Source organism: Uloborus diversus, chromosome 4 (genome assembly GCF_026930045.1).
Source record: "Uloborus diversus isolate 005 chromosome 4, Udiv.v.3.1, whole genome shotgun sequence".
Taxonomy (NCBI): domain Eukaryota; kingdom Metazoa; phylum Arthropoda; class Arachnida; order Araneae; family Uloboridae; genus Uloborus; species Uloborus diversus.
The window spans coordinates 3,981,487-4,125,665 of record NC_072734.1 but is presented as its reverse complement, the minus strand read 5'-3'; the positions used below and the strand labels follow the sequence as shown (position 1 = coordinate 4,125,665).

The 144,179-nt window shown below is 33.3% G+C and overlaps 1 protein-coding gene across 1 annotated transcript; it reads left to right on the top strand.

The window, feature by feature from the left end:
• The first annotated feature begins 42,985 nt into the window (after window positions 1-42,985).
• Window positions 42,986-134,228, top strand: LOC129220177 (transcription factor E3-like). Its single transcript, XM_054854530.1, has 8 exons — window positions 42,986-43,206; window positions 109,958-110,153; window positions 115,435-115,641; window positions 119,796-119,891; window positions 121,803-121,974; window positions 123,837-123,912; window positions 126,788-126,953; window positions 130,472-134,228. Exons 2-8 carry the CDS (start codon window positions 109,983-109,985, stop codon window positions 130,955-130,957), a joined length of 1,374 nt encoding a protein of 457 aa, XP_054710505.1. The 5' UTR covers window positions 42,986-43,206; window positions 109,958-109,982; the 3' UTR covers window positions 130,958-134,228.
• The last annotated feature ends 9,951 nt before the right edge of the window (window positions 134,229-144,179 follow it).

Genomic DNA, 144,179 nt, shown 5'->3' with positions numbered 1-144,179 from the left:
AAAAAAACATGCTTTCGTAGCAAAATGAACTAAGAAGTGAAAAATAATCTTTGGAAGATAGTAGTTGACCAATCACTTAATTCTAATGTAATACAAAAAAGCGTGGGGGGCTTCTTGTCAGTTGTCTTGAATTTCTTCCATTTGTTGTCCAAGCAAAAATGTGAATAGACAGCACCCCACGCTGTTTTGTATTACATTAAAATTAAGTGATTGGTCAACTACTATCGTCCAAAGATTATTTTTCACTTTTTAGTTCATTTTGCTGCGAAAGCGTGTTTTTTTAGTTTTTTAAACAGGTATTTTATTTTATCTACACTTGCCAACAATTTCCAAAAAAAAAAAAAACCTTCAATAAAAGAACTATGTATTTCTAGTCTCTCTCACTGTAAATCACTTTTCGTTTGAAGTCTATCTCGCATCAATCAACACAAATTGAAATCAATAGATTCATACAAAATTCCATTCCTACACCACAAGTGCCATCATTTAGAGAAGAATTAACTTGTAGTAAAGAATTCATAATTTTTTATTTTTTTACATAACAATAAGCAAAATAAAATAAAGTAAAGTTAAAAAACTTACAAATTATAAAACTTAAATTACAAACGTCATAACAAAACATTAAGAAAATCTTGACTATAGTTCAGCATGAGTTAGTAGTAAATTCAACACTAAAGAGCGCCAAAGGCACTGTCCGCAATGTTTTTTAATTGGTTTAGTATGGAGTACAAACACAAATATGTATTAAAAGTAATATTTACAAATTAATTTTACACAAGTAATAAACATTTCACACAGAACAATAATTCGACTGTTTGACTCCAGAAAAAAAACACATAATAACTCGCATTGAAACATTCAATAGTATAAAAAATACAATATAAAATCCCCCCCGGTTGGCAAGTCAGTATATTTTATCAGCTAAAAGTTAATTATTGATAGAATATCGTTAGTTTGGGGGGAAAATTTAACCATTTTCTTTGTATTTACTTGAAGGTTCATGTAATAGTTTGCAATAATTAAGTTTAGCTAATTAGTTAGTTTGGCAAATATGTTTTTATGTGAGGAAGACCGTGATAAAATTAGATACAATACCTACTAAACAAAGAAGTTGTCACCATGGAAACATAAACGAGCTCATCGCTCTAAAGGTTTGGCAAAGAGGTTAAAAGGGTACTTTCATTACTTGAGAATTTTTCAAGATTTTTTACTTGAAGTTATCTTAGTAAAACATGTCATGTTCACATGTGCCCCCCCCCCTTTCCCTGATCATTTAAAAATGGATTATGTGTTTGCGGTGATCAAAGGAAATTAAGAAACTAAGATAGTGGATTAAAAATCAATAAAATTGCAGTAAACTCTGATATTTTGTTTTGAAAATAAAGCTGTATTTTGACATGAACTATTTAAAACTAATTCAAAAAGGATTGGTATGTATTGCATGACGCTTGCTTTGCATATATTACCTCTATTCAGCGACCACGTCTAAATAAGAATATTTTTTGTGGCCTTGTGAGTGGTCCGTTTAGGATTGTTTCATTATAATGTACATTAACATACTAGTACAAGCAATAAGGCTTAGAGCCAACTGTTGTGAGGATTTAAACCAACACCCAGAATTTATCTTAGCATAGAACAGAAATTGGATTTTTTCCCCCTTCAATTTCACGATGCTAAATTTTATTCAAAAAACAAAACGTAAAAATGCGTTTGACTAAATTTTTAAGGAGTGTTTCCGATTTTTGAGAAATGAAATTAGCTTGCAGCGGCGTTAGAAATTTCTCTGGTTGTAGCCTTAGAGCAGGAATTAAAATGGAGGGAGCAAGTCTAATCACTGGCTTAGCAAAAGCTGTCCCAAAGATCCCAAGTCACATGACTCAACAACGACGAATGGTTGGCACGTTTTGCAGGAAACAAGAGAAATAAACCTGACTTCTTCCAATACTTTGCTTTAAAATCTACCACGTTACTTGGGACCTTGGTTTCATGAATGAAAATCTTCAATCCCACCATTTTATCTCTTAATGGTTGTACCTAATACATTTCGAACCAAATGAAAGTGCTACCGTGTTTGTTCGAAAAAAAAAAATGTCTTGCAGTATTTTTTTTTTTTTTTTTTATACCAAAGATTCGCAAGGGCTTATTTTAAAGGAATTCTTTTTTTTCAATGCACAATAATCGATATTTATTCGAGCTAACAGAACACATTGATTCGGGTTCAAGCAATACATTTATTCAAATTAAATAAAAATAAATATTCAATTTCAATTCATTTATTCCCGTTCAGAAGATGTTCAAAAATGAACAACTGTTTTGAGGACTTCAATTTTGAGAAATTACCAGAAATAGCCCCACAGCGTCTATTTGTGCCCCAATATTTATTACTCTTACTACTGCGTCGCCCGGTTTTGCACGGTCCACCTCGAAAATAAAACTGCTATCAAATGACGCGTGTTCAACAATCTGGCTTGAACCGAAAAAAAATCAGTAGAATTTTGCGGCAAATTACGAAAAAATAACCAAAAAGGAAACACTTTAAATTCCCAGATTACAGGAAAAGCCTCAAAACAAAAGCTAGAATTTTGTTTCTTCATATTCGAGAAAACAAATGGCAACACATCTTTCTTCTCAATGATGTTCTTCACTCTTCACGCTACAAATTTTGATTAAAGCATTATTGCGGAATGTTGAGATGAAGCACTGAATAATAATTTGAATGGAGGAAAGCCTTCGAAAATTAGGGATTTACGTCAAAATCTAAGTATCATAATTAATAGTTTTTAATTGACGTCTCCGCTAATTATTATCGGAGGATTATGTTAAATAGTCAAACATAAGGACGGGAAAAATAGGAATCGATCGACACCTGTTTCGATGGTTAGTTCACTGGCATTCGGGAGAAGTATCTCGGACATAGATGAATACATAGATACATACGTTCAGTTTTTAATTATATAACATGACCCACCTTCCTATTTCTGTAATCAGATTTTAATAATTACTCTTTTCATGCACTTTATGAAATAACTTTTTATTTTTGAATTACATTCATCCAAAGATCAAAGGTTATTATTTTTATATACTGTAGCTATAAAAATCATGCTAGACGTACTTTTACTATTCGAGGAAGTCAAATCAACAATGACTGCGTCTCTTAAAAATAAATACGAAATAATTCATTAAAGTTATCGACTTTCGAAATAAATACGTCTGATTGAAAAAGAAATCTATCTTATCGATAAATGCGAAGAGATTTAAGATATCTGTTTATTGTCAACAAAATCAAAGGTTGGTGTTTTATTTGTCGTCTACCCTTACTTAACTGTTTTCGAGCCCTCATCATTTGTAATCGCGTGCCACTTTAGCATTAGTTAATAGAGATTAATTAATATTTAACTTCGTGATAATATTTACTAACATTGGAAAAAAGTCTGGGACGTTAGTGGAAAATAATGGGCAGCTGCTGTGCCTAATTTTTGCCAATAACATATCTAGCAAAAAAAAAAAGTAGGGAGGAGGAGTTTCTGGCGAAAAGTCAAAACCTTTTTGAAATTAACGTGGAATCTTTCTGAAAAATTCAGAAACTTTCCCAATGAAAGACAGTCGTCTTTTTGGAACTTCTTCTTATGAACCTCCCAAGGAAACTTAGATATAGATACAGTAATAGCTGGAAACAGTCCTGGTCCATCACGGATGTTTCTAAAGCAAATATGGCCGAAGCTAAAGCAGAATTGTAAGCAAATGTCGAACAACTTCTTTGCCTGAAATTATTGCACAGCTATACTGCTGTGCTAAGCACAAAAGTCGTATCTGCATACCAAAATTTAGTTATTGTCACCAGTGGGTTCTTCGTAACATATTTTACTTATATAGAAAGATTTATGGTCATTTGTAAATGAGAGATATGTATATATTTTTTTAATTCTGAAAAAATGGAGTAAAAATTAAACATATGGAAAGGTAAAACTTGCAAAGTAATTAATCATTTTGAGCTCAGCTGCAGTAGTGTAGTGTTTAGAAACTGTATTCCACTCTCGTTTGGGGCTCCGTTAATCTGGGAGTGCCGTAACGGAACTTGAGGCGAAATTATTAATAAAGAAACTGGGTATATCTTCACTCTGATAGTCTAAAAATTTTTTCACAACAGTAAGAAGTTGGCTTTTATGAAACTTGTTGCAGATTCGAAAACTTGTGGCAAAAATACTTATTTCTCACAGTAAACGGGTGGAAACCCAAGAACGTTGCCCAGAAATAAAATAAATTTCCAAAGATTTCAAAATTTTCTTACATTGGATGTTATTATCTACAACAGCGGTTCCCAACCTTTTTCTCTTTGCGAACCCCTTGGAGCAGGCAAAAAAGTTCGCGAACCCCCTGATGTTGAAATTAGTAACATGTAAGAAACAATAAAAAAACAGCATGTTTGTTTTCCATTTTTTGCAGCATTTGATTGCAATAAACAAAAATATAATTGTAAAATATCATTAAGTGCAAACATTTATAAAAAGTTAAAACTACATCTACAAGAAAAATTATAAACAAGAAGTTTTATAAACCAACTATTTTTTTAAGCATACTTTATATTGGGGAAAAAATCCTTAATGCGATATTTGTGGCTGTTTGACGGAACAAAGAAACTGAAAGTTTGGTTTAATGTCTGACAGTTTGAGTCTTAAATCAGGCTCTGCATTCAATCTGCTTCGGTATTTATCTTTGAGATAAGTATAGGAGGAAAATCCATTCTCGCACAGATATGTTGTACAAAATGGTAATAAAATTCGAATTGCTTTTTTGGACAAAACGCTATAGTCATTTCTTACACTGAGACAGAAGTTAATTAACGAGAGCTCTTTAAAGGTAGTTTTCAATGAATTATCACAGGATAACTCGATGAGCATTTCCTTTTCAGGTAATGTCAGGGTGTTCTCTAAGCATGGATTTCCTTCAAAAGGATTGCGTATCTAGTTGTTGGAGAGAGGGACGTTACGCCTATTAGGAAAATACTCGTCAATAGTTCAAGATGTTGCAGATGTTCACATACATTTCTTTTAACGCTTTCATCAAGTTTCATTGAGTTTTCTGATAAAAAAAACTACTAAGAGAAGTGAAACAAGAAAACTCACCCATTTCCAGGCATTGGATCCAGAAATTGAATTTTTTTACCATAGCTTCAATTTTATCATATACAACGAAAATATTAACAACTGCACCTTGCAAAGATAGATTTAATTCATTTAATTTTGAAAAGATGTCAGCTAAATATGCAAGCCTTTGCATCCAAAGAGGATCGAATATGCAAGTGGACAAGTGAAATGGATGATCAACAAAAAATGCTTGGACTTCTGACTTCAATTCAAATAAGCGTGTCAAAATTTTGCCACGGGAACTTCTATGTGAAGAAGTAAAGTAACATGAAGGCTTCCCAATTCCTCACAAAGCGCGTGAAATAGACGGCAGTTTGTGGCACGTGATTTTATGAAATTTCATTTTTACCGCATCATTCAAAGTAGCGGATAATTCTGCGGGAATACGCTTACATGCTAATGCTTGTCTATGAATGCAGCAATGAGTCCATTCAATTTTCTCGTTGATATTCTTTACTCGCACCACAAAGCCAACAAATTTTCCTGTCATTGATTTTGCACCATCCGTGCACACACCCACACACAAAGACCAATCTATTCCATTTTCTTCAAAGTAACTGTTGACCAGTTCGAAAATTGTTTCTCCAGTTGTGTTGGTTTTCAAAGGTTTTGCAAATAGTACATCTTCTTTAATTGTATCGTTAAAAATATACCTAACATAGAGAAGTAATATTGCAGCGTTTGCTACATCAGTCGACTCATCAAGCTGGATCGCAAAATTATTCTCTTTTATTCTATTCACAAGTTCTTTCTCCACATTACTTGCCAAATTAGTAATTCTGCGTGATACTGTGTTGTTTGATAGCGGAACCAGGTCAATTTTTTTTGCTGACTTTTCTCCCAGCATACACTTAGCAATATCTTTAGCACACGGTCCAATTAAATTTTCTGCAATTGTATGTGGCTGTCCAGATCTTGCAATTCTATAACTGACTCGATATGAAGCTTCAAGGGCCATTTTACTGTCTTCGTTGCATTCTAACAGGAACGTAGAGACGCTACACTTTTTATTATATTCCAATTTTCTTTTAAAATATTCGATAGGTTTGTCCTTGTGTGTCGGATGCTTTGTTTCGAGGTGTCTTCTCAGAAATGACGGTTTCAAACTGCTGTTCGCTAGAACTTCGTTGCAGAGAAGACAAAGCGGTCTAGGTTCAGACTCTTCTCCAGTAAAATAAAAGCCCATTTGAAAATAGTCACTGTCATATTTTTCTTTTTTCCTCCCCTAGTTCACTTTTCTGTTTAGTCGGGGGAGGCGGCAGTTCATTACAGCTATCTATTTCAATATCCTGTGTTGATTCGAAAGTTACTGCTGATGTTGAGGGTTGATCGATTGACTGCTTGTCCATTTGTCGCTCAACCAAACTACCAGTTTTCAACCATCGATCCATAACAGCAGAAAGTTATTAAATCGTAAAAATTACCAACACGATTATAACTTCACAAACAGAGTAGCAAGTTCACGTAGCAAAACCAATTGCAAACAAAATCACTTGTTTTCAAGCATCTCTAAAGTATCTCTAAATACGTCTGTTAACAACTATTTTTCCAGAACTATGAGCATGCTGATGTTATATATTTTTGAAAACGAGCAGATGGGTAAAATCCAGTAATAAATTTTAAGTTTGGAGCCTTTTGCTGTCATGTCTGCTATTCGATGACTGAATTCGACGAAAATTCCCGAGTTATATTTCAACCAGATTAGAAATAATACCCCTATGATGCATTGTTTGAGAATTCTTTACTTTTTTCGACATATCTATATTATGTATATTGTTTGATCGACTCCACGCGATGGCGCCTTTTTAAGGTCATCGTGATCCCCGCCACAGCTTAATACAACGTTTCTGCATGGCGCCTCGCAATAAAGAAGGAAGGATATCTCTTTTTGTTGTCTATCGAAAAAAAAAATGAGAAAATTTCTTTTTAACCAAGATTATAAAACCGCTTAAAGATTTTTTAATTTTTTATTTTTTTGAGCTTAATACAAGAGTCTGGCGCGTTTTCAAATAAAAAAAAATAGTAACTATGTGTGCAAATTGAATATTTTATAATTTTTTACCAAACTAGGAAAAATCCGCCATTGCATCGAAATTTTCGCGAACCCCCTTCCTGCACCTCGCGAACCCCTGGGGGTTCGCGAACCACCGGTTGGGAACCTCTGATCTACAACCACATTTTAATGCAATAAAATCTTGGTAACATAGTCGTTTAGAGGGACTTTGAGGTTAACTTCACAGCACTTCATATTTTGCAGCACACATCAATGGTAAGTGTGGAAGATCGAATTCTGCAGTAAGCTGGTGTGATTATATTACCGGTTTTCGACTATTTATTTTGCAAAATGAGTTGGCAACACCTGCCACAGCTCATTGTAGCCAACTATTCTGAAGTAACTGTTTGAAAGCTGCAGTAGAATTTCAATTATTCGAGCTCCGACTATCCGAATCGCTTTTGACATTTCATTTAAAAAAAAAAAAAAAAAAAAATCGAACTTTGATATCTTGAATTCAAATTATGTTTTTCGCAATCACGAGTGTGTGTATGTAAGCGTGTGTGTTTGTGTAATGGGGGGGGGGGGGTATGTTTGTTTGTTTGTGTGTGGAGGGTATGTGTATGTGTGTAAGCATGTGTGTGTGTGTGTGGGTAGTTGTGTGTATGTTGGAAGGGGTATGTGTATGTGTTTGTAGTTGTGTGTATGTGTATTTGTGTGTGTGTATGTGTTTGTGTGTATGTGTATGCGTGTGTGTAGGTGTGTGTGTAAGTGTAGGAGGCAAGTAAGTGACGCAACCTTAGGATGGTTTTCGCTAGAGGAGCAGCATCGTGAGTTGGCCGGCCGAGGGTGGTGCTGCAGAAGGAGGCGGGGGGGGGGAATAAAATTATAGGAATTCAAAACTGTCAAGTGAGAACAATAATCAATCGTGATTGCTCAAAAAAAAAAAAGAAAGAAAGAAAGAAAGAAAGAAATGTTAACGTTCTGCAAACTCGCAGAATAATGTTTGTATTTACCCTCGGTATTGTATTTCTCTCCGCTAAACTAATGTAGACCCAGCGCGGACGTTTTGGGAACGTGTAAAAACGTTGCTTTTTATTTAATTAATCAGAAGTTTTATTTCTTTAATTTTTTTTTTTCGCAATTTAAACATACATGCAGCAATTAATATAAACGGATTCCTTTCTACAAAGGAAATCCATTTATCCGAATTTTCGATTATCTGTATGGGCTCCAGGTTCAATTAATTCGGATAATTGAAGTTCTACTGTACTCTCGAATGACGAATTGGATTTGTTGAAATGTCCCATCTCTTCCACAGTGGGCAATATATGAGTTTTAGACATCTTGAGAAAATTTGAAATTAAATTCGGCGCAGGGGGGAGCAACTGAAATTTTTAAACGATTGCATTCTAATTTTTGCTCATTTGAAAAAATACCAAATATTCTAAACTAGTGCCACTCGCACGGCTTCGCCCGTAATAGAAAAATTAAAGGTCTTTTGGTTTTCCTGTATATTTACAAATAATGTATGGGGAATTTTCTCGCCAATTGGCTTGTACCGACGTTACAGTTCCACGTTATGATAATTTCGTAATTTATGATAGTTTTTTTCTTAAAATTGGAATAAAAAAAGAACCACATCGAATTTTCGAAAAATCGCTTCGAGTTGCACACCCCCATTGTACAAACTCACTTTGTGCCAAATTTCATGAAAATCGGCCGAACGGTCTAGGCGCTATGCGCGTCACAGACATCCAGACATCCTCCGGACAGAGAGATTTTCAGCTTTATTATTAGTAAAGAAGATAAAGATGTTTAAAATGAGTAGTGAGTCAGTAGTATAGATCCCCCCCCCCAAACAAGTTGATTTTTTTTATGGAGTACCCCCCTCCCCCCCCCCCCTCCCTTCACTGTTTTCATAGAACGTAAAAGCACTTCTTTTCGCGAGCCATAATTTTGAGAAAATGAAGATGTCGTTATTTTAGCGAGATGAAAACTTCGCGAATTTTAAATGAATAGAACCGAAAGTTGAATGAAACAATATTTCGCGAGGCTTAAATTTTCGCTATTACAACGGGCTTGCGAAAATCGCGAAATTTAAAACTTCACGAGAATAGTTGATTTTTCAGTATTTCACTCCTCCAAAAGGAATTTGACACTCTCAAGAAAATAAAGGAGTACTTTTTCACCTTGTAATAAAAACCCCTTGTTATAATAATGGTCAGAAACATCCAGGGTTGCCAGACGTCCCGGATTTCAAGGGACAGTCCCGTATTTTGAATTGTCCCGCGTCCCGGGGAACTTCCATACGGGACGGCTAAAGTCCCGTATTCTTGCTGACAACATTATTTTACAGAACGAGACATTATTTTAAGAGAAAAAAATAAAGTGAAACAAAAATCAATAAGAAAATCATGTGGCAGCAAACGCAAAAATTATTTTCCTTCTGATTTGGTTTGTTTGTTTTTGTTTTTGCGGCAGACCATGAGGACCGAATGGTTGCTTCTTCTTTGCTCATTGACTATACAGTCGAGTCCCGACTTACGCGAGGGATGCGTTCCAAGACACCTCGTGTAAGTCGGAATTTCGCGTTGCGGAACAAGGTATGTTTAATAATTTTTTATAAACATACCCAATTGTTTCAGACGTGTGTAAACACTCCTCATATTGTTTCAAACCATTTATTAACTATATATTTCAGTATTTTTTTTTTATAAAAAACCGACTTTTTCTGTATTTTAGAAAAAGCGTTATTATTTGGCATAAAATTTTGTAATTTAGCACAAAATCAATGATTAATGGGGGAGAGAAACTTAAAATAAAGCAGTATGGTACTTACAGTATGTACACTACAGCATTATTATAGCACGTAACAGTATAGATATAGTAAATATATTTATAATTAAAAAAATGAAGAAGGTTTATGCAGCGCGATCATAATGTTATCAGAATGTATTTTATCAACGTTCATACGTAAAATGAAAAAAAAAAGTTAAGAATCGGAGCGGTTATTTGTACATGCAAAGCGTTGTTTAGACTAATACAGTGGGTGAACTTCCGCTTTCAGTGATGCTAAAGGGATAAAAGGGATGTCCATTCACAAAACCAATATTTAGTGTCGACGAAGCCCATTCTAACTCTCCGCCACTCTTTTCCGAAAAATTTCATGTTGCAGGCGAGTAATTTGTGTCCGCACTAAAAAATTCATTACTCATGAAAAACTCGCGTTATAGCCATTTCGCGTAAGTCGGAACGCGTTGTAGCGGGATCCGACTGTATTGGAAAAATAATCTCTGCGCATGCGTCGTCAATCGCATTGAAAACGATTTTTATACTTTTAAAAGCGACATTTTGTGAGGTTTAATGCTTTGTTGCGATTGAATTTTTCAGATTTATCATGAATAGACGTCTCAAAAACATCCCCCCCCCCCCTTTTCACTCCTAGAACCCTGTCCCGTATTTACTATTCTTAATTCTGGCAACCCTGGAAACATCCCTCAAGTTGCTTGTCCAATCGGAACTTAACCAGATCATACTGGTCCCGACAAGTTTCATTAATCGACACTCTACTTTGATAAAAGAGCACGATAACAGAATTTAATTACTGGAGAATGGGATTCATTTTATTGATGAAATCAAGCTCTTAAGAGAAAGAAAAAAGAGAAAGCCTTTTATTACGTAGTGGAATGAGGTTATCTCTGGGGGGGGGACAATTAAAAGGGACAATCAAAAGATCATGTATCAATTCTATCTTAAAAAATGAAGGTATGTAGTTCCTTAAAAGGGGAAAGATAAGAGTACTCGGCTTTTGAAAGGGTAAGATAGCGGAGTTTTGTATCTCAAAGGGAGCGACATCCTTAAAAGAAGAGGGGGAGGGGGGAAGGAAAGAGTCGGAAAATGTTTATGATCAAAAATTGAACTATCCATTTGATGTTTGTAATATTTGGAAAAAGAGCAATTAGAAAATGAAGAATAAAATTATGTTAAAAGTAATTTTAGACTTTTGAAAAATCCTTTTGAGCCTAATTCGCGTTGTATTCTACTGCTGCAGAAAGGAATAATTTTCTAGATCAGGTTCTTCGAAACCTATCCACAAAAAAAGAAGCGATAGTTACGATATGGTAATTACGATATGGTTATTATAGCCAATTTACACCAGAACGCTTGTCATAAAAAATATATTTACGGCGTATTCCGTTTGGCAGTTTTATTTCTTATCAATCTTAAATGGACGGTAATATGTAATCTATAAATTTTGTATTTAGATGAAGTTTTGCTGGTTAAATTCATCTAAAAGGTGTTTTTTTCCGTGAAAACGAGATTTTCCACAAGAAAACTCATGTAAAATATGCTTGAGTAAAGCCTTGGGGGGGGGGGGGGATAGACTTATCGCAAACCGTAGATAATTTTAACCATGACAATGCTCTCTGAATAAGTATTCAAAATAACAGACTTATTTTCGTCGCCATGGTAATCTGAAAAATCAAAGGAACATCAACTAAGGTCAAGTGAAGATAATAAACCATTCGTGATTGCTCAAAAAAAAAAAAAAAAAAAAAAAAAAAAAAAAAATTACATTAATTTGAATTTTTGGCATCTTGAATTCAAATTATGTTTTTCGCAATCACGAGCTTTTGTGTATGAATGCGCGTGTGCGTTTGTGTAGGTGCGTGTGTGTGTATGTATGTATGCATGTGTGTGCGTGTTGTGTATGCAGTGCTGTGTGTGTACGCGCGTGTGTGTATAGGCGTTCGTGCGTGTGTGTGTGTGTGTGTGTGTGTGTGTGTGTAGGCATATGTGTTTGTGTCTGTGTGCAGGCATAATTGCGTGTATGTGTGTGTGTGTGTAGGATATGGACGCAACCTGGAGACGATTTTCGCAATAGGAGCAGCATCGTGAGACCGGTCGACGCGACGGTGGTGCTGGCAGAGGGTGCTGGCGTGAAAATAAAATCACAGGAATTCAAAACAGTCAAATGAGAACAATAAGCAATCATGATTGCTCAAAAAAAATCATGGAAAACAAAATGTAACTTCATAAAGAGGTTTTAAAAATGATAAAAAAAAATCCATCTAGATTTCTAATTTTTAGAACAGGACCCATGAATCCTATTTCACTGAAAGCGTGAATTTTAAACGCTGAGCATAAAGTAGGAGGGGGGAGCACGAATAATAAGAAACTTAAAATAGGGGTCAAATGGTGATTCATGTCGAGGAATTCCCTAACGGATAGTCAAAGCGAAGCAACAATCGGACGTGAATCATCCGGGGAAAAGGAAGGCGACGAAATTTCCCAGACAAACGATAACTCCCGCTGTCATGATTCACCCGAAGAGTTGCCCTGTGCCGTGCGCGGTCCACTGAATTTAGATCTTACGAATGAGAGTGAAGGATTTTTGAGCAATCACGATTGCTTACTGCTTTCATTTGACTGTTTTATTGTGCTATCTCATTTTATTTTCCCACCGCCACCCTCCGCACCGTCACCGTCGACCGGCTCCTCACGCTGCTGCTCCTATAGCGAAAGCCGTCTCCAGGTTGCATCCATGTCCTACACACACGCGCATACATACACAACTACACACACACATACACACACACAACCACATACACACATGCATACATACAGACACCTACACATACACACACACAAAAACATACACACAACTACCCACACATTCATGCCTGCACACAGACACAAACACATATGCCTGCACACACATACACATACCCCGCCCCCACGCACACAAACACTCATACACACAACTACCCACACACTTATGCCAGCACGCAGACACAAACACACATGCCTACACACACATACACATAACCCTACACACAAACACACATACCCCCACACACAAACGCACACGCCTACATATACACACACACTCGTGATTGCGAAAAACATAATTTGAATTCAAGATGTCAAAATTCAAATTAGTTTTCCTTTTTTTTTCATGGTGGAGTGAATTTATAGTGAATCCTATCTCCCCTCATCAACTGTAAACAAGGGCGCCCATGTGCAAAATTTTAAGGGGGGCTCAGATATTTTCCCTACGGTTTAACAGGATATTTTCCCCATAGAAACCGATTTCAGTACAGATTGGAGTTATTAAAATTTGATATTTTTAATAACTTATTCATAATTGCTGGAGAGGAAATGGGTTTACATTTTTGCAAAGAAAAAAGTACTAAAAGCAAGGATGTTCTAATTTTTAAGGGGCTGCGGGATTGAGCTTCCCCCTCCCCCCATATAGGTGCCCTTGACTGTGAATAAAAAGTTTTTATGCATAAATGAAATAAAAATTTTGTATTCATGGCAAGCGCGATAGAATAATTATTATTGTTGTTCCAATTTAATATGTATCAACGAAATCAAAAGTATGCAGGGGTGCCCACCCCCCGTTCGAGCAAGGGCGCACCGCTCCTAAAAATTGCGAAGCCCCCCCCCCCCCAAACGCAAGAACCACCTCTCTAAAAAAGAGAAAAATATCCCTCAAAACACCCGCCCCCCTAAAAATTTCAATGGCGCATTTTGCGCCATGACGCCCCCCCCCCCCCCGTAGGCACTCCTGAAAGTATGTATTCACGTAAGAGTGAGAATCCAACGGGGGAATTGGGGTTATGCGAGTAATAGCTAGGGTGACCAGTTTTTACTGAAAATACAAAAGTAATAAATAAACAAGTAAAAGTAAAAAATATAAATAAAATATCAGCTCCATATATTCAACTTTCCAGTGCATTGAAAAGAAATGTATGAAAGAAATTTTTGATTAATAAAACGACGATTTAACTGTATCATTCGATTTGTTTTAGGTTATGTTACGTAAGCATACTGTTTATGAAAGAAAATACTATTTTTATTTTGTAGCCGATTGATTCAGGTTAAAATACACATACTATTTACCTTAATATAAAAATTAATTTGAATTCTGAAATTTTGAATTCAAATTATGTTTTTCGCAATCACGAACTGAAACAGGACCCTACTCATTGGAGTTACTGTTTCTAGAAACAGCTCCTGTCCCCCCCCCCCCAATCCTGCCTCTCCTCCTGGGCGGTTACGTGTGCATAGTTGTGTAGGCTTGTGTTTGTTCGTAGACCAGTGTGTATGCACGTAGGCGTGTGTGTGAGTATATGTGTGTGAGCGTGCGTGTGTGTAGGACATGGATGCCTCCGACCAGGAGAAGCGGATAGCTCAGGACCGGAGCAGCCGCGCCGCGCCGCCAGCAGAGGACGGTGGGCGGTGGTGCTGCACAGGCTTCTGGTCCAAGCTGAAAAAGGCACGGAACATCAAAAACAGTCAAATGAGAACAATAAGCAATCGTGATTGCTCAAAAAAAAAAAAAAACACATTTTTTTTTTTTTTTTTTGAAACGGTTCATGATGATTACAAATAACAGAAATGGACAAACTTAAAAGAAGAATGGTGTCACAGATTAAAAAAGGCACACATAAATAATACACGTAGTCAATCGACGCCAGTAATTAAATCTTCAATTACCCCCCCCCCCCTTCCTTTTGTCACATGCCACGCGATCTTTCATAAACATATTCCTATAAAAAAAGGACTGTGTCACACTTTGTGCTACCTCTCCTCCTCCTCCTCCTCCCCTTTGCCACAAACTGTCACAATTGCACGAAACCTCTCCCCACCCAAAACGTGATATTATTTGTAGACAGCTCCTATATAGGCTTTATGTTCTTTAATAATTCTTTAAATTTGTTCAAAATCACAGGCAAATATTTTCAATGCCGATTCTGACTCTGGCCAAGAACACATACGGTAATGTAATGATTAAAAAAATTTGGCTCTTGTCTTAAAATTCCGGAAGCCTTTAAGACCTTGTCTCGATAACAGGGCTACGAGGGCAGTTAATTGTTGCGTCAAAAAAATACCTCAATATGCTATTGCGTTTGCTATTTTCAAACTTTCTCACTATTCGTATGATTCCCTAATGAGAGTTAAATGCTTCTCAACCTGTGGTACGCTTACGTATAAAAAAAAATATATATATCAGTTGAAATTTGATTATCTTGTTGAATTCAGATATGCTGTAAATATGGAGGATTATTTTTACTTGCGTTTCAAAATTAGTAGACGAATTGTTTTGTAAGACATGATAGTAACCATGGTAACTATTGTGATGCATTCTGATAAACCCCAATACTTTTTGAATTGCTGGAAGTCAATGACTGCAGTTGCACATAGGATAGAGCAATACGTTATATATATAACAGTGAATTCATTGCTTCTAAAAATACTTTCCCTAGTGTATTTATGAATAACAAAATTTAGTTACGCCCGCCGAGATATTTAAAAAAAAAAAAAAAAAACTCATTTTATTTATTTTTTTTTTTTTGAGCAATCACGATTGCTTATTGTTCTCACTTGACTGTTTTGATGTGCTATCATTTTATTTTCCCGCCTGCAGCCTCTGCAGCATCACCGTCCACCGGCTCCTCACGATGCTGCTCCTCTAGCGAAAGCCGTCTCCAGGTTGCATCCGTATGCTACACACACGTGCACACACACACAAATACATACACCTACACACACATACACACACAAACACATACATACACACACACGCATACATACAGACACCTACACATACATACAGACACCTACACATACACACACACACCTACACACAACTACCTACACACTCATCACATTCATGTCTACACACAACTACCCACACACTCATCAGACTCATGCTTGCACACAGACACAAATGCATATGCCTACACAGACATACACATTCCCCACCACACACTAACACTCATACACACAACTACTCACACACTCATACCTGCACACAGACACAAACACACATGCCTACACACACATAAACATACCCCCTACACACAAACACACATACCCCGCCCCCACACACATAAACACACACCACTACATACCCACACACACACTCGTGATTGAGAAAAACATAATTTAAATTCAAGAGGTCAAAATTCAAATTTTTTTTTTCTTCTTTTCTTTTTTTTAGAAATATTTTTATTTCCTTTCACTACCTGAGTGCTTAGTATCTAAATGCACTCTCTTTAAAATATGCATCAAATAGTAGTTATCATAACTCGAGAAGGAAAATGTTTGTAGAAACAAAGATTTTTCATGTCTAGGGAAATGCGGGGCAAAGTCAAATGCTTAAGCAAACAACCTTTTTCAAATGGAAAAAAAATGGAAATTTGTTTTAAGCCTCACGAAATAACAACTTATTCATCTTAATTATATTTGCATAGCAATATTATTTTTCTCGTTTGACCGTAAATTTGTACCATCAAAAAAGTGGAAATTTTTTCACGTTGAGTTGGGTATAGTAAGAAAGGAAATATTTCGAATGACATACTTTCTATTTGAGCATTAACTTTTTTTTTCATCAAATGAATGAACAAATAATGACGCAATTTAGAAAGCAATAAATAAATAAATTTATTAATTCGTATGTGAAAAAAAACAATGAGTAAGTAAAATAATGAATGAATGAGAAAATTAGTAGATGAATAAGAAAATAAGTGAATGAATAAGAAAATTAGTGAATGGATAAGTAAATAGGTGAATTAATAAAAGAATCTAAATGATTTAATTAATAATTGAATACGTTAATGTTTTAATAAATGAACGAATAAGCAAACGAAATGAACTCTTTCCCTCTACTCCTCTTGCACTTGACAAAATGAAACATTTAAAATCCAAATATGCCTAATATTACCTAAATAAGTGTTTCACTGGACATCACTTGATCTCAATAAAAACTTAAAAGTTGTATCATATTATAATAACAAAAAAAGTTTTGATAAATCACAATTTATTACAATTTGGGCAACAAATTTTGAAAATGGCTTATATAATAAAATACCTGATTTTCACAGATTTTTTTTTTTTTTTTTTTGACAGGAAACAAGTACAGTGAAGCACCGTTTATACGTTTCTATTTTATACGTTTTTATCAATTATACGTTTTTTAAATTGGTCCCTGGAGAGTTTAATATACATTAACCTATACCTAATATACGTTTTTTCATTTGTACGCTTTTTTCATACAGTCCCTTCAGAAACGTATAGACGGTGCTTCACTGTATATGCTTAAGAATATACTCAACTTGCTATATACAAGTGGTTCTGGAAAGTGAAATACAGTCGAACCCGCTTAATGGAATAGGCAATTTGCCAGGAAAAATTATTCTAATAAGCGGTATATTCCATTATCCGGGATAAAAATAACACACATCAAGGGCGTAGTACATTGGAATATTATTACATTAGGCGGGATATTCTATTATCCGATATTCCATTAAGCTCGCTCGACTGTATTTTACCATCTCACTTTGTTCCGCTTTCGCAGTTTTCCCCACATTGCCCTTCCTTGCAGTGAAAACGCTGTTTCACTGTAAAATGTCTTTCGTAACTACACCTGGCTGCGTAATGCGATAGACACTAACACAGGCTCAGTGAGATCTCTCTATACATGTCGGGCTCATTTCAGCAGCTAAACTTTTCATTCTCTTTCGCTTGTTAGATTCTTATAGCTTCATTTCTTTGTTCCAAATTTCAGTTAATGAATCTGCATCCCCACTGATAAATGTTTGCAACACTGAGACTTTTTGGCACGAGTAGTGACATTATTGTTTATACTGCTTATTCAAAAACTAATTTTGTGAAGGTCTTTGTTTTCCTCAGTTATTTAGCTAACATTGCCTCTTCTTCTGCTCAACAACCATTTTTTGAGAAATTTTTATTGTGTTTCGATTTTTTTTTGATTTTATAACTAAGATTCTGTTTTTATCTTATTTTTTTGAAACGCTAATGTCTCTCGTGTAACACGGTTTATTCGTACCGTGCTATATCGAAAACGCATTATACGAGACTTATTTATTTACTTAAATCATTACTTATTTATTTTTTTGTACTTACTAGTGGTACCCGCACGGCTTTGCCCGTCATAGAAAAATTAAAAGGTCTTTTGGTTCGCCTGTATGTTTACAAATAATGTATGGTGAATTTTCTCGCCAATTGGCTTGTGCCCATGTCACGGTTCCACGTTATGATAATTTCGTAATTTACTCGTCCATCTATCTTATGATAATTTTGTTCTTAAAAGTGGAATAGAAAAAAAAAACCACACTGAATTTTCTAAAAATCGCTTCGAGGTGCACACTCTTATGCTACAAAATTACTTTGTGACAAATTTCATGAAAAACGGCCGAACGGTCTAGGCGCTATGCGCATCACAGAGATGCAGACATCCTACACACATCCAGATAGAGAGACTTTCAGCTTTATTATTAGTAATAATAATAAAGACATGACATAAATCATTGATATATGTACTGTATTGTTTCGAAAGTGTGTTAAACGAAACTTTGAAATAATGTAAATCAGAACAACGTGTACCGTGTTATATCGAAGTCAAGTCTTTAGGTGTAAAACTGTTGCCTATGTTTTAAACAGTGAGTTGAAACAAAAATGATATTAATTTTTTTTTTAAATCTCGTTATATCAAAACCGTGTGTCTTTATTTAAAGTATTCAGTTGAATTGAAATTTTGCCGCTTAGATACTGTTTTACACCGATTCTCATTTAAAATCAAAAGGCATAGGTCGTTGCTCAAGGTCGTACTGCTTGTACTCCCCATTCTGCGAAACAGATAACTTTCCTCCTTCTAATCACGTACAAATGTGGTAGTCACTACTCAAACATGCACATCTATCTCAAAGTTATCTGCTTTTTGGGAGAAAAAAAATTTAGAAACTTTAGGAAACGTTTTTTCCGAGCAAATTTGTGACTCTCTGCGTTAATATTTTTTACTTCCTTTTACAAAAAAGGAAGTATTGTAATCGCGAAAAACATTTCGCTCAGAAATTGAAATTAATTTCTATTTTGCTCACCCTCGAATGAATGTTGAGTTTTTTTTTCGGCTTGACCACACGCGGATAAGTGCCTAAGAACGTATAGATACGCGAAATATCCATTTTGACGATTCCCGAGTTAGTTACAACGAGTTTTCTCGTGACGTCTGTATGTACGTATGTGCGGATGTGTGTATGTGCGTATGTGCGTATTTGCGTATGTATGTCGCATAACTCAAGAACGGTAAGTCCTAGAAAGTTGAAATTTGTTACGTAGACTGCTAGTGGGGTCTAGTTGTGTACCTCCCCTTTTGGTTGTATTCGGGTGTTTCTAAGGGGGTCTTTTGCCTCTTTTGGTGTTGGAACCAGTTGATGGCACCAGTATCAGTGGATAGTCCATACTACTTGAGAATTTTGATGTCTAGTTTCTCTTTAGTTTGACGTACTTAATCTCTCCCGATGCGAAATATTCACGAGACCAGGTTTGAGCCCTAGACTTTTGACGTAAAAAGGCCTAAGCCAAACCACTCTGCCACCCCAAGGGACGGACTGCCCCGTCGAAAAATCCAAAATAAATTGTTTTTAATGTGAAACATGAAAATCTATCCACAAAAACTATTGAAAGACAGCTTACCTAAAATCTTTGGCCTTAAACTAGTATTATGAATGGGCACCTTTGACCTAAACTTACTTTGTATTAATAGTACAAAGTAAGTGTTGAATTTACTACTAACTTATGTTGAACTATAGTCAAGATTTTCTTAATATTTTGTTATGACGTTTGTAATTTATGTTTTATAATTTGTATGTTTTAACTTAACTTGATTTTATTTTGCTTACTGTTATGTATGTGTGTTTTGTTAATAAATCTTACCTTAAAATCATAAATCTTATCTTAAATTTAATGTATTTATATCTAACCTATTTTTCCAAGTCTATCTCGTATAGTTAATGCTATTTACGAGAATTTGCTGCGAAACTGAATTCGTGGGTTTAAATTTAAAAAGTTAACTTCTTCGCAATGGTTTTAAAAAATGTATGAAAAATAATAAGAGCATTATTACGATAATAGTGTATTTTTCGTGATCAAAATATTGCGGAATGGATACTTACCTACTTATTAAATGGTTAAAAATAACTCATTTCATTTAGTAATACGGCGACAAAATATTTGAACAACATTGCAATCTACATTCTCCGTCCATTCGAACAACTTGCACAATACAACAGTTTTTCTCTGTTTAAACAGTTGTTTGCTTCAATGACTGTGTACTGTTTAGTGCGCGAACATCTGTTACGTTTCCTGTTTGAAAGAACAGTTAAATATGTTTTTGAAAACGGTTTCCTCTGAAACGCTTTCTCCTTTAGCAACATCATATGCAAATTATGTGAAGCTGTATTCCTTGAAACCAGAGATAGTTTTAATGTCCCTATAAACGCATTTTATGTTTTGAAAATTGGAAACAATCCATTCCGCGAAAAAGTCAACCGCTTGCCTCGCATGTGACCATTCATATATTTCATTAAAAAGTAATGATTTTAAAGGATAATGAAGAAATTTTTTGCCTAAGATATCCCTCATTAGTTTGTAATTTGTTAAGCAGAAAAAAAATTTCATTAATATTTTAAAGTATTAGTTTTAATGACATATATAAGGCGTCATGTGCAGGACAAAATGGCCATTTTCCGCGGAATGGCCCAAAAGTGTATTAAAAATCAAGCTTATTTTTTACGCTTTAAAAAAAATTAACCTTTTGGAAAATCGGGAGAGCGAACAATTGGGGGGGGGGGGGTTAAAAAATATTAGCAGGACTGCGGAGTCGTGGAGTCGAACTGATTTTGGGGTAAAGTAGTCAGAGTCGGAAGTCGAAGGTTTTAAGATTCCAAGAGTCGGAATCATTCTCTCCGATAGCCCGTTGCCCTGAATATTACACTTGAATGAATTGTTTTTAAATACAACAATTCAAATATTTTAAATCTTAAAAATCGAAATAGCTTTTTTCTAGCCAACTTCCATTTTATTCTTAGAAAGATTATTTATATATGTATTTATTATTTTAATAGAATTAATCATTCCTGTGATCTTAATGGTCTTCGCATATTTTACACCTACGAAATTGTCAATCAATATTTTCACGCCTTGAAAAGAACCTAGCTGCGGTCTCTGTATTTCTCTAGCTATATTTATTGCAAAACTAAGGGGATTTAATTATTTATTTATTTTACAGTTTCGTTAAAAAAAACTCCCTGTTAAACTTTTTTTGACAGTTTTGTTGTAGCTGTCTGTTAAATATACTGCTCAATTTTTCATTTCATTTTTGATGTTTTTGTTTCCCTTAAACGTTTAATATTTATCAGACATGTCAAGTCCATATTGAGTGCTTGAAGAAATTACTGTGAGAAAGGAATTGAGAAATGCGTTCCCTTCTGACTTGAAATGTGTAAAATAAATTGGTAGTGAATGTTAGGCCATTAATGTGTTTCAAGGTTGTTATTTAATGAGTGGTATTCAATATTGTGTTTTTGGACAACTTTAATTTATTAAGAAAAATAATTAAATACTTTTTAAACTTTCCTTACCATGCCCGGCAATATTATCTTTCGAAAAAATTTTACCCCTTCCATGTGTGATTTATTTTGTAATACAGTGGCCGCCGCTTATACGAATCATGTTTGTTCTAAACAATTTTGATTCCATAAAGCGGTTGTTCAATAAAGCGGCGGATTCAACACAGCTGGAATTTGTTTTGTTTTTGACGATTTGGTACACTAAAGCGGCTGATTCAATTAACCACTGATTCAATTAACCGGCGTCCACTATATTCAAAGCAGCATTTTTTTTTTTTTTTTTGAGCAATCACGACTGCTTATTGTTGTCACTTGACTGTTTTGATGTGCTATCATTTTATTTTCCCGCCAGCACCCTCTGTAGCATCACCCTTGACCGGCTCCTCACGATGCTGCTCCTATAGCGAAAACTGTCTCCAGGTTGCATCCATATCCTACACATCTACATACACACACAACTACACACACACGCGCGCGCACACACAAATACATACACCTACACACATACACACACAAGCACACACTGAAACACATATATACACACACGCATATATACAGACACCTACACATACACACACAACTACCCACACACTCATCACACTCATGCCTACACACAGACACCTACACATACACACACACCTACACACAACTACCCACACACTCATGCCTACTCACAGACACAAACACTCATGCCTGCACACAGACACAAACACATATGCGTTACACACACATACACATTCCCCACCACACACAAACACTCATACACACAACTACCCACACACTCATACCTGCACAAAGACACAAACACACATACCTACACACACATACACATACCCCCTACACACAAACACACATACCCCCCCCCCCACACACACATAAACACACATGCCGACATACACACACACTCGTGATTACGAAAAACATAATTTGAATTCAAGAGATCAAAATTCAAATTAATTATTATTTTTTTTTTTACAATTACTTTGTTTTTAGCAATCTTAAAAACCCATTATAATTAAGTTTTTATTTTTAGTTTGTTTTCATTAGTAAAAAAAAATGTATTTTTTTTAAAGATTGAGTTACATGTTCTATCACCACAAGTACCTACGTGGTAAGTCCATGATGCATACTACACCATTAAAATTTGTGAGGAGAGGGCTCATTTGAGAGGGGTTATGATCTCATTTTGGAACTCTCGTTCCGTAGCATTTGAGGGAACGTGCCATCACTCTTGGGATGGAGAGGAGTGAGGCAACCCTGCTATCTGTGCGCAAAATAAATAATTTGACGTACAATAAGCAAAATAGCACATAACCACCTTTTCGTTTTCTAATTTTAGTGATGTATGTAGGGAATGAATAAATGAAAATGTAATGAAACAATTATTTAATAGTAAATGAAAAACTAAATTTATTAATCTATGACGAAAAATAAAATGAGTGAATGAGAAAATAAGTGAATGAATAAATAAATATAAGTGAATGATTAAATGAAGGAATTGAATAAATTAGTTTATAAAACGTTTATTGAGAGAGCTAGCAAATGATTGAATGACTAAATGAAATTAACTATTTCTCTTTGCCCCATCCACTTTAAACCGCTTGCATTTGACTAATAGTGAAAAATATTCAAAATACAAATAAGCCTACTATTAACTAAATAAATACTTCACCGAATATTAGTGGGTCTTACTTAATATTTAAAGTGATAATAACAAGAGTTTCATCATTTGATAACAACAAAAATAACTTATGACTTAAACAAAATATTACAGCTTTTGCATCAATTTTTGAAAATTGCTTGTTTTTACTTCCTTTTACAAAAAATGAAGTATTGTATTCGCGAAAACATTTTCACCCAAAAATCGGCCTTAATTTCCATTTGCTCAACCCCAAATAAATTTGAATTTTTGTTTCGAGCCGATCACACGTGGATATATGCCTAGGAACGTACAGACACCCGAAATATCCATTTTGACGATCCCCGAGTTAATTACAACGAGTTTTCTCCTGACGTTTGTATGTACGTATGTATGTGCGTATGTGTGTCGTATAACTCAAGAACGGAATGTCCTAGGAGGTTGAAATTTGGTACGTAGACTCCTAATGGGGTCTAGTTGCGCACCTTCTTTTTTGACTGCATTCGTATGCTCCAAAGGGGGTCTTTTGTCCCTTTTTGGGGGAAAATCATTGTTAATTTCAAAGTAAACTCAAGTGGTGTTATAATTTGGCGGACACTCGGCGATATATCGCAGTCTTTTGATCGCCAAGTTTTGTCGCCAACTTGGCGACAAATTTGACGATTAAAAAAAAATTAATCTGGTTTCAATTTGGCCACTGTTGGTGATATTTAGAGAGTAAACTATTGAATCATATAAAAACTGCCAATAATGAGAAAATGACATTAAATTGGAGTAAAAGGAAGTCATGTGATGCACACATCAGCTCGTTTTCAAATGCTTTGATCTTCAGAGGTAATTTTTTAATGACTAGACTATACTACATGCATTACTACATAGTTAAAATATTACCAAATAGGTGGCGCTAAAAATAGAGTAAATATTTCACCATTTCACTTTGCCCCACATTATTCTATAAATGTTTGGCTCTTGAAGAAAAAAACTTAACACTTTTGAAAAAAAATGGCTCTTAACTCCAAAAAGGCTGCCAACCCCTGACCTACAACTTCCACAAATACAGTTCTGTTCACTGTTTCCGGTTACTCTCCATAGATATTATTGGGTGACTTTACCGAACAAGCTTCAGACAATTTTTTTTCTCAACATCCTTCTGTAACTTTACTACATTTTTATAAGTTTTTTTTGTCGGTTCTTTTCTAGTCGATACATTTAACAGCTTGTTATAAAAGTGAAAGCTTAACCGCAAAATTATTCATTTCCGTCCTGTCACTTAATCAGAAGGAAGGAGAAACAGGAAAATCTTATCCCTAGCATAAATGTTGTTTTTATGTTTCGGAAACGATGCAGTCGTAGACCCTCAGTCTACGTGTCGTTTCACGAACTTCAGCAATTGATCGCTAATTGTGACACTTGTTGGTTTCTCATGAAGAGGAAGTTGTCCAGTTTTGCCAGATGCATAAATAATGATGGGTCTCTACTCTCATTTCTGGTATTTTTACTTTCTTCCAGGCAAGCCCCGATTAACCTCTGAAATTAGGGGATGCTCGGCCTCATTTTGAAGCCCCCCCCCCCCACTTTTTTGTTTGGGGATGTTGTGTCTTGAACCTGGCAACAAGTATTTATTAATATTTTACCAAGCTGTGTTAAGTTTGCGGTTACCATGGTTTCCGTTGGAGTTCCATTCTTATTCGCAAAATTATCAGATTATGTACCTGTAGTTATAGTTGTTTATGTTGTAGAATTGTAAAATAAATGTTTGTCGAGTGTGATTCGTATCTTTATAGTTATTGCTAAACACGACAGGGGAAATTTTTCTTAACATTCTACAGACATTGATACAACACTGAATAATGCTACGTGGCCCAGCGGAATTCAGAGTTCAGTTTATATTCCACCTTACCGATTGACAGAAATTTTGTTTATTACTTCATTACATATGTTGCACGTGAATTCTCAGCAAATTTGGGTAGTAACGTTTTGAATCATATTTGTCACTTCACAAAGGAAATTAAATGTCTTAAAAGTACATTGTAACAGAGTTGAATTAAATCCCTCATTTGAAAATCTAGCTTGTAGCTATATTTTATCAAATGTGTCCTCACTTTCAATAATTTAATTCTTTCAAACATTTTTGTTTAGCAAGTTCAAATATTTGCAATCTCTTTAAAAAAAACTTAGTTAAAAGCAGAAACTGGAATGGTTGAACACAGTTTTACAGTGATGTTTGGGACCCCTAAAAATTCTGAGAGGAAGCTCAAGCTTCTCGAGCCTTTTGGGTAAACAGGCCCTGCTTTCAGGGGCAACCGATGGGAGGTCACGGGAGGTCACTGTGACCTCCCAAAAATGTCCTTGTTCGGCAAATCTTGTCTGACGATTTGGGAAACATTCAGCAAGTTGAGAATTTCTGCTCTCCCAAAAACTTACGTTCGGGGCGCTCCAGCTTTCTTCTATATCTAATGCCAAGAAGAAAGTATTGAATTCGTAAAAAAAAATCCCGATTTTGACGGATTTACACGTTTAGGGGAGTGTTGAATCCATTTCGATCATTTTTGGAAAATGTCTATCTGGCTGTGCGTGGCCGGTTTTTGTAGTCGCTCTGGCACAAAACTTCTGCTTGAAACCAAAGAAATTTGGCCCACATTTGTACCCCCATTTGAATTGTCACTTATTTGCTTTTGGCGCGAATTCCTATATGAGGGAAGGAGAAATCGGACGTTATCTCCGTTCTGCGAGACTTCTATAACTCAAAAGTAAAGAGCATAATCAAAGTTAAATTAGTCCGCAAGTTGACCTCAGCAGTGGTGTTCCCATAGGGCAGCGGGTTCCCAACTTTCCCCCCCCCCCCTTGCGAACCCTTTCCAAACTCCGAAAGAAATTGGCGAACCTCTTGGGTACTAAGTAATAAGTAACGAGCAAAAAAAAACGCGCGCGCGCACATAGACAATGAAATTTGGCAGGTTGTTTTAGTTTGATGCTGCTCCATAGTTTATAAAAAGAACGAAAACATAATCGCAAAATATAGAACTACACATAACGAACAAAAATGATCGCTAAAAATGGAATGCAAAACAAATTCACCAAAAAATAAACAGTGATTATTCTGTGTTGAGCTTCAATCAACTTTGAAAAATTTTTGAAAATGGAATATTTGTGGAACAAAGATGCTCAAAAAAAAGTTTGGCTGAAATTTTTCTGACACAAGGGTTTGTATTGTTACTTTTTGTCACGAAGATCTGTATCAAGAAATGACATCATTTGTGGATTACCCCTTAAGTATTAAATATTCTCAGAAACGGGCAAAGCTTTTCAAAGTTGATTCTATTTTAATCTTCAATATATTCTATCAATTTAGAAAAATCCGATAATTTTATCATCTCTTTGGAAAACATGAATCTTTTTTTCTAAACAAGCGCTGTATCAGCACTCGAAAATGTACACTCACCATGTTTTTTTCCTTCTAATATTGCGGACACAGTTGTTTTGTCATTTATATCAGTTGACATTTGTCGCTGGATGGATGTATGTTAATGATAAGAAAAATGTCATGCTTTCACCTGAAACGCTTGTCAAATGCAAAATATCGTCTGCTTATTTGTTTCCGTGCAACATTTATTTTTATGCTGAGTTGAGAGTTATCTCTGTTTTAAGAAATTTCATTTTCAAATCGTTCTCTTAAATCGCTCGTTATCATCCATTTTTCTACAATCGTTATCATTTCTATAACGCGTGATACCTAAAAATTATGATTGCATTGGTGTATACTGACAACCTGGTAACGGGGGCGGATCAAGCCTCTCGTTTTGGAGGGAGACATTAGCAAAGGGGGGGGGGGCGACTCAGGCTTTCGCTAATAACCAAATTTTCAGGCGCAAAACGAGGAAAAAGGGACTGTGGCAAATGTTTCGGAATATGTCCCAAAAGTGAAGCTTTAAGGCAGTATTTGGTCACTTTTGGGGGAGGGAATCTTCATCCTCCCCTAACCCTGTGTATCTAGCCTGGGTCTATGCTTGCAGCTCTGCCTTAGCCCTGCATTAAGGGCGGAAACTCACAGCTTACAATGATTACAAATTCAGGGACGCCAACTCCGGGGATTCTGCAGTGCTCAAGCCCCCCCCCCTCTTCCCCTCCAAAAAAAATATTTGTGGGAGTTCCGGGAACCCCCACCGTCAACAAGCAATAGGAAAGGGAGAATGCAGAAAAAAAGAAAAACATCTAATTCTTAAACAAGATCTCCAGACATAAAGGTGCTTGCATTTATTTATTTAATACTAGCTGTACCCGACGCGCGTTGCTACGCCAACAAAAAAATACATCATTACACTGATTTTCATGACAATCGGTTGAATGGGGCAGAAGTTGCTACTCTGCAGTGCCACCTGGTGGCGAGTGACTTCAATGAGCATATTATGCACCTTCTCCGTGGAAAAATACATATACGTATATAGCAATTTTCATAATAATCGGTCCAGGTATCAAGTGAAGCCGTGACTATACTCAAATTTCGTACTCACGCAGTTTGCAAGATCAATCAATCGCTACAAATATCAAATAGAAAAAGTTTTAAATCCCCCGTTGCATGAAAAGCCATAAAACAATAAGGAAAGAATTTATTTGTTCAAACTCAAGAAAAATGGCAACAGCTAACTTCTTATCAATGAGATCTTTCACGCGAATTAATTTCTGCAGCCGATCATTTTATTCGTATTTATCCAATGAATTGTGACTTAAATTGGAATAAAAAAGGAACTATCGATCGGATTTTTTTCGAACTGGTCTATAAACATTCTCAGTACCAAAAATAACAAACGGTGAAAGTTTCAGTCAAATCTGCCGGGTAGTTTTTGAGTTCATGGATGACATACAGACAAACATTCATTTATATATATATAAATCTATTTATTTTGTTTTCTGATTTATTAAACTTTTTTTTTTTTTCGTTTTCATGGCATTAAGTCCAAACATCCTTACCTTTCATGAAATTTACTCTCACTTGTTCTACTCATGCATTAAATAATGTTTTTCACTCATTTGTATGCTATAGTCGTATCCTATGTATTTTTTCTGTACATACAAAAACGTTCGAAGGGCACAACATCTATTAATTATTTAAAACACCGATTTTAAAAAACAATCCTGGAATTCCCAAGAATTTTTCTTTCTCATATACTCTGCTTCTCCTTTACTTGGTCATTTAGGAATTATTCAGCCGGAACAATTAATTGTTCTTTAGCAATCAACATCAAAGAAAAAAAAAAGGTTGCTTCGGTTTTATTTCTTCGTTTAAGTTCGATTGAGCAGCTTTTTCAAACCATTACATGCAGAGAGGGAAGAAGTCAGGTGCAGAAACAATGGAAGGGTCATGGAGGTCATGACCTCCTCCTCCACTTAAGCTGCTGATAATATTACCAATCCGTAATGTATTTAAATACTTCATGAACAAAATATAAACGTTTTCAGTAGTATTTTCAATTAAGTAACTATTTTTAAAGTAAGTATTTAAAATACGACTTTCTTTCTCTCATTGCTTATGAAGTTAAATAGTAAATTTTATGTCCAACTCTGGGCCTTATTCCTTTCCAATTTGATGCTTCTTATTGAAAACCAAGAAATTTCACAATTTTTTCGTACCCAAAAACTCTATAGTCTTCTGTATGAATCCCCCCCCCCCATGCTAAAATGGTAGTCTGTATCCACCCCTGGAAGAAGTCATCCTCTTTTTGGACTCTTTGAGCACCCCTACTAGTTTTCAAAATCCTGCATCAATGTACGTATTTATAGCTATTAGTATTATTATCGATTATGCTTTCAGTTAAAATATCGCAATCAGATTAAAGGGCAAAATTAGTAATTACCAACCACAATGCAACTAAATGAAAAACAAAATGCCAATTTAAGTCAGCTGTTAATCACCACTTGCTCGCTACTTCAAAAAATAAATTAATGATTCTAAAGTGTACAAAATATGTACACTTTAAGTATTGGTAAAATCTTTCCACCTAATTTAAGAGGCAGCCGTTGTGTGAGCCAAGTTATTTCAAATAAACTACTTACATCAATTGATGCATTGAAATATAATTAAATCCAACAAATTTGAAAAAAAAAAAAAAAAAAACATGGCAGGCGTGGGACTGAATTTAATGACATTATTTTGATGAATTTTTATTAAATAACATTAGTTAAAATGTTGAAGGTACAATAGAACCTTGTTTATCCTGCTCCATTTATGTGGATCTTTTAGTTTATCCGGATCAAATTTGTAGAGTATAAAAAAAATATTCACTTATATAATAATTCTAAAATATGAAACCAAGAACGGAAAAATAAATGCGGAGAATATTCGCTTGGTTAAATGCATTATTTTGGTTAAATGTATTCTTTTGGTTAAATGTACAACTCCTGCATTGGTTGTGCAATAAATTATAGTCATCTAATAAACAACATGGCGTACTTGAGTTTTCAGTACGACACTACTGCAGCTGAACTATAAATGAAAGTAAGAATGAAGGCTTTCATGGCCGGTGTCAATCATGTTGTAAAATTCCGGGCTGTTGTGCCGTGGTCTGAGTGTCCCAACGTTTCGACCGCATCTGTGGCGGTCATCTTCAGTGTTAACGTGGTCGAAAAGTTTCGAACCCAGCCCGGAATTTTACATTATAAATCGTCGCTTAAAAGACGAATGGGCATTTCTCAAAAAAATCGAAAAATGAGTTAAGGGATCTAAGGACCTTTAAGGTTTAAAATTTTCGATTTTCTGGAAAAAAAAATATATGTTATGCATAGTTTAATTCTGAACAATTTGATACCTTATTTATTACCATGCGCCAAAAACTCTTCAAGTTATCGTAAAAATGAGTAAACTTTCCCCGTAAAGGTTTATGTTAATAGAAGCTGTTTAAGCTTCTTTTTCTAAGATGCCGGTTTCTTCGGCTTTCTCGTTTAGCGCGCATGATATCTCACAAAGTTTCTTATATATTTACGTAAAACTTTTCATGCATATTTTTCTGGTATATATTTATGATCTGAACCTAAATTTTATCTAAAAATGAAAATTACTATTAAAAAAAAATTGCCCAAAATTTTGGAAATTTTTGATATTTACTTATAAAATTTCAAAAAAATAAATAAATAATTTTTAAGAAAATAAAAAATTTAGGTTCAGGTCATAAATATAAACCAGATAAACATACATTAAAAGTTTTACGGAAATATATAGAAAACTTTCTGAGATATCATGCGCGCAAAACGAGAAAACCGAAGAAACCGGCACCTGAGAAAAAGAGGCTTAAACAGCTGCTGTTAACTTAATCTCTGTGGGGAAAGTTAACGCATTTTTACGACAACTCGAAAAGTTTTTGGCGTATGTTAATAAATAAGGTATCAAATTTTTCAGAGTTTAATTATGCATGACATATATTTTTTCCAGAAAATCGAAAATTTTGAAGGTTAAAGGTCCTTAGACCCCTTAAACCACCACAGAAATGTCCAAAATCGACTTTATAGCATGACCAATGAGCTATCTCTACACTAAATAATAAAAAAGTTACAGTCCCTCACACTGATGGCGATTCTCAAGCGATACAGTAAACTGGAAATCTTTAAATCGGTTTTCTGCAAAACGCTTAAAAGTGAGATACGCCCATTCGTCTTTTTAGCGACGAAATGAAAGTGTTTGCGGGAACCGAACTTATGTAATTTCAAGACATAAAACATCTTTTTTTGCTGTAATAAAAGATAAGTCTGCTTATTTAAGAGCGTGTTTTGCTTATAAGCCCCATGTTACCTGGATTAGTCGAATTTTCGTTTATCCGGATTGTTTTTGATCCGAGTTATTCCGGGTAAGCGAACTTGTACAGAAAATTAAAACAAGAAATCGAATTTCGTTTTAGTTCACATTAGCTAATTGTATCAAAATTATTTTTTTTTATATCCTTTGACAATCATCAACGTATACCTAAACAAAGAATATTATTATAAAATAATAACATATTGATATGAATTACCATTAATGAATACAGAATATATTAAGCATAACCATAAAGCACCTTCCAATGCGAGAAAGGGAGTTCGTTTTACCCAAATTAAAAAAACTGGAACCTTTAACTGAAGCATATTCGTGAAACATTTTTGTACAGGTTTAAAGTGTACGTTTGTTACAGAATGTTTCAAGTCACCTAGATGTATATTAAAAAATCAAGAAATACAAAAATTAAAAAAAAAAAGAAATAACCAAAATTCCCCCTATCTTCGGAACTGAAAGTGCTAATGAGTTGAAGAAAAATGTTTTTCAGTTTAGCCCTAAAAACATAAAAATGAGTTTAAAAATGACTGATTTTCAGAATTGATCTCGCTCGACCAATAAAATGCTTTTTCATGCCGCTTTTTCTTCTTTCTTTCTTTCTTTTTTTTTTTTTTTTTTTTCAGTTCACTCCAGCTGCCACAAAGACCCATATAAAAAGCATAGCTTCAAAAATGTTTAGTGCTTTGAGTTTCTATTAAAATTGTTACTAGCGATCACTGGTGACAAAAGAGTATCCACGGTCTTGCTCTTTAACCCAAATGAGCAAATATGTGCTATGTGGTTTCAATTTAAATCCTATTTTAGTTCTCTTGAGTAATAAATAACACATTCTTTGAGCTGTCAGGAAAGTTTTTTGTCTTTCCGCATTTGACGTCAAACTTATTTTCATGAAAAACATCTAACTTTCAAAGGACGGTTTGCTTTGAAGCAAGGTTTGATTTTCCACGATCTTTCGTTTTCAAGGTATTTTTATTCGTAACAGCAGTTTTGACGAAAAGAAAAAATTTAGTATATTTTATAGGAAATAAAGATACCGAGTGCTGGATCTAGAAAAGGAGGTTTCAGGAAGGAAAAACACAGTAGAACATTTCGTCGAAACTAAAATGACGGATATGTTAAATTAAATATAAATTTGACTCCTATTAAACCAAATTGATCAATTTGTGATGAGTTACTGTATGATTATGACTGCTCATTAAATGGCAAGAAAAATGTACAAGCTAGACTGCTTATAGATTATACATTTTAAGTAATAGCTTATTATTTAAAACGTAAAAGCTATAAGATACATAAAGCTACGTTACGTTAGCTTGATGTAGCTTAGACTTAGGTTATGCATTTTAAGTAATAAGCTTCCTTAAAATAGATAATACGTCATTACTTAAAGTTAATACGTTAAGCTAGATCACGAACTAGCACTAGCTCAACGTATAAGCTAGATCGCTGAATTGACATACGTCCATACAAAATGCCATTTGCATTTATTTGTGAAGTAGGCACAGGGCCTCCGAGAGCCAAAGCGGCCCCTTTTCAATTTAGTGCCCGTGGCCCCTGACTTTATGAAACTTTTAGTACTTCGATTTTCCGCTAGGCTGACATGACCTGTCATCGGGCATAAGTGGGATCAACAATTTTAAAGAACCCACGCTCATTTCAATTCAACGTTATGTTAGTTATACATTACATATTTTGCCACTATATTTTTGCAATTAGACTAGCGCAGTTATAATTTTTCTCATGGGGAGGTGCTGTACTAGAATTGACAATATGGCTTGAACCAAAGGTTCTAATAGGGTTACCCCCCCCCCCTCCTGTTGCACAATAATTTATTTGTGGCTCATATAATGCATTGGTCTTAATTTCTTTGATTTTCATATCAATAAATACTTGTTGATATGAATAATATTACGTCTATATAAGTGGTGTCAAATGTATAAGAATGTAATGCCTCAACGACGTAATAGTAGGATGATGATATTTTTTAAAGAAGTAGATTATATAGGGGAGACTGGGGATACTTGATCCCCACTTTAGTTTTTAATTTTTTTCTCTGCTTCAAATTATCAGTTTTTTTACTTCCTTTTACAAAAAAGGAAGTATTGTACACTGTTAAAAGCAGGGGTTCCAGACGAGTGAAAATATTCCCTCTAAGGTGAAAGCATAGTGCCTGAAGGTGCATCACAGGCTAGAAAATAGCGCAGAGGAGCCAGAACATCATGCAATCGCAGAAAGACTCATTGCGCATGCGCTTTTTGCCTTAGACATACATTCAACCACCTCAATATGGCGGACAAATGATGATTGCGTTTGTGTGTCTTTCACATTGAATGAAGTACACTATTGGATTAAAACCCAACTTTTCTAGGATTAATTATCCGAAATTACAAGTAAGTACAGCTTTTGATCACTTTGTAGCTTTTAGGGCTTTCAAACATAGTTAAGTGTTTAAACGTGCATTTATTGCTTTTCACAGTAACCGTTAGTCTTCTAGTTCTCGTTTACTGTTACTATCGTGAAATTTCCATCATTCAAAACGCTACTAAAAATATCTGTCATTATTTTCTTGAATACTCGATAAGCAGCTTTTATTAGTCACCAAAAGAACCTTAATAAAAATGTTTCTTGTGCTTCGTAGATTATAACATAAAGATAGCGAAAAAAAAAATCTCTCTCAGTCTAGCTCTTTTTTTCTTTTTTTTGCTTTTTCATTCAAGTGTTAGAATCATTTCCTGTTAGCAGTCCTCGAAAGCGTTAGAACTTTCTTTTGGTTTTTTATTTAACTGTTGAAAAACTTTATGTGCAGTTTCTTTTGTTACTCTTGATTAACGTTTATGAAACGATTTTGTTTTTCCGTAATTGTAATATCCCTGAATATTTTTGGCTCATCATTTAAATAATCCATAAGTACAGCTATGCTTCATTTTCGGAATACGTCAAGTTTTAGTAAATGTATAATTTCTCACATGTTTTAAATAATTACTCGTTTTTAAATTATAACGTATTTGTGACAGATCTTTGATACAAGTGAAGGGGTAGATATTTATTGTTTTATTAATTTTTAACATTACTTTTTGTAAAAAAAAAAAAAACCCATCAGAACCCTGAATTTTTTCACATGTTTTTTAACGACCCCAGAGTTATTATTCATATTATTTTTTTTATGATTCTTTAAGAAAACGATAAAGATTTCACCGGTCCGCAAAGTTTTTCATTTGCTTTTACCGCGCCCGTGGGTCAAAAGAGGTTGAGAAACACTGAGTTAGAGCACGATCAGATGAATTAACGCTATGAGCACTTCTTAACTATGTTGAAAACTCTGAAATATGATCAAATGCTGTAATTACATGTTTTAATCATTTCCAATACCGAGTTCAATGTGAAAAATGTCCAAAACGTAGAATATCATAAATCAAAACAAAACTAAAAAAAAAAAGGTACACAACTGTATTTAAAAACGCACACAATACGGGGGAGGGGGGAGGAGGATCTATAGTAAGGGTGCCATTTCTCTCTCCGAAGGATCCTTTTTTTCACTCCGGCTGTCTAGTTTTTAAAAGGTGCCTGTTTTTCACCCTATTTAGAGGTGCGATTTCGGCTCCGTATTGGGTGCCGCTGGTGAACAAGCGTTTCTCCCCTGAAAGGTGCCGAATGCATCCTGTAGTTTTAACAGTGTATTCGCGAAAATATGTTCACTTAAAATTCGGCCTTAATTTCCATTTTGCTCACCCCCAAATTAATGTTGAGGTTTTTTTTTCAGCCCGACCACACGCGGATAAGTGCCTAAGAAAGTATAAACATTCGAAATATCCATTTTGACATTCCCCGAGTTAATTACAACGACTTTTCTCGTGACGTCCGTATGTACGTATGTATGTGCGTATGTGCGTATGTATGTCGCATAACTCAAGAACGGTATGTCCTAGAAAGTTAAAATTTGGTACGTCGACTCCTAGTGAGGTCTAGTTATGCCCCTCCCCTTTTGGTTGCTTTCGGGTGTTTTTAAGGGGTTCTTTTGCCCTTTTTTGGGAGAAATCATTGTTAGTTGCGATGTATACTCAAGTGGTGTTATAATTTCGCAGACACTTGGCGATATATCGCCAGTCATTTGGTCGCCAAGTTTGTCGTCAACTTGGCGACAAATTTGGCGAATTTTTTTAAATCTGGCTTCAATTTGGCCACTGGTGGTGGTATTTAGAGAGTAAACTATTGAATCCCATTAAAATTGCAAATAATGGGAAAATGACATTAAAATTGGAGTAAAAGGAAGTCATGTGATGCACACATCAGCTCGTTTTTCTTTTAAATGCGTGAACAATCGTGACTGTTTCCTCTATCTGACAGTATTTTTTCAGTTGAAATTAAACAAGCAGTTTTATTAAAATATTTTTTTTCAATGTTTTTATAAAGGGATCATATATCCTCACATACATGAAGAGATACTTGATCCCTTCATGGGGGATAATTGATCCCACTAAGAAAATACGTAGACTTTTCCTTAGATCAGCAATTTACCTATGGATTTTCGTTTTCTCTACATAATGTTTCTAAAAAATAACAATATTTCTATTTTTTTCTTAAATAATAATAATGTGAACACAAAAATAACATTTTTTGAAATTCAACTAGGAAATTTGCAGAAAAATGTACACAACTTTTATGGACTTTGATCAGTTACTTAATTTCCAATGCAGTTGTGAACAATAAATTTTATAAATAAAACTAATAATTCTTTTAAAAGAGTCGTAATGAAGTTAAAATTACCAACAAATAATAAAAAAATACGGAGATAACTACAGAAATCAACTTATTTGCTTCTCTTCCTGTAATAATAAAAATGCAAATTATTCTACTGATTTAATTTAAAAAAAAAAGAGATGAAAAATGTAAGTATCTGTATACTTGTGAAAATACTTATATATACATATATATATATATATATATATATATATATATATATATATATATATATATATATATATATATATATATATATATATATATATATATATATATATATATATATATATATATATATATACTTATACTTATATACTTTGTATGTGTATATATTTAAATTCAAACAAGGATAATCAATTTCACATTGTTCAAGCTCATTACGCCGATCGGAACATAATTCATCAGTAGAGTTAGTTTATGTTTCTATGTTTAAAATCTTTACTAATAATAAAGCTGAAAGTCTGTCAGAATCTCTGTCTGTCCGGATCTCTGTCTGTCAGGATCTCTGTGACGCGCATAGCGCCTAGACCGTTCGGCCGATTTTCATGAAATTTGGCACAAAGTCAGTTTGTAGCATGGGGGTGTGCACTTCGAAGCGATTTTTCGAAAAATCGATGTGGTTCTTTTTCTATTCCAATTTTAAGAACAAAATTCTCATTAGATGGACGAGAAAAAAACGAAATTATCATTACGTGAAACCGTAACCAAGCCAATTGGCGAGAAAATTCACCATACATTATATGTAAATATACAGGCGAACCAAAAAACCTTTTTAATTTTCTATTACGGGCAAAGCCGTGCGGGTACCACTAGTGTGTAATAAAAAGAGTTGTGTTACAAGTGCGAACTGATATTTTAACTATTACGCAGATTTACTGCAGTGATTGTTTATATCTATCATTTCTATGATACATTTTATTACGTTAACATGGTTTTGAATCCTTAAAATTGAACTCAACTAAGTAAACTACAGCTATATTGTTTTCATTGTGTTTACACTGTTAAAGGGATATTTGATCCCTGGGATCATGTTTCCCTGAAACCAAAGGGATCAAGCGTCCCTAACATGAGATTCTTACAAACATAATTATTCTGTTATTAACAAATAGTGGCAGTTCTTTAAAAATATGTCTTAATTATTAAAGGCTGACAATTCTTTAAAATTACAATTCACTATTTTTTTAAGCTGCATGTAACTGATAACGTAAACTTCAGAATGCTTTCCTTTAAAAAAGTTTCTCTCGACACATTCAGACAATCATTTCTTGATCTAAAACAAAATGGCTGAAAAAGATAACGTGTTGCCAGTTTTTATGTACAAGTATGACTTTAACGTTGTTGTCATGTTTCAAAGTTCTACTTTATGATTTTGGTACGTTTTGGGATCAAGGATCATGTATGCCTAGAGATCAAGTATCCCTAGCCTCCCCTATTATTTTCTCTTTGAGTGGACAGCACTAAATGTTATGGTGAAGGTTTTTGGAGCCCCTCTCCCCTCGTTTTCAAACGAGCTGATGCTTGCCTCACATGACTTCCTTTTACTCCAATTTAATGTCACTTTCCCGTTATTGGTAATTTTAATGTGATTCAATAGTTTACTCTCTAAATATCGCCAACAGTGGCCAAATTAAAACCAGGTGTAAAAAAAATCGCCAAATTTGTCTCCAAGTTGGCGATAAAACTTGGCGACCAAAATATTGGCGATATGTCGCCAAGTGTCCGCCAAATTGTAACACCACTTGAGTTAAATCGAAATTAACAATGATTCCCCCCCCCCCCAAAAAGGGGCAAACGACCCCCTTAAAAAAACCCGAATGCAACCAAAAGGAAGGTGCACAACTAGACCCCACTAGGAGTCTACATACCAAATTTCAACTTTCTAGGACATACCGTTCTTGAGTTATGCGACATACATATGCACATACGCACGTACGTACATACAGACGTCACGAGAAAATTCGTTGTAATTAACTCGGGAATCGTCATTATGGATATTCCGCGTGTCTACAAATTCTTAGGCACTTATCCACGTGTGGTCGGGTTGAAAAAAAAACTCAACACTCATTCGGGGGTGAGCAAAATGGTAATTAAGGTCGATTTTTGAGTGAAAATCTTTTTGCGAATACAATACTTCCTTTTTTTGTGAAAGAAAGTAAAAATATGCGAAGGAAAATTAGCATACAACGAGGACATTGAGCGCGATGTAAGACAAAAACATTGGAAATTTGTCATTCACATTTATTAACAAGCAAAGGTGATAAACTTCTATTTTTCGTATTCCTAATTCAACATTGGAACAAAATGCAAACGTAAGAAGATAACATATAAGAACAGAATCGACATTACATTGTGAACAAAAATTGATCACTCGTCACACTGTGCGGAAAAAAGAATAATAATAATAATAATAATTAAAAAATAAAGAAATACATAAAACCTCTCAAAATGCTTCTACTGTCTAACCATTGATTACATGCAAAGGCTAATATGCGGTTTACAAGCGGAAATGGACGTATCTATTAGGTTACAGGGGTGTTAGTTGTTTTGTTTCAGATGTGCACTTTTCATCTCTATTATTTAGCCTTAGTTTTGTAAAAATGAAAATTTGCTCACAACAACATTCTTTATATCTAAAGTATATATGATCTATATTCTCAAGGCAAAAATTAATTGAGTTATTTATTCACAACAAAGTTTTGAGTTTACCATTTTGCTTTTACGTCCTGAACGGAATGAAAATATTTTATTCTTTTTTTTTTTTTTTTTGTTTCCATAGTAACTATTTTTGTTTCCTTTTATTTTATTTTTGAGAATGCTAGAAATTAATTAGGCACTAGTGACATTATAAAACGCGTGCATCAAAACCCCATCGTCATTTTCCTTTCTCCCTTGCTTGATTCATTCAGATGGAATCGTCTTTACTTGGACAATTGCCAAATTACATACAATCCGTGGTCAAACAGTAGCATAATTCATTCTTCATGATTCTTGTGTAAAATAATCCCCGAATCCAAATTTTATGAGTGTTTTTATCCCATCGCCCTCTTTTTGCAAACGACGCCCCTTCCCCCTTTTTTCTTGTTTTCGACAGTTTCATGTCCATTATTATTATTTTCCGTTGAAGAAGGGAGTGTTATATTAACCGTAACATTCTTCTAAAGAGCTAAAGAGGTGAAAAATACGACTATTCACCTTTCTTTTTTTCTCAGCTATTTTGCGAATTGTTCGCATACATACACGCACGTACAACAAACACATACACCCACATACACCTACACACATACACATTCACACACAAACATATACACACACTGCACATACGCACACACAAACACATACACATACACACAACTACCCACACATTCATGCCTGCACACAGACTTAAACACATATGCCTACACACACATGCACATACCTCTTACACACAAACACACACGCCTACATACACACACTCGTGATTGCGAAAAACATAATTTGAATTCAAGATGTCAAAATTCAAGTTAATTTTTTATTCATTCATTTATTTACACAACAATTTATTTTCTTTTAGTACGTTTGTTTTTTTTTTCGTAAAAAACCATATTCAAAATTCTTAATGCAAGCAAATGTTTCTCCACCAGTAAGAAGTGAGTACACGTGTCCCTTTTTCGGTGACGTGACAAACTTCAATCGTCTTCTCATCCATGAGGAAAAGAATACTTTCAAGATCAATGTTCCGTCGACCTTGTAATTTCTCGGCTATTATTTGGCGTACGTTCAGCTGTTTTCAATTTTCAGCCTAGATTTTCCACCTCCCTGTCCATTACTAAGTATCTTTTAATAAAGGAAAAATCTCATAGAGCTTTGGTTATTGAAGTTGAAGAAGTACTTATTTTTTTCTAATAATTGAAATCTTTAAGTCACCTTGCTACCTTAACACGTGTTTTAGAAAAAGAATTGTTAGTTGATTCAAACTTCTTCTCCTTAAACTGGTTGAAATCAAAGGAAAAATTCACGTGCAATAAAAGCCTAAAAGTAGCTAACAATGAGCAGTGGTAAAAAGATTGAAAGTTGAAGAAACTTGAATGTTTTGCGTTCAGTATTAAAATATCACATTTTAAGATCGTACGTTTTTTAGAGCAATCACGATTGCTTATTGTTCTCACTTGACTGTTTTTGAGGTCCGATCATTTTATTTTCCCGCCAGCACCCTCTGCAGCACTACCGTCGACCGGCCTCACGATGCTGCTCCTCTAGCGAAAACCGTCTCCAGGTTGCGTCCATGTGCTACACACTTGTGCATACATACACAACTACACACACACACTCACACACACACACACACACACATGCACAAACAAATACAAACACCTACACAAACACATAACACACACATACACACACACACATCCACACGCATGCCTACACACACATATGCACACACATACATACCCACACGCATGCCTATACACACACACACACATACCCACACACACATACACACATATACACACACATTCACACATATACACACACATTCACACATACACATACACACACACATACCCACATGTCTGCACACAGACACAAACACACACGCCTACATACACACATACCCACACACACATGCCTGCACGCAAGCAAAAAAACACGTGATTGCGAAAAACATAATTTGAATTCAAGATGTCAAAATTCAAATTATTTATTTATTTATTTATTTATTTATTTTTGTAAAGGTTGCAATGCGAAAACGAAACATTTTGAAATGCTCACAGAAATTATAAATATTAGATTAAAATAAATTCAATCTGCTAAAAAAATGCAAATTAATTTACTGGTTTGAGGAATTAAATGCAACAGGGGCGTTATAGTTCAACCCACCAGAACCCTTGATTTTAATGCTAATCCTAATACGGTATTTTAGTTATTTATCAAAAGTATTGCACACTACAGAAAGAATCCAGTTACAGTGGCAACAATAATATAAAAATAGCAACTAAAACAAATTATACATTTAAAATATTCAAACATAAAGACTTATAATTGTAAAATGACAAGTTAAACATATCTATATCACGACAATGAATGTTAAAAAGTTTGCAAAATTTAAAAAGACAAAAATTTTCTCATAGTTCCGTCTGGTAAAAAGAACATTTTTAAAAGAAGAATGACTCCTAAAAGTCCTACTTGGGACAGCAAGTTGTATCGAATTAACGATATCTGAGCAGTCAATTAAATTATGTAGAACCTTATAGAAAAAAAAAGACACAAAAGTTCACGGTGTGATTTAAGAGTGAGAACATTATAAATATTACATAAATGAGAGTAAGAATAAGTTTAAAAAAATCTTGATCATAGTTCTGTAACATAAGTAATAAACAAATAATATTTATACACAGACAACAAAAACTAACCAGAAAACACCATATTATAAATTTTAAATTAAATTATAATTTGTAATGTTTGAGGAGATCGCTTGAGATGAATGCAAACCATTTATAACAATGGCGGCAAAAATTTGCTCTCACAATAAATTTTAAAACAACAAGCTAAACTTATTCATGTCGTCATGGTAATGTGAAAAATTATAGCAACATCAACTTTGGAGGAGAATAAGAAATTCGCGATTGTTTACAAAGATAATAAGTGAGTAAAAACGAAGGCGCACAGGCTCGAGGGCTCAACAGAAAAACCGAAGAAACACTCAAATTTGAAGAAACGCAAAAAAAAACACGAAAACGTTTAGGTTTAAGGGGGGAAAAAAGAACACGGCACACAGGTTTGAGGGAATAACCTCCCTCCTCTCCCCGAAGGCTCACAGGTTTGAGGGCGGGAAAAAAAACGAAGGCGCAAAGATTTAAGGGCGCAATAAGAAACAAAGTTCACACGCGTTCGAGGTCACGAATAAAACGAAATGAAAAAAAAAAGGTTTTAGAGCTCAAAAATAAATAAATAACAAAGAACACAGGCCCGAGGGCAAAAAAATAAAAATAAAAAACTTAGGTTGAAGGCACAAAAAAAAAAAAAAAAAAATCCCAAGACAGGCTGTTGAAGGGAGCAAAAAAAACCTAGGGCGCAGAAAAACAAAGGCGCACAGAGGTGTTCGAGGACGCACGGAAGGGAGGACGCATCGGCCGTGGGCCAGTCGGCCCCTGGGATACGTCAGGACTCGTGTCTTCATTGGTGGGTGAAAGCGTCACTCTTAGAAAAACTTTTTCTTTTCTATTTAATTTTTTTTCTGTAAATATTAAACAACTCTTTACAGATGAGTCAGTCCCCGTAGAGAACATTGCGATGAATATTTTCATGTTTTACTTTTTTTAATAGGGTGGTTTCCTTCAGTCAAAAGTACTACTTTTAGTCATTGAAATGGATCGAATGAGCAAAAAAAATTACATGGACCCAGAAAATACTTTCATTTTTCCAACAGTTTTTTTTTTTTTTTTCAAATTAATTTTTTAAAATGTCCGATTTTTCAACCAAGGCGTGGTCTTTATGACGTCACAAATGATGCATTTTGGCGCATCTTTCTATCACGGTTCCACGTTATGATAATCAAGCAGCGAATTAAAATTGCATTCTACGCTTGCTATCAACCATATCGTTGCCAATACACGTGAGTAAAAAAATGGTCAGATCCTATGTTTTTAAGCATGCCTTTCAGAATAAAACACTTTTAGAATTTTGCAAACAACCCCATTCTCCCTCAATCACAAAAAAGCCACGAAGAAGCGCTCAGTGACGTCATCCCTCTGACTCTCCTTAACCAATCAGAATACGGCGAAAAAGTTTTGGTTTTAGTTTAAGCCTGTATAAAGATCCCAATAGGTTTGCGTTCACTTTTCGAGTTCCATTATGGTAAAAAATCCCAATGAACTTTTTTGGCAGGTTCTTTCTTTTTTACTGATACTGATCTTTTTCGCTTTGTAATTGTTATTATTTTTCTGTTAAAGCTACATGATCCAATTGATACACATATCTGGATGTTTGAAATTGAATTTCCAATCTCGTTAATCCTTTACCGTGCTGTCGTCGAAACTTTATTTTTCACATATATAACCCTTTCAGCAAGTGACAATCTTTTTCCTTTTTTTATTTCAACAGGCGGCAAGAAGTGTCCTTCGGTGATATCACCCTTGCGTCATGCCCAGTTGTGACGTCATCGTCTCTCCGCCTCCTATCAGCTGTACTCCTTCCTCTACGGTGCCGCAAGCTCCGCCCACTGAGATTCGCTGCGGAAGTTTCGTACCGGCCACCGCGCTCTTCACTGTCCTAGGCAACAAACAAACAGCCAAGGCCCCGTCCGACAAAAAAAGGAGCCCCTTGTTGTTGGGGCCCGAGAAATCTTTCATCAAGTGCATCGTCAAAGTCGTCAAACGTGCCAAAGCCAGAGACAACGAGGACGAAGTTGTCAAGAAGATCAAAACGGAAGACGGACAAGAAGGATTAAAGGATTACGAAATTACCAAAAGGTGAGGGATCATATTTTGTATCTTTAGCCCTTGAAAGTTACTGAACAAGGGGAATCAAGGCTATTTTTAAGTCATCTCAAGAAACCTTAAAAATATCTGGAATTTTACAAGGTCCCCCCTCCCCCCCTCTCTTCCGTCGTCGAAGAACAATGGCGCGCTTCCTCAAGTACTACGTGAAAATTTATTGCATGTTCATGTTTTCGTTTACAAGGAATAATTTTTTCAGTGCAGAACATTTTTCAACTTCCTGCCAGAGTTGCGGAGTCGGACTGATTTTGGGCAAAGGAGTCGGAGTCGGTAGTAGAAATCTTTTAAATTTTAAGAGTCGGACTCCTGTTTGGTCATTATTCCTCCCAGTCCGCAACTCTGCCAGGCTTTCAGAGTCGGAGTCGGTAGTAGAAATCTTTTAAATTTTAAGAGTCGGACTCCTGTTCGGTAATTTTTCCTCCCAGTCCGCAACTCTGCCTGGCTTTCAGAGTCGGAGTCGGAAGCAGGGCTGGCGAGAGGCCATGTCAGTCTAGTCGGAAACTAGGGACCCGGCCCTTTGTCGGGCCCGGTTCGGAGTCGGAGAAGTATAAATCTCATAAGTTTTATGGGAGGAGGAGGGCTCAGCGACCAAACTGACAAGCGGCCAGCCTGGTCGGAGGAACTCTAGTCAAACACGTAATAACAGTTTTCTTTCAAAAATGCGAGACCTTAGCAACTATCATCGTTAAGATGGAATTTCCGTACTTGATACATGCTTTTACAATGATTGTTGCTGGTCCATCAAATTGCGGTAAAAGTTATCTGGTGAAGAGAATCTTAGATAAGCAACTGATTAAACCCTTTTCCCCCAAGAGTCATTTGGTGTTAGGGTGCTTAGCAAAAACTATTTGATGGAATGAGAAATGTAGAATTTATGATGGGGTACTTCAATTTGACAATTGAGTATTACGCCGGAATATTTTGAGACGTTCTTACCCTAATAGCACAGTAATATCGCGGCAAAGTAACAGGGACAACACTGCAAGTCGTTGCGTTCACTGTCACAAAGGGACAAAATTGTGACGTCTCACAGATGTCACAATCTGACATATTTTCTGTGACTTTCTTGTAATTAAGTTTTGACAGGTCTATTTGTGACATAATAAAGGTGTAATGGTGTTCACGAGGGGCGATGGATAGCTCAGGATGCGCCATTGAAATTTTTACAGGTTTTTTTTTTTTTTTTTTTTCAGGGATATAATTTACAATTTTGGGGAGCGAAGGAACTCTCATCCTGAAGGGGGAGGTACTTTGAGGGGAGGTTGTCATCGCTCTTGAGGGATGCTGGATGGTCACCCCTATGAAGTTGTCACTACGTCACTTAGTGGCGTCGCTACGGACTGATATCCCTAAGTTGCTGTATATTCTGCTGTTGACTTTAGAGTAACGTTGAAATCGTGCAGTTTAACAGTGAATGGGCTACGGGATCCCTTGTGTGGCCGTCCCGTTACTTTCACATGAGGACTAATTTATCAAAAAGGGAACATATCCATTTTCCAAAAATGTCCAGGAGGTCAGATAAACGAATTAGGGTACGAGCAAAATAGTTTTATCAATTTCTCTGGGTACAGAATTGAGCACAAAAGCACAGCAAATCGTGGCCCAGAGTAAGAAATGTTTGTGTAAAAAAAAATAAATAAATAAAAAAAAAAACAAGGAGATATCGCCATTTTAATTTTGGATATATGCCCTTCTGAACGAAAACCTGGATGTTGAAAATTCGAATTTCACCAAAACTCTAATATTTCGCCTTCTCATTCTCTTATCAAAGTACATGAACCTAAAAGTAGTGGATTAGAGTTTGAGGATTTTGGACATGCGTTCCTTTGGATCTAAAAATCATCGTACTAAAGATTCTTGCAGGATATGTCCCCTTTTGTTCAAAATAAAGCGTGCAAAGGACGGATTTGTTAACTTTTGATCAAAAAGTCACACTTTACCCTTAAATAAAATAGGATTTTCCACGTTTGGACTTCTTTAGAGTAAGTAATTTGATAAAGACCATCTTAAAGATTTAGAAAATGTCATAAATGTCATTTGATTTTCCTTCATTGTTACCATTTTCATTATTTTGTGTTCTTACTTATTGTTTTTACTCTTTCGCATCAAGAACGATTTGTAAAACCAGGGGTGCTCAGAACTTTAATTTATGGTTCGAGGTAAATTCTAAATGTACCGAATGAGACTCTAAACTTTACTGAATAGCAAAATACAAGCATGCGCATTTATCTACATCTATTCAAGACACACAACAACGTTTACTAACAAAAATTCCATAGAATTGTTTGAAAGACATAAAAATAGATAAATGATTTTTTAAAATCATATCTTAACAATGAATTGGGCTGCGTTCAAGTTCAAGTTCAATCGAGAGCATTCTGTCTTCTGTTTCGAACACGTGTGACTTTCGAACGAATCACGGTCACCCAATGCAAACGCTTTGTCAATCATAGTTCAGCTGGAGTGGTGTCGGGCTGCCGTTCCAAGTTCACCATGATTGTTTCCAGATTACCATAATTCACCATACAATCTGTGAAGCTGCAGGAGCTGTTCATTTAATAATAGTAGAAAGTCGAAAGTCTGAATGTCAAAAATTCGAACATGAAAAATCAGAAACGTCAAAAGTCTGAACGAAGAGAATTAAAAACATCAAAAGTCCGAGAGTCAAAAATCAGAAACGTCAAAATTCCGAACGTCAAAAATTCGAATGTTAAAAAATTCTAACGTAAAAAATCAGAAATCCGAGAGTCAAAAGCTAAAAACGTCAAACTCCAAACGTCAAAAATTTGGATGTCAAAAATCCGAATGTAAAAATCAAAACATCAAGAAATCCTAACATAAAAAATCAGAAATGTCAGAAATCCGCACGCCAAAAATCAGAAACGCCAAAAATTTGGATGTCAAAAATCAAAACATAAAAAAATAAAAAATCAGAGATGTCGAAAATCATAGCGTCAAAAATCAGAATAATCAAATATCCGTAATTGAAAGTCAAAAATTCGAACGTCAAAAATCAGAAACGTCAAAATTATGAACACACATTTTAAAGCTCTCTCACCAAGTACATACAGTACTGTATGTAAATAACTTTAAAAATTTTTTTATCTTCAGTAAAGGATAAAAGTTCACTTTTCTTTAAAATGTTTTGAAAAATTTAATTATGTACTATAGCGTTACGTACTATGTCGTATGTTATCTTCATATATATTGTGCAATTACTTTTTTTGATTTCATGGCAAATTTTAATCAGTTAAAATTAGTTAGCTCGTATAAATCAGCATTTTGGACCAGGGACCGGCAAGAGCTTTACGAAAAAAATTGCGGACTATTGATGCTTTTTTTTTCTCCATCTTGTCTTGTACTTATATTTGTCTTTCTTTCTTTTATTTTTTGCAGAAAAAACTTGCAGTGTGGGTTGTAAAAAACATGTGAATTTGTTTAAAAGCAACTGATGTAACCTCGTCCCCTGTCCCCCCCCCGTTTCTTTTCTTTTTATTTTTTTCTTTCTTTTTTTGCAAAAAAAAAAAAAACACTGTTGATTTGAAGACCGTTAAATACTTGTGAAAAATTGTGTGAACGACTGAGGGTTAAAAATTGTCACGAAATTTTGTTTTAATTTTGAGAAAAAGATAAACTATAGTTAAAAATTATACGTAATTAATTATCATTGCTGAAAACACATAGAAAAGTACAAAAGTTAATCACAAAATTCAAGTAAATGATGTTGTATTGTTTGATATGTTTTTTATTATCATAATGGTGGTTTTTTTTTTTTTTTTGAGCAATCACGATTGCTTATTGTCTTTACTTGACCGTCCTTGGCGTTGTGGTTCCCTTTTAAGCTTGGACCAGGGGCCTCTGCAGCACCACCGCCCACCGTCCTTTGCAGGCGGCGCGGCTGCTCCGGTCCTGAGTTATCCGCTTCTCCTGGTCGGAGGCGTCCATGTCCTACACACACATACACACACAAGACTTCACACACTTCACACACATACACTCACACATGCCTGCGTGCATACACACAGGTCTACGCACACACACAAGCCTACACACTTACACACACACAACTATGCACACGTAACAGCCCAGGAAGAGATGCAGCCTTGGGGGGACAGGAGCCGCTTCTAGAAACAATAACTCCAATGAACAGGGTCCTGTAGCAGTTCGTGATTGCGGAAAACATAATTTGAATTCAAAATTTCAGAATTTAATTTTTTTTTTTTTTTTTTGAGAAAGGATTTTTTGTTTTTTAAACCATGGACGAGCAAAAATCTTTTGAAGAACGGTCAAATTTTTCTTTTGGATGAAGGCCACAAAACGCGAAAATATAAGTTATTTTATATCCGATAAATATTTTTTCTGATTATGTCTGAGCATTGTTAGTTTATTTCATCGATTTTCGCAGAAGGAAAGACATCGGTCACAATTAAACCTTTTGACAATCTTTCAAAGCATGAAATGACATCCCTGACTTTTGAAATACTGTGAAAAACTTCGTGTGGGAAAATGCAGACGGCTGCTTTTATAAGAACGGAGAATCGGTGATAAGGTATGTTTGATTTTTTTTCCTCAAGGAGGAAAATCCGTGAAAGTCCGAAAGAAAAGACGGAAATTGTGTAAAATAAATCAATTGGATTAAAATAATCTATTTATCGACTGATGACCTTTGAAAAGGGACAACGCTGTTTTTAAATTGAATGTTCTACACAAAATAATTACGATTCATAAATTCCGATAATTACCAGAAAATGTTCGTGAGGAATCGATCAAATAATGTCAAGATAAAATTTAATTTTTCCCCTGATAAAATTATTTAAATATCAAAGTTACTGCTTCGAAATATTTGACAAAATTCAAAAAGAAAAAGATAGAATAAGCTTTTAAAGTTGAAGAATGTTGAAAATGTTTAAGGGGTTAAAGTACCTCAAAAATGAAGAAACGATCAAAAAAATTTTTATTACTTATTTCATAACTAAAAACTATTCTGAACACATGGAAAAAGTTTCATTGCTTAGGTTCAAATATTTAAAAAGTTATGAGTGATTTTAGGCCATGCTCGCTATGTGTTCTTATGCAAAAGGAAAACTTGAAACTGCTTTTTCTCGATGATGGTATTTTTGTGTTTTCATGTCATTAGAATCCCTAAGGATTTTTTCTATTAAAGATACAGCTTTAAAGTAATACTTTTTGCAATTGGGATAACATATTTGACAAAACTGTGCATTGGATAAGCATTTTATAAATTACTCAAATGTTTAAAACATGTTAAACCTTTAAAAACCAATTTTTTTTTAATTTTGATTTTTTTACATAATTAATCACAGAAAATTTCTAATAAACTCATAAGCAAATGAATGCACAGATTTTTAGACATGATGATCATGATCGTTTAGCAAAAAAATTTTTTAATTAGTGCGAAAATAAAAAAGCCTTAGGGATTTCAAAAAATTGAAATTTTCTTCAATTTTTTGAATTTTTAAAAAAAGTAGGCATTATTTTTAAATTTTGAAAATAAATTATTGATTAAGAAATAAGTATGCATGTTATGGTTTCAAAAAAATATAAAATTTACTTAAATTTAAAAAAACTGTTTGAAAGGTACTGTGAACCCTTAAACTTAAAACTGTTCTATTGATTGAACCGTTCTAGTGTTGAGTTTCAATCCTTGAATGCAAATTGAACTCTTCCGGATTCAATGCATTAGTTGTTGATAGTGACTGCAATACCGGTGTACTGGCATGCCGAATAGCGGTATTTTGAACTATTATGCAATTTCGTAACATGTACTGTTATTCGCTGTGGTAAAATACCGGTATTTTCGGTATTAGCTGAAAATAATAAATAGATTTTAATAAAAGAGTTTTGAGTTTATTTATTAGATATCTAGTGTTGATTTAGATGTGCATTTTTCTTTTGACCAAAATCAATCAATCAGTACAAAACTCAATCTGTTTATGTAAAAATTAGGATTCAAAAGCCCGAATTCATGGACTACCAGCCAACAAAAGTAGTGGAAAAAGCACAACAAAATTGTAGGCTATGGCAGTGTTGCCAGATGGTCAAATCCAGATTTCCCCAATTTCCTTCCAACTTTTCCCCAAAATGCGATGTTTTCTATCAAAATTCCCCAAATACAAAAGTTATTTTCCCACTAATATTTTCATGAAATGAATCGACTTCCTCTGATATTTTTGTCTCTTGAAATCCCCCCCCCCCCCAAATAGCCAAATTTTCTTATAAAATTCCCCAACTTTTCTTTTTTCCCATTTTCGCTTTTTTTTTTTTGTCTTCTTTATTTTTATCTTTCTTTATCTTTACTAATAATAAAGCTGAAAGTCTTTCTGTCTGGATATCTCTCTGTCCGAATCTCTCTCTGTCTGTCAGGATCTCTGCAATGCGCATAGCGCCTGGACCGCTCGGCCGATTTTCATGAAATTTGTCAAAGAATTAGTTTGTAGCATGGAGGTGTGCACTTTTAAACAATTTTTCTAAAATTCGATTTTGTTCTTTTTCTATTCCAATTTTAAGAACATTTTCCCGAGAAAAATAATCATAAGATGGACGACTAAATTACCAAGTTATCATAACGTGGAACCGTAACGTGGGCAAGCCAATTGGCGAGAAATTCATCATGCATTATTTGTAAATATACAGGGGAACCAAAAGACCTTCAAATTTTCTACTACGGGCAAAGCTGTGTGGGTGCCAGTAGTCATAAATACAAGCGCCTGATCGAGGGATAAGAAATAGTCAAATATTTTTTTCTACTCGCATTTACTACTCTGCTTCTGTATGTACATTTAAACTATGATTTTTGTATATAATAATTCAAGAACATTCTTCATCATACTTATTTTTACCTGTTTCACGTAAATTAGTTACTCACGCAGAACATTAATGCGAATTCCGTAGCATAATATTCCACATAATGCGAAATGCAAATTCCATAAAGTTGAGCAAAGCTAAACCAGCGCAGTTTGATACAAACAATGCAACTACCAGAGATGTCATGCCGCGAATTTAAATACGAAAATTTTTTCCCCAAGTTTTCCCCAAGAAAAAAATTTTTCCCCAAAAAATTCCCCTCGAGACCCATTTCCCCAAAATTTTCCCAAAGAGCACCAGATTTCCCCAAAATGGGGAAATTTCCCCCAATATGGCAACATTGGGCAATGGGCCGCAACTCACTGATATTTTATCCCATGCCTGGGGACAACCGTAAGAGGTGGTAATGAGCAAGGGGGTGGACAGCTTTAAAAGAGCCATTGATCTTCATTGGGGACTAATAAATTTACTAGGACTAGCCTAACTGGGCCAAGAGCCTGTTGCTGGTCGTCACATTTGTATTTGTAAGATTGATTAGCGCTCCTAATGTACATTGAAATGGTAAACTAGTCTCGGAGATTTAGCACTGGAGAACAAGCTTTCAAGAAACTTGAACTTCGATGAAGTTATAAATTTTCGCAAATCAAAAAGCAAGGAAGGTTGATTGAAATAAATTCAATATTGTTCATGTGCAGAGTTTCAATGTATGAAAATTTGGTTTTGATGAGTGAATATCTGTGTCATATTTTTTTCTTTTTGGATTAATTAGCAAGAAATATCCCTGAATTAAAATTTTGATTGCTTGTAGAATTTACTTTTGTTATTTACTGTTGCGGCGCTTAAAATAAAGTTAATTGTTTTCTAATACATAGTTTTGATTCCCCCCCCCCTCTTTCTTATCTTTTCTTTTTTTTGCTTTTTCCTTTCTTTTCTTTTCTTTTTTTTTTGCTTTTTCCTTCTTTTTTTTTTTTTTTTTTTTTTGGAAGAGGAGGATGGAGGGGAACGGGGGCCCTAGGTAGGAGGCAAAACTGACTAGGGGCCCGCCTTGGCTCTCTACAGCCCTGGTCCTCGTTACTGGTGTTCTGTCTTGTCTCGCTACTTAGCTGTATACTTGGCGAGATAACATTTAGAAATTGTATAGTGAATTGAAAATTTGCGTAGAGGTAAGGTATAATCAATTGGAAGATATATTCAGACATTTAAATAATTATAATTCTAAGGAAGTATGACAGAAAAACGAAAACGATTTAAAGAAACTAACAAGATCAAATTTAATTAAGTTCATCGTGAAATTTAAACCAAAGCGCAAGGAAAAAGCAAAATGAATCGTTGAATATAGAGTTAATATTGGAAAAGTATCGTGTTTCGAAGAGAAATTACGACTAGCTATAAATGCGAATAATAATAATAATAACATACATACAATACTAAAGAAACACACACACACACAAATGGATTTATCCCAAAATAATACGCAATACACCGAATTAGTTGAAGATGGAAGACTTCGAGTAGAAGTAATTAGAAGTGTATAACAGCACCACAGACCTGTGTGAATTCAGAGAGGTTTTTCAACTGCAGGAAATTTGTGCACGAAATTGAGCTCCAGACTTTGAGACAATTCAATGGATGCATTACGTTTCTTACTAGATATTATTGATGTTTTATTGCATTTGTTGCTTCATTTTATAAATGTTCGTAATTTGTTTTCATACATAATACAATTTTTGCCCAAAATTATGAAATATGTCATCGAAACAAAATGTTTAAGGTAATTTTTTGAGAAATTTCTAATCTGGTTATTAATACCAGTATTCCGGTATCACGTTTTATAAAAATTTCGAATACCGGTATTGCATTTTTGGTCCGGTATTGCAATCCCTATAAATGATAAAGTTTAAATAACTTAGAGTTACGGTTGATATCGCATTTTGTTTGTGGACTGAAACTTCAGAATTTACTTTCACATTGCCAATTTTTCGTCTATCATATTATTGCTTATTGTCCTCTGAAGTTGATGTCGCTCGGATTTTTCAGATTACCGTGACAATGGTTGTTTTTAATATTTATTTAGAGAGCGAAACTTTCGTCGTTATAGTTACAAATCGTGTTTGGTTTGATTCTATTCACATTTTTTTCAGTGCTTAACTCAAGCAGATCTTACATTAATAAAGGGGGGAGGGGGTGTATGAAATTACGTTTTTTCAGGAGAAAAACACCCATATAGATAAGCTTAAACATCAAAACTCCATCGAAAATTTCCAGATTACTAAATCCCATCATTTAAGATTGGTAAGAAACAAAAATACATAACGTTATACGCTGAAAATAACCATTACAATTAGTGTACTGAATGATATCGGTCATAAAATTGTTATCTTTATTACCGCTTCCTATATAACCACATTCTTTTTTTTTTTTTTTCACGGATATGCCTTGTATCACCTATTTTAGAAAATCAGCAGTCATAATATGACGCCTGCAAATTTCCTGACCATTTTCATTCCATTCCATTTGTAGAAACAAGAAACATACCGAGTAGGGTCCTATCGCAATTCGTAATAGCGAAAAACATTAAATAAAAAAAGTCAAAATTCTTTTTTTTTTTTTTTTTTTGCACAAAATTATTTTTTTATTTTTTTTATTTCTTACCTTTGGATACAAATACGTTCGATTGTCATCTATATTTAAAAAATATAAATCTTATTTTAAAAAAATCTATGTAGTTATTTAAACAGTTCGAAAAAATGTCATGCAACTAGTTTTATCATCATAGAAAAGAAATTGATAATTTATTAATACAATATTTATGTATTTTTAAAAGGAAATAAAATGAAGAATTTATTTACTGCAATTGAAGTTTTTGCGTGTTAGCAAATGAAGATTCCTTTTTTTTTTCCATTAACTTTTTGAATTTGAATGCTCTTCAAACACTCAGAAGTGAATAAAACGAACTGATGTGTGCATCACACGACTTCCTTTTACTCCAATTTAATGTCATTTCCCCATTATTGGCAATTTTAATGTGATTCAATTGTTTACTCTCTAAATATCACCAACACGACTAATTGATACTAAATTTAAAAACATCGCCAAATTTGTCGCCAAGTTGGCGACAACACTTGGCGACCAAAAGACTGGCAATATATCGCCAAGTATCCGACAAATTATAACACCACTTGAGTTTACATCGAAAGTAACAATGATTTCCTCTCGAAAAGGGGCAAAAGACCCCCTTAGGAACATCCGAATGCAACCAAAAAGGAAGGTGCCCAACTAGGCTCCACTAGGAGTCTTTGTACCAAATTTCAACTTTCTAGGACATACCGTTTTTGAGTTATGCGAGATACATACACACATATACACATACGCACATACATACGTACATACGGACGTCACGAGAAAATTCGTTGTAATTAACTCGGGGGTGGTCAAAATGCATATTTCAGGTGTCTAGGTTCCTAGGCATATATACAGTGTGTTTTGTAAAAGGAAGTAAAAATTATGTAGTTATTTAAATAGTTCGAAAAAATGTCATACAACTAGTTTTATCATTATAGAAAATAAATTTACAACTTATTAATACAATATTTATGCATTTTTAAAAGAAAATTAAATGAAGAATTTATTTACTGCAATTGACGTTTTCGTATGTTAGCAAATACAAATACAAATACAAAAGTGACGACCAGCAACAGGCTCTGGGCCCAGCTAGACTGGTCCTAGTCAATTTACAATCCCCAGTGAAGATCAATGGCCCTCTTAAAACTATCTACTCCCTTGCTCATTGCCACCTCTTCCGGTAAGCTGTTCCAAGGTTCCACCACCCTGCTATAATAATAGTTTTTCCTAATATCCATGCTAGCCTGAGATTTAAATAGTTTAAAACAATGACCCCTTGTCCTGTTTTCAGTGCTAAACTTCAGCCCCGTAACATCTTTCATTTTAATAAATTTAAACAACTGAATCATGTCCCCTCGGTCTCTTCTTTGCTCAAGACTGTACATTTTTAGCCTTCTAAGCCTGGAATCATAGTCTAAGTGAGAAAGTCCATTTATTAGCCTGATTCCTTTTTTCTTTCATTAACTTTTTGAATTTGATTGCTCTTTAAACACGCGGAAGCGAATAAAAAAAGTGATGAAGTCTGGTATTCCACCTAAGTTAATGCCGTGCGCTTGAAAGTAGTGCGTGTAAAAGTACAAGCTTTCAATATAAGGGATGTTTATTTTTTAGAAATAGATTCAAGTTTCTTTCTTCAAAATGTCATAATACTTCAAACTATTTTCTCTTCAAAAACAAACTTATGATACCTGTCATGTTCATCCTCGTCATCATCTACCAGGAAAAAAAACATTTTTCTGCAAGCTTCCGGACGAGAAAACATCCTGTATTTATTGACATCAGTTCTCCTTCTTTCTCTTTTTGCACTAAGCGTAATATAAATATCGCTGATTTTCTGAAAATCCCTTTTCGATGGAGTATTGAATGTTATCAAAAACTAAATTAAACTATTGCTGTCAGGGACGTATTAAGGGGTGGGCTATTAGGTTGAAATTTTTCTAAATTATTCCTGAGAGAGCTTTTCATTATACTTTTTTTATTTTGCTGAAAAGTTTGTCTCTAGTTATTTTATTTATTTACTAGTGGTACCCGCACGGCCTTTCTCGTAATAGAAAATTAATAGGTTTTTTGGTTCGCCTGTTTATTTACAAATAATGTATGGTTAATTTTCTCGCCAATTGGCTTGTGCTCATGTTACGATTCCAGGTTATGATAATTTCGTAATTTACTCATCCATCTTATGATAATTTTGTTCTTAAAATTGGAATAGAAAAATAATCAAGTCGAATTTTCGAAAAATCGTTTCGAGGTGCATATCCCCACGCTACAAACTAACTTTGTGCTAAATTTCATGAAAATCGGCCGAACGGTCTTGGCGCTATGCTCGTCACAGAGATCCTGACAGACAGAGAGAGATCCGGACAGGGTGACTTTCAGCTTTATTGTTAGTAAAGATTTTTTTCAGTTTCATTTGAAAAATCATGGTATTATTGAAGAATTGTACAAACTCGATGCTTCCCGTGCAGTATTCATTTTTTATTGTTATAACGAGTATCATTTCTTGCAAAACAATAGTGTTTTCTGTCAGATTTTACAAACCTGTCACTAACAAAAACTTTAAAATTCCTTAAATTTGAAAGTGCCAAAATCTTTTTTTTTAAATTGTGAAAAAAAATATGAATTTTAGAAGTATTACTTCGCATGTGTGTATAACACACGCATTCGTTCTTTTGATTTATTAAAAAGTCATCGAGTATTTAACATGGGGTGAAATTATATACTTCACCCATCAGATTCTCCCTCCTTATTCAATATATATGTCATCGTTTACGTTTGCTTACTTTAATGCTTTTAAAGCAACGCATCCCCCCCCCTCCCAACATAACTTAGGGTAGCAAAAATGAATCGAATATACGAAAAATAAAATTTTGTTGATCCTACAGATTTCCCGACATGTGTTTGGTAAAACCCTCCTCGAAACTAATGTTTGCGGTTACGGGCCTAAGGATTGCAGTGCAAATGAGGCATGAGCAGCTTTAAATTTTGCCTGCAGTTTTCCATTCATAATTTCTATTTGATCTTTAGTGGAATTAAATAAACACAGTCTATAGTTTTAATCTTTATGGTGACATGGGTCTCAAGAGAAACATGGAACTTTGAGGCTTTGCTTGACTTAACAGCTACGATCTCACATTATGTTGCGGAGGGGGGGGGGGGGCTGATTCTTTATTTGCCGCGTCATGTTTTTCAAAACGGTAAATACTTAAAATTTAAATATAAAATGCAAAAATGAAACAAAAAATTAGTTTTGTTGCGATGCAATTTTTAAAAACTTAAGAATTTTATGCAACACTGGAAATACAGCGAAATTCCATTACAAACGAAATTCTGTTCCAACGAAATAAATCTTTAGTCTCGATTTAATTGCCATTGTATTGCTTGAATTCAACTACACTGTAAAAAAAATTCGGAAACGTTTCTGAGTATATCGTGCAGCTGCGGTTCATGAAATTTTCAAAAACGTTTCTGAGTATTTCGGAATTCTCTTTCTGTAATGTCCGGAAACGTGTCTGAGTATTTCGGAATCCTCTTTCTGTAATGTCCAGAAACGTGTCTGAGTATTTCGGAATCCTCTTTCTATAATTTCCAGAAATGTTTCTGAGTATTTTGGAATCCTCTTTCTGTAAGTTTCAGAAACGTTTCTGAGTATTTCGGAATCCTCTTTCCGTAATTTCCAGAAATGTTTCTGAGTATTCCGTGCAGCTGTGGTTCATGAAAGTTTCGAAAACGTTTCCGAGTATTTCGGAATTCTCCAAACAATTTTCAAAAACGTTTCTGAGAATTTCGGAATCCTTTTTCCGTGATTTACTATAGATTTACTAATAATTCTTTACTATAGTATTGCATGCCATATCAGTTTCAGTTTTTTCATATCTAAGAGCAATGAAACAAGCAATTTTAGAATCATTCGTGGATTTTTTTTTTCTGAATTTCTAATGACAAATAGCATGGTTAACAGCATAACATATGCACAGTTATAAATTTTTGAAAATTTATGAAATAATATAGTAGTTTCATTCATAATCACAAAATCGTCGGGGGAGGGAAGGGGAGTACTTTCTCAAAAGTGGGATTGTTTGTTAAACAATATTAAACTTCAGTTTTTCTCTCAATATTTTCAAGACAAAATTATCAACATATTGTATTTTTAATGCAGAACTTAAAAACATATCTTGTATCAAACTTGATAACTTTTATTTTCGGATAAAATTTGACAGAACTTACCTACACTTTGCGTTCCGAAATTCGTTCATGTCAAGTCAATTTCTTTGACGAACAAAGTGTACCGAAAAGTACCAACAGAGAAATTGATGAATTTAAATATGACACCAAAGTCCCCCTGCTGGAACCATTCGGGTTTATTCTTCTGTTCTTGCCCTTTTCCAGTTTATCACAAATATAGATACTTAATCAAAATAGGTTACTGATTTAGAGTGTGCGCAAAATGCATTATATATTTTATTTATTAAAACATTGAACTCTATTACATGATTATTCCATTTCATATATACGAGAGTCCCCCCCCCCACACCATAAGAGTGATGGTGCACCCATAAAATGATATAAAGCGCCCCCACCTTAAAAAAAGCAACCCCTTGAAAATGTCAATGGCACAATCTGCGTGGTGAACGCCCCTCGTCTTCTCACCATATGTGCATTGCATACTAATAACATAGTATTTAAAAACTGATCACTTTTAAAACGATGACATGAAATAATATTACTTTTTATTTCAGCATGTAAATGCAACTGTTCCATTTTTGCCACTGACTCATTCCTCCTGACTGTCCTACATTAAACTAGTATATCCACGAAGGAAATGTTATTTTCGGAACTAATGTCAAGGAATTTTTTTATTGTTAACCACATTTAACAAAATGAATAAGCAGATGAATTAATTTCATAACTATGTTTTTACTAATAGATAACATGGTCATTTTCTAATGGTATAAATATTTTTAAATGAATGAATTAATTATAATAAAAAAAGATAAATTATACCGGCACATTTTTTGTGAAGCATATTACAATACAAGAAAATATTTGCATTACCATATTTCTAATGAATTAAACAATTGATTTTTTTTTCTTTTTGAACCAAAATGTATGTACATCCAAGTATTTCGAAATAACTTTTCTGTGATTGCTTCTCAAATATAAATCTTACTTCTTTTGCGTAATTAATCAGTTTCAGTTGGTTACAACAAATAGTACACCGCGCACATAGGTATGTAGGATAACTTTAAATTAATTCGATAAACCCAAAAACAGTTACAATTGGAGCCTCATCAAATGCAAATCAACAAAAATATAAATGTATATAACAACATGTTTTAAAATATTCATTAATACTTACAAGTGAACATGAGCGGAAGAAAATCTAAGTACTTCCATTACAACTGAATAAGTAATCCAAAGGGTTTCGTTTCATTAAGTATAAACACGGGTGTTGAAACTATTCACGCTTGAACACACAATATATATCTAATTATGGTCGCATTGGAAATTGTAAAGAAGCAAATGGTTATTAACTAACTTAATAGCTGCGTACATCGTCTAAAAAATCAAGGGCAGTCCAAAATGCAAAGGCGTAAAATTAGTTTCGACACATTTTACTACTCTCTAGACATGAAATAACAAGCAATCCAATGCTAAACAGTTGGTGCAGCAACCATAGATAAGAAAAAAAGAAGTTCTCGTTATTTCCGACTCATTGGCGCCTGTGTTGGAAGGGTGAAATAGGTTTCGAAGCGTTGCGTCATCACTTCCGCTTCTAGATATCTTGAAATAACAAAAAGCTTTCTGAATATTGAGGAGTTCGCTATTGGATGAAGGATTCCTACTATTTCGGAAACGTTTCCGATATATCCAGAAACGTTTCCGAAATTTGTTACAGTGCACTGTAAAAAAAATCCGGAAACGTTTCTGAGTATATCGTGCAGCTGTGGTTCATGAAAGTTTCAAAAACGTTTCTGAGTATTTCGGAATCCTCTTTCTGTAATGTCCAGAAACGTGTCTGAGTATTTCGGAATCCTCTTTCTGTAATGTCCAGAAACGTGTCTGAGTATTTCGGAATCCTCTTTCTGTAATTTTCCGAAACGTTTCTGAGTATTTTGGAATCCTCTTTCCGTAATTTCCAGAAATGTTTCTGAGTATTCTGTGCAGCTGTGGTTCATGAAAGTTTCGAAAACGTTTCCGAGTATTTCGGAATTCTCCAAACAATTTTCAAAAACGTTTCCTAGAATTTCGGAATCCTTTTTCCGTGATTTTTTCTAAAATATAATTCTTTATTATAGTATTGCATACCATATCAGTTTCAATTCTTTCATACCTAAGAGCAATAATACAAGCAATTTTAAAATCATTCGTGGATTTTTTTTTTTTTTTGAATTTCTAATGACAAATAGCATGGTTAACAGCATAACATATGCACAGTTATAAATTTTTGAAAAATTATGAAATAATCTAGTAGTTTCATTCCCAATCACAAAATCGTCGGGGAATTGGAGGGGGGTACCTTCTAAAAAGTGGGGATTGTTTGTTAAACAATCTTAAACTTCAGTTTTTCTCTCAATATTTTCAAGACAAAACTATCAACATATTGTATTTTTAATGCAGAACTTAAAAACATATCTTGTATCAAACTTGATAGCTTTTATCTTCGGATAAAATTTGACAGGACTTACCTACCCTTCGCGTTCCGGAATTCGTTCACCTCAAGTCAATTTCTCTGACGAACAAAGTGTACCGAAAAGTACCAACAGAGAAATTGATGAATTTAAATATGACACCAAGTCCCCCTGCTGGAACCATTCGGGTTGATTCTTCTGTTCTTGCCCTTTTCCAGCTCATCACAAATATAAATACTTATTCAAAATAGGTTACTGATTTTATTTTTACAGTGTGCGCAAAATGCAATATATATTTTATTTATTAAAATATTGAACTCTATTACATGATTATTCCATTTCATATATACGAGAATCCCCCCCCCCACCATAAGAGTGATGGTGCACCCATAAAATGCTATGAAGCGCCCCCCCCCCTTGAAAAAGCAACCCCCTGAAAATGTCAATGGCACAGTCTGCGTGGTGAACGCCCCTTGTCTTCTCCCCATAATGTACATTGTATATTAATAACATAGTTTTTTAAAAATGATCACTTTTAAAACAATGACATGAAATAATATTACTTTTTATTTTGGCATGTAAATGCAGCTGTTCCATTTTTGCCACTGACTCATTCCTCCTGACTGTCCTACATTAAACTAGTATGCATGCAGTAGGTACTGTCCTGAGGAAGACAAATTATAGGGACTTGTTTCTTAATTTAGCCGAGGTAAAAAACCCTACTTTTAATTTTAGGTTTAAGCTCTTGTTTATTGCATATAGTTTAGCATATGGTGCGTTTGGCCCAATGTAATGCATATATTAGAGCTTAAACACTCTCTATTTAGTAAATAGTTTAATATCTTTTGGTCTTTTGACCATATTTATCGAATCTTCCACGGCTGATGAGCTCCGAATTCAACCTTTCAACTTTATTCTAATAATTGCTACTTTTAATTTTCTTTTTCTCATTGCTATTCATTGCTTGTGTATTTCATATATATACAAAAATATATTATTGAGAAATAATTCTTGTTTGTTATATTTGCAGCTTCTTTCCCTTAAGGGCAGGTACATTGCAACTAAAATAAATCGTACTAATGAAGCTCTGCTGAGATAAATAATATTTCATGTACAATATAAATTATAAATCAACGTATCATATACATTATAAATCAAAGTATCATATAAATTATAAGTCAAATACTTTAATATGGTGTAAAAATACAAAATTATTTTATTAAGTCTTTTTTTTTTTTTTTTGCTTTCGGTAAAATTGAGGCTCGTAAAACGAAAAAAATGAAGACACTTTTAAATACATATATGTATCTATTTGTTAAAGAAATTAATACACATTTAACTAATTTAAAGCGTTTCGCTAATGCAAATATTTAAAGAGATATCGTCATTTAGATAATACTGAAGCACTATGTTCCTAATTACAAGAGATAGTTTTTTTTTTACTTTATACAATCTAGCTACACTGTTTACAAGAGAATGAAAACATGCAACCTTAAAGACGAACTATCAAACCTGACAATTTGCATATTATAACATTTAATTCATAATGCTTAATACATAAATGTTCAGCCAAATATTAACTGAGATTGACACATAAAAACAAAGTACACAATAACACTTATTTAAAGTTTTTTATAATCTTCAATTCATAAATTTTACCGAATAAAACTAGACACACTTGCACTTTAAATATGTGTTCTATGTAATGTAAAATATTTTCAAATTGCAATAGTTCACAACGAAAAAATGATACTGAGAAAAATAGTTTTTTTTAACGATATTTATATGAACTAAATCTCTTTAAAGTAATAGAGTTGCAAAGCGACTTACCTATTCGTCGGTGATGGTCTTGAAGGCTTTGGTCACCAAAAAGGTGATTTTTATGACAGAATAAAATTCTGCCAACAAAAATTACCCATTTGGTAGAAAGAAGAAAAGTATCCAAGAAAAAAGTAAATTACCTACACAAGTTATGCGACGCAACGAATTTACATGGCGTCCTCTCGGCAGTTATTTGGTTTTTAATTTCAGTTTGTATTCCTTCCGCGAGCATGCGTCGAGAATTTGCACTTCGTACTTAAAAATAAGTGACATAGCTTCAAATTCAATCTCATGACGATACATAAGCAAGAAAATATAAGACTTTAAAATTATCTTCAGTGAATTCATGCGAGGAACAAAACTTCTACTAATAGTCGGTGGAGTTTGTGCAAAAACATTTCACTTCCGGATACCAGTATGAAATTTTGTACAGCACTTATGTTCATATAAGAGAGCAAAAAAACGCCGGGAGGCAATCGATTGGAGGTCAAACCCCCCTGTGGTGACGTCATCAAAATGGCCGCCATGTATCGGTTAGTACGTTGGTTTAACTGCTTAGAACTACATAATAGATTATAATTTTGTAAAATTCAAATACATTATCTGAAAGCCGTTTAAAAAAGCTCTTCAACAGTGCTTAGTTTTATTTTATACTAGCGGTACCCGCACGGCTTTGCTCGCTGTAAAAAAATTAAAAGGTCATTTAATTCGCTTGTATATTTACCCACAATGGATGATGAATTTTTCGCCAATTTGCTATGTTAATTTGCTCGGCCATTTTATGGTTCCTTCTTTCCTTCCTTCCTTAGTTTCAAGACAGCCCTGGGTGAGCCCTGGCCTTCTCAACATTTTTTTTTGTGTTACGGTTCCACGTTATGATAATTTGGTAATTTACTCGTCCACGTTATGATAATTTGCTCCGTAAAATGTTCTTTAAATTGAAATAGAAAAAGAACAAAATCGAATTTTCGAAAAATCGCTTCGAAGTGCACACCCCCATGCTAAAAACTAATTCTCTGCCAAATTTCGTGAAAATAGGCCGAACGATTTAGGCGCTATGCGCGTCACATAGAGACAGCCGGACAGACATCCCGACAAACTTTGAGCTTTATTATTATTAGTAGTAAAGAATACAAATAATTTAATAATTATTACAATATTAACGGGAAAATTGACAGGAAAACTGACTTTCTTGTATTCGCTGATATTGGAGTAAAATTTTTACTGTTATACCTGCATTATAAAAGAACCTTTTCCAGTTTCATTAAATTTAAATTTGTACTTCTTGTTTTAACACCTTTTGTCAGTATTTTACCTGTATACTGAATGAAAGGAGGTTAAAACGCAGAAATAATCAAAGTCACCGCCCCAAATGGATCGAGGACTTAACTATTAATGCTAATGAAACAATTTTGTTAAACATTCTTACATTTTAAACATTTAAGAGAAATAGATGAAAATTACACGTTTTAATACAAAGAAAAAGTACCTGTTATAAAGAAAACTGTAATAAATTTTTTTAAAGGAACGTTTCACGTATTGTACTGACCCTCACAACTACAAAGAAGTGTACAATTCAGACCTGATCTGACGCATCGACAGCATGTAGACATCTCTTTGCACTTGCATGATATAAGTTCCTGTAATTTTTCAATTGTTATTTCTGGGTGTTCATACCAAAGAGGTTCAAATTTTTCCCCAATTTTTTTCCATCCCCACTGACATGGATCCAAGAGTTGAAAATTTTGCTGAAGACATTTTGTCCATAGTGAACACTGCATCATTGCTCTCCTTAAGTGATGCAGAAGAACGTTGCTAGATTGTGGAATACAGTCAACTGGTCTGTTTTACTGGGTGAAAAAAATTCTCCTAGCCTCATTTGCGGTTTCCATTGAGCTTGATGAATGATACGTCAGGACTTCGAAGCACTGAATAAGTAGGAAATACTCATCGTCTTCATTGATGCTCTCGGGTACTTTAGTATAGTGCAAAAAAACTTTGTCAACATCTCTAATTGCCATCCACATTTTCCATGCAGTACCTAGTTTTACCAATGCTGGTAAAACTAGACACCGTGTGCTCATGTAAAGGCATGGAAAAAAGGCAGAAGATCTGGAACACTTTGTGGAACTTTACGGTGTAAAACGTAGATTGGAATATACCACAGATATTTTCCACTTCCATACTCCACCCATAGCTCTTGCAGTTTCGGAACTCGGAACATAGCAATCACTACATCATCACTGTCAACAGTTTTCACGGTGATCTTTGCATGACCTGAGTATTTCGAGTATTCATGCTGCACATAAAGGAATAGCCTCGCATCGGCTTCTTCGGGGGGTACGGGAGGCATGGTTTCAAAACTTCTTGACTCAAGCAATCACAGTGTCTTTGTAGGAGCATACAACCTGCTTTCCATCTGGTAGATTCATCTTCACGAGATTTTCTGCCAACAATTCGAAAAGCTCCTCTTTATTTTCATCTTTCGCAAGAAATTAGTAAATGACTTTGGTATCAAAACATTGGATTTAATACTCATTCTTGGTCCAGATCCTCTCTATTGTCTCGTGTCGCTTTTCAAACTTCCTTTTGAATACCGGTCAAAAACTAAATCTACCCTATGAACGCTTTTTAGTCTCATTAATGTTCACAATCTGATCGCAATTTTGTTGGACAGTTCCAGTAGACTGAGGAACAAGCATGGAATCAGTGCAGCCCCATAAATGAACATTTGCTTCCGGAATAGCTGTCAAAACCAGTCCAGTTGATTGGACGATATAAGAAACTACGTCGGACTTTTTTCTTGGTTTCCTAAATTTGCCGAGGTTGGATATAGAAGGTGGACACGAACTGTTTTCATGAGAAAAATTTCTTTTACATCCATTAACATATAGCTTAGTAAAAAGAGTGCTGCCCCTCCTCAAATCAACAATGTTTTGCTTGTCTTTGGACTGAACAGATATATTTTTCTGCTCATCAAGAGGAGATTGTTTCTTTTAATAACATCATGTATGGATAATTTTCTTAACACTAAGCGATCTTCTACAAATGTATTGAATTGGCTTGCGCTGACATCACAGAAATGGCACTTTTTTCCGAGAGAACAATTTTGTTGCTGTTTACTGTAGTTAAATTGTCATCTTCGAAAGGATTTCCGTGTTCTTCAAATGTTTCAACTAGGCTGGAAACATGAGTTTCATACCGAATACAAAAGCTTCTAGTATCTTCATGTATCTAGTATCTAGCTTTTCAGTATTGACGTCAGACTTCAGGCTCTGATTTTCTTCAAACTCCCCAATCATGCGCACAACTTCTTGTCCAGCAACCATCCACTGTATTAATGACGCCTCAGGACTTAAACGTGATAGATTAGTTGATGATTTTTAAATCAATTTGTTGTTTTGCTCATGCAAATGGTCGTGTACCATCCTGGAAAATTTCCTCTCAGTTTTGGAGCCAGATAAATTTCCCCTATGAAACTCCTGAAAAATAGCTGGATGCATTTCTGATAACTGCTTCAATTTTAACAGAAATACTGAAGGCCATCTTGCATAACTTGTATGATCAAGAACAAACATCCATGGACATATGTTCTCAAGAGTGACAGTAAAATCTGAGAAATTTCCTTGACGAATAGTGCGCACCAGATTTAAAAATATACATTCTAGCTCCATGGTGATCTTCCAGTACTTAAACTGAGGCAATTCTTCTGATCTTCGCTTAATCCAGTCTGTAAATGTTTCTTCTGTATCTTTTCGATTTTGATACGCTTTCTCTAACAGAACTTGGAGAGTAATTACTGCAAAGTCGTGAGCTTATCGAACTTCTCTTCATATGCGAAACTTTTAGTGTTCTTTCTGCTCTTCCCGATGTTGTTACAGGAGCTTCTACTAGATGTTCAGTTCATCCACTTCCTTCAAGCCATGTACCTATTGCAGATGAAACAGCCATTTCTATGTGGAGACCACCTGACATGACCAACATTTTATCTTCGCCATACTCATTCAGCATAGCCCACTGAATAGATTTTAGCAGGGCGTAGATGGGACCCAGATTACAAACACTCAATTCATTAAATATTTTACTTTTTCAAAAGCACATAAAAGAAATGATTGCAAGCTAGGTTAGTATTTTGAGGTCACATGGACCAAATGAAGGAGAAACATTTATTCTAAAAAATATTACGAGTTTGAAATACGTTTTGTTTATTGAAAAGGACATAAAGAAATGAATACAAGCTATATGATAATTTTAATGCTAGATGGAACCAACAATTGAAGTTATTGATTTCAAACCGTAACAGAATTATATGACTGATCTTTATTTGATATTATTTGCTACAGCATTAACCAGTCAAATATTCAGTCATTGAAAATTATATCTCAATAATAAACATATCATTATGGAATTAATTATTATTGAGAACAGCAGAACTGGAAAGAAACGAGCTAGGCGGACTGCAATCCAAAGTTACAGCTTATTGGTGGAAAAAAATCGAGTAGTCGTTCTGATTCTTGCCGCTAGACGGCAGACGTTCGCACTTGCAGGAGAAGTGAATTATTATGTGACAATACATATGTGTATTGAATCCGGTAAGGAATTTTTAATTAAAAGTTTCAGTGCGGGTTACATGCGGCGGAACAGTTGGAACAATTCAATGAGAATGCCCCCCCCCCTCCCGCCTTATGTAGTTACGTTATTGCAGTGAAATTTTTTAAACTCTTTACTAAGGGGGAGGGGGGAGAAGAAATGCATATTTTATAGTTTATTTTAGAGATTTTAATTAGTGTAGCTATTTTTTACAGAAGAATAATTTCTAATGGCATTTTGAGCAGTTAAACGAAACTTTTCACCTTTTCGCGATGGCCATATTAATGACGGAAATTTTAATAACTCTAAAACTACTTGTCTTAGGAGGAAAAAATCAATATCTCTTAAATAGCTCTTTTAAAGCTCTTTCAGATGATATGCATTCATATCACAAAATAAAGATCTGTAATGTAGTTCTAAGCAGTTAAACGTACGTACTTACCTTTTCAAGCGGCCATTTTGATGACGTTAATTGTAGTAACTCTTAAACTATTTGTGGTAGGAAAAAAAGTCAATCACTATTAAATAGCTCTTTTAAAGTGCTTTTAAATTATATACTTTAGTTTCGCAACATTAAGATCCATAATAGAGTTCTAAGCAGTTAAACGAACTCACTTTTCTTAATAAGGCGGCCATTTTGATGACGTCATCACAGGGGGTTCATGACCTCTGATGAAATGCCTCCCGGCGGATTTTTGTTCTTAGATATGTACATAAGCACTGTGCAAAATTTCAGACTGGTATCCGGAAGTGAAATGTTTTGGGTATTTTTGTCACAAACTCCACGGACTATAATCCCCTTGATGAGTGTTACTTCGCATACATGAGTCAGCACTTGTTTTCATTGCGTGCTTTCGAAAGTTTCAGTTTAGATTTGCTGCTGGACTATAAAATTGCCGTGTGAGCTGCTCATGCGTCGACTCTTACTTTCTTGCTAAACGGGAAAGGTTTTTGATTATAGCAGAAAACTGCTGAGGGCGTACGAATCTGTGTATTACGGAAAACATTTTTGTATGTTCAGAGAGTTTTCCGAGATTTTTTACAATGTACCCACACTTTCATGCTTTCACACAGACACAAACACACATGCCTACACACATACCCCATACACACAAACACACATATCCCCCCCCCCCACACACACTCGTGATTGCGAAAAACATAATTTGAATTCAAGATGTCAAAATTAAATTTTTTTTTTTTTTTTTTGATTTTGAGTGAAATCCGGTTCGTTCTTGTTCCGGCGGCTTTTTATTACTCGATTGGTCATTAGAAAGGTGATAAAAAACTGATCGTTTCTCCATCAATTATCACACATCTGAGAGCTCCCGGTCGACAAATTTTTAAACAGTGATAAACAGCTATGTAATTTAAATCGACCTTTTGCAGACTTTTTGAAGCGATGATAATTCCATTTTATTGCTAAAAATTTTGTAAGATTATTGGCCAACAAAGTTTTGAGTTTAGTTGTTGAAATTTCGTTGAACGATAAAGAGTTAATGATTTTTTTTTTTTTTTTAAATCTTTGCATAAACATTGCTACCTATTAAAGTCTCCTAAAAATAACTATATTTTACATGCCAATAACGGAAATCCGCAATTTTACTTTTTAAATAGCTTGTTATACTACTTTTATTGAAAGAATTAACTGTTTTGTATTAAAATCAGCTCAATTTACTTTTTAAAATTTTAAAGGAAAAGAAAAAAAATACATTTCGCTCTGCCCACTTAAGTTTTCTAACAGTCTTTCTTCTCCGTTTGAAACGACTTCATTTTTGTAAAAAAGCAGTTGAAAACTTTGTACTATGGAATGAGTAAAAATGACAACACAATGTTGTTGTCATTTTTACTGACTTCATTTTTGTTCTGTTTTTCAAATGAAGAGCTGTTTTGTTCAGTGGTGCCAAAGGTTTTTTTTTTTTTTTTTTTTTTTTTTTTACGTTCTGCTAGCAATTATTTTTTCCTATTTTATCAGGACGTCCCTTGTAATTTGTTTTTCTCTGCTTTTCACTTTCACTTTCAATTTATCTGGTAGTTATAACAGGTGTTTTAGGCATTTTATCAACCGCAGGTATAGATAATATGTCCAACATTTATTATTATTGGATATTTTGCGAGATTATTCGCGGATAAAAAAATGCGAAATTTATGTTCAAAATTCCAGAACTTGATAGCATGTTTTTTAACAATCTTCATCATAATTCTAGTCTTTTCCGAGAGTACGCTTATCGATATCGCTCAAAACGTATATGTATGTATCTCTGTTTGAAGCACATCCTGTTATTAAAATTGCTCACTATTTTTTACTAATAATAAAGCTGAAAATCTCTCTGTCCGGATCTCTCTCTGTCTGTCAGGATCTCTGTGACGCGCATAGCGCCTAGACAGTTCGGCCGATTTTCATGAAATTTGGCACAAAGTTAGTTTGTAGCATGGGGGTATGCACCTCGAAGCGATTTTTCGAAATATCGATGTGGTTCTTTTTCTATTCCAATTTTAAGAACAAAATTATCATAAGATGGACGAGTAAATTACGAAATCATCATAACGTGGAACCGTAACATGGGCACAAGCCAATTGACGAGATACAAAATTATCATAACATGGAACCGTAACATGGGTACAAGCCAATTAGCGAGAAAATTCACCACACATTACTTGTAAATATACAGGCGAACCAAAAGACCTTTTAATTTTTCTATTACGGGCAAAGCCGTGCGGTACCACTAGTTATCAATAAAATGTTCCCTATTTTTATTTTAAAAATTCATTCATTTGCGCGAAACTTTTAAATAAATAAAAAAGACTCAAATTAGAGACTATAATTTTTTTTTTCATAAAATTCTCTCGAGATTAAATATTGCTTGTTTCACTCAAATTATTGTTTTTCGATTTTTTCAAGTTTGAAATCCATACTTAAAGTTAAGATTAACGAAAGTCGAAAATGGTGATTTTTCCCAACCTCTGCACGCACTAGACAAACGTTTTTATGCTCCCTTGAAAAGTAGTAATTATATGACTTAAATTAGTCTGGTTTTTTAAGTACATGAAGCAACATGAAGTAGCATGAAGGAGGTGTGGCATAGAGAAAAATGTTGAAAAATTAGTATCGAAGTCTAAGTAGTGTTTCTGCAACAACGCGCTGTATAACTAAAGTAGAATTACCAAAATAATAATAATAATAATAATAATAATAATAATAATAATAATAATAATAATAATAATAATAATAATAATAATAATAATAACAATAATAACAATAATAATAATAATAATGATAATAATAATAATAATAATAATAAACGATGAAACTTTAGTTGCAATTAGATTTAGTCTGTGTTTGTTTCCTTACTCAAAGTTTCTTCAAAGAAATAAATTAACAATAAATTTTAAAATTGCATATTATTGTGAAACGCGACAGCACTTTACTATTATTTAGTATGAAATTATTTTTTAAATTGTTTAAAAAAAATCGTGAAGCAGAAACTTTCCTCGATTGAATCATAGAATTGAGACGTTTCCAAAATTTATAAAAAAAAAAAAAAAAAATCTGAAAGCGCAGGCTTAAAAACATAGGATTTGACCATTTTTAAAATAATTTGACAAAGTTTACTGTTTAAAAAAATATATCTAAATCGGTGTGCAGACTCAATTTTATGTTTTACGCTTCTGCGCATGACATCACAAATGATGAACTGCCATTCACTCTTGCCATTAGCGCAGAGCGCAATATTTAATTTACTTTTTTATTCTCGTGTACTGGCAACAATACGGCTGATTGCAAGCGTAGAGTGCAATATTTAATTCCCTTCTGAATTAACGTGGAAACGCGGTAGACAGCAAGCGTAAGCATTCAATGCGCCAGTGGAATACGCGCCAAGTTAGTCCTTTGTGATAAATTCACCATTTGTGACGTCATAAAGACCGCGCCTTGTTTGAAAAATCGGACGTGTAAAAAAAAATAAAATAAAAAATAACTGTTGGCAAAACAAAAGTATTTTCTGGGTCCACGTTATCATTATTATTTTAATTTATTTTATTTATTATTATTATTATTATTATTATTATTATTATTATTATTATTATTATTTTGAGCAATTACGATTGCTAATTATTTTCATTTGACCGTCCGTGATGTTGTGGTCCCTTTTTCAACCCCACCGTCCTCTACAGGCGCGGCTTTGGCTCGACTCCGCTGGTCCCGAGCACTGTCCCCCGGTAGCCGATTCTCCTGGTCGGTGACATCCATGTCCTAGACACACACACACACGCTCATGCACATACACATTCGCACACATACACATCCGCGCCTTTGCACACATACACACACGCCAACGTGCATACACGCAGGTGTAGGCAAACGTAGAAGCCTGCACATACACAACTATACACACGTAACCGCCCAAAAGGCCCCCACAGGCTTGGGGGGATAGGAACCGTTTCTAAAAACAAGTGAGTGGAGTAGTAACCAATGAGTAGGGTCCTTTCGCAACTCGTGATTGCGAAAAACATAATTTGAATTAAAAATTTCAGAATTCATTTTTTTTTGCTCATTCTATTAATTTCAGTGACAAAAAGTAGTACTTTTGACAGAAGAAAAAAACCCCCATTCTTTTTTCACCATTGAAACATTTTCATTCGAACGCTTACAGTGCAAAAGTCTGAACGAGCTAATGCAAAGTAGTATTGAAAGTAATCGAGCATCTAGAATAGAGCAACTGAAACTTAATCAATATTTGCTACACTGAAAAATAAAACAAAAGTAGCAATTCCTTTTACCCGATCTTTTCACGAAAAAGCTTGTCCGTGCAAGCGAAGGTGGAAATACGACACGCAAACTGTTGCGTATTCTGGTCTAAGTCGGGCATCCATGTCTTAACTTAGTTCTTGAATAGAATGTCAGAGTATGAGGAAAACGAGAAGAACCAAGAAAAGCAAAGGAAAAAAAAAGTATCGAATTAAATTGGTTATATTATCCAGACGCCATCCTGAACCAAGAATTAGTGTTAGGTGTTTAGTAACACTGCGACCTGATTGGTATGCCGGGTTTTGCTCACCGTTGCGTAAGGCTACTTAAATTTCTTGTCGAAAATACTGACATGTTAATTTGAAACTAGACTGCGTGTTGACAAGCTCAGTCAAAAATAGACATTTGATAATAAACCCAGTATTAAATTTCTAGGAGCGACTTAGAAGTATTTCTTGCCCTCCAGTAGACTTTTTCTCTTGAAAGCTTTAAGGAAATGGCAGTATATTATTCCTTTTTTATTAAAAATATTTTTATTTACTACTAGTGGTACCCGCACGGCTTTGCCCGTAATAGAAAAATTAAAAGGTCTTTTGGTTCGCCTGTATACAGGGTGTCCCAAAAGGTCGTTTACAAACTTAACATGCTGGTCTGTCATATCATGATGAACAAGATTTACATAGGAACATGTGTTCCCAAACGCAATGCTGGCGCACTACATGCACACAAAGTCAGACACTAACGGATGCACAACATGTCGCATATCTATTACAAAAACATAGGCGGATTTACGGAGGTGCCAGGGGGTGCGCTGCACCCCCAAATTTTTTGGTTGGATTTTGAAAAAAATTAGTTTAGTATATTTCACTCAGAAACGTAGTTCGGGGGAAAAAATTCATAGATGCTAAACTAGTAAATTTACTTTAATCCGGTGTATCACCACACGTCGCTAGTGCAAGAATAACATAACTGTGCTCATATTAAGAATTAAAGTAATTTTATCATTTGGAAAATAAAAAACCTAATAAATAATTTCATGCAAATAAAGAACCTTCTCAAACAGTTTATTGTTCAGTGCTGTGTTATTGTACAGAATAATTGCATGTTCTGTAATTGGGTATTTATTCGTATATCAATACCAATTCTTCAATTGTTGAAGGAAGAATCCCAGACATTTTGCTGCTGTTGTGCATCCAGGGGGGAGAGGGCACAAGACTGGTGACCCCCCATACAAAATGCTGAGTAGATGTTTTTAAAAAAAAATGTTCTTTATTATTGAAGAGAAGAAAAGATCTCATTTTGGGAAAACGTAGTCATTTTAAGAAAAAAAAAAGAATGTTAAGAAAAAATCTTAGTTTCTCTTTCATAAAGAAATATATTGACATTTAAATTTTTCAATAGCTTCAGATTATTGGCGACGAGTTCGGTGCCTCCTCCCCCCTCCTCGCACAATCAACTTTCTTTCATATCTCCCCCCCCCTTCCTTTTTTTTTTTCGTTTTTTCTATTTCGTTTTCATATATATATGTATATATATATATATATTTTTTTTTATTAGTCCTCAAAATTTTTCTTCTCCAAAGTCCTTTTTCCAGCCAAAATTATTACAGAGTACCTCAAATTTCGTTTCTTGGGCTTCACTTTCGCAAAATTTCCAAGGAAAATCTTCTAATAACCTAAATACATTGAAAATCATTTAAAATTGCGTTTTTGGAGCTTCAGTTTTGAAAAACTGTAGTGTTCCTAACGTTACCAAATATGGTTTTACACTCATGTGTTTAAGACTTTAATTTTGGAAAATATTCGAACAAGGGCCTCCGACCCCCTATATCATCACAGAGTGTTAATATTTTGGTTTTGAAAACAATTTTTTCGAAATATTTAAGTGGGAGAATCCTTTTTTTTTTAATACCATGGAGTATTGCAGAAGAACTTCATTTTTAGGACTTCTGTCCGGTAACAGCATCAAAAATTGTCCTCCGTAGCATTTTTTTATAACTTTAATTATGAAATGTTAAAGAGGTAGCGTGGGGGAGGGGAGGGGGGACGTATTTCTCTCTACTTTTAAAAAAATCGATTGGAGACAGTCTATGAGTCTCATTCCTAACCCAAACTATAAATATGGACTATAATCACATTAATAAGACTAAAATTTCTAAAAAAAGTCTGGGAGTCACAAGTACTTTTCTAGCCTCTAAAATATCAGCCAGAACTGTAAAACTGTGTTTTCAGAACTACTATTTCAAATTTTTTCTGAGGCGTGAATCCCATTCCAAACCAGTAGCTGGATTCACCCATTGCTTCTAATATTGACTTTCGTTTAAGACTTTTTCTGCAGTTTGAAATGTTAAGAATTGCCCATCCCCTAATCTTACTAAATATGGTTTACATCGCGTTTTTTAGACTTAAAAGTGTGTCCCGAGCTAAAATTATTTTCTGATTTCGCCACTGTCTTGTTATTCCGGGAATACCCCCCCCCCCCAGATTCCTGTTCTTGTTGCACCCCCAAATATTTCGGCCTAAATCCGCCTATGTACAAAAAGACAGTTTTGCACAACATTTTAATTTTTAAGGAAAGCTTAAAGTCGTTGATAAAATTTCCGTCCCGTCAGCTCTCATAATCACGTTACAACGACAACGCAGAGATCGGTGAAATCTTGTCCGAATGGATCATTATTACAACGGTCGGTGCTTTGTCGTTGCGACGCGTGTATGACAGCTAAAGGTATCAAATTTCAACAACAGCTATAAGCCTTCCTTGAAAACTAAAATGTTGCGTAAAATCGTCTTTGTGTAATAAAAATGCGACATGTTGTGCATCCGTTAGTGTCTGACTTTGTGTGCATGTTGTGCGCCAGCATTGTGTTTTCGAACATATGTTACTGTGTAAATTTTGTTCATCATGATATGACAGACCAGCATGTTAAGTTTGTAAACGACCTTTTGGGACACCCTGTATTTACAAATAATGTATGGTGAATTTTCTAGCCAATTGGCTTGTACCCATGTTACGGTTCCACGTTATGATAATTTCGTATCTCGCCAGTTGGCTTGTGCCCATGTTACGGTCCCACGTTATGATAATTTCGTAATTTACTCGTCCATCTTAAGATATTTTTGTTCTTAAAATTGGAATAGAAAAAGAACTACATCGAATTTTCGAAAAATCGCTTCAAAGTGCACACCCCCATGCTACAAACTAACTTTGTGCCAAATTTCATGAAAATTGGCCGAACGGTCTAGGCGCTATGCGCGTCACAGGGATCCAGACATCCTCCGGACAGAGAGACTCTCAGCTTTATTATTAGTAAAGATTTTGTATATCTGTTCCGGTGGACTATCGAGATTGATTTTAAACTTCCCGATGAGCTGGAAACTTGAAAATTTGAACATAGATCAGTATCTGATGACAATGCAAAAAAAAAAAGAGTTTAAAAGGCTTCAAAATGGTTGAAATTCAATTTTAAAGCCATAAAATTGCATAAAATAGCTTTTTTCTTTACGAAGCAACTACTGTGTCCTTTCATATTTGGCACCATTGAAAAACCCATAAAAGCTATTTCAGGTGCTATTTGAAATTTGTATGACAATTAGAATGCTTGGAATAATTGTTAGAAAAATATTCGAAACGCAATTATTTGCAGGCTATACTTAATTCAATTCAATATTGTATTGAATAACTGTCGCCAACAGGGCATTTAACTGCAAAAAAAAAAAAAAAAAAGCGTATAATGTATATATAAATTTCATAAAACCTTCTTTGTTTTCATTTTATTTGGTGATGTAAATCTGTTTTGGCAAACTTGGCACGGTAGGCACTTCAGTAAAAGTACCAATTCATATACTAAACTGAATTACAGAATAGTTACGGTAATAATTTGTGAAAAATAACATCAAACTAGTTGTGTAATGCATATTAGACATTGGTGGCGCTTTCAACGTAAATGTTAAACTACGGATAATTTTAGTCTTGCACTTGCAGTTACAAAAATTACTTTTTACTTCTTTTTACCAAAGAGGAAGTATTTTATTCGCGAAAAAATTTTCACCCAAAAATCGGCCTTAATTTCCGTTTTGCTCACCCCCCAAATGAATGTTAAGTTTTTTTTTCAACCCGACCACACGTGGATATGTGCTGTGCCTAGGAACGTACAGACACCCGAATTATTCATTTTGATGATCCCCGAGTTAATTACAACGAGTTTTCCCGTGACGTCTGTATGTACGTATGTATGTGCGTATGCAGGGTGGCGACAGATCAGGTAGATCAGGGAAAAGTCAGGGAACTTTATTAATCAGGGAAATATCAGGGAATTTTGAAAAAAAAAAAAAAAAAAAAAATCAGGGAAAATTGTTTTTATGAAGAAAAATTTTTTTTTTCTTTTGCTTTACAAAATTAAGTACTCTAATTCCCTACGCATTTTCCGCCAATTAGCTGTCCAAAAAAAAAGTAAAAATAATGAGGTGCGATTATACACTGCCGAATATTTGTGCATCTTTTTTCCTCAACGTCAAAGTATTGAATCTTACTTATTAACCACAGGATGAACTTCCTCAGATTGCTTCTGTGTCTGTTAGGTAGTTTATTTTACCTTGCTTGAAATTTCCTTTTACGCTTTCAATGCTACGTAAAATAAACAACCATACAGGCAAAGAAGAAGCCTTCATTAATGCCTTAGCTCCTTTGCCTTTATTCCATTGTCTCGAAGTAATTAAGTACTGTAATAACGATTTCAAGAAGAAATCTTTGGTTTTGAATTAATACTATAAAAGCTTATAAGTTATTACTTCTTCTCGTTTTTAATTTAATTGCTAGAATTGAACTTTCAATAAAAAAAAACTTTGTTTTTTGCCGTTATACTATTTGTTGTCACCGCAGATTATAAAGGTTTTCTTTTCTTCAGACTTAAGTGATTCTTTAATTTTATAACCAAGTTGTATTCTTCTTTTATATATTTTGAAATTAACTAATTGTTTTTTTTTTCCTTGCATTTCAAAGTTGTTTGTTACAAAAGCAATCTAAGATTTTTTTTCGTTACATACTGAAATCATTTGAAATAGAGTTAACTTGTGTACTTAAGTAAATATCTTTATTTTTTATTGTTAAAATGCTGTATTCATTCATTAAAACCTATGTTTTGATTAGAGAAAAGCTCCCTATGAATGGATGTCAAATGGTTTCATCTGTTTTGCATAAATATGTCAATTAGTTATATAAGAATAACTACATTACTTCTATTCTTTCACTATTACTTGTTATTCTTGCAACAATTATTATACTGTTTGAAAACTTAGTTCAAAATAATTTCAATTACTTCTTAGTTCTATCATAAATACACATATGTTTTTAAGAGTAATTTTAAGTTTCTTAAAATTCTTATGCTAAGTGATTTCTGGAAGTAATTTTTTTTTTTTTTTAATTTTCTATTAATCTTTCCATGTAGAAAAATTTAATATACTGTTTTGTAGGGTTTTTTTCCCCAAAACATTGACTTGATAAGTTTTTTTAACCATTTTATTAAAAAAGTAGCATTTTTTAAAAATATATCTTTAGTTCAACAACTTTACACAACTTAAAACGTTTAAAATACAGCATTCTATATAAACATACAATGGATTTCAAGTAAGCAAAGAAAGAAAACCATTATCATTGGTAACGTAAATCAGGGAAATTTGGTGAACTTAATCAGGGAAAAGTCAGGGAACTTTTTCACAGTTCCTGTCGCCACCCTCGTATGTGTGTATGTGTGTATGTCGCATAACTCAAGAACGGAACGTCCTAGAAAGTTGAAATTTGGTACGTAGACACCTAGTGGGGTCTAGTTGTGCACCTTCCTTTTTCGTTGCATTCGTATGCTCAAAAGAGGTCTTTTGCCCCTTTTTGGGGGGAAATCATTGTTAATTTCGATGTAAACTCAAGTGGTGTTATAATTTGGCGGACACTTGGCAATATATCACCAGTCTTTTGGTCGCCAAATTTTGTCGCCAACCTGGCAACAAATTTTGCGATTTTTTTTTTTCATTTTTTTTTTTAAATCTGGTTTTAATTTGGCCACTGTTGGTGATATTTAGAGAGTAAACTATTGAATCACATTAAAACTGCCACTAATGAGAAAATGACATTAAATTGGAGTAAAAGGAAGTCATGTGATACACACATCAGCTCGTTTGGGTCTGAGGACATTAGTGTATGATTTTTTTTTAACATTTTAATAGTTTTTTCTTTTTTTTTTTTTTTTAAATGAAAACTTCGTTTAGACCTTAAAACTTCCTTTGCCAGAAATATACGTTGGTCCTTGGAATGGATATTAGAACAATGTGAAGTAGCTAATCAAAAAACAATGTTAATAGTAATTTAATTGATGAAATACTAAATCAACCAAACACAATAAAATGAAATAAATTTTCTAAGATGCCAAGTATTGAGTTGACAATAATAAGATGAAGTGAGTCGTGATTAATTAATTTTCTGGAACGTGGGTCGAAATGTATAAAAATTTGGGAATCTCTGAATTACAGTGCATTTAAAAATCACGTGAAGGTTTTCGTATTAAGTTATAACTAACATTCAAACACAATTCGTGCATAAAATAGAAGTACACTTCCATTTTAGGAGACGAATCGATTGCTGCACAAATCATCCTACCAAGATTCCAAATACGTTAAATCTTTTTGTGGTATTGCACGAAATTTTCAAGAAGAACCAGGGTTCACCGATACAAATCTTTATATATCACGATATATATCCGATATTTATTTTGAAAATATCATGATATTTTGATATTTTCGATATTTATTTTTTCAACTATGGAATTTTCAATGTAAAAAGTATATTAATTACAGTAATGTTGTTCATTTATTATTAAAAATAGCCAAAAAGTTATGTACTATATTTTTATGATGTATATTACATCATTAGTATAACAAAATAAAATATTCCATTTGGATTTGTATTTTATATTTATAAAGCTATTAGTAATGTAACAATTTTATTGATATTAAAAGTGCCTAATTAAATATTAAACACTGCTCAGAAAAAAAATGTCTTATGACTGTGCACCGAGTAATGCATATTATTTATTTCTGAATCATGTAACTGTTAAAGTAGCTAACAGAAGAAAAATGAATAAAACAGCTAATGCTAAGTTAATTCCATTAAAATTGATGGAAATGTAAAATGAAATACTTGATATAAATAACAAAAGAAACATTAATTTTAAGTCTACATATTGTAATTATAAGATAAGAAAAAAGAGCTGATGTGTGCATCACATGACTTCCTTTTACTCCAATTTAATGTCATTTTCTCATTATTGGCAGTTTTAATGTGATTCAATAGTTTACTCTCTAAATATCACCATCAATGGCGAAAATGAAACCAGATTTGAAAAATATCGCCAAATATGTCGCCAAGTTGGCGAAAAAACTTGGCGAACAAATGACTGGAGATATATCGCCAAGTGTCCGCCAAATTATAACACCACTTGAGTTTACATCGAAATTAACAGTGATTTCCCCCCAAAAAGGGGCAAAAAAAACCCTTTGGGGCATTCGAATGCAACTAAAAAAGAAAGTGCACAACCAGATCTTACTAAGAGTCTACGTACCAAATTTCAACTTTCTAGGACATACCGTTCTTGAGTTATGCGACATACATACACACATACGCACATACATACGTACATACAGACGTCACGAGAAAACTCGTTGTAATTAACTCGGGGATCGTCAAAATGGATATTTCGGGTGTCTGTACGTTCCTAGACGTATATCCACGTGTGGTCGGGTTGAAAAATAAACTCATTATAACAACATTCATTCGGGGGTGAGCAAAATGGAAAATATGGCCGATTTTTGAGTGAAATTTTTTTTGAGAATACAATACTTCCTTTTTTGTAAAAGGAAGTAAAAAGAGTGATTTGAGGATGTATTTACTATTTTGAAGACTTCAGTTTGTACCAATTGAAAATATCGGATATATATATATCGAAATATCATATATTTTCGATATTTTCGAAAATATATTTTTGAACCCTGGGAATAACATACCTACTTCTATGTAATGCAGTTATAGCTTGAAAATTTTCTACAAAAATATTCAATTAATGTTTTTTGGCTGAGAAATGACGTACCTTATGAAATTCATCCGATACTAAGCAAACTTTTTAATTAAAATACTGTTGGTGTAAATTTTCAAAATTTAGTTGCACTATGTGGAAGTAGGGTTTATGTTCTTCATGAAAAGTTCATGAATTGAAAACGTGAATATAACATATTCCGATAATTTGCAGGATGATTTGTGCGGCAACTAAGTTGTCTGCTAAAATGGAACTGCCCGGAAGTAAATTTCTGAGAGTTCAGAGAATTTTCGATAATGGGTCAATTTTTGACCCATTTTCGTATCAGCGTGAAAGAATGCATACCGATTCCAAGCATTTATTGCTGATAAGATTAATCAATTCATCTGTATTTTTTATTTCCAATTGTTAGCCTTTTCTTTTCCCGGATTTACTTTTTGAGGAAACAATACAAGTTCTTCTAATTATCTATTTAGATAAGAAAAAGTTTTCATTAAGAGTGCAATTCTTACTAGAGTTCATTTGATAGTAGCAAATATTATGTTTACAAGTTTAATCACAGACAGCAATCAAAGCACTTGAACAGATATAATAAAAGATATTATTAAGAGATTTCAGCTCCTTTATCCTGATTTTTTTCTGTTGTTCTCAAAAATAAAAGGAAAATTTAAAAAAATATAAAAAAAAATAATAATTTGAATTTTGACCTTTTGAATTCAAATTATGTTTTTCGCAATCACGAGTGTGTGTGTGTGTGTGCGTAGGCGTGTGTGGGGGGGTATGTGTGTTTGTGTGCAGGGGGGTATGTGTATGTGTGTAGGCGTGTGTGTGTGGGTAGTTGTGTGTATGAGTGTTTGTGTGAGTGGGGGGGGGTGGATGCGTAAGTGTGTGTAGGCATATGTGTTTGTGTAAGCGTGCAGGCATGAGTGTGTGGGTAGTTGTGTGTAGGTGTGTGTATGTGTAGGTGTCTGCATGTATGCGTGTGTGTGTATGTGTTTGAGTGTGCGTATGTGTTTGTGTGTGTGTACGTGCGTATATGTATGCGTGTAAGTGTAGGATATTGACGCAACCTGGAGGCGGTTTTCGCTAGAGGAGCAACATCGTGAGGCGGCCGATCGACGGCATTAAGCTCAATGATCGACGGTGATGCTGCAGAGAGTGCTGGTGGGAAAACAAAATCATAGCACGCCGAAAAACAGTCAAATGAAAGCAATAAGCAATCGTGATTGCTCAAAAAAACCTTACAGATGCGTCCTATGTAGGGAGGAGTGGGTGGCATGGGAAAAACAGGTTACTTATCCCATGTGGGGAAGAAAGCGATATAATTTTTAACCAATCCTTTTTTGTGCATCTTAGTTTTCTTTCTAGGAAAAGAGAGGCTTTCGATATAAATGATGTCACGCTTTTTTCCAACATTTTTGGCCCCCTCCTTCTTCTTGCAAAGTGTTACAGTTCTTGTGTCACATACCACGCTATTTTTCACGAACATATTCTTATTAAAAAATACGTGATGTCACATGTCTTTTTCCCCGTCCCTCCTCCTTGTCACAAACTGCCACAATTTCTCGAACTCTTCTCCCAGCCCCTGAAAGCGTGACATAATTTGTTGACAACCCCTGGTAAAACGCTAAAACCTGTAAAGTTGACCACCTGTCTAAGTTGACCGCTTTTTTCAGGCACGGAATTAGCCCTTCTTTACTAATAATAAAGCTGAAAGTCTCTCTGTCTGGATGTCTGAATCTCTGTGACGTGCATAGCGCCTAGACCGTTCGGCCGATTTTCATTAAATTTGGTACAAAGTTAGTTTGTAGCATGGGGGTGTGCACCTCGAAGCGATTTTCCGAAAATTCGATGTGGTTCTTTCTTTATTCCAATTTTAAAAACAAAACTATCATAAGATGGACGAGTAAATTACGAAATTATCATAACATGGAACCGTAACATGGGCACATGCCAATTGGCGAGATACGAAATTATCATAGCGTGGAACGGTAACACGGGTACAAGCCAATTGGCGAGAAAATTCACTATACATTATTTGTAAATATGTAGGCGAGCCAAAAGACCTTTTAATTTTTCTATTACGGGCAAAGCCGTGCGGGTACAACTAGCATCATATGAATCAACCTTTGTAAGTTGACCACCTGTTTAAATTGACCATTAAAGTAATGCACCGCAGGTGGTCAACTTACACAGGTTTCACTGCATCACTTTTGGGGGAGTGTTACAAAACTCTGTGGGAGTGTATCATTGTTCTTGGGGGGGGGGAGGGAGTCGAGCTACCCCCGAGTTTAGTATGTTATAAGATTTCTCTTTGGAAATTTTTCAACTTTTTGAACTCGGGTCAAAATTCCCCCCTCCTCATCCTATCATTTTCAAATGTCCTTTTACTTTTTAAAAACTCATCTTCCAGTTTCTTATCTCCGCCTGCCGAGTTATCTTGAGAAAACATTTTTAAAGACAGCCACACGTGTACGAGCAGAAACAATCAATGCACGTGTACTTGAAGGAACGAGTGCCTGCACGTTTCTATTTGAAGTCTGGAGGAAATCTCGCCGATGGCGGTTTATTTAGTTTTCCTTATGGTTTTTATTATATCTATTACTTAGTTCAAATAAAGTTTGTTAAACAATCGATGCTTTTACGTTCGTCGAGTTGGCTAAAAATATAGTGGTTTCCTTTCGTATATGTGTATTCAAGTTGGAACTAGAAAGTTTTTCCTGAAACAATATTATTATTTTTTTTAGCAATCACGATTGCTTATTGTTCTCACTTGACTGTTTTGATGTGCTATCATTTTATTTTCCCGTCAGCACCCTCTGCAGCATCACCATCGACCGGCTCCTCACGATGCTGCTCCTCTAGCGAAAGCCATCTCCAGGTTGCATCCATATGCTATACACACGCGCATACATACACAACTACACACACACGACACATAAACACACATGCCTACATACATACACACACACCCACACTCGTGATTTCGAAAAACATAATTTGAATTCAAAAGGTCATAATTCAAATTAATTTTATTTTATTTTTTTTTAAATCTTTGGTAATCCTCAGACGGTAAGCAAATATCCATTCGCTTCTGTGTCAATTTGGGAAGCTAATTTTTATTTTATTTTACTTTGATGTCGTCACGTTGGCGTCAGTTTAACTTTTGGAACATTTCCTATTGCTTATGTAAATAATAATGCAAAAATTATTTACTTAAGTAAGTAAAAAAATAGTTGTGTTAATTATTTAAAAAACAAATGTCACTTTATTACGTTAAGCAATATATTACATGGATATTTGCAGGTTAATTTACCATTTCTAAATTGTTAAAAAAAGTGTGTAAATATTACATTTATCAATATTTTATTTAATGATTAATTTAATATTTTTACTGATTATTTTAACATTTTTACAGTTTAATTTTGAACTGCAGTTTTAAAAAAATAGCGATAGTTATTCAAGAGTTGAAAATATGTCATAAAGTCCAATGGAATGTAATTAACTACAGTTGTTTTTCATTACCAAGTTATTGCCTATTTGTAAAACTTAACTAGTAAATTATATATGTCTTGAACATAGCATTCGCTAGTTAATTAATTTCTGTGGAAAAAATACGCAAAAGAAAATTTGGAAAAATTAATATGAAGCTTTACATGACATATGCATCTATTATTAGAATTTTTAAAATATTAAAACAATAGTTTTGTGTCATTGCTTATGTTTTGAATACATATCGAAACTTTAGGTTTTATTTCTGTATCTGAAAGTTAAGGGCATAATGTCCCCCCCCCCCCATAATCCAGACTAAAGCATCATTTGACTCAACATTTTATATTCTACTTCGGAGGACGCAATAAACACTAAGATTTTAATCTAAAAAGTTATAAATGACAAGCCAAAAATACAAGTCATCAGAGGACGCAATAAACACTAAGTTTTTAATCTAAAAAGTTATAAATGACAAGCCAACAATACAAGTCATCGCAAAAGAAAAACTTTAAACTCATTTACTAGCTAACTTTGTTTTAGCGACTTAGTACCAAATGCCCTTTACCTACAAGGTACAGTAATATATTTTAATCTCTATTATTGACTAACGTTAACATTGCAGCTTTTTTTTTTTTTTTTGAGCAATCATGATTGCTTATTGCTTTTATTTGACTGTTTTGGTGTCCTATGATTTTATTTTCCCGCCAGCACCACCGTCGACCGGCTCCTCACGATGCTGCTCCTACAGCGAAAGCCGTCTCCAGGTTGCGTCTATATCCTGCACACACGCGCATATATACACAACTACACACACACATACATACACCTACACACACACATACATACACCTACACACACACACAAACACACAACTACCCACACATTCATGCCTGCACATAGACACAAACACATATGCCTACATACAGATACACAAACCCCTTACAAACAAACACACATACCCCCACACACAAACACACATACCCCCCCCCACACACACAAACACACACGCCTACATATACACACACTCGTGATTCCGAAAAACATAATTTGAATTCAAGATGTCAAAATTCAAATTATTTTTTCTGTCTTATTTATTTATTTTATTTATTTATTTATTTTTTTTTTCTTGTTTGTTCCGTTCAAAGAACTTCTCTATGCAGCTTACTTAAGTTTGACCGCGAAGAGAAGGCGGATGACCTTGAAGTGAAACCTCATTTTGCATCATTTGTAATAGGTAGAATCAGGCAGAAAGCACCTAAAAGTAAGAGTCGTTCTCACTGATCCTATCTATTACGAAATAAGAACAATCAACCCATTACAAACGATACAAATGATCTTTTTTCTTCAAGGTCATCCGCCTTCTCTCGGCGGTCAAGCTTTATCTCAACAAATGAATGAATAAAATTGAAATAAACGCAGTTTAGTTATTTGATAACTAATTTATAAATTATTAAGAGTCTGTAGTTTTTGAAAATGTATTCATCGAAAAACTGTTTGCTGAAAAGTTACTTCGAATAAAAGTCATTTCACATATTGCAGCATTCGGTACACCTAACGGTAATTGGTTCACCTAAAAGTAAGAGTCGTTCTCACTGATCCTATCTATTACGAAATAAAATCAATCAACCATTACAAACGATTCAAATGATCTTTTTCTTCAAGGTCATCCGCCTTCTCTCGCGGTCAAGCTTTATCCCAACAAACGAATGAATAAAAATTAAAATAAACGCAGTTTATTATTTGATAACTAATTTATAAATTATTAAGAGTCTGTAGTTTTGAAAATGTATTCATCGAAAACTGTTTGCTGAAAAGTTACTTCGAATAAAAGTCATTTCACATATTGCAGCATTCGGTAAAGTATTTTTTAATGGGTCGTTTCCAAAATTTTCAAAGTATTTTTTTCTGAAAGAGCATGCTTAAAACTTTGATCTGTATTTTTTAAATAATTTATTTAAGTTTAATATTTAAAAAAATTACTTAAATCTTTTGCGCTTTCATTGTTTACACTTGTCGACATCACAAATGATGAAATGCCATTTAATGTTGCCATTCACAGAACAAAATATTTAATTCGCATCTTTACTCACGTGTATTGGCAACGATAGGGTTGATAGCAAGCGTAGAGTGCAATTTTAATTCGCTGCTTGATTATCATAACGTGGGAACGTAGTAGAAAGATGCGCCAAATTGCATTATTTGTGACGTCATAAAGTTCACGCCTTGTTTGAAAAATTGGACATTTTAAAAAATTAATTAAAAAAAACTGTTGGGAAAATGAAAGTATTTCTGTGTCCATGTATTTTTTTTTTTTTGCTCATTCTATCCATTTCAATGACTAAAAGTAGTACTTTTGACTGAAGGAAACCACCCCATTGCTAAATAAACCGTTGAAATACGGCTACAATTAATGGTAAAATTGTTTTCTTGAAGGAGAGCATATATATTTTATAAGTTTATCTACACCCTGCAAACTTTTTCTCCCTTTCTCGTTATTTTTGGAAAAATTTAATCTTCCTACCACGTTCACTCAACTTTTCAAGTTGATCAATCACTTCAATTATAGATCGACTCATCCAAGTTGAAAACATCACGAAATCTGAGTTTTCGATGTTATTCCGGTCAAGTAAATACTTATACACTTATCTCAAAAATGTCAAACAGAGAAACATCTGGAAGATTGTAAAAACTGACAAAACACACTACTTCTATTTTATTAGATGATTAGCTATCTAGATAAAATACATAACTCCTATTTTTCAAAGTTTTGTATTGTGAAAAATTTTAAATATAAATCTCAAAATTTCATCGTTTTTATTTTCAAAAATATTCTACATAGGACAGTTAAAATTTTCATTTTGTTTTCGGCTTTTTTTTTCTCGTGACGTCTGTATGCACGTATGTATGTATGTGCGTATGTGCGTATGTACATATGTATGTCGCATAACTAAAGAACGGTAAGCCCTAGAAAATTGAAATTTGGTGCGGAGACTCCTAGTGGGGTCTAGTTGTGCACCTCTCCTTTTGGTTGCATTCGGGTGTTTTTAAAGGGGTCTTTTGCCCCTTTTCGGGGGAGAGAAATCATTGTTAATTTCGATGTAAACTCAAGTGGTGACACTTGGCCAGTCTTTTGGTCGCCAAGTTTTGTCGCAAACTTGACGACAAATTTGGCGATTTTTTTTAAAAAATCTGTTTCAATTTGGCCACTGTTGGTGATATTTAGAGAGTAAGCTATTGAATCACATTAAAATTGCCAGTAATGGGGAAATGACATTAAATTGGAATAAAAGGAAGTCATGTGATGCACACATCAGCTCGTTTACATGTAAAGTTGCAGTGTTGCGATCTCTTTCAGATTGATGTTCTTTGTACTTGTTGTTTTTGTACATTTTTGGAATTTGTTTAACTTTAAACGCTTAGATGCGGTAATTTATGAATGATTGTTCTGTAAATCATACCTAACTTTACAGTTTTTTGTATGAACGGCATTTCATGGATTCGTTTGGAACATGTTTTTTATTTATTTTTATTCAGCTTTCAAATATTTTTTTTTTCCTTTTACAATTTTTCGGTAGTAAATTTTATTCAATATTGCTGTTAGTTAGAATTTTTACTAATCAGAGTATTTATTTTTTGTGATTGTTGTATGCATAATGAAATAACTTTTAAAATATTGGAATTTATTGGTGTCACTTTTCTTTTTGGTGATATTTAGTATGAAATTAAAAATCTGAAAAATTAGGATCAAATTTATGCGTAATTATAACTTTCAATCAACTATAGGTTTAAAAAATTTTGAAAAGAGAAAAAATAACGTTTTAAAAAATTGAAAAACTAAAAATTGGATTGCAATCATTGATTGTGAAAACTTATCAGAAAAAAAAAATACTGTAACGGATCCGGCGAGACTTCCAACTTTCTTGAAAGGACGACACAGTTCTTGATAAAAACACAGGAGCTTTATTTACCCTATGTACAGGAGAAATCCTTAACAACTGCTAAATTAATCATCAGCAATTAAACCAATATCACTCAACACCGTAAACTCAACGGTTACACAAGTATTTACTTCCAAATACGAAAACAACACAGCGAAATGCCTCGCAATAAACAGAGCTAATACACTCTCAGTACAAATTCTCAATCGAAACTAAACTTTTTATCCAGCGTAACGGTTTATATACACACCGAAAAGAGAGCTCTCAAATATTCCACAAGATTCGAAACGCTTCTCGAAATGCGTAGACCGTTATCAAATTTTATCAATGAAAAAAAAAAAGAAATAGGGGGATCGTATACTTCAGCCGAATGTATAGGGGCTGTATATTCATTACGGGAAACTATTTACAGGTTACGTTACTACAATAATTACTATTTACAAAATTTGTAATAATAGCTTTGTTGAAAAAAAAAAAAAAAGAAAAGTCAAATCTATATTTAATTAGACCAGAGTGAAACCGAAAGGCGATAATATCGTCTAATACCAAAAGTGTCTGAATATGATGTTTTATATGGGTTTGTGGGCGCAATAAATGTCAGAGAAGTGATGCTTTTTTAAAAACTCCAGTTTTGGATCTAAGGCATCTAGGCACAGAGGTGGATACAAATTGAGGGTCAAAAGGTCATAATCCCCCCTCCCCCTAAACCAACTACAATATTATCCATTCATTATAATTATATATGATCATAATTTAAAAACTGCGTACGAGATGGATGGAATCTTTACTAATAATAAAACTCAAAGTCTCTCTGTCTGAATGTCTTGATGTCTGTAGGATGTCTGTGACGCGCATAGCGCCTTGACCGTTCTGTCAATTTTCATGAAATTTGGCACAAAGTTAGTTTGTAGCATGGGGGTGTGCACCTCGAAGCGATTTTTCGAAAATTCGATTTTGTTCTTTTTCTATTTCAATTTTAAGAACACTTTCCGGAGCAGAATTATCATGAGATGGACAAGTAAATTACGAAGTGACGTGGAATGAGAGAGCAAATGAACATAGCCAATGGGCGAAAAATTCATCCATTTATTATTTGTAAATAATAAAATTTGTCGTTCGCCTGTATTATTTGTAAAGATACAGGCGAACCGAATGACCGTTTAATTTTCAACTACGGGCGAAGCTGTGCGGGTACCACTAGTTAGTTAATAAAGCTTTTGCTCCAATTGGTGCCTTTTTTTTCATTGACACTCAAACAGCATCAGATTTTCTTTTTCTTTTTACACCAAACTTTATATTTTCCAGCGTGGTCACCCCCTCCCCCCAAATGCAAGCCTGTATCCGCCCCTGTCTGGACACCCTAATTATTACTATTAAAGTGCTGGTGTTCGATTTCAGCACATAAATAGAACTCAGCCATGCCATTTTCCGAAATGCTATTTCCAGGTGGATAATTTGTAACTCTTTCCTGGTATACGAAAGCTGAATACATAAGCCCACTAAGTACGCAAAATCCTGTGCCAGACAAGAGGCAAATAATCTGCTAATATTGACCTTCCTCTTGCAAGTAATATCGTGTGACTTCAGTACGGAAGATGAAATGAAGTTTAGTTTAAACGAGGCACACCTTAAATTTCACTACTTCCTTTTTTTTAAAATGTTTTTTAGTACTTGAATAAAGGTCATATTTAAAGGTTACGAACACAGCATGTATGGTAAGTGTAAACTTGATACAATGGGGTCGTTTCCAAAATTTTAAAAGTATTTTTTTCTGAAAGAGCATGCTTAAAAACATAGGATCTGATCATTTTTTAAGTAATTTATTTAAGTTTAATATTTTTAAAAAATTACTTAAATAAGTGCGCTTTCATTGTTTATACTTCTGTCGTGTGACATCACAAATGATGAAATGTCATTCAATGTTGCCATTCACAAAACAAAATATTTAATTCGCATCTTTACTCACGTGTATTGGCAACGATAGGGTTGATAGCAAGCGTAGAGCGCAATTCTAATTCGCTGCTTGATTATCATAACGTGGAAACGTAGTAGAAAGATGCGCCAAGTTGCATCATTTGTGTTGTCATAAAGACCTCGCCTTGTTTGAAAAAGGGACATTTTAAAAAATTAATTAAACAAAAAACTGTTGGGAAAATGAAAGTGTTTTCTGGGTTCATGTAACTTTTTTTGCTCATTCTATCCATTTCAATGACTTAAAGGAGTACTAATGACTGAAGGAAACCACCCCATTGAGGCAGCGAGAATCAAAGAGATGTAAGTGGACTATAAAGAGTTTTGAGTTAAACGTTTGCAAAATTTTAACCGTAGTTTGGCTTTCATTGAAAAGTTTTTCTAAGTCATTGTGTATAGCATCACCTGTCAGGAGTTACCGAGTTACTATTATCCAGGGCTGCGGATTATGACTTGGAGTCGGAGTCGGTCTGACTTTTTCGGGTAAAGGAGTCGGGAGTCGGAGACTAAGATTCCAAGAGTCGCAGTCGGTCAGTTTCCTTCAGAGTCCATTACTCTACCAGTGCCGCAGAGTCAGAGTTAAAGTCGGATGGATTTTGAGGTAAAGGAGTTGAGGTTGGAGCCCGAGTCGAATCCTCTAAAATTGCCGGAGTTAGAGTCGGTCATTTACCCTCCCTCTCCGCAGCCCTGCTATTATAATCTCATGCCTCAAAACGGGTGAGAGTTTCTGCCATAACACCTGTATTAGTTATCTCCAAATTTTTAATATTGGCACTTTCACTTATTGCATTTATAGTTGGGACAAACCTAACCAGGAAGCATTGTGAAGGCTTCTTAGACCCTAATCACAGCATTGCGACGCTGTCAGCTTTAGCTTTGCCTCAACTAGTAATGTGGATCCGGTAAATACCTAGCGGGTAGGTAAATATTTTTTGGGTATTTATTCGGGTATTGACCTAAGGCCTAGGTAAATACCCAAAAACTGAGTATTTTACAAAAAAAAAAGAAAAAAGTGAATACCCATTTTGGGTATTTACCCGGGTATATACCCTGGGTATTAACCCCTAAAAATAAATACCCGGGTATTTTACATCACTAGCCCCAACTATAAGACTTGACGTTAAATTCCGGTTATCACAAATTTGCCATTTCAACTGCCCTTGCGCGCGGACTTAGCTTTTTGGGCTTTCTGTTTTAAGATTTCGTGTTGCTTGTTTATATTTAAGCTGAGCGAGAGTCTCACCAAATTGATGAATGCGATTAGAATATTTTCACAGCGACTTCGTGATATATTATATGAAACTATGGATATGAATAATTGATAATCTTAAGAGAAAAATGACACTTCAATATTTATTAGTTTGGAAATATTTATTTAACATAAGTGTAAAACACGTTGTGTACTTCAAAAATGATTAGAATATTAGTACAGAAATCCGTCTTTTGCGGATATTTTACGTTAGGCGTAAACAGCTTAGTATTATACATTTTTATTTAGGTTGAGGGTTCGGCTTTGTATTAGAAGTGATGCTGCAATTCTAGTACGCTCTTCTGAGGTTAAAAATTTGGTCCTGAAAAAGGACAGACGATTCAAACACCGAATCCATCAATAATTAAGACGCAAAATTCAATCTTTACTGAGGCCTAAAAACTAAATCAGAAAAAACTTTGCGATTTCTAATTTTTATCTCTTGCCATCTCATATTTATTACCAAATTTAAAATGTTTGTAATTAATTTAGCAAGAGTTTTGAAATCAGCTAAGTCCGCGCGCAAGCGCAGTTGAAATGGCAAATTTGTGATAACCGGGATTTAACGTCGAGTAACTATAAGCGCTTTAATTTTATGTGGATTTTGTATGCAGTATTGTTTAGCATTTCAGTTTTATTTGAAAGCGATTTGGACCGGAAAAAAAATCTCGTTCTTTTTCCAAAATCTTCAAAGTTCACAATCCATTATTGACAATTAGATTTGAAATGTCCTGTACGATGGACTTGATTGCAAATCTGTTGATATGCATTTTATTCTTGGATTGAACATGAAATTAATTGTAGACCAAATGTAACTAATCCATCAAGGAAAAAAAAAACTATTTAATCATTATATTTGTAAAAGTTGTTTTTTTAGAGGTAGAGAACTTTAGGTTCAAATAAAACAAAGTTAAATGTTGTTAATTGCCATGAATGTTACTTTATTCGAAAGACGATTCTTTGCCATTTTTATTTAAATAAGATGATTTCTGGCATATGGCCACCTCGGCTGGCTCGGAGAAAGTCTAATCGGAAAGTCAGATTTTCTCACTTTTTGCAGCAATAGAGGCCGTATGTCAGTAATAAAGTGGCGAATGTTCACTTCCAAGACCTTAATCGTCTGTGGCTTATCGGTGCAGACCAGAGACTCCACATAGCCCCACAAAAAGTAGTCCAGCGGTGTTAAATCGCATTATCTTGCAGGCCAATTCACGGATCCATTACGCGAAATTATTCGTACACCGAGCGTTTCTTTCAATAAATCAATTGTGACGCGCGCTGTGTGGCATGTTGCACCGCCTTATTGTCTATTCATGATGAAATAGCAAACCGAACTGAACACAAAACAAGTGACAGTTATCAAAATGGCACACATATCAAACGGTGTTGCCAACTCAAAGTTCTATACCTCTAAAAAAACAGCCTTTATTACGTTCAGTTGTTGCAAATATACTGTAACGGATTCGGTGCGACTTCCACTTTCTTGAAATGAAGACACAGTTCTTGATAAAAACACAGGAGCTTTATTTACACTATGTACAGGAGAAATCGTTAACAACTGCTAAATTAATCATCAGCAGTTAAGCAAATATCACTCAACACCGTAAACTTAACGGTTACACACGTATTTACTTCCAAATACGAAAACAACACAGCGAAATGCCACGCTATAAACAGAGCAAATACGCTCTCCGTTCGAAATCTCAATCGAAACTCCACTCTTTATCACGCGGGACCCTTTTATAAACATCGAAAGAAATCTCTCAAATATTCCAAACGCTTCTGGAAAATAGTAGACCGTTATCAAATTTTATCAATGAACAAAAAAAAAGAAATAGGGGGTCGTATACTTTAGCCATATGTTAAGGGGTTGTATATTCATTACGGGAAACTATTTACAGGTTACGTTACTGCAATAATTACTATTTACAGGATTTGTAACAATACTTCCTTTTTTCCCCAATATATCTCTAGTGAAACAAAATAATTGAAAAAAAAAATGCATATGTATAATGGGTTTAGTTTCTAAAAACGGCTCTTTCAAGGCATTTTGTTTCACTTTTAGTAGAATGACACCAACAAAGTTATTTTTATTTCTCATTATGAGCAAGAAAATATTTTATTTCGTGCTATCGTTTGCGAACGACACAGCTGTACGAAACAGAATTTTCGTCATATATGGGGAAACCCATCGAGAAGTCATCTCTGGGAAAGTACAGCTGCAAGTATATACATTGAAAAACGTCACAACCATTAAAAACGAGTGTAGTATTTTTACTTGTTTCGAGACTGTTATTTGAGCTGGAAAAGTCAGCATTACGTAAAAGGAATATCGCTTGAAAACATGCACATTTTCTTCACATTAATTGCGACAAAGCGGTTTCGAAAATAATAAAAAGACCGACAACACAGATACATCAGTTTCTATACAGCTGTAAAGAGGGTTGCAATCCGAGGAAGTATTGTATAATGCACCTTGTTTTTTTTTTCCCCACCCTCTGCAGCACACCTCTGCAGCATCACCGTCGACCGGCTCCTCACGATGCTGCACCTCTAGCGAAAGCCATGTTCAGGTTGCGTCAATATCCTACACTTACACGCATACATACACGCACGTACACACACACATATAAACACATACATACACATATACATACACACACAACTACCCACACACTCATACCTGCACGCAGACACAAACACACATGCCTACACACATACACATACCCCTACACACAAACACACATACACCCCACACACACACACGCCTACACACACACCCACACACACGTGATTGAGAAAAACATAATTTGAATTCAAGATGTCAAAATTTAAATTATTTTTTTTTTTAATCGATAAACACTATGTCCATTACGTAATGCATACTTATTTCTTTGTACTACAGTCGAACTCGCTTATAACGAACGCAAAGGGACCGAGATATTTGCTCGTTTTAACAGAATCCTCGTAAAAAGCGATTTCGTGAAAGAAAATCATAAAATTTCATCATAGTTGCTTTTTTCTTCTTCTTTTTAATCTCTGTACACCAAATAATTTAGTAACTTTGCTTTGAACTGTTTGAATGTCTTTTTCTTATGTCATTGTTTGTGAGAAATACAGAATAATACACATATATAATTTTAAAATGTTTCTTAATTCCACAAATAATGAAAAAAAAAAAAAAAATAAAAATAAAAATTAATTGGAATTTTGATATCTGGAATTCAAATTATGTCTTTCGCAATCGCGAGTGTGTGTATGTGTGTGTTTGTGTTTGTGTGCAGGCATGAGTGTGTGGGTATGTGTGTGCGTATGTGTGTGTGTATTTGTGCGTGTGTGTATGTATATGTGTAGGTGTGTATGTATGCGTGTGTGTGTGTGTGTGTAGGATATGGATTTTCGCAAGAGGAGCAGCATCGGGAGGCCGGTCGGCGGTGGTGTTGGCAGAGGGAGGCGGGGAGAAAATAAAATCATAGGAATTCAAAACAGTCAACTGAGAACAATAAGCAATGTGATTGCTCAAAAAAGTGCTGTCATCGTTTGTTCTCAGGATTTATGATTTATCACTCACTTTGGTTGACTTTGGAATGTTGAAGAAAATTTACCAAAAAAAGGAGCTGAGCTGGAAAGTAATAGAAATTTTACGAATGACAAAATTATTGCTCGCTTTAAACGGGTTTTGCTCGATGAAAGCGAGTTATGCTCCCATAGACTTAACATTGTACCAACCAAATATTTCTGACTTCCTCGCTAAATGCGGGTTCTTGTTAAAACAGGAGTCGTTATAAGCGAATTCGGCTCTACTTAATTGAACGTTTCTAAATTATTTAGTCCTGTGTTCAACTGGGGAAAAAAAATAATAATTTGAATTTTGACATTTTGAATTCAAATTATGTTTTTCGCAATCACGAGTGCGTGTGTTTGCGTCTGTGTGTATGTGTGTTTGTGTGTGTGTGCAGGCATGAGTAAGTGGTTATGTGTGTGTGTTTGCGTCTGTATGCATGCATGAGCGTGTGTGTGTATATGTGTGTGTGTTTGCGTCTGTGTGCATGCATGAACGTGTGTGTGTGTGTGTTTGTGTCTGTGTGCAGGCATGTGTGAGTGGGTGTGTGTGTGTGTTTGCGTCTGTGTGCATGCATGAGTGTGTGGGTGTGTTTGCGTCTGTGTGCATGCATGAGTGTGTGTGTAGGTGAATGTAGGTGTGCGTATGTGTAGGTGTAGGTGTTGTGTATGCCTGCATGCGTGTGTAGGATATGGACGCAACCTGGAGACGCTTTTGGCTACAGGAGTAGCATCGGGAGGGGCCGGTCGGCGGTGGTGCTGCAGAGGGAGACGGAGCGAAAATAAAATCAGCGTAACATCAAGGACAGTCAAATGAGAACAATAAGCAATGTGATTGCTCAAAAAAAAAAAAACACTAAATCTGTGACGAGACACACACACACATTTCAGATATTTTCCAAATTGTCTTTCACCGCTTAGCAACGAAATAATTTCCATTTACGAGTGTTGAATTTTCTTTAATTTGTTACTTGACGGCTTGGAGAGTAGTGGCTACTTATTGTTGCACATTAAATATAAGTATGAAATTTACTAGAATAATTTATGTGGTATTTTTCTTAGAACATCTGAGCAAAACGGATTCTAAGCCGAGTGATGCTGGCAACCTGGATTATAAATTCTATTATTATTCTATTTCAAAACGGTTATAAAACGTGCGCTTAATACTTCATGCAAAATTTTCACTTTTACTTCCTGTACCTCATGATATATGTTTCTGATGAAAGAAATGACTTTGAACTATCGCCTTCGCAAAATCCGTCTGCATTTTATTTATTATTATTATTTTTTTTACTAGATCTGAACCAACACGTTTACCCAACTTTCACCGAATTCCCCTTTATGCATCGTTACATAAACTGCTGGTCAAGTTCAACTGGTTAGGCTTATATAACTTTTTTTTTATTGTTCCTTTTGCATCAGTTATGCATAAAGATGTAAACTTTCACCGAGACCCACGCTTTCACCTTGCTTTAACTTATGACTCTGAAAAATCCAACAACCTGTGTGATAAATCAAGCGAAGAATCAAGTCTAGTGTTTTAATGATTAATTTAGAGATTTGTCTTTAAAAAAAATTCTTTTTAGGCTGTGGTTACGTAAATAAATAAAATAACGAGAAGTTACCACAGGGGGGCTGTGGTAACTTCTAACAAAACGGTAGTGTCTAACAAAAGTTGCGCCATCAACATTTTTGAGGGGGATTTTTTAAATTTGTTTATTTAAATGTATTTCTTGATTTATTTTTAATTTAGATTATTTAATTTTACTCTGTTTATATTTCATTTCATTTATTTATTTAGTTTGTGTGTGTATATGTCATTGGCGTAGCAGAGAACTTTTCTAATAAAATAATAATAATAATAATAATAATAATAATAATAGTTAAAAATAAATAAATAAACAAATAAAAAATATTTTTTAAAAAAAGTAAATAAAATGAAAAAGAGAACTAAGGAACAAAAAAAATTAAATAAATAAAAAAATATTAAAAAAAAGAAGAAAAATTGAAAAAAGAGAGCTAAAAAACATAAAAAATAAAAAAGGGAAAGAGTTGAGAAAAATTTGAGGGGGGGGGGATTTGCGCCATTGAACTTGGGGGGAGTGGGTACCCCTGAGTTACCAAAAGTTTCCCCGCACAGTGGAAGCTCTTTTACTCAATAGGCTGTGAATAGGAAAGACTCTTAAGTTTGTAAAGTGCCTATTCACCAAGAACGCATTCCAATTTTTTTTTACTGGGGTGTCTGTTGATTTTTATTACTCACACTTTATTACGTAGCCTGATTTGCACATGTTGATTACAAGCGTTTCTATCTTCAATTTTGAAACATTTTCAGAGTAGAATTCCGAATACCCCCTCTTCCCCAAATATCACCGAAGATCGTCAAAAATTGCATTTTATAGAACTTCAGGTTCAAAGACTTACCTGAGCATAGTCGATGAACCTCATTCCTTCCCAAGCCGGTCTATTCTCGCTTTTTTATGATTTCAATTTTGAAAAATGCCAGGGGACGGCCCGAACCTCTGCCCTCTCTAATATTACTTAAGATCGCCTAAAACTTCATCTACTTTACTGTGCAGTTACGAAAATTTTTTGGGAAAGAGTTCTGGATCCAGTGCCTACCTAGAGCATCATCACAGATGAATTATAATTGTTTGTAAGATTTCATTTCCAAAACTTTTTCGGGGAAAAGTATTAACCCCCAATTTTCTAATATCATCGAAAATCGTATCAAATTGCGTTTTTTGAACTTCAATATCGAAACATTTCCGGTGTAGAGTCCCTTTTGCTATTCGCTCTTGTTATTCACCATAATTAAGATCTTAGAGCGGAAAGCAAATGTTACAGCAATTTTTTAACAAAATGCATTAATATATTGACCACTCAAATGCATGAATTTTTTAAAGCAAAAATTAAATGCATGGCTACAAGTACACTCCACAGAATTAATAAATGCTCTCATCCTCTTATTCAAAAGTTATGACGATTCAGTTCACCTCATGTCTGAAAAGTTAACACATTAAGGAAACCTATATTGTTCATTTGAGCACACTATAAAAATGTTACTTTATTTTTCGTGCTACACTGAGAAAAATGAAAAATAAGTACATTCATGCTTTCAAATTTTCTAAAAACCTTTTGTTTCAAATATTTGTACCCATGTTTTCAAATAGTGCGCTGAATTCTTTCATACTCAAAAATGAGTACATAATACTCAGTTTTGAAGTTATTACGTATTCGAAAATGTGCACAAATACTTCAAAAATGAGCACAAATGTTGATTTGAGCATTTGATGAGTATCTGAAGGTTTCAAATTTGAATACAATGTAGTCGAAGCCATTTTGACTCGCAATATGTTCAAATTTGAGTACTTTTTCGTCATTTTTGCAATTGTTTTTATAGTATACATATTGAAAACTATTTGCCATTCAGCAGTTTTTATGCAAAGTAATTAGAAAGTCCTAAATTGTAAAAATAATTTTAGGACAGCCGGAGTGTGTTGAGTTCAAAAATAATGCATTATAAAATCTTTAATCAGCTTAAAAATAACAATGAAATGGTTTAAAAAATAATAAAATAAAAATAATTAAATTTTCTTTAAAAACTGAATGTATTATTCTAAAATATACACATCTGTAGTTTAGACTTCAGAGAACTAAATAAGCAAACTCTCTCTCTCTTTCTATTCTGAGAACACATGGGACAGAATAAAAGTGTTTAGATTATTGGGATATTCATTGTAGATTAAGATTGGATAATAAATACAGTCAACTTTCGGTAACTTAAGTCCCAGGAGACCGGTTAAAATCTTCGAGAAATCGGTAGTTCGAGTTATGGGAAATTTCTTTTCCAGCCTTCTCAAGAATTGTTTTTTTTCTTTCTTTTTTTTCCCAGGAATAGTGCGTTATAGATACTCTATAATACTTATAGTATGCATAAAATTAATTATTAGTTGTACCACGTAAAAGTATCTTTCTCGAGATTTTTTTTTAAATACTTTTTTTTTTTTTTCGGAAAAGGTTTTTTTTTTTTAATTTTTTTTTTACTGCTTATATTTTTATCGCATCTTAAACCGTCATCGCAAACCCAATTTATTTCCTCTTGATTTCCGTTCGTATTGCTTTTAAACGTCTTTTTGTCCTGAAGCAGATTATTTGAGTCATCCAAAAAATAAAGGCTACTTTTTTCAATTTTTGCCAGAATATTAAGTTTCTCAAAATTTCGCCAGCAATAAAATTTTAGGTCGTCAGTTAAGGCAAAAAGTAGCAGATTCGGCTATTTCTCACGCAATCTTGCAACATTATGTGTATTAAAGGAGCACCATTGTAAGTAAATTATCCTCCTTACACTAGCTGATAAGCAAAATAATGTGTTAAAGGGGGAAAAAACTTTTTTTTTCTTATTTTGGCTGCTTTTTATGCATAAAATTGAAACGAAACTCTCGTAAAAACTTTGACTTAACGAGCTTTTGTGACTTAACGAGCACATGACTTCCTTTTACTCCAGTTTAATGTCATTTCCCCATTATTGACAATTTTAATGTGATTCAATTGTTTACTCTCTAAATATCACCAACAGTGGCCAAATTGAAACCAAGTTTAAAAAAAAAAGAGAAAAAAATCGCCAAATTTGTCGCCAAGTTGGCGACAAAGCTTGGCGACCAAAAGACTGGCAATATATTGCCAAGTGTCCGACAAATTATAACACAACTTGAGTTTACATCGAAATTAACAATGATTTCCCCCCACCCCTTAGGATCATCCGAATGCAACCAAAAGAGAAGGTGCAAAACTAGACCCCCACTAGGAGTCTACGTACCAAATTTCAACTTTCTAGGACATACCGTTTTTGAGTTACGCGAGATACATACACACATACGTACGTACATACGGACGTCACGAGAAAATTCGTTGTAATTAACTCGGGGGTCGTCAAAATGGATATTTCGGGTGTCTGTATGTTCCTAGGCATCCACGTGTGATCGGGTCGAAAAAAAAACTCAACATTCATTCGGAGGTGAGAAAATTGGAAATTAAGGTCGATTTTTGAGTGAAAATTTTTTTGCGAATACAATACTTCCTTTTTTGAAAAAGGAAGTAAAAAGGAGTACATTCGAGACAACTTTGTATTGGAAACACAAAAATTATTTTGGGACCGAATGAAAACTCCGAGATAATGAAATATTCGAGTTATAAGGCTTCGATTTATCGAGAGTGGACTGTATCTATTCATAGTAGATATCAAAATGTGTTCAGACAATCTGAGTATTTACAATAGAGGGTGTTCAGATAGACAGAGTCCACTGTAAATGCTTAGTGTGCGTAGTTTTGTTGCTTGATTGCATGTAACTCAATTGAAACATACAAAGAATACGGATTCATTAAAAATTTATTTTAAAAGCATATCAAGCTCTAAAAGTATCCCAATACAAGGAAAAACTTGCTCTTAACTGTGTTCCTCACGGCACATTACAAACACTTGTGTATTGAGTGTTTACCTGGGAAGAGAGTGAAGTCGATATCTTTTAAGTGGAACAAGATGTTATCAGTTGCCACACACACAGTCAAATATAAGAGTAATGAGCAGTCTACGAAAAGTAATCAAATTTGTCAATCGAGTGCTGTGAGCACATAAGGGGTGCAGAGGGGGCTCGAACACTTCTCTAGACATGAGTAATGCTCCCTCCTGAGTACGTCCTTGCCTAACTGTGAGTTATTTGTTCTCCCGGCATTTGCAGCCTAATCCAACTGAGGAAAAGATAAAGAAAATTATATTAATTTGAATTTTTGGCATCTTGAATTCAAAATATGTTTTTCGCAATCACGAGCGTGTGTGTGTATGAATGTGCGTGTGTGTTTGCGTAGGCGCATGTGTGTGGGGGCGTGTGTATGTATGTATGCATGTGTGTGCGTGTTGTGCATGCAGTGCTGTGTGTGTACGCGCGTGTGTGTAGGCGTTCGTGTGTGTGTGTGTGTGTGTGTATGTGTAGGCATATGTGTGTTTGTGTCTGTGCGCAGACATGAGTGTGTGTGTATAGGTGCGTGTGTGTATGCGTGTGTGTGTGTAGGATATGGACTATGGACGCAACCTGGAGACGGTTTTCGCAAGAGGAGCAGCATCGTGAGGCCCGTCGACGCGACGGTGGTGCTGGCAGAGGGAAGTGGTGGGAAAATAAAATGATAGGAATTCAAAACAGTCAAATGAGAACAATAAGCAATCGTGATTGCTCAATAAAGTTAGAAAATTGAAGTTGGTAAAAGGAATTGAGGGTAATTTATTTCTTAACCATATAAGAAACAACGCAATCAGTGTACAAAGAATGCAAGAAGTTGCAGACACGTGTTTCAGGGTTTCAAAAAATCATTTTTCAGTGCAAACAAGTGAGCACTGGATGAAAAGTCATCCGATAAAATGTGGCTTTTATTGCATGACTTAACATCCAAAGCTGACATTTTTCTGCAATGAAAAATTGGTTTCTCAAAACCCCGAAACTAGTGTATGCAACTTCTTGCAATCTTTTTGCATTAATTACGTTGTTTACTACGGTTGCTTAGTTGCACAAAAGTTTTATTTATTTTTTAGTTTAGTTCTTGTCAAGGTTCGCCGATATATATCAATCGATATGTATCATGATATATATACGATATTTATTTTGAAAATATCATGATATTTTGGATATTTATTTTTTCAAATTTAGTAATTTTGTTTATTTTTTATTAAAAATAGCTAAAAAGTTATGTACTATATTTTTATGATGTATGAATACATGATTAATATAACAAAGTAATATAATATTCCTTTTTATTTTATGTTCGTAAATATATTAGCAATGTAACAATTGTAATTCATATTAAAAGTGCCTCATGAAATATTAAATGCTGGTCAGAAAATAAGAAAATGTCTTATGACTGTGCACCCTAATGCATATTTTTTATTTCTGAATCATACAACTGTGTAAAGAAGAAAAATGAGTAAAACAGCTAATGCTAAATTAACTCCACTAAAATTTGATAAAAATGTAGAATGAAATATTAGATATAAGTAATGAAAGAAACCTTAATTTTAAGTCTACATATTGTAATAATAATGTAAGAAAATAAAGAGAAATTTGAGGATGCATTTGCTATTTTGAAGACTTTAGTTTTGTGCTGATTGAAAATATCGGATATATATCAAAATATCCGATATATATCAAAGTATCGAATAATTTCGATATTTTCGAAAATATGATATTTTCGAACCCTGGTTCTTGTTTCATTTTAGTATGTAATACGGAACTGATGCAAACACACATATTTCAACCGATTTAAGGTCAAGATCATTTGAGTACAAAGTCTTCTAAAAAGTTGTTAATCTATATTAATGTTATATATATAATTTTTGCATTTATACTCAATGCACATTCCACTACTTATCAATCCAACAAAATATGGAAAATTGTTTTTTTTTTTTTTTTTTTTTTGAGCAATCACAATTGCTTATTGTTCTCATTTGACTATTTTTGACTTTACGCTGATTTTATTTTCCCGCCAGCTCCCTCTGCCAGCACCACCGTCGCGTCGACCGGCTCCTCAGGATGCTGCTCCTCTTGCGAAAACCGTGTCCAGGTTGCGTCCATATACTACGCACACACGCATACATACACACACCTACACACACACACACACATCTACACACACACAAACCTACACACACACACACCTACACACACACACACCTACACATACACACACTCCTACACACACATGCACACCCTCATGCCTGCAGACAGACACAAACACACATGCCTACATACACACACACAAGAACGCCTACACACACACGCGTACACTAGGGTGTCCCGAAAAAAAAAAATCCGTTTTTCTTAATGCAAGACCTCTCAAAATTTGCGAAATCGATCGTAAATTACAAAAATAATTTAAAAAATAGAATAAAACTATATCTTCAGGGCTCTACCGATCGTCAAAGTTTTGAAAAATTGTCATTTTTATGGCAACTGAAAAAGAAGTACTGTGAATAAAGTTATAAATTTACTGTGAAATAAAAGCTCGACAGCTGAAATAAAAAGATCGTGATTCGTAATATCAACACGAACAGAAAAAAAAAAAAAAAACATGGTGATTACTACTGTAAATGCCTATATGGGAATAACCCCCATTTCCGCAGTAGAATCGTCCACGAAGCTTGGCGCCACGTCTCGATTTGCATGCAACAATATGTTACTGACGACTTCGACTTTGTTTGGTTTCAACTTGCTAATTCCTTTTACTTGTTTCGAGGGCTTTCTTGGCTTGACTCACGGGTGTTTTCTTCGTAGCCAAAGTAATTTTAATGCTATAAAAGTACAGTTGCAATTGTTAGTGTTATATGCCGATTCTGTTAGTTTTAAGTAATGAGTTCGAGACGTAGTGAGACTACTTGTGCTATACTGGGACCCTACAAGGAACTTGATGATCGGCAGCTACCTACTGTAAAAGACGTCATAAAATTTATTTTATTTGTCAGGAGCGAACAGAAATGTACGCATAATGGAAAGGAACCTTCCAGTTCAGATATATATACAATTGTTTCTGAAAAAATCAACAGTAGCTTCAATTCCAATCGTAACTAAGGAACGAGTAATTCAATTATTAAAATTCTATTTCGAAAAGTACGTCAATTTGAAACGATACCCCAGAAGCAAACGAAGTGATAGTTTTGAAAATAAACTGAAGTGCAGTTTTAGAGTCATCTGAGAAGCTCTTCGACGTTGATGCGGCTTGTAAGTGCCCTGTATTTGAGTCTTGTTCGTGTTTAAAACCTAAAAAAGTTCCCATCAATGAGAGAAGTTTCTTGTTGGATCAAAGAAATGACAGAAAAATGGTGATAAGAGGTGTCGATAAGAAAGAAACAGCTAGATTAATGAAACAACAGCAGAGAAAACTTGAAAGGGCAGCAAAAAAGTCTTCTACTGAAAATAACGATTCTGTCTCAGCAAATTTTGATGACGATTCGATGCGTGAATTTTCTCCAGAAACGTATCCCATAACAGAGACGAATACGGCCTCTACAGGGACACCATCAACTTCAACGACAAATAGGAATACACTGATCTTGCCAACAGTTGCTAAGGTATGTGATAGATACGGTTTGTCGACGCGATCTGCTGCTGCTGTTGCTTCTGCAGTTTTAGCTGATGTCGGCTTGGTTTCAAAAGAAGATTTAACTCAAGTTGTTGATAAAAACAAAATCCACAGAGCTGTAGCTAAAGCTCGGAAAGAAGCTTCCAAAGATATTGGAAGTATTGTTATAAAAAGCATTTACTTTGATGGACGTAAAGACAAGACTCTGATAAATGAGAAAATAGGAGCTCGTTACCATCGCAAAGAAATTTTAGAAGAGCACATCTCAATTTTAGCAGAACCCGGATCAATTTATTTGGGACACACAACGCCAAGTCGTGGCACTGCAAAGGCAATTCTAACTTCGATTACAGCTCTATTAGAAGGTCAATGCTTGAATTTAGAAGACGTGATTTGCGATGGATGTGACGGAACTGCAATAAACACCGGTTGGAAGGGTGGCGTGATTCAATATTTAGAGGAGTATTTGGAAAGACCATTGCAATGGTGTGTGTGTATGCTTCATGCCAACGAATTACCCCTTCGTCATTTATTCTTGACCTTAGATGGTTGCACTTTGGGTCCTAAAGAATATTCCGGACCTATTGGAAAACAGTTAGCTGGTTGTGAAAATAAAATGACATTGTCTTTTTGCGCGGTGGATGGTAATTTGCCTAATTTGCCGAAAAATGTGGTTGATGAACTAAGCACGGATCAAAAATATCTTTATGAGATTTGTCAAGCTGTATCAACTGGTTTCTGTAGTCCTGAGCTGGCAAATCGCCAACCTGGAAAAATGGCGCACTCGAGATGGCTTACTTCTGCTAATCGTATACTCAGACTTTATATAAGTACTCTTAATCCAACAGAAAATTTGCGATTACTTGTTAACTACGTGGTTAAAGTGTACGCTCCAGTTTGGTTCTTAATCAAGCAAAAGTCATCTTTTAAGGAAGCAGCCAAACATCTTTTTCAAATGATTGTGTACTCTCGATTTTTACCCGAAAACTTGAAATCTGTTGTGTATTCTGTTATCGAAAGAAATGCTTTTTTTGCGCACCCAGAAAACCTGCTGGTCAGTATGTTGTTTGATGATAGGGAGCACATTCGGGAGTTAGCATTACGAAGAATAAAAAAAGCTAGAGAGGCTGAAAGTAGCACTAAACGCAGAATATTTAAAACACCAAAAATTAACTTCTCTGCTAAAGATTATACGGAAATAATTGTCTGGCAAGAGTGTCAGGTTACAGCACCACCGGTTCTTCGACATATTTCTAACGAGAACCTTCAAATTATGGCAAAAGATAATAGCTTGGAAATCGTTGACTTTCCTTGCCACTCACAATCTGTGGAAAGATGTGTTAAACTAATAACACAGGCTTCACAAAGTGTTACTAACGCTACTTCTAGAGATGGCTTCGTTAGAACCAGGTTGCAATCTCGCGCAGAAATGCCAAATTTTGGACACAAAAATAAGTTTAAATTCTAAACTTTTGTCATTATTTATAAACTGTAGTTTGTTTATTTTGTTTTCTTGTGCTTTGTTTCATTAGTTTCTTAAATAAAATGCTTTCTAAACTTTATTTTTGTATTTTTTAAATCATATCGTTTAGGTCTGTCAAAAATGTAAAATATGCAAAACTTCAAAGAGCGGTAGAGCCCTCAAGATGACACGCAATTCCATTTTTTTATACCTTTTTCGTGATCTGTGAAAAATTTCGCAAATTTTGACACCTCTTGTAATAGTGTAGCTCAATTTTTTTCCCCTCATATATGGACAGGACACCCTAGCGTACACGCACAACACTGCATACACAACACTCACACACACATGTGCCTACACAAACACACATGCGCCTACACAAGCACACACACATGCGCCTACACGAGCACACACACATACGCCTACACAAACACACACTCATACATACATACACACACACACACGCTCGTGATTGTGAAAAACATAATTTGAATTCAAGATGTCAAAAATTCAAATTAATATATTCCCCCCCCCCCCCGACTTGTTTTCATTGTGTTCCGTTTCTGAGGTTTAATTCGGAACTCTCATGCATAGTTGAAATAAGCTATTTGTATAGCGGGTACTACTTTCCATGTGAGATGGCAGCAAAATGAGCTAAGAAAAAATTACGGGAAAAAAAACTAAAGAATAAAATTTTGACAGTATTTTGTTTTTAATTTTTGATATTCTGTACATAACATAAATAGAAGAAAACATGTCTTCCTGTAATTTCGAGTCAAAGTTAATTCAAAAATGATGAAACGAAATTTAATGAAAAAACTTATGCATAGAATAAATGAAAAGATTAAACTTTCTTTTACGAAGAAAAGGGAAAACGAGAATGAAAGTAAGTAAGAAAAAATAAAAGAATAAACGAGATATTGATAGTTCAATTATGATGATTGGAAACGTATAATTCTAAGAGAAATTCTGTTTGAAATGAATGGAAAAAGCGGGGGAGGTGGGGGGGAGTCCAATTTCCCACACCTATGTAACTACCAAGTATGGTAAAATAGACTGGCATTTTCAAATTTAAAGAAAATGAATGTTTTCTTTTGACGTCTGAAATTGCGATAAAATAAATAAAATAAAAAATAGGAACGTGTTTATCGAAAAAAAAAAAAACACTTGATTTATATGGATTTAAGGGAAACACATTTTGAGTACTTTTCCCCAAAGGTTACTGGAAAAATAGTTTTACAGTGATACATCAAAATCTACCTATGTCTTTCGCCCTATGGAAATCTCTCTAAAAATCGCCGAACTGACGCTACATTAGGTTTTTTTGCTGCGGTCACTCATCCGTTGTGCTAATTCTACATTTGCTACCAGTTTGTTTGGCTCTCTTTTCTCCCTTAACTGGATTTTCGCCACCAGCTCATGTGATTCCTATTCCGGGCTGATGAGTGCTAAAAAGCAGGAAACTGCAGTCCTCGGATGGATTAACTGAGCTGGTGGTGTATTTTAACTACATTAGGTGTCTAAATATTGCCAAGGTGTTGGTGATACACTTATCGTGGAGTTGGCGACAAACATCTGCCGACTAATCGCTTGGCGATGTATGGGAAGTTTTTGAAGGTTATAAAACTGGCAGTAAACTTAAAATCTATTTTATAAAAAAACGAGTCCCAATATCTCTTGGATTATCTAAATGCAACCAAAAACGAAGGGGCACTCCTAGACCTCATACACACCCTACATGCAAAATTTCAACCTTCAACAGCTTACCGTTTTTGATTTATGTGAAATTTTCCAAAACTCAAAAGTGGTACATATCAACAACGTACATGCCTTCGTACATCGCACGAACAGACATCAAGAAAACGTTATAACGTATTCGGAAAATGAAGATGTTCAATGATCAAATGGAAAAATCATTCCATTGATATATCGGTTGCGACTGTACGTATATTATTCACGTACGGACAATTTGAAAAATATCGTCAAAATTCATTTAAGAGCGATTTAAAAGATATTTAGGCTGAAATTTGAGTAAAAATGTGTTTATAAATACAACACCTCCTTTATTTCGTAGTAAAAAAATCAATTTATTTTGATCGACTTTGCCTTAAGTTGCGCCTCATTTTATTTTTAACAGCAGCGACTTCTTAACTGCATCCGTTAACCGCGAACGATGATTTCTGCTTCGATTACTCATGATTGTGCAATAGATTATGTTCTGTTCTTTCCCGCTGGTGTTGATGTTGCAGTGGAATCTAAATGTCAAAGTAACTAAATCTTTAATAATTATTCTTTCTCATTGTTCCCTGATTTAGATATTTTTGTACAATGTGCTTTTTTGAAATTTCATCCGTGATGGATTCTGTTTTATTCTTTTGGATCATTAATCGTGTAGTACCTGTACGTACATGATTGTTTTTATCTTTCATTTTTGTAAACAAGACATGACGCTGTTGGCACTAATCCTTGCGGCTTTTCGTAAACTATGCAACTAATATTTGAATAAAATACTAAAGAAAGCTTGTATTTTTGAAACAGATGATTATTTTATGGTGTTTTACTGAATTATTTTTATGGCTAATTGTTCCGTTCTACTTACTTTGTCGTTGCTGTAATAATTAACTATTGTTTTATTTTCAATGAATCATTATTATAAATTACTTTTTTTGCTTTGTTTCTAGTGAATGTTTTTTAATATTTGATTGCAATACATGCGATCATATTGCGAAACGAAACTGTTTTGAATACATTGCTTTACAATTTATTGATCGTCCTGATTGTTACAGGATATTTAGTTCAAATTTATTAAAGTTATATACTGATGATACTCATCAATAAATTTATATTTTTACCAATCATCTGGTATTTATGTCTATTGTTTGTTATTTTTATGCACTTGACCTATTCCATAAATGATGCTAAAAAACATGTGGGGGGAAAAATTGAATATATTTTTTTTTCTTATCATTACCCTCAGAAATAACTTTATGTTTTATTATTTTGATTATAAAAAAACTTCTTCTCACAGAAAACATACTTCAATGTGCTAGAGTGCAGCTCTTTGCGCACTGACAATTTAATAACATAAAACATTTTTTTTTTTTTTTTTTTTTTGCACTCATTGCTTATATATGGGCAGTTCTCAAAAGGTGGGAACAAACACAGACCTCAACTTTGAAGCTTCAACACCAAATAACTTTCATTTTAATTAACTCAAAAATTTTTGAGTTAAACTATAATACTGTATAGAGACAAGAATTGACATAAATTATGGAAAAAATGCTCTTCAAATGCCCTTAAAAAAATATTTTCTTTGCTAAAAGGCACAATTTTGGACATACCAAAACGTTAACTGAGCAAATGTACCATTAAAAAATTTTTTTTAAAAATTATTTCCATACGTTTCAAAAAAAAATTAAAGGTATGAATCTTACACTGAATAACTTTTTGTTAAATTTTATACAGATAACAAAAATAAAGATAGATTATTTACTTTGTAAACGATTTTAAAAAAACGTAACTTTGAAATTTGATGTATGTCCAAAAGTTGCGATCTTTAAAATGCTATTATTTGAGAACTAAATATATGATTTTTTCGTTTTAAAAGTATTTATCGATCCTCAGAATCAATTTTTAATTGTTTAAAAGTGTTTTCATAAGCTTTTATGCAGTATCTTAGAAGAAAAATGATTTTTCTTAAACATACATGTGAGATGTCCAAATAGCGTAACGATCTTGATGCCGATAATTCTGTCCGTTTATTCATAATTTTTGATGATCCACTGTCTTCTAACCTCAATAAAAAAGGTTATTATAATGTTATCTTCTTTAATCCATTGGTATTTTGCATAATTAATACGTTACACATTGAACAATGCATAAATTACAGTAGTAACATGGCTTTCTATGATCGAACGAAAGCCATTTTGCGCTAACATCGCCAAGCAAACTTCCGCTGGCGACATTGGCGACAACACAGTATACGATACGCTAAAGGTTACCAGAGGGGAATTCCAGTCTGACAAATGTAGTTTATCGTCAGCTGTACCACTTTTGGCGACTTTATCACCTGCGCTAGCAATTCCCCCCCCCCCCCCCCCCCCCCCCGCTTTTATTAGTTTTAGGGTTTTTTTTTTCTCCTTTCTTTTGGAAACATAATTGAACGATCTCCAAATAGAAATACGAATTTCTTTTTGCAATATTTTTTTTTTAAGACATCATTTTAATTCTTATGACAATAGAAAGAATATTCATTATTAAAACTGATGTCACTTTTTACATTCTTTCTTAAAGCACATTTTGTTTATTTTTCCTTTAAAAATGTATATGTCGTATTTATTTGTCTCCAGTTTTATTCCTTATTTGTCTCCATTTTTATTCCTTATTTGTCTCAATAAATCAAACTACGAGTCTGTATAGTTATTTCCATGAAGCTTTTTTTAAACTTTCATCAGCTTATTCAAAATCATTCCAAAACTTTATTATATGTAAAGAGCAGTATGTACAGCCATTCAAGTACTTCATTAATATCCTCTTTGCTATAAAATTGCAAAATTCAAAAAGTAGAAAATAAAATTTTTATTGGAAAAGTTAAAAATCATATTGACAATTGTCAAAAATGGTGAAACTTGCATTATGATGATGTCCAAAATCCGTTACCTACAGGGCAACAATGTCCAAAATACGTTACCTACAGGACAACAATGTCCAAAATCTGTTACCTACAGATTGCTGATTTATTTGCTAATTAACAATTTTTACAAATACCTGCTGTCTTTTCATGTTCATATATTGTGTTCCAGGTATGCATACTATAGAATAAAAGCAAAATTGATGTCAAATTTGAAAATTTTTGAAATTGTTCAAAGTTAACTTTTTTGTTCCCACCTTTTGAGAACTGCCCATATGAAAAGTTCATAAGCTGCTTGATTATGATCTTTCCTCTGCTTTCGTTCTTAAAAAATTGTGGCTATTTATTTCAAAATAATTTATAAGGTAATCAGTTATGTGCTACGAGAATCTTTTCCTGATATCTTTTTTGTTGGTTGTTTTATGTTTGGCTATATTAACTTAAGGTTTTTTATTTTAATACATATTTTGGGTGTAAAATATTGTGATAAGTTAGAGTCTTAAATTTGTCCATTATATTTTCTTATCACATTAACTACGACTATCGTACTTTATGTTTTTTGTAGACTGTTGTGACGACATCAGGTAAAAGTGCACTTTATGTTGAAAAATGCCCAGTGCACTCATAATACTGCACATGCTGCTAAAAAAGACCAGTGTGCAATGTCTTCAATTTTTGTAGGTCACTTGCACTTGTTATTTTTCAATTATGTTCTAACATGATAACGTATTTTGCTAGTTTTCCCATGAAAGCTTGGGTTTGGATTTGATTGGCCAATAAAACCGTGATTCAAAAAATAAAGTTGTGTGCAGTGGATATGTAATATGTTTTTGTGCAACTTCTTGTTTTTTTTTTGAGCAATCATGATTGCTTATTGCTTTCATTTGACTGTTTTTGGCGTCCTATCATTTTATTTTCCCACCGCCACCCTCCGCACCATCACCATTGACCGGCTCCTCACAATGCTGCTCCTACAGCGAAAACCGTCTCCATGTTGCATCCATATGCTACACACACGTGCATACATACACAACTACACACACACAAACACATTCACACACATACACACGCATACATACAGACACCTACACATACACACATACAAAAACATACACACAACTACCCACACACTTATGCCAGCACACAGACACAAACACACGCCTACATACACACACTTGTGATTGCGAAAAGTATAATTAGAATTCAAGATGTCAAAATTCAAAGGATTTTTTTTTTTTTTGCACTAGTTTTTTTGCTTAGTCTTTAGATAAGCTGTAGCATGTTTATGAGAAGCACATATATTTAAAAACTATTGAATTACTAGCTTTGAAATAGTACTTGAATAAACATTTACAGTTAAGCACCGTTTATACTTTTTTGAAGGGACCGTATGAAAAGCGTACAAATGGGAAAATGTTTGATAGGTATAGGTTAATGCGTATTAGACTCATCAGGGACAAATTGAAAAAATGTATAAAAAAGAAAGGTATAAACGGTTCTTCACTGTATTAATTTTTCATTGTTTTATTTAAGCTTTGGTTTCTCGAGAGCGTTTAACCCTTATTCCCCGTTATTCACCTTTTTCACTCAGCGCTTATGCATATTTTTTACTTTAGTGTTTAATATTGTAAATCATCCTTTTTTTTATTGATAGTTTGATTTTACTTGGAATGAATTGTGTTAATATATATTTAAAACTGTATTATCAATATTTCTCTTGAATCCTATATTAATCTTTAAATAAAGGAACTTTAAACTAATTCTGTCCCAAATTCTAATAACAATGTTTTTGATTTTGTATATTTTTCCATTAACAGAAGCTGAGTTAAATATGAGAGAAAATGCAGTTACCTATGTCTTTTAAATATTAGTTTGTTCATCAACTTATAGTATTCTTACACTCTTTCCAAAAACATCTCTGTCTTCAAAAAAATGTATTTTTGCCTTTTGATGACTTTTTTAAAGTAAACAATCAATTCATTCTCAGGCAAGTGGTACTAAAACAACCCATCATGATCAGTCGGACGAATCTCAAGCAACAGCTCATGCGGGAGCAAATCCAACAGTTGGAGAAGAAAGAACGAGAAATCTCTTGCTCAGCCCCATCACAATCATCAAATGCCATTCGTGTGCCTCTATATGCCTCTCCAGCCAATCTCCATGTTCCAAAGCAAGTTCTCATGGTATGTTTACTGAGCTGTTAAGCATTAGAATTGAACTTCATAATAATTACAATTAGAGATGCTCCAACTGTCATATTTTGCCGTATACTGGTTATCCTATTAGAATTTTGACTGAATATCTGGGAAAACCTTTTCAACTATGCAATGATTATATTTTTATTTTAAAACAATATAAAATTGAAAATGTTCTTATGTATTGTGTCTTCTGTCAAATACAAATATACTGATATCCTAAATTTATCTACATTAAGTATGATTATTAATTTAATATAAAAATAAATACATCATCCCTAAGGCAATCAAATTAATATATAAAAAATGTTTAATTTGGTTCTTGTTTATCTGCAGTTCTGCAGAGTTTAATAGTCTTTCTTTATTGACCTATGATTTGATACTGATAACCGTGGTAACATGTTAAGTTAAATGAGTAAAGAAACTTGCATTTAGAAAACCTTAAAGTCACTTAAAATATCTTTACAATTTGTCCAAGTGGTTTTCTGCTAATTTAGTCTCCTTAGTAACTGAACAATTGATAACAGTAAATGATAATTTTGTGTCTGGGAGTTTTCTTTCACATTAAAATTATGTTGAATGTGACAAAAACCAAGAGTAGAGTCATTCCACTCAACTAACCTAATTTTTCAAATTGTCCCCACTCGACCATCTTCAAATTGAATGGAAACCGACTTTTGTGATTTCGTAGCTGTTAGTAGACAGAAATAATTTTTTATTTATCTTTTAAAAAGCTATTTTGAAAATGAATATGAAATGAAAAGCTATTTTGAATATGATAGAAACAGAAAAGCATCTTGCTCACTTTGATGTATCAGTCTGTTTCCAGAACAGGATGTTATAGTGTTTTTATCATATTATTTTGAAAAAAAAACTTTTTAAAAAAGAAATAAAAAACTATTTCTGACTAATAATAGTTTGAGAAATCACTTATAAACCGGTTTTGATGGCAATCACCATTCTTGATTCTTTGTAGAATGATATTTTCTCGTAAGCGACAAACAGTATTTCTAGCTCATTTTTTCATGCTTATCTGAAGAACACCTTCGGGAATATATTTTATACTAAAAAATATGTTCTTTCTAATGGTATAAACGAAAAGAAGATGCAAGTCGACAAACTTGAGCTGCAGCTCATTGAAAATAGGCTTTTTTTCATGTGAATGATTTTGATAGCCACTTTGGATGGCAATATCTTTTAGAAAATCAATATTTACGCTCTGCAACTTTTACCCATCAAAACCATGTATATTGACAATAGAATTCCTCAGTTCAAGCTTTTGAATAATTTTTGTTTAGAATTAATGACATTCTAAAATCCAGGAAAAAGTTTCTCCACTGCATTTTGTCAATACTTTGCATGCGAGTTACACAAAAGTTAATGAATTTAAACTCACAAAAATACTAGAACATATTGACAACCAAAAGCTCCTAAGATTTCAAGCTTCAAATGTGATAAAATTTCCCACAACTTGAGCTTAAACATGGCAATTTGTTACGACATGCAGAATTTCAAGCTCTTTTTTTATCCTTATTCGAAAAAAACACCATCGAAGAAAAAACTTATTTTGATAGGAAAAAATGCGTTCTTTCTAATGGTATTAACGAAAAGAGGATGCCAGGTGACAAACTTGAGCTACAACCAGGGTTCGTACGGGTTATGGAAATCTTGGAAAGTCATGGAAAAAAAATAACAGAATTTCAGACCTGGAAAAGTCATGGAAAACTGAAATTTTCATTAAAAGTCATGGAAATTTATTTCAAGTCATGGAAAAATGTCCTGGACAAAGAGAAAGGAACAGTAGCTAAAGGAGCATTAGAAATCTTGAGTGATTTAACAGTATAGCACATAAAAGCTATTAAAAGTGTAAAATTGAACGATCCAAAAATCAAATCTGAATTTTGAAATCTCATTGCATCCACTTCTGTCGCAGCCGCTTGCCATTTTTTGCGATGTGATTTTATTGCCTGAACATCACTTATTTTGAATTTTCTGTTATTTTCAACATTTCTTATGTTTCATATTCTGTAGTAACAAAATTTCACATTCTTAGTTTTGCCACGCCCACTTAAAAAAAAAGCAATTCCATTGCATGCAAGTCAATAATTCCATCACTTGTAAGGACTTTATTATTAAAATTATCAGAGTTTATTTTAATTTGTTAAATGTTTTAGAAAATCAAGATCTTAAGTCATGCGATAGAATACAGAAAAAGGGGAATTCTAATGCTCTAAAACAGTAGTGCCCAACATACGGCACGCAAAACTAATCCATGCGACCCACTGCTACGTTCAATGTCGGGAATTAAACGTGTTCTGGAATTTCTGAACCTATTAATTTATATGCATTCGAAAATATGCAAATTTGTTAACAAAACAAATATACTTTAGAATCAGAAGATTGATTCATTACTGAATGGTTTTTTTCAAAAAAGAGCTGGTTTAGAAACATAAAGAACTAAATTATTTGGCTTAACTTTAAAAAACCAAAATACTGTCAAGTTACGTGGATAGTTAAAGGCACTGCTGACCCTAAAAGGTAACTTTTGAAGCAAATTTATTGAAACTTAGTGATGACTCAACCTTTGTTCCATTCAATATCATTCTGCCTGTTAAAAAAAAAAAAAAAAAAAAAATCAGACATTTGAGCATCATCATATTCGCTTCACTGCATGTTTACTTTACTGAAATTTACATGATGAAGACAAATAAGAACAGTTTAGTTTTTTAAGTGTGCACTTATATTTTTTCCATTACGAGTAAGTGCTTCAATGACTGGCATTCATATAGACGTTTTGCTAATTCTCATTTCCAAATATTACCAAGTTTGAGATTAAATAGTACTATTCTCTTCGTGTAACAAGGTCATGAAAATTTTCATTGAAGTCATGAAAAAGTCTTGGAATAGTCATGGAATTTTTTCATCCAAATAGAGTATGAACCCTGTACAACGCTTTGAAAATAGGCTATTTTTCACTTAAACAGTTTTCATAGCCACTTTGAACGACAATATCTTTTAGAAAATAGATATTTAAGCTCTGAAACTGTAACCCATTATGGAATCAAGCTTTGAATTATTTTTGTTCAGATTTTATGGCAACCTAAAATTCAGGAAAAAATTTCCCCGCCACGCTTTTTCACGAGTTTACACGCGTGCTATAAAAAAATCTAATGAGCTCAAATTCACAAAAATGCATGAGTGTATTAAATGTCAACCTACTTTACACTCCAAAAATTTCAGGCTTCCAGGGTGATGAATTTTTTTTGCAAATTTTGGCTAAAGATGGCAATTTTTTACAAAAAGCTCATCCGCCATTTTGGGTAATTTTTTCGGGAGATTTTAGATCCTCAGAATTTAGGTCTCAGAAGCTGAAAATTTGCGTAGTTTAGTTTCAAAGGCATCTCTACACCTCTATAAAATTTCATCCAATTCGGAGATGGTCGAGTGGGGACCACTAGGTCACTTGACATGGAATGACTCAGTAACAATTTGAATTCATTTTGTAGTACAGAATTATGTACTGGATAGTACAATACTATATCTTATTCATTGTATTAAAAATGCATTTGTTTACCAATTATCGAATATGTAAATTTGTTTTCTATTTGGTTGCTGAATATTATTGTATTCGACCAAACCAAATGTTTGGTTTGACTGTCAAATATTATGATGTATACCAAATACTAATTAAATATTTGGTGCATTTCTAATTATAATTATTTGTTCTATCTTGCGTAGCATCAATTCTTGGAGAAAATGCAGCCAAAATAGTTCATTAATGAAGCATTTTTTAGATTATATTGTTAAAGTTAACCTTTTTTAAATAACCTTAAAACGGCTTTACCAGTGTGCCATCTGTTTGTGTTTTTAGTGTAATAGTTGAGTGTCTATAGTAGATCAGTGTTCATCCATTCACACGTATGCACATCCCTTTATATTAAGTAAATATTTTCGCAATGAATTTCTGGATTCTTTATTGGAATGGAAGTTTATAATGAAAGCTTTAAAATATTATTGTTTTACAATGACGTAATCTTTAAACGTTAAATTTTTGTTGATGAAATGTGTTGCATCGAGTAAAAGGTATGATACAGTCAAATCTCGTTATCATGACACCCAGATTTCACGACACTCTGGATGTCACGTCACTTTTTCAAAGTCCCGAACTGCTGCCATATGATTTTAATGTTGAGTGGCTCTGGATTTTATGACTATTTTTGGTGAGACTCCGGTTACAATGACACTGCAAGCTGGGCAAACTAGATCGAATTTGTCTTTGCAATTGAAATATTTTCAGTAAAATAATGAAAATATCTCGAAAAGTTCGTTGCAGGAATTTCTGGCTCTGACAAGAGACTTGACTTGCATGACACCTAAAGAATGTCAGGGGGCTAGTCGATAAATTCTGAAAGATACAGGTTTCAGACACAAGAAGGACAATAAAAAAGAATTCAAAGCTGGTGGATTTTAATACTGGACCAGGAAAGCAGCAGAAGAGAAAGATTGTATCTACCTTAAGCTATAGGTGGTCACTAAAAGCTCCTCCCATGAGAGAAAAAGAGATAAGATCCCCTCATTTGATTGAAAAGAAACACACAGCTTTAAAGTGGATAAAAGAATTAGAAATCAGTTTTCCACTTTCGAAAGGTGAAGCTTTAGCGGTCAAAATCTAATCATATTGTAGACGAAAGTGAAGAATCTTTTTAACTAGTTTCTTTCTTGCTGATAATTACAGAAATCCCTTTTTTTAATCATTATTAATACTCTTTGTAGAATGGAGGTCCACTAGAAATGTTATTCAAGAGTAAAGCAAACCCTTATTTGAAAGTAATTCAAAAAAATAAAATAAGTGAAATAGATTTTTCATATAATTTTAGTTTTCTTCAACAATAATTCAAATTTATATTAGTTAAATCTAATTAAAAAATCAAAACTATTATTTTCTTTATTAAACCCATAGTTTTATTATAAACTAATGTTTAACTATGAATTTTTAAACTATATATGACATCGCTCTGGCTATGATAACACTTTGTTGGCTGTCCCAGAGGTGACATGATAACAAGGTTTGACTTTATTGATTTTCTGCATTAAAATAAATAAATCACATTGTAATATGGAAAATATTTTTGTTCATTTTATATTCATGCTTAAAAATTTGCTATTTTGCTTTCATGTTGAAAATTGAAATGAAAACACAATTTGCAAAGCTTCTTTTTTATTTTCTTATACATCAATACATAAAGGCTTGTTTGTTTTTCCTTCCTAGGTAAAAAGCAAGCTAGAGAATCCTACTCCTTATCATGTTCGTGAAAGTCAGCAAAGGCAAGTGAGAGAGTATTTGTCACTCTCTCACCATGGAGGCCGAGCGTCCAGTTTGCCGACACCACCGCCCCCTGTGATAAACAGCGTTGATCCCAGTCCCACCAGTGATTTTTCTGCTGCACTCAGTAGCACTGCTGCAAGTCCAGCTGAGGTGAGATGCAATTAAAATTGGTTAAGGATTTCTTTGCTTTAAGTTAAGGGGTCACAGTACCTTTCAAACATTTTTCTTTAATTTAAATAAATTTTATATTTCTTTGAAACCTTAACATGCATACTTATTTTGTAATCAATAATTTATTTTCAGAATTAAAAAATCGTGCCTACAATTTTTAAAAATTCAAAAAATAGAGAAAAATTTCAATTTTTTAAAATCTCTAAGACTTTTATTTTTGCACTAATTTAAAAAAAGCTTTTGCTAAAAGAGTTGCTAATAAGTTTTTTTCAAAAAATTTTGGTTTTTAAAGGTTTAACAATCTCTAAACATTTGAGTAATTTATAAAATGCTTATCCAATGCACATTTTTGTCAAGTATGTTATCCCAATTGCAAAAAGTATTACTCTAAAACTCTATCTTCAATAGAAAAAAATCCTTAGGGATTCTAATGACATGAAAACACAAAAAAAAAAAAAAAAAACCATCATCGAGAAAAAGCAATCTAAAGTTTTTCTTTTGCATAAGAACACATAGCGAGTGTGACCTAAAACCACTCATAACTTTTTAAATATTTGAACTCAAACAATGAAACTTTTCCCCTGTGTTCAGAATAGTTTTTAGTTTTGAAATAAGCAATAAAAAGTTTTTTGATCGTTTCATCATTTTTGAGGTACTGTAACCCCTTAAGAGCATGTTCATTGCCCTCATATCAAGTTAAGATGATCACAAAGGTGCTAAATAACTAACCAAATGAGTTCTAAATGCATCAGTACTTTCATTTTGAAAGAGCATGTTTTAATAAAATGAAGAAAAAAAAAAATATATATATATATAGTGGAAGTATCAAAAATTTAAAATTTTCTTTAATAAAACAATCCAGTTTTGCATCAGAATGTAAAATCATTGTTCACTTTACACATGAAAGGAAATAAAACAACATTAAATCGCAGCTTTGTAGAGAACTTCATAAACATGTTTTGAGATAACAAAATTTTCTTTTTTCTTCTCTTCTGAAGCTCACCTCCTTTAGTTTGAAAGAGAGATTCCTTGTAACTTCAAAACACTTCTGCACGGTTATATGCAAATTTGAACTTTTTTACATTGTAACATTTTTTAAACTTTTTTACCAAAATATTTCTTTGTTTCTCACTTAACATGTGTCTAAAAAATTAAGGCTGCGGATTTGTTTTTGAAAAATATTCACTGATCTGACAAAAGTTACTACTAAGTGTCCGCGTCAGAATTGTTTTGAAGAACAGTTTGCTAAAGTGCCTGAGGTTTTTATTTCACATTGTATGGGAATGTACCTGAGAACTTTTTTTTTTGAGACTCGACAATAATACAGTGAAACTTCTCTGGAGCGACCATTCATGGTTCCTGAAAAAGTGGTCGTTAATGGAGGTTGGTCACTTTTAGAGGTCATTTTCCAACATGCAAATACAGCACCAATAGCTGTTTTTTCTTCTTCCTAAGGTGTATTAATCAAGAACAATGATAAGAATGTATTTCAATAAAGCAACTTTTTTTTTTTATATATAAAACATACTTTTTACATTAATTTCCTTTCTGATCTTCCTTTCTTGTGTAAGTTGATAACTTTTACACGTTTCTCCAGCAAGAGATAACTAGCTTTTTCAGAATTTTGACTGCGATGTATGGTGATGAAATGCAGAATGGAACTTCACTGAAACCAATTCTTGAGCTATTCCAATGTGCTAAAAATAGATTTTCACTGTAATGAACTAGGAATGCTCCGTTCTACCCCCCCTCCCCCCATCCTGTAACCAATCAAGAAATTCCAAGAAACAACCTTTTGAAGAAGTTCTGTTCTAATCAACTGCCCTCAATGACAGCCGCCTGCTTGACTTACCTCAAGATGTGCATGTGCTACCTTAGCTTTACAAGGGTTCAAAAACAACGCCCACCTTTTTGTGAAATTTTTGAGGTTCCAAACAGAGAAGGCAAGAACGGAACACGTTTGGACCCACCGGAGAATAGATTTTAATCCCTTATTCTGGTTTCCTTCCACCTTCATTAACATGAGAAAACTGATCTGTGTACAAACAAAATGTTCTATTGCTTTTCTCTTGTTGTCATTCTCATTTTGAGTTTTCTCTAACAAAAATTCCTATATTTGTTAATGCTGAGGTTCACAATTTTCCGGTCGTTGTGAGAGGTTTCAATGGTCTTTCCCAGAGGTATTTTAACATGTTATATATGGGAAAATCTGTGCATCAGAAAAGTGGTTGTTGATGGAGGTGGTCGCTATATAGAGGTAGTCGCTCATAGAAGTTTCACTGTACTCATGGCAGGAAACAGATTAAGTATATTCTACTTCCCAAATATTTGCTTCCCTCCCCCCCCCCTTTTTTTGGAAACCCATAAAAGCAAAATGTAGCTATCAAGTATGCATTATAAGTTTCTTTTTTTGTTCTTTATTATTCAACAAAGTGCTTGATCTTGTTGCTTATCAAGTTACATAATTATGATTATGGTTTAAGCAGACTATCAAATTGTAAATTAAACTAATTGTAGATTATAGGTTGTAAAGTAAATATAGTTGAGTTTTTCCAAAAAAGTTATCTAAACATTTTTAACTTGGTAATTTTGTCTGAACTATTTATTCTTTAAACTAGCACTTCTAATTTATGTATCCTTATAAATAATTCAATTGTCTTTTTCATAACAGTTGCACTATTCTACCTGTAACTCAGTAAAGTCAAGGGCAGGGTTTGTAAATTTTTTTTCTTTTTTGACTAAAAAAAAATCCGATTTTTTTATTTGTATAGGATTTTTAAAATTTACATCAGATCTTTTTATATTTTTTTTTTAATTTGAAAAAAATGCTAATTACTTTACATTTGTAAACATAATATATTTCATACAATAGATGAAAAAGCAACTTTCTAGCTAAAGAATAGTACCACTATTTCCTAGAGTCAGAATTTTCATGCTTTTTAGAAGAAAAATTCTTAAAATTTTGGGAGTTTTCTATGTTTATCAGCTTAGAGTCAACAAACGTTTTGAAATGGATTCAATAGGGGTAAAGAAGGCAAATTGCTAAAACATTAAAATAAGGCAATCTGAACTAATGAATTCATTCAGCTAACTCTTAAAATTAGGATAAGTTCTGTAAATATTAAATATTTTTCTAAGATTCAATAGAATATTTTATAATGTTTAGATAAAATATGATTTTGTTTTATGCTTTGTTTAAAGATAAGGTTTCCATCATCACGTATGTTTAAATAATATGTTGAACAATTACTTTTCTTAACAATATTTGTCATGGTGTATAAAAAAACTGTGAACTTTTATTTTATTCTTAACTGTAATTTTGTAGTAAAAGCAATATTGCAAGAGTTTGAAAATCTGTTACACTCACAGAAAGAGGGATCTTGTAGTTTTGCCAGTTGAAGTTAAGATTGTATAATGCAGTGTATTTAAATTTAGAGCAACTCATTCTAAAAATGCAAAATTGATTTTCAAAGAGAAAATCAACTGATTTTAATCAATGATTTTGTTAAAAAAATCAATTGTTTTAAATCAATGATTTTTTTTCTTTTTTTTTAATCACTTGTTCTTTTAAGTTGCTCTAACTCTGTTTTTGAGTCACTCTAAATTTAAAATCACTTGATTTTTTAAGTTGCTCTAACTTTTTTTTTTTGAATTGCTCTAAATTTAACTACAATGCAGTGTAGTTAAATTTAGAGCAACTCATTCTAAAAATGCAAAATTAATTTTCAAAAAAAAAAAAAAAAAAAAACAACTTCAAAAATCAAACAATTAATGTTTTTGTTTAACAAAATCAATTCATTTAAATCTATGATTTTTTTAAAAATCACTTGATTTAAATCATGATTTTTTTAAAAATCACTTGATGACGATTCATCATGATTTTTATTAAGTTGATTTTAATCATGATTTAAATTAAGTTCAATTTAATCAACAAACCCTGGTCAAGAGTATCTTAAATGTGTTAATTATTTAAATTTTACATTAATAGTATCATAAATATTAATCAGGAAACTATTAAAATGTAGTCTTAATATGTTAATTTCTTTTTTCCTTAGCATTTTTCTTATTGTTAAATGTCAAAAAATCAAATCAAATCAGTTTGCTTTTAATAATATTTTTGTTTCAAAATACAGTTAGAAGAATTTTGGCAAGATTTTCAAAACTTCAACTCATGCACAGATTCTGTTGCTGATAATATTCTTGATCCTAGTCTTACAGTTCCTGTTGCAGTAAGTAAATTTCAATGTATTGCTTTACAAAAAGACGCTACTCGCGTTATACTGCATTTTGGGTAGATAAAAAGAAGTGTCTGCATATTTTTCATTTATTTCATCTGTTGTACTTCAGCTTTACTTTACAAACTTTTTTTTTTTTGATTTCTACTGAAAATAAATCATGAAAAGAGCGTCCAATTCCAGCACGTTACTTGTAGTTGTACTGAGCGAAAAAGCTTTTTGTCAAATGTCTAAGAAACTGAATTTTGTAAATACTGCTGCTTACCAGCCCATGGCAGTATATGCTTTTAATATAAAAGAAGTAAATTTTCTTTGTTTTATTTTATTTTATTCATCCTTATTTTCAATCTATCTTTTTTTATTAGTTGCTTTGAAATGCAAGAGGTGAACAAGACATTTATTTATTATTATTCATACTAAAATCTATGACAAATAGAAATGCAAGCCTTTAAGTTGATTGAACTAACATGCAAATTTCAAAGGCTTTTGCCTTTGATGTTTTTTTAATGTTTTTTCCCCCCAGCATAATGTATGTTTTTATTATACTTGGAGACATGAGTTTATTTTTATATGCAATCTCTTGTGTAAAACAGTATCTGTTTACAGGGTTTGTATAAAAAGTAACCGGACTGAGCTTAGAAAACATATTTATTGGCAAAATTTCTACACTTTTTCTCTAGAAATCTTCAAAGCAGTCCACATGAAAGTTGATAACCCTTTGGTACCAGATTTCCCAGTCCCTGAACGCCCCCTGGAAATCGACAACCCGTAAAGCTTCTAGAGCCCTCGTCGTACCGAGTTGAACAGCTTCCAGAGTCCCAAACCATGTCCCCTTTAGTACTCTCTTGACCTTGGGGAATAGGAAGAATCCACTGGTGCCATATCCGGCACACAACGCTCCTTTTGCTCGTCCGTCAGGTGTTTTGGTACCAGCTTTGCACAGATCTTCCTCATGCCTAGATCGTTCTTAACAATGTCGTGAACGGTCATCTTATCGATCCCGACCTCTTCTGCGATTGCTCGGATGCTCAGACAACGGTCACTGTTCAACACATCACGCACTTTTTGCACATTTGGGTCCGTGTGAATGGTTGATGGACTTCCAGTACGCTGTTCGTCGTGGACGTCATTGCAGCCCTCTCAGAAATTCTTATGCCGATGGAAGACTTGAGTTCTGGATAAAACTTTCTCACCGTAAACCTCATTGATCATTTGAAGAGTTTCCATAGGCGTTTTCTTGAGTTTGACACAAAATTTGATGTTAACACGTTGCTCGATGGCACACTCCATTTTCATCCGACGAGGTCACTAAACACGCACTGCTCTCTCACACGATGCTAACCCTCCAAGCGTTTGGAGGCAACTGACTTGGGTCCGCTTTCCTTCCCTCGATACCCCACCACCACTATAGCACCAACTAACGGCTTACAAACGCTTTACCTGGGCATCACAAACTCAGTCCGGTTATTTTTTATACAAACCCTGTATGTAACATTTTATGTTTTTTTTTTTTTAAATTTTTGTTTACTGTTCTGAAAATGCTTTAAAGCATTAAAAAGCATTAAAACTGCTATTTTGTTTCATTAAATTTAAATCAAGTATTACTTATTTTACATGAAATACACCGCCAGCCATGTATTTTTGCCTTAGCCCTGGCTATAGGGCGGTAACTTACTGAATATTACTTATTTTAGTTGGAATATTTTTGAAGTTATTTCAAATTTTATATATAATCGTTAATCTTCAATTCTGAACCATATTCCTTAGGCTATAGAACTTTTATAGTAACAGTACTGTGAAAAGATGTACATTAAGTAATCGTTAAATTGAAAAATATAGTTTCATTCATTTAAAACTTAGTATTTTTGAGATGATCAATTCTTTAGAAGAAAAAATATATTCCAGCAGCCTGCTGAAGCTGACATTTTAGAAGTTTTGTCTATGCTCCCTGCACTTGATAATGTTTCCACTTCCTGCCCTGTTGGCTTATCAGATGTTTCAGAAGAAGACATTCTTAGTGATGACAAAATTGTAGCTTTTCAGAAAGATAGACAAAAGAAGGACAATCATAATAGGAGTAAGATACTTATTGTTTTCTTTTTTTCTTTATAAATATATGTATATACATACAACAGTGATCCCATTTAAAAATTTAAAAAAAAAAACCTAGTTACAGTTAAGAAACCTCAAGAAAACCTTTTTTGTTTGTAAACTCTTATTTTTCCCTTAAATTGATAGCAAAGTACCCAGTTCTATTTGACCCTTTGTGCTCATATTGTACTTTACCTCATACTGCAATTTAAATTATTTCTCCAAATACCAACTGTACATCCTAGATGGAGTCGATGCTAAAATACTTCTCTGTGTAAGAAATGATGAACTAGTTTTGTGCAGAAAAGAAAAGATACTTCAATCACACAAATTTCATGGAACTGCCTAGACATGTTTTTTTTTTTTTTTTTTTTTTTTTTGGGGGGGGGGGGGGGGTTACAAAAAAACCCCTTTTTCAGTGCAAAACAGTTGAGTTTAAGGATTTTGGCTTTCTCGTATGTCATTCCATGAGCTCATTTCTTTTGCATTGAAAAAGGGGTTCCTTGTAATCCTAAAACACGTGCATGCTGTTTTTTGTAAATTTGTTCTATATGTTGTATTATTTTCTTTTACTTCTATGTGTCCCTGATAAATGTTGTTATTAGTTTTGGGAAGCTGAAAAATGTTTGGAAAGGTTATTTTCAAGCCTTTGTATCTCATTCTGGCCATCAACCTTTTCTTCTAATTCACAATATCACAATTTGTGGGCTAAAGGGTTAAAATATTCTTTACTTACTGTTTTGCCAAAGGGGAAAAACTAATAATATTAATACAGTAAAACCTGTAAAGTTGACCACCTTTGTAAGTTGACCACCTGTCTAAGTTGACCACTTTTGTCAGGAACGGAATTAGTCCTATCTTATATATTGAATTGAAACCTCTAACTTGACCACCTCTCTATCTTGACCACCTGTTTATCTTGACCACTAATATACACCAGCTTTGGTTTGGAGTATTGTAAAAAGCCCTTTGTAAGTTGACCACTTGGCAAAAGCATTAGATTGTATAAAAAGTTTAATCAGAGATGCCTCAAATAAGCAACCAGACATTTTAGAAAAACCTATGAATATTTACGTTTCCAACGAAAAGCATTGGGTTAATGTTAAGTCCCCCCCAAAAAAATGCGCCAAACTTCAATAAGGATTTATTTTGTTGAAGAGTAAATTGCCATGGTTACAAATGTACAGGAAAACATCGAATGAAGAATTTGAGTCACTTTTGACTTGTTATAAATTTTTAGGAATTGTTAATATCAAGTAAGTAGTTTTTTTATAAGCTATGGGACATTTTTTTTTTTATTTTGATCGATTTACAGAAATTTTGAATTTGTATGATATTTTACACGCAATTCTGGTAAATAATCTCTAAAAATATTTAAACACCATTTTTCTTATTGTTTTAAAGTAATTTTAAACAATGAAAGTGAGTTTAAAGTATTCGAATTAGTTAAAAAATGAATGCATAGAACAAAAAATGACAAAAAAAAAATCATTACTTCTCTCTATAAGTTGACCACCTGTCTAAGTTGACCACCAAAGTACTGCACCGCAAGAGGTCAACTTACACAGGTTTCACTGTAATAATAAATAAGGAAGGTGTAGGACCATTTTATTTGCTTGTTAAAACAATAGTGAAAAGTTGTGTTGCTTAGTGTGTTTCGGTTTTAGTTTTAACTCTCTTTCATACTTATGAATTTTATCCTTAAAATATTGCAAGATTTATTTGATATCTACAAAAGTAAAAGCTCAATATGCATAAAAATTATAAAATATTCTAATATTGTAAAATATTGCGTGTAGTTTAAACTATTAAGCGCCTTTCTGAAATAGTAATGTTTATTTTTTGCAGTTGAACGAAGAAGAAGATTCAATATAAATGACAGAATTAAAGAATTAGGCACCTTACTGCCTCGTAGTAATGATCCGTACGTATTAGTTTTCTTACGCTGTCCTGTCATTAGTGTTTCTACAGTTGAGGCAAACCTAACTAGCATTGTGAAGGCTATGCAGATCCTAGTCAAAGCTGTATGATGCTGTCAGGTTAGATTTGCCCCAACTATACTACTGCTGTAAAATAAAATGAAAGTGTTTTTGTTTTTTAAGAATATTATTTTGTTATGTTTATATCTTTGTATTAAATTATTTTTGATTTAGATTAAAAGATCTACTTTCATTTTATTTTTTCAAAGTATTGGGATTAATTTCATTTGTGACAGAATTACATTCATGATGAAAAATAAAAGATTAAGTTACAGTAATGAAATTATTTTCATCTAAACTGATGTTTTTATAGCATTTTTTATCATTATGGTTACAAATCGTCTGCGGTTTGCTTTCATTTATTTTTCTATTCAAGGCTTTACTCAAGCAGGTTTTACATTATTGAAACATTTCTTTTTCTGTGTGTAAAAGTGCAGTTTTTCTTGAAAAACACCCATATAGATGAACTTAAGTAGCAAAACTTCATCTAAATGCAAAATTTCCAGTTTACCGATTCCCATCAGATCAATAAGAAATAAAAATACCAGAGTTTTTCATCACCTCAAAGCAACAGTAAGATATCTTATTCCAGAAGCAACAGTAAGATATCCTACTGTTGCTCTGAGGGGATGCTATGCTGTAAATATACTCTTTATGATAAGAGTACAGTTACAAATACTGCCATGCTAAGCACAAATGTCGTACCTGCACTTCTTAACAAAATTGAGTTATTGTCACCATGGGGTACTTTATAACATGTTTTACCTAAATACAATATTTTACGGTCATTTGAGAATGGGAAACCTTTTTTAAAAAATTTTGGAAAAGTGACATCTGAATCAAATATATGGAGGTGCAAAACTTTAAAAAGCAATTTCTCCATTTGAATTCAATTGCAGATACCACTTTTGTGCTTAGACGACATCATAATAATCCTTTAATTCTGCATTGCAATTACTATTCCTTTTTTTCATGGATATGCCTTGTATTACCTATTCTAGAAAATAGCTATTCATAATATAATGGGTGCAAATTTCTTCTCTATTTCAACTCTATTCATAAAGACAAAAAACCCAATGAGTTATATTCCTATCGCAATTCATAATTGCAAAAAGCAGTTTCAATTCAAGACATCACAATTCAAATAAATGCCAGTTTTTTCTTTGCTGCAATCAAAAACATTTGATACAAAAACAGCAATATTAGATGCAGTCTATTGTATAAAATTGAGTTTTTTTTTTTTTCAAATTTTTAGTTTCAAAGGAAGGAAGAGGGAAAAATTGTTGTCCTTTATTAATAGTTTTAATTTTCCTATGTTTGTGTGCTTGAATGTTTAAAAAAAAGTGAAGTAGCTTTTGAATTTAAAATTAAAATAATAGAAAGCACATTAGCACTTTAAATATGCTGAAACATAATTGCCAGACCTGAGACCCCCCCCCCCCCTCATGACTTCAGTCCATTTTTATTTTGATGAAAGCTTTCTTTTTACATAAATATACATTTTTGTTTTGAAACTCATGTTCAAAAATATATATTTAAGCCAATAGAAATAAATGTATTGAGACGGTAAATGTGTCTATGCCCAAGAGAGTATGCTTGTTCAGTTTTAGATAAAACTTTTTTTTTTTATGCATCGTAATTAAATTCCTGATTCATTTCCTCACAGCTCAATTTGCAAATGCAGGTGCTTCTCCGCACTTGATTTGTTTTTAACCTTATAATAGACCTTTTCCATTGAACTTCTTTATTGATTGATCCCTATAAACTTTCATTTTGAATGCGTTTTCCTTTGTATTTTAATTATACTATGAGTGGTGCAACCAGGGGGGAGATTTTGGGCTCAAAAACTCTCCTTGGTTTCAACACATGTTGCCAATCCTAATATAGTAGATTATATGCATATTGGGCAGTTTTCACTTTAAACTCCACCTAGAAGGTAATTTCTGGCTGCACTGTTACATACTTTTTGTACTTAGCCTATTGATTCTTTTTTTTCCTCTTACCAGCTTAGTATAGTCACATGTCAACTGGCATATGTGTTAAATGGTCACGTTATTCGAGATTACTTGAGAGTTTTATTTCTTTTAGCCTTCTTTCTTGTAAAAATCATTGAGAGAATTTTTAAAAAAGGATGAAAAAATGCTCATTGTATAAAAATGCATCGGAAAAACAGAATAAAAAATAATATAACTGATTAATTAATTATGAGCTAATTATTATTATACTGTTATCTGATGTCTCCCCTCCCCCCAGTTACTTTTCTAGGAATTATCCAATGCAAACAATTTTTGTTTAAAAACTCTCACCCTGGACACCTCACCATTGTTGCCATAATATTTTATTTATTATTTGAAAATAAAAATTACTCAATTATGGGCAGCTCATAACTTAATTATTAGTTCCTACAAAGATGTTGTAAACTGAAGTGTGTGGATATGCTACCAAAAGCATTTTACTTTTGTCAATTGCTTTTATGGAAGAACTTTGAGCATAAAATGCATATTTTGCAAAAAAAGAAAAAAAAATGAGCAGTTCAAAAAAAAAAAACAGTTGCTCTTATGGACTAATTTGAGGCTCTTATAAATCCTGAAAAAAAATCTTACCAAAGTATTTTTTGGTCGTCCAGGCAACTTGATGCCTAGACTTTGTTGTACCCTGAACAAAACCATATGTCAATTTTATGTTTGAAATACACTTATTTTATTTTATTTTTCCTTAAAGCCCTTTATGTGTGTGAAAGTGTATTTGATTTAATTATTTTTACTTTTGTGTATAACTGATGTTTTGAGTTTATTTTAAAAATAGTAATTCTTGGTGTAGGTATTATGATTTAGTCAAGGATCTTAGACAGAACAAAGGTACCATATTGAAAGCATCAGTTGATTATGTCCGGTGCCTCAAACAAGAAGTCCAAAAGATTCCAGATTTGGAACTCCGTTGCCATGCAGTGGAACAATTAAATAAGAAACTATTGCTTAGAATACAGGTAAACTCGTCAGTCTTTTCAAATTTATCTATGACAGTAAAAATAGAGTTCTTATAAATAAAAGGCAATTTTGAATCATGTATATTGCCACATTAATTAGCAACTGATACAAATATATAATATATATTTAAAATTATAACAACCATGTCGTCGCCTTAGAGCAACAGTAGGATATCCTAGTGTTATTCCTGGAATTTGATGTCTTAGTGTTGCTCTGAGGCGACGATGTATTTAAAAGTAATTTAAACTTATTTGTTTATTTAATCATTTATTTATACTTTGTATTCAGTAATGCACATTTATTTGTGACATATATTAAGTGAAACTAATTTTTGGTTAAAAAAGTCTGGATAGAAACACGAGGATAACTTGTTTTTAGAAAATATAATGTTTAAATTTCATAGTTTTCCTCTAATAAAGTTATAAGCATAGAAAAATAAATATTAAAAAAAAGTGTGTCTCAGTTTTCTAGTTTCAAAATTATTCAATCATAAATCCAAGTTCCTTAAACTCCTAATTGCCCAAGGGCTCTCCAAATAAAGCCCTAGGAAGCAGAATCTTTTTCAGCCATCTTTAATGCAGACCCCCCCCCCCCCCCGCCCTTAGACAGCTTGCAGGACAAAAACACTTTTGAAATTAATTGTAAAATGCATAAAAATAAGATGCTATAACTTAAAAACTACAAGTAGGCTGTGCTTGTGGATTATCTCCTAAATCCCAGGAAAGACAGTGCAACATTTGTTCTCTAAAATTTACTTTTTTTCCCCTTTAAAAATTTTATTTATTTATTAATTAATTAATTTTATTTTATTATTATTTTCTTATTTGCTTAAACTAAGATATAGTCTGGCACCCTTTCTTGAAAATCTACAATGCATGTTGCAACATCGTGCCGCTTCTGCTACTGGGCTTAGCGTGCATGTTTAACTCTGACTAATTCTCTGTGCCATTTCAAATGGGATTTTATATAGTAACTCTTTGAACTTATACTAATTACAATTCTGCTTTTATGAAGTTTCGCATTTATACTTCATAATGCCTGCGTCTTAATAAAATAAATCGGTCATTGAAGTTGTATTTTATTTGTTTTAAATTGATTTAGTCTTGACTCATTTAAAAAAAAAAAAAAGCATGTATAGTCACTTTATTTTATTGCAAAAGTAGGGAATGTGGGACAAAGTGAAATAGTTAAGATAACTTATGTTTTTCAAAATGAACAAATCAGTTTTTTTTTTTTTTTTTTTGAAAATTACAGTACATAGAGTATGTAGTATAAAAAAAAAATTATCTTAAAAAAGTGCAATTTTTTCACTGATTTTTTTAATGTGTTTCAATAAAATAATTAATGAATAAGAAAACAAGTGAAGGAATAAATAAATAAGCGAATCATAAAATGAAAGAAATTGTTAAATAAATAAACATAATGAATGATTTCTCTTTACCCCGCATGCACTTGACTAAGTGCGGGGTTGGTAAAAAAAAATGTTTTTTTCCTCAAAAAAACCCAAATTAACGAACACTATTTGTGAGAAAAACAATTTTATTTTAGGAAAGTCATGAAGATTTTAAGAATTATTTATTAATGAATGTTTAATATCTATATTTATACCTAATGTCTTTATAATCAATTAAATAATTAAGAGTTAAACTCTTGTAATCTCATTTCCACATATGTTTCAAACAATATTCCCCTATACATCTATAGGTGAATATTATTTGAAAATCCTTAACTATTAAAAAATTACTAAATATACCTAAATGGGCCTTGGTATAAATAATCAAAGAAATGATTTACTGTGATAGTTCAGACATTATTAATTACAAATAAGAAAGAATAAATTCTTGAAGATTGATTTCCTCATACAGTCGAGTAAGGCTGTATATATTAAGTAAAATCCCACTTAATTATTTTTAGATTAAATACATATTACCATGAAAAATATTGTGTATATTTTGAAGTTATATTAATTTAACAAACACTTTCTCTTCCACATTTTGAGAACAACGCACCACCCAGCAGTGCAAGGTGAAAATGAGTGAAATGTGCACATGATCAGTTCAAGAGACTCGAGCCCAGCGCCAACACATTTCAGGAAACCTCACCCCATCTAGGAATTCTACTCTCCTCCTTTCAAATTCTTCCCCTTCTATCCCCACAAGAATGAAAAGAATGTTTGAGTAAGCCTCGATAAAAGCACCAGAAGAAAGGCTTTTATTTTCCGAAACATCGGCACTTTCTCCCCCATAAAAACTTTGTGATAGAGAAATTTGGTCGTTTGATATTCGTTAAAGAGATACAGATTTGCATACTTTTTTATTGAAACTTTCTGTGTTCAATGAACATGAGAACTTTGCTAAATAAAAGTGTTCGCTGTACGGAGACTCGACTGTAATTACAGCTCGCTACGATAAATAAATAAATAAAAGTAAAATTAAAACCATCTGTTCTTAAACATATCTGATGATATACATTACACAACTTAAAAAATTAAAAGATCAACACATATTTCGTTTAAAGATTTTAAAAAAAAGTTACTGATCATATAATATTTTACCCTATGTATCAGAGAGAACGCTTAATAAAAATAAGACAAATAGATTTTAAGAAAATCGTTATGTTTTTTATTGTAGACATTATTTCTCCTGATTTAGTACATTTAGAATACAATTTCTTTATTAAAAAAAATATATATTAATCAAAAGCCTCAGTACAAGCTTAAAAGAAAATATTCTTAACACATTTTAATAATGAAGATTATCATAAAAATTAATGTTTATTGATTGTTCTCCCATTTATGCAAAGGACTTCTTTTATTATATTGAGATCAAAAAAGTTCTTTGAAAGGTGAAAATTCAGCATTAAATTTTATTATAAAAGCACGGAGTCACACTGATATTTTCTGTTTTATGTTTTTTTCCCTTGCTTTAACTGCATCGTCTATCAAAAATGCAAATGTGTGTAGGTATTAGCGAAATTTTATGCCGACTCTAAGTGCTCTTGAACTTTAGTTCTCTTGTCATTTAAATATTCTAGCATTAAGATTTATATACACTATGCATCACTTCAAAGATACATAATCTATCTCAATAAATCTTAAGTAAACAAGTAAATTAGGAAGTAAATGAAGTCTTAGTTGAAATATGCTTTTTGAACTACTGGGCTTCTGCCCCAAATAACTCGTAAAAAAGATTATTTTCGGCCGTTGGGGATTCAAACTTGCAACCTTAGTATTCATGACGCTCCATTGATATCCATTGTGGGATGCTATGCATTGAAGCAATGCATATTAAAAAATAAAATTAATCGTTTTTTCTCCCGGAAAAACAGCCAAATTGTGAATTGTCTCTATATTTTGCCGAAATGGGTGAAACAAATCTTTAAAATGATGCCTTACTTTGGAACTTTCATAAAGTATGGAGAGAGTTGTGGCATTGTGTCACCAGAAAGAAAAAAAAAAACCTTTGAGAAATAATATATATATGATACTGTCACATTTTGATGTAAACCTTTCTTTCAGTCTTTAGAGCTTCAGTTAAAAGCAAACAATATTCCAGTTGATGAATCCACTTGGTATCCTTCGACTGAAGCAGAGCTCAAAGCCATAATAAAACAAGAGATTCTGCCAAGTCCTCCTCTCTCCAACGGCTCTTGCAACGACAAATTCTTTGCAGGCCACCAACAGAGAGTGCTTCCTGTGCACGAACAATGCATCAGTGATTATTCAAATCTTGATATGACTGCTGTACAGCTCCCACACAGTGATCCTACCAACGCTCGTAAGAGACTTCCTATCATGCAATTTCTGACAGTCAAAAAAGAATCGCAATCTCAAGTATCTTCATCCTCGTGCAGTCAAAGTCCAATCACCTGTTGTGCAAGTCCTGTACCTTCTTACAGTCCTTTTGATGACCTTATGATGGAGGATGATCAGCCAGTCACCGGGGACCCCATGTTGTCGTCTAGGGACACTTTTACCCCCGAAAATATGGATTTCATGTCTTAGCAAATATTTAGTGAAGCATATTAGGTAAATATTTTTTATGAAATGGATTGTACATCAGTTTGCTGTTTATTAGCATTTCTTCAAAGATGATGTTCAAGAGTCGGGTCGGTCGAGTATGTTTGTGAAAGGTTTTGCATTCTTTAACTTATGAGTACAGTTGGAAAGCTTATTTCATTTTACATGAAGGCAAGTTACATCGTGTTTGACGTTTTATGGGTTTTTTGATATGTCTTATGATGGTTGTAGTTGCATGCAACTACTTGTCTGTTTGGTTTCAGAAAAGGAATTTTTAATCTATCGTCTTCTGAGAGGGTAAAACATTAGACTGTCGGTAAAGATTAACTGTTCCTGCAGTTTTCTCTTTTATGCATTGTTTCTGAAAATAATCTTGCAAATAATGGGGGAGAAATATGTATGATCTAAAGGAAATTTCAAATGGAAAACATCTTGAAAAATTATTACACAGATTTCGTGTGTAACTGATCTGTTATTGGGCATTTCTAGTAAAATTGTTCATTCTTTTGCTCAAGAATTAGTTTTGTCTTTCAATATCAATTTTTTAAAGCCCGGCAGGGACTTTGTCTTTTTTGCTGTTTGAGAGTATGGAATTCAATTGTTCATTTATAGTTGCCAAATAAAAAGTTTCAACGAACAAAATAAAATATATTTGTACTAGGTGTCCAAAAAGTCCTTGACACAATTTAAAAATTCATATACAAGCAACAGATTGTTCTATTAATATGTGGTTTGCGCTATAAAACTTCATAGATTCAAGATATTCTTATGACACTGTAAAAAATAGGAAACAAAAGAAAGAAAAAATTATAACTATAAGTAATTGCTGTATCATCACAGTAAAAATTATTTATATTTTACTGGGACAATGGAGCGTCAGTGAAAATTATTTACACGTACACTTTTTTCTTTATACAATGTCATAAAACTTTTTTGGACCTGTATTAATATAAGTATTATGGCGCAAACTGCATATTGATATGACTTGTTGATTTTCTATGAATTTTTAGAATGCGTCAAAGCTTTTCAGATAACTTGTACATCTGTGTTTTATGTATGGCAACATACATATACAACTGAAATTTAAAGCTTTATGTTAAGTCAACTGTTTATTGTTTAAATGTTTAGTAATAGATAAACCATTTCATGTATTTGCATTCTTTTGCAAAATTTGGTTAATGCAGTTGAACCTTGTTGAGATTCAAAAAAGGGTCACTGAAATCTTTCATCATGTTCAAAACATGTATTTGCTAAGCAAAGAATGTCTTGCTATATTTAGACTTAAAAATATATGTACTATAACATTAAGTTAATAGTAGATACAAATGGTTTAATATTTCAGTGGTTAAGTAGTAAACAAATATATATGTATTAATATGTATTTTGAACCAGGGTACGTTGATTTAAATCAGCTTGATTTAAATCAACGATCTTGATTTAAATCGTGATTAAAATCCTTATTTAAATCAAGTGCTTTAAAAAAAATCATTGATTTGAATTAAGTGATTTTTTTTAACAAAATCATTCATTAAAAACAGTTTATTTTACATTTATAAATTAATTTTGCATTTTTAGAATGTATTGCTCTAAATTTAACTACACTGCAGTATCTTAACTTCAACAGGCAAAATTACATAGATCCCTCTTTCTGTGTGTGTAACTGATTTTCACTCTATTGCTTTTACTCCAAAATTAGAACAAAAGTTTAGAAACAAGTTTAGAAACAAGTTTAGAACTAAATAAAAATTCAGAATTTTTCTTATACACCATGACTAATGTAGTTCAGAAAAGTAATTGTGCAACATATTATTTTACACTAAAAACATACATGATGAGGGAAACCTTATCTTTAAGCAAAACATAAAACAAAATCGCATCTTATCCAAGCATTATAATGTATTTATAAATATATCTTAATATATCTTAAAATATAAATAAAATTAAAATATAAATAAGATATATTTATATTAATATTTTTTAAGATAAATATATCTTAAAATATTATTGAATAGTTAAAGAACTTATCTTAATCTTAAAAGTAATTGAATGGATTCATCTATTGTATGAAATATGTTATATTTATATGTGAAGAAATTAATATATACAAATTTTTGAACATTAAAAAAAAAATCTGATTTAAATTTAAAAAAAAACTTTTTTTGATTTTTTTTTTTAAATAAAAAAAAAATCACGAACCTTGTTTTGAACAAATTTTGCTTTTATGTATGAAAATGAAAAAAAAATTATATTTATTGTTACATTTCTTGGCATATTCAATGTTTGAGACCGTTTCTAGGGTGACATAACAAGAAGAAAGTCTAAATTCAAACAACCCCTTAAAACAAACAACTGAAACAATCCCTTAAAATGACTTCATAGTTCTTATGTTGGGAGGTGACATACATGACCTAATGACCAGTGACAATTTCATGCATCTCATTTTATGCCCAACAGTGAAATTAATGTGTTTCAAAATGCTTGAAAAAGAGCTCAGTGTTCAGATATAGTCAGCATAAAAATTTCAGAACTTACTGCTTGTATTCAAACAAAGCTTGTCCTTCTGTGAAATGCAGCCACTATTTTTATCTGGTCTATTATTCCCAACATTTTGTGTTTATCGAGATTTATAAAAATGTTAATGTGTAATTTATCAAGTATTTTATTTGTTTCATACAGAATTATCATAATCTTGAGCAATTTCATTTCAACAAGGTTCCACTGTATAGTCATTTACACTTAAGTTAAACTATAGATTAAAAATTCTTATTATAGTCCATCAGCATTTAAGGCAGTGAGAAGCAAAGGAATGTAAGTGGACATTTTCTAGTTTTCAGTAAAACGCATTTAAAGATAAGGCCCTAGGTAGGCTTTCATTGGAATTTTTTTCTAAATCTTGCTGTATAGCAGCGCCTAATAGGGCTACAAAGACAATATTTTGCCCCAGAAGAGAGAAGAAGTTCACCTACCATTTGTACTGGTTATCTCCTAATTTTAAATTTTGTTACTTACATCCCTTATCTTCTCACTTTCTCATTTGTAATTCTACTAAGTATTTTTTTTTCTTCCATAATTTACGATGATGCTTAACACATGGGGACTGTCCAATGCTATTGACAGATTCTCTGCTTTCTAAAAATGCTATTAAAGTTTTGAAATTTCCTAATTTTCACAAAAGAATCACACATTAAATACCTTAAATTTGTCTCAAATTGTTTGATTAAAATTATTTAAGATACTCTGTGTACGTACCAAATCAAAAAAAAAATAAAATAAATAAAACTTTTTTTTTAACTTGTTGCATAAAAATTATTGGAATGAAATTGAATTTCATTTTAGTAATTGCAATCACTAGGTCTGTTTTAGGATCTATAAAAGCTTTTAAATTCTCAAGCATATAATTTCTTCTCTTAGATGTTTTCTCACTCCCATAAAGTTCAGTACCTTATGTTAAATCTTGTTAAGTATTTGTTATAGATAAGTGCTGAATTTTTAAATTTGGATCCTGTTAGATTATATATATATATATATATATATATATATATATATATATATATATATATATATATATATATATATATATATATATATATATTGTATGTATACCTGTATAAAATTTTTAGTTTTCGAGATTCATACCAAAATTATATTTTAGATCTATATATAAAATTAAAGCTTAGTAGCAAAAATGTAGATTGATATAAATATTTGATGTTGTAAGTTGTACATGTTGACTGTAATGCAGTCTTTGCAAATGAAAAGATTCAATACAGAATGCGCAAATTTGCAAGTTTGTGCCTTACTCGATTTTCAGTTTACTTACTTGTATTTAATATTTTGATCTTATTTGTTTTAAATTCTTTTTTCCCCAATGTTTTGTCATGTAAAACATTCTGTACATAATGTTTATCAGAATACTGCATTCCTTTTTGAACTTTGAAGGTTATAATTTAAAGATTGCAAAACATGTGTATAAAATTTGGTTTTTTTCTCCTCTAAAATATGTAGAATTATGTATTTTTCAAAAATGAATTTGATTGTTTGAAACTTCTTTGCATGATTTAAAAAAAAAATAATCATCATTTGTTGTACATGTCTTTGTGTACATACACTTCTATCATTTTAGTTTAATTGCTTCATTGAATACCTGTTATACAAATGTAAGATTTTTTTAGTGACAAAAAGAGGGGGTCTAAATATTTTTCGTAGCATCTGTTTTTAAACTATCCCCATTTTTCAGGATCTGATTACTTATTTGAATATTCAGACAAAATAAGTTTTCATTTGATTATTTAACAGTCAGTTGTGTTTGCTTTGCAAAAATTTTTCCTCATTTCAAGTTTTGGCTTTAATAATGGCATTCAAATTTTGTTATTATCTGTTTGTGGCTGAAGAAAACAGAATTTGTGTGACCCATGCTTATTTGTTTCCTAACTACAATTTTATCATATTTGATAATATATGGAGTGAAATTGTATGTAACAGTAATTGTTTATAATAGTTAATTTAATTTGGTTACCAATCTAAAATATCGCCAAAATTTAAAAGTCTTTGATGTCTCATTTTATGCCTATAATATTTAAAAGTATTTTTCACTAAGTAATATCAACTCCTTAATTCAAATTTCATCGATTCATTTTTAATTGAAAAGTCAATAGTTTATCATTGTAACTTCACCTAGGCAACATTGTAAATACATTCATTATAAACATTAATTCGTAAAACATTACATTTATTTGTCAAGCATAATATCATTAGCAAAGAAAAAAAAATCACATCTTTATTTGTAAGATCTTTGTTCTTCATTTTTATTGTTAGTTTCTCTTAACTAATGAAAAAATAAATTTTAATCATTCATGTTTATCATTAAATATATTCATAGATTTTTTTTTTCTTAAATTAAGAGTTATAATCTTTTAGCTTTCTTTGTGTGTATAGGGTGTCCAAAAAGTCCTTGACACATTTTAAAAAATCATAGAAAAGCAACAAATTGCTATATGAAAATGCGGTTTAGGCCAAAGTACTTCACAAATTGATATTTTTTTTTTTTTGCTTTCATCTGTGTCAAATTGCGTAGCACTGCTAGCATTGAAGATCTGAAAATGCAAATTACCCAGGTAGACTTCACTGTACTTGTAGTCCATGCTGACTATAACATGGGATTAATTTGAGTACAGTTTCGATGTGTTTCGAGCAACAAATGGTGCGAACTCTAGAAATGAAAGGTATTGCTTTCTGTTCAATAGAATTATTAAATACCTCCCATTACGTTTTTCTTACTGTGAGGGTACAGAACCACCTTAAAACACAATTTGGATTTTTTTTAAATCTACTATGTCAAAAAAAAATTTGAACTTGTAAAATACTTTTGGAAAAACCACATCTTGCTACGACGATTTGCCACTTTTCTATGAATTTTTTAAATGGGTTCAACACTTTTCAGACACCCTGCATTTTTGTAGGGTGGGATTACATTCAGTGTTATGCAAAATATCACTGTCAAAATTATCATTATCATATTAGCCTGAGTGAAACAGAATTCTTAGTTTTTGTTAATGAATTTTTTTACTGCATTGCTAAAATAACCTAAGTTATTTCGATTTTACAGTTAATTTTTGTTGTCCGCGACCCGAGAGTCAATCAGGAATATGCATTTTCACAGCAAAAAACAAATACTAATGGGGATGAAAAAGTTTAAATTTAAAATCAGTTGTTTTTGTTTTATTTATTTATTAGCTTTATTTATTTTTTGTGCTTTCTTCATCATACATACACTTTTTTTAATGTTAAGTTCTGTTGTGCAAAAATACAAAACATTTTTACTGTACTATTTCCACTGTTTGCAGAAAGTATCATCCATCAATACAGCCAAATTTTTCTTATTTGTCTCCCATTTGAGCCTTTTTGCAGTTTATCCGCAATTTTTGTTATCCTTGGCACTTGTGCCACCCAATTTCGCAGATAATCCAGTGTTGACTGTATTTGAATGTTATTGACGTACTAAAAAGTTAACATTTAATTTTGTCAAACAAATTGGGGAATAATGTCATTTCTCCTGAATTACATGTTATTTTTACTGTAAAATATACAAAAATTATGCAGTGTTTCAATTTTATAAAATGGCTTATTAATGTGAAGTAATCAAAGGAAAACTTTTTCAGTTTGAATTTTGGAACATTATTTAGGATGCTTACTACATATTATATACATATTATTATTCTGCATACATATTTGTTGAATTCATGTATGATTAATTTACAGATGACAGGATTCATACGCTCCTTCAAAACTCCTCCAATACTCTTTTAATTAGGAAATTTTTTTGAAGGGCCCTTCAAACTCCTTCATTTTTGTTTTAACTCCTTCAAAACTCCTTCTTTTTTAGTTCAAGACTACATAATCTTCTGCTGTGAAAGTAATTTAAAATACTTCGATTGATAACTTAATTTCGTCACAAGAGTGATGTTATAAGGGAGTTTTTAATGTAATAGTAATTTTGTATATATATATATATTTTTTTTTTCATAAAGATGTGATTTACAAATTGATTAAGAAAATCATAAAAGTTGAAGGTGAAAATATTACGTGGCTAAGACATTTCATAAATGAAGTAAATGTAGTTTTGTGATTATTGCTTTTCCTTCCACCACTCTCAGCAGCAAAAGTCAGTTTATCTAATTATTATTTTAATATTCAAAAATATATAAGTAGATGTGATTATGTTAAAAGAACAATTGTTTAGTGAAAATTGCAGTTTTGACAATGTAAAAAGGGTCATCCACAAGTGATATCATGCCTTGAGGCAGGGGCGGCAAATAGGGGGGTCAAGAGGGGGCGGTCGCACCCCCAAATTTTTTGAGCAGAATGATAGAAAATGAGTGACTTCAATTTATGTAAGTCGGAAATCATTGTTCATTAAAGGAAATCTCGCTGGTTCTAAACAACTATTTGATGAAACTCGACACATTCTCAGACTAGAAAAAGTGTTTTTCGTTATTTGGATGATGACTTAGAAATTCATGAAGTATTTTCGGCTTTTTCCAAACATAGAAAACTGATAGAGAACGATGGTTAATTTTAACTAAAGAAGACATTGCCTCATATAGGCTAAATATTTCACACTTGTGTGCCCAGTGTAACGATGGTATGTCCAATGTGAGAGGCTCGTGAAAGTGGTGCGGCTGCATGGTTTTCACAAGAAAATTCCTTGATATTTTACATTCACTTTTACGCTCATTTTCTAAGTGTATATTTATTTAACGAGTGTTCATCGCTTTCTTCTGCTAGAAACACGTTTCAGCTGCTCAATACATATAATGCTTTCATAGAAACTTCTTAAAAATGCATGTGATTATTGAACAAAAAAAAGACAATAGATATTTTATAGATGTATATTTCAATTCATCGCGAAATTTAAAAAAAAATTCTTCCTCCCAGCCAATTTTAAAGAGACGCAAAAAAAAAAAAAAAAAAAAAAAAAAAAAAAAAAAAAAAACCACATGATGATGTGAAGTCAAACATTGATTTTTGAATATTTTGTATGAAGTAATAGATTCAGTTTCGAATGAAATTAACACAAGATTTGATGATAATTATTTTTCTGTATGGTTGGCTGAGATTATGGTTACTTGGATTGGATTTTGAAAACAAAAAATAAAATGTTTCAACTGTGAATAAAATTTTTAGCTTGAGGCAAGAAAAATTACAAGCAATATACCGACAGAATGGTTTTTACATCCAGAGACTGCAGTTTCGTCTTTGTAATGTGCTCATCAGTCTGGAATAGTGAATAACAGAGCTGGAAGCAGATGATATCTCACTGAAGCTGAGAGCGCCGACATGACTAGATTATTCAATGATGAAAAGTTTAAGCCCCTCGCAGTTTTTGAAGTAGTCTGGGTGATTTTGAAGAGCAAGATATAAAAAGTGTTTTCATGCATAACTTTGTGTTACTTCAATTATTTTTTAACTATTACAATCAGCTCAGCTAGAAGAGAAAGATTTTTTTTTTATGTCTCAAGAGGTTAGAGAAATATTTTCGAAGCACAAAGCGGAAAAAAAAAACCTTTTCCATTCAGCTAAACTGGCAAAACAGCATGACATTGAGCACTGATAGATTAGTAACACGATTCCCTGCTCTTCCGAATTCTCAAAATCATGCATAATAACTTTTCCAAAAGGTATAAAAACTTAAGTAGCGAGATGTTTTGTATGATAACTTTTTAGTCAATGAATCAAAATTTTAATTGTTTCTAAGCACTAATTTTATTTATACTAAACCGATTTTATGACAACTTCTTGTTAGCTAATGTGTGTTTGGGTATTACATATTTAAGAAACTCGACCCCCCAAATGAAATTGTGAAATGCCGCCCCTGCCTTGAGGGGGAGACGGGTTTATAAAATTGTGACAAGGGGGAAGTGAGAAGGTGATAAAAAGTGACATCATGCAGTTATTATGACAATATGTTTATGAAAATTTTGACATGTGACAAGGCGCGGAGTAAGGTGAAATGTGATACTTTGTGACAAAGAACAAAGTTGATCGAATATGTTGAAAAAAAGTGTGACATCATTTAAGGACAGCCCAAAAGTACTCCTTCAAAATCTCCTTTTACTCCTTCAAAACTCCTTCATTTTATTTCTGGAATCGAGTATGTACCCTGGATGAATTAGATGGCAGTGATATAGTTTGGGAAAACTCAAAGCTTGATCTTGTTTGAAAACTTGATTTAAGCAGCTTTTAATTTTCTTTAAAAAAATGCATTATTTGTGTTTTTTTTTTTTTTTTTTCCTTTTATATTGTCATTTCACTGTTCTCATGCTGCATTAACATCTTTTATCTGTCAGTTCAAGCTAGAAGGAAATTTATTGCATCTGAAAAGTTCAAATATGTTTGCCATATTTAACCAGTTTAAATATGGTAAAAGCTTTTTGACAACACAATTTAGGATTTGAAACTCTCTCAAATGAAGTTTTTTGTGATACTTAACTTAAATTTGGATGCCTTCAACTGGGATTTAAAAGATCTGTAAAAACAGCTGGGTGTCAATGAAATTTTACTTGTATAAAATATACTCTCCAGCTGTGACTGTTGTGTTAGTCAATTGTTTTTGTCAGTTTCTTATAGTTTACTATTATTTCTTTCTCTTTTTTATTAATGTTTTAAAATACAAGAACAAAAAATTAAATAAATAAATAAAAGTATGCAATGCTTCTCTACATGATTCAATGAAAAGTATGAAACTTTGAGCTAAAAAGACTTCATCCAGTTAGATTTCCTTTAAAAAGCTAAACACTGACACTTTTATTAAAACAAACACACCTTTGCTTGTAACTTCCATTTTATTATTACAATAATGATATCTCTTAAATACATGACATTATTAGTATGGTTATGTACATTTCAATGCATTGTTACAAATTTATTGAAACAAAAAGTGTTTTCATGTTTATGTATAGTGTATAATGAAAATGAATTTAAAAAAAAAAGTATTTTATCTGTTATCTAGTCTTTCAATATCACTATATTTTTAAAGGAAGTAATGCTAAATTTCGACTAAAATTGCTTTCATATATTATATATTGTTACAGAAGTGCAATTATCAATGACCAATAATACTAGACATGTGCTGAACATTCAAGTTCATCGTATCTATGTTGCTTTAAATGTATACGTTTGTATAACCTTCAAAGTTTACTCGCTCATAAACATTTTCAATAATATGATACATTTGCCTTCATAGTTATTGCAACTGGTTTCATTGAATATCTCTCTGCACTTTAAAACTAATTAATACTTCTGTTGTATTAATTCATTCAGAGATAGCTTAATCTTGCACATGGAAAATTTTGTTGTTAATAAAAAAAGAGTTAGTAGAATCCGTTACATGTACAAAGTGTTGCAGTTGATAAAGCAGTACAATGCACTGAGCCTGCCAATTTTTTTACATTTCAGCTGATCAAAAACAAAAGCACATTATAGTTTGGCTGTGATAATTTAAAACTCTGATGAACAAAACAAAGCACTACATCATTCCTTTTTTAAAGATAGAGATGAGAAAATCCAATATGCTATGCCAATAACAGTTATTGACATTGTGCCAATTTTAGAATTCCTTCACTTTCAACCAGGGTTGCCAGAGCTCCCGGATTTCAAGGGACAGCCCCGTATTTTGAAAAATTGTCCCACATCCCGGGGAACATCCATACGGGACAGCTAAAGTCCCGTATTCTGGCTAATAACAATACTTTACAAAACAAGAGATTATTTTAAGGGGGAAAAATAACAAAACATTTGAAATAAAGAGCAAAAAAAAAAAAAAAAAAATCATGGGGCAGCAAATGCAAAAATTGTTATTGTTTTGATTTGGTTTGTATGTTTTTGTTTTGGCGGCAGACAATGAGGCTTACTCAGTCAAATTTCCCCATTGGCTGGTGTGGCATTAAAAAACAAGTTTTGCTCCATGATTCCTTACATTACATTTCCGATAAAGTAATCACATTTACCATGAAAATTTTTCGATGTCACCGTTTCTCTTATAGCAGAAGCAAGTAAAAAATGAATTAGCACCTGTTCCTCTCTGCGTCGATCTGTGTACTGAACATTATTCTATTGCTTGCTTTATTCTATGAGATAGATTTCCTCCAAAATTGTGCTCACCCTTAAACATACTGAGAGGAATCTTTCGAAAGCTGTAAAAACATGCTTGTTTATCACCCCTTAAAAATACACCATAACCAGCAATTGTACTCAATCTCAAAAATATCCTCCCTCCCCCCACCCTTTACTCCTAGAAGCCTGTCCCGTATTTACTGTTCTTAAATCTGGCAACCCTGCTTTCAACCCAACCCAAGTAAAACTGAACTTCTCCTAGGCTAGTTGTTTCTTCATCAGAGCCATACTACATATATGTGTGTATGCAGTATATATGTAGCATGGATAAACGTTTACCTGCAGCCAGTGTTCCAGTACGTGCTCCATTTAATTTTAAAATCCCACCATTTTGATTCATTAACAGCAATAAACATGACTTACTTGTCAACAAATCTTTAAAAAAACAATGATGTGTGTAGATAACGTATTAATTGATTGCAATTATGTTTAATGTGTTAAAGCTACTTCATATTTTACATTTAATACTAACATTTTAACAAAAATGTAAGTCAAGAATATGTAAATTGTTGTATTTAACCATTCGAGTAATTATCTGTTACAGAAAAAAAGTCACTTTGTAAAAGAAAATAAATAATATGAATTATTGTTCATGACATTCGGGATGTTTGATAAAATAAATGAAGTTGATAACAGACGAAATATCAGTAATTGAAATGTTTTAAGTATGTTTATATGAATGCAGAGTGTTTATGATTGTTTTGTTGTATTAAATTTTACTTTTTTTTTTCTGCCATTAGTTATGCTACTTTGTTTAAGTTGAAACTTCCATAAATATCTAAAGTCAATAAAATGTGTTTTACAAATATGTTTGTCTGTATTTTAAACTTCAATGCTACATCCTGAATAGTTAATTGTATATTCGCACTCCATCGTTAGAAAACTTAACCTTGAAAACATGTTTAATACACATACATTTCTGAATCTACAAGTCAATTGTTTCTTAAATATGTTCTCTGTTTCTCAAAAATAAAATCAAATTATTCATTCATTTTGGACACAGTTCAATATTCACACCTTTTTTTTTTTTTGAAAACATCTTTGCCATATTGAATAGTTTGAATCTTACAATCTAAATATGAAATGAAACTTCAGCATGAAGATACAACAAATGAAATGATATGCCTGAGAATTTAATAAACTTAAAAATAAATTTCTTTAGATATTGTTAGCAGGAATTTCCAATTAATCTGTTAACATTGTATTTGTAGTAAGTAGTATATCCGTACTTATTGGACGATTAGCCAAATAAGATGTATAACCTTACGAGCTAATTAAACACCAGTGTTCTTTATATTAAATTCATTTTAAAATTGCTTATTACTTTTTTTAAAAAAATGCAGTTGCATTCAAAATTTCTCAAGTTTCGTCTTAGATAAATATCATTTTATTTGGTAGTTCTTAACTGTATCTTTAAAATTACATAATTTAGTTTTTATGTGAAATGTTGAAAATATTATTACAACGTTTAAAATGCACAAATTGCAATAAGAGTGGCAGTTGGTAAAACGCTTGATTAACTATTCGTATAATTTTTTTCAACTTCAACTCGAACGAGAATCCCTAAACAACTCAAATGTGAAAGAGAAATAGCTTCTGCAGTTTCACGTTCTTCATGTCGTTTGGGACAGGAAAGGTCCGACAAACAAATAGAAGTTCATTACCAGCATTTTTGGGATGGTTCCAAAACTGACATTTAACTATGTTGTTGCATGATCTGTTCTTTTATATTAATTTTTTCGAAGTTTCGAGATTATTATTTTTACTTTTTGTAGCTAAAAAAAAAAAAATCTGCGATTTTAAGCTTTCAAATAGAATTATTTAAAAGAGGGATAGGTTTATTTTGTCTTTTAAGTGATAATAAACATACCTTGCAGAACGTGAAATTTAGGATGTTCAAAGAAAAATCAGTTTACCTCATTTTTTTTTTTTTTTTTTAGATAAAAGCTTTAAAATTAATGGAAATGAAATGAACATGCTTCAAAAATGGTCAAAGATATGCAATTTTCATACTCTTGTATGAAAAGTCCTCGAGAGAAACACGATCACAAGGTTTTTGTTATTGAGGCAAATTTTGTTGTTTTTTTTATAAAAGTTCCGGAGATATTTATTTGCTGTATTAGGGAGTTCAGGAGAACGCATCGAAATTTGGAGTCTCCCGAAGAATTCAGGAGAGTTGGCAGCTATGCTGTTATGGTATTCATTTTTTTCGCATACCCTTTACAACAAATACCAGTACTACGAAATATCCGTTTCAACGAAATGATATTATAATGCTGATTTTATTGCCATAACATTGCGCAAATTCCATTTCAATGAATAAAATCTGCAGTCCAATGAAGCTCATTCCTCAAAAAATATCAATCGATATGTATCTTCACTCCTTCAAAAGCCCTTGTAGCCTGTAAAAAAAATGGCTATGATGCATTTTCGTTGTACTGAGGAAGAGCTTCCCTTCAAGCTAGAATCAGCCATCACCAAATTTACTGTTGATTAGGGCTGGGCGATATACCGGTATATCGTCAGATATCGATAT

What these genes read in the sequence shown, in the direction of transcription:
- LOC129220177 (XM_054854530.1), top strand. Translation starts at nt 109,983, where the DNA reads ATGATCAGTCGGACGAATCTCAAGCAACAGCTCATGCGGGAGCAAATC. An exon ending in GTCTTACAGTTCCTGTTGCA is followed by an intron (nt 119,892 to 121,802) that starts GTAAGTAAATTT and finishes AATATATTCCAG; the next exon opens with CAGCCTGCTGAAGCTGACAT. An exon ending in CTGCCTCGTAGTAATGATCC is followed by an intron (nt 123,913 to 126,787) that starts GTACGTATTAGT and finishes TTCTTGGTGTAG; the next exon opens with GTATTATGATTTAGTCAAGG.